The sequence below is a fragment of the Anabas testudineus genome, chromosome 14 (genome assembly GCF_900324465.2).
Source record: "Anabas testudineus chromosome 14, fAnaTes1.2, whole genome shotgun sequence".
Classification (NCBI taxonomy): domain Eukaryota; kingdom Metazoa; phylum Chordata; class Actinopteri; order Anabantiformes; family Anabantidae; genus Anabas; species Anabas testudineus.
In genome coordinates, this window is record NC_046623.1 from 18,633,354 (window position 1) to 18,777,532 (window position 144,179).

Genomic DNA, 144,179 nt, shown 5'->3' on the forward strand with positions numbered 1-144,179 from the left:
CAGGTAGGTTAGTGTATGAGCCGTGGATGGAAGCATCTGCAGTTGTTACGTTTCTGTTCATTTACTGAACATGCTGAAAACTACCCCCACAAGCAGTTACACGTGCTGTGAATAAACACCCACTTCCCATTATTCCCATTAACAGTGTTTTTCTTGTGGGTGCTTTTCCCTTTCACTCCTGCCCCTGTAGACATTAGTCCCCAGTCAGCATTTTGGCCTGACACAGCCCAAACAGCACACTTGTAATTAATAACATTAAAAACCATACAGGTGAGCTTATTCCAAGGTTTTGGCAAAGTGCACACTGGCTCTGGAGTGAGGTATATATATAGACTGAGCCAGAATGAACAGAATCTGCTTCACCTGTGCTCAACAACACCTGCCATGAAAAAGGTTTATTCTCCATCCAGGTGTCATCAGTTGATTGGCTTCCACCTGCCAGTTCGTGTTCCAACACCTTATTGGTCCTTGAATCTGAGGTAAACAATCATGTCAATCAAGTGAGCATTTTTGTGTCTTAGACACTGATTTGTGAGTAAATGTTAGTGTCTGAGTCAGGTGCTTTGTCCAGTGATAACTTATGGGCAAAGCTTTGTTCTATCATCTTTTTCTGTTGCAGCAAAATCACTCTGTTATGTTCCTTTCATGCATAAAGAGACTTTATTTAAATGTTGGAGAGGAAATGCTGCCCAGAAGTGTCTGTTTCACTATTGTGATACAGTTCCTGTCTCTCCTGGTCCACCTTGTGTGCAGAAATACATTTTATTTTGCCACATTGATCTAATGCAGAACCACATGCACAAGAGAAGTCATTTAAATGTTGAATGACAGCTGTTAAATCAGCATCTAACTCGTTTCAAACATAAGAGTGTCACCGTGAAGTGTTTTAATATTCAGCTTGTTAATACCTGGATGAACAGCTTTTATTTCTCTTTGCCTCCTTAAATTTTGCCAATAAACAAAACTAGGACTTTAGCCATTTCAAGTTAGCTGCTCCTCCAACGCTCTGAGGCTATTCAAGGTGATGGAGCACTGAAACTTTAATGAATGGTATAACATGCAACGCTGTTTTATTTAATTCTCAGACATTGTTTTTCAGAATAACTCACACTGGCATGACGCCCTTCAAGGTGAGGCCATAACCAGGAAGAAGGTAAAAGAGCCAAACTTTGCTTTTTAAACCTCATATCAACACATGCTCATCACCAGGCTCACACACTCACTGTGAGACCCACACACAAAATTACCAAATAAATGGATGAAACAACAAATGGGTAGAGACAGAGCACACCATGGAAAATCGTTTTGATATTTGTGAAGCTGCCTCCGAGCAGAAAATTGTGAGGGCAATCTAAAACCTTTGTCACCTCAACTTTCTTGTTGCACCATCACATGATGAAACACTACACAGGATAGCAAGGCAGCTCCAGCTCCTGAGGGAGCTGTAAGAGTCAGAAGTGAAGGTCAGCTGTACGTGTGTGTCCATCAGCCATTAAAGTGCCGTGTCTGTTCGGCTGACCCACCGTGGGTACACGCTCATTCCATTATGTCTGTGTGTTACACATACTTCATCATTTATCCAATTTAAAAACCTCAATTTGTGGAGTGCTCTGCTGGCTGGAACAGCATATATCCACAAAACAAGGGGGCTCTGGTTCACATGTAGCTTTTTTCTTTTTGCCTGCAGCTTTATGGCACAACAAGCCTGTTCTTTACCTACTGTGTCATAGTCTCCAGTGAAAAGCTCCAAAAGATCATAGATGGAAAGGTGTAGATAATGCAGTTGTTTCTTTACTGCTAACTTGTCTGCTGCGGTTGTGTCTTGTCTTTTATTCACATACTATATGTTTTAAAACTTTTTATCAGAAAATGTAAAGTTTAGTCTCTTCAGACATCTCACACTTCAGTTTTCTTAGTGCCAGCACTGACTGACGAGGACTTGGGCCAATCAGTCACAACATCCAAATAACATTGTGCTCAACAGTTAAGCGCATCTTCACCTTTGGATGAACATTTTCCAAGAACAAATGCAGTTTGTTTTGTTTCGCTGTTACTGTGGTGAAGCCAAGTCTTTAAAATTTTACTACGACCTTATGCTTCATCTCGTAACACACTGAGCTTTACAGTGGAACACAGCAAGAGCCAGAGGAGGCGCAATGCTGCAATAATGAGTCAAATGTGAGCTCAGTAAGAGACAGTGCTGATGTGAGTAGTGCACATGCTGTCAAACCGAAGCCCTAATAAACACAACTGACACGCTTTGATATCTGACAATCCAGCCGAACATTCAGTTTTCTGTAGAATTGAACCTAGCATGTCTATGATGGATGAATTTCTCCATCCAACACAACAGATACTTCTACTTTTAGACCTCATGTTATTTCTTAGTTTACCTCATATCTGATACTTTGTTTTTTTAAATGTCACATCTCTCTGAATAAATTCCCTGTTGTTGTCGTTTGTGCTCGGCACATGGTGTGTTTCGTAATCAGCTACCTTCTTTATCTGATTTATAATTGTTAATTTGAGGTTTGGTAAATAGACTTGTTTTCAAACATTCATTTAACACGATGAACTTGGATCCACTTTGTACCAGAGTCTGCTCAAACATGGTGATGGTATCTTTATAATTCAGTTCAATCTTATCCAACAGGAGCTAAAGAATAGATCATACATCAAGTCAGCAAGTTAAAACAATGGTAAAGAGTCTCCAAGTTCTGACTTCTGATTTGTCATTATTACATTTCAGAATGAATTGGGACACAAATAAAAATAACATGCAAACAAGTAAAGATTTGAATTGACAGTGTAATATCAAATTTCTATTCTAATATATTTGTGAATGATGTTGAGTTCTGCCAAGTGATTGGTTATAACGTTAAATGGTTTACCATAGCACAGTCCAGTCAAACACCACTTCTCTGAATTTATTCCAGTTGATTTGAGATTTCTATTCAGCCGCTCTAACACAGCAGGTGTGAGAGCACCTTCATTCTCTGGTGAAAGGGATTAGAACAGTCCATCACACAAAGAAAACATGTCTGCTCAGTGAAAACTCCTGCAGATTGTTAGGGTTTTATCTGTTCTGCTTCCAATCCCATTTTCTTCAATTGATTCAGACACTGGGGCCGACGGTAAGTCTTTTGTTAGCAAAAACATTTTTTTGTATTGTGGCACAGGAAGACTATAGCTTTGTGTTAAAAATAGGACAATTCTTATTTCACAAAAACCCTCATGAGCAGTGGGAAGGCTAAAATTAAACAAATGCAATTCTTATAAATCACAAACAATGACAATTATACACTGTCATAAGCTGAAGACTGGGGAACCTGAATGAGAACCTTAAAACTGCATTTTCTTCCCAGTATGCTGCTGTCAGTCAGGATTCAGGTATCTTGTGGGGAAGGGGGTTGTTTAGAGCCCTTGAATGCTCCCTGAGCAGATGATGGTGAAGCTCTCAGAAGTAGCTAGAAAGTAATAAAGGAAAGGATGGTCTGTTCTCTGCTGTGCAGTCTGACAGTGTTAAACCCTGGAGCTTTTTGTTGTCTCCCTGTTCTGCTCTGGCTCTTCCAGATTCTACCTTTCCTCCTCCTCCTCTTCTTTTCATTTCTATTTCTTTCCCTCTTTCCTGCCTTGTCATCTTTTATTCAATTCCCCCTCTGTACCTCTCCTCCCTCCTTTCATGCTCTCAGTCTGTTTCTCTCTGCAGTCACAGCCGGTTGCAATGTGTCTCTCTGCTCCCAGAGCCCCTCTGGCTCCCAGTTATCAGTCATTTATTCTCTAATCTCTCTGTCCAGTAGCTGCCTTGGTCTGGCTCCATATGGCAGAGAGGTGAGGTGGCAGCTGGTCCTTCACATCGCTGCACAAAACACGAACGCGAGCACACACACAACCCAGAAATGCACACATGTACACCGGCTTCTTCACCAGGGTCACAATTACAGAAGCTTCTCTGAACATTGAAATTTTCAGAAGAGTCAAGTCCAAAAACGAAAACATCCAAAAGCAGCTGTATTGTTTGTGAAGTGCATAATGAAGACAATGTTTTCATTAAATGTGTGGTGAAAGTTCAGGGTGCTAACTAATAAATTTCATTATTGCATCACAAATGAGTTTTGTCCTGCATAAAGCTGTAAGACAAACACTGATTATCTAACTGACCGGGTGACTGTGAAGCTATGTAGTTAATGAGATGTAGAGGCGCAGCTCGAGAAATTACAGTAATACAGTCGTATACTTTTATATGTACATAGAAGATCTGTTCTCTATATCTACACTACATAAGCTGTTGAGTGTTGATTCCACTAGTTGCAAAGAAAAAACCTCTGTTCAAACACACATAAACAGACAATTTAGATGCTGCATATGAATAATAAATAAATTATAATATAATTTATAATATTTTTTATTTATATGGATAATACAAACCAATCAATTTCAAAGCTGTTGCCAATCAATGCAGGCTGAGATTTTAAAGCAGCCCTACAAGAGTTTACATTTACCTTGTCCTTTGGTAATATTGTGCCTAAAAATGTCAACATTGACCTCCATCAACCCTCAGGGTCTATACTTGTCCCTTGCTCCGCAGTGAGCACATGCTGTTAACACAGTGTATTACTGTAATCATGCTGATGACACTGGTTATTTCCCCCTGTGCCCCTACAGCCCTGTCAAATCACTGACTGAATGCATCAAGGACATGAACACTGGATGTCAACCACAATGTTCTCAACCTTAATATGGACAAGACAGAAATCCTTGTCGTTTGTGATAAGCTTGAAGCAACCAACTCAACAGCACAGAGCAATGTCACCAACATCAGCATTGAATGTGTCTTGGTTTTTGATGTCCTACATTGATTTAAAATAATTTTATAAAATCAGATTAACATATTAAAAATATATATATTAAAAAGAATAAACCATGTTATCGTCCAGGTTCAACTGCAGCAGAACAGAACGCAACAAGTCGATGTTTTTTTAATTCAGGACCACGGACAGCGACACTTCTCAGTGGTGGAAGTCAAAACACGGATTGGATCAAAGACGGTTGATGGAAACTTATCAGTTCTAATCAACAGAAGTTAGATCGGAATGAGTTCATCAGCTAACCGACATGTTTGAAAGTTCCATCAGCACATGAATGAACATAATACGAGTCAAAACACTTTCCTATGCTGATGCAGTCAGTGAAATGAAGCAAGGAAAAGCAGGAAAGTAACTGGTCTGACGGTCAAATGGAGTCCAGACTCATTAGAAATGATTTCCACTCAGGTGAGCATCAACAACTCTTCTTCTACAGTCTTCAGAAATCTAATTTCACACACATTTTCAAAGACGTGTTGCCAAGATAAAACAAAGCAAAAACCCAGATTACCCTTTAAAGAATCCTAGAGGTTTACAATAAATAACTTGTCTCATGTGTTACATTAGGTTCCTTTAATCTAGTTTTAAGACTCGAATCAGATCACGTCAGATTAAATTTGAGCACAAATCAAGGAAACTGTTTCAACTGCCACTGTGTGTAGAACAATGCAGCGCACATGTCCGTCATTCCACTTGTATTTGAAGGTGCCTCTTATTGTTACTCCACTGGCAAAAGCTGAAAAATAAATACACAGAGTGACAACAATATGCTTGCAAACAAAGAAGAAGATTAGGGGATACATTAGATGTGCACTGAAGAGAACAATTACTTGAATCACTGAGTCTTGCCTGCATCCAGTCAACAGTGTTTTCAATTAGTGTCACATCTCTCTCTGTCACTTGTTCTTTCATTTGTATAGTTTCATTGATAGAAGCTGAAGGTTATTTACTGTGATCATTTTTCACATCTATAACTAATTATGTGCATTGTTTGTGTAATCTTTCATCTTCCTAGGTCGTCATGTGGTCAGGACACAAAAACACCTTCTGGCAGTGGGTGGAGGATCTACACCTCTGTCAGTACAATGAGATCACACACACAGCAGTGATGCTACAAGATGGTATATTTAATGTGGCCTCCAGTGGGAGAATCGCTGTCACCACTTCAGCTGATGGCTTCAGCATCAGGTCTTGATGTTATTATCTGGGTTAGAAAGGAACCAGTTGAAGTTTGACTCTGTATTTAGCTTGATTATCTGAGTGCAGGTGTGAAGTAAATAAGAACATTTTTGTATTTCCAATGTTGACAATAAAGACCCTTGCACCAAATTTGCAGCAAATTCAATATTTCACGTCCTCACTCAGCATTGTTTGCTTCACACTGTGCAGATCACAGCCAGCCTTCCTCTCATTTGCTAACTTATTTCCTCCCTGCTGCTGCTTTAATACCTTCATCAGCCCCTGAACCAATAACAGCATTAATGGCTTCGGCAGATGCAGTGGCTGATACACCCGTGAAGAGGAGGTGCAGCTCCGTTTCAGCTGAATTTCTAAACAGAAGACTCTAATCACCTGTTGTCTGCTGAGGTACAGATGCTGTGTTTCTGGTTTCTCTGACAGCAACATGCAGCCTGATGCATGTCACACCAGTCCAATTACAGGTACGATATGTTTTTACACTTGTCCCTAGAGGGGTCCAGCCATGCAGATAGTTATGGCTTTACTGTGTGCTTGTGGTCCTCAATAAGCAACAACAATCTACAGCAATCCCTTTTTCTGAACACATAAAATAGCCACAGGCCACATTGTGAGCAGCTTAACTCCAGCAAAGTAGGATCATCATAGTTTACACTTTGCTGGAAATGTAAAAACACATCAGTTATAAAAGATTCTGTGAAATGATTTTGAGCTGAAGATTTCAGGAAATGATCTAAATAATAAACACGGGAGGTTTTCTTGTCATCCAAGTGTCATGAAATCATCCACATATAACTGTGGTTCTATTTTTCTATCTGACACTTTCTGAATCATGGACAGAGGAGGAACAGAGGAAGAACGAAAAGACTGATGGATGGATGGATTTTCTGTGGGTGAAGTGGGAGAGAAACAGAGGAAATCAAAAGATCGAGGACAGAGAGAGGCGGTGCGAACGAGCAAAAGGCGATCGCCTAAAGTTATATTCAGTGACTTCTTATAGATCTTCTGCTCCAAAAAAAGAGGGGCATGTGCTGTGGGAGGACCGAGGTGAGGAGGTGCGAACCTATACGGTTTAAATTCAGCTGCTATCTATTATTCATCTAAGTCAAGTGATGCAGGCAGACATTTGCCTCCGTGTGTGTGTGTGTGTGTGCGCGTGTGACCTTGTGAGTCAGAGCAAATGTGAAGGAGTTTTGTGTTTTTGCACTTTCTGTGCAAACAATTCAAAGTTATCTCTTTGACTCTCACACAGACAAAACCAACTGCCAAACCTCACTCGAGACCCTCGTCTGCATGAAACCACATTAGGCCGAGATATGAACTATCGCACAGAGGGAAATCTGAATAAAATGAACTCATGAATAACAAATATTTCATGCTTATTCTTCTTTTTTCCATTCCACTTCTGTTTTCCCTGGCGTTTTAAGCATGAAAGCTGAGGAGAGTAAGCATCACTCTAGCCAGGAAAAAAAGTCTGAGAATGATAATCAGATTGCTCCTGGAACGTCGGTCTGATTGGTTTGATATTCAGCTTTAATCACAGAGAACGCTGAATTCATTATTTATACATTTCACTCTTTCCTTTGTAGTTATGGCCTCAGAAATATTGAACTTTGGGAGCTGTGTAATTAACGAATTGTCGTGCTGTGCTCGGGGTTCACAATGGGTGCGTGTGTGCGCATGAGGGAGGGAGAAATCCAAACCCAATACATTATAACAGATGCCTCAAAATGATATTATGATGGGTTTTGCTTCCAAATGTCGGTGCTTCATAAGTTAGAAACTGAGATTTAAAGGGGAGAATGTGACATCACTGTCAGTCACATTTGAATTGGTTGTTGTGTTCATTTTAAAATGAGATGAACTGACTCAGACCAGCCCACAAAGACCAAGCAGGTCAGACACCCCCACTAATACCAACCCTGCCAGATAAGTGTTGACTGTTCCACAGATTCAGTGCCAGCTCTTTTGAACAAGGTCTTAAAATGTTAAAGCACCTGTTATGTGCTCAGAATTGGACTTCACCCTGAGTGAAACATCGAACTTCATCCCTTTACCGAACTCCTGCAACATAAAGGTTCATTTGTACCGTAGCCTCCTCATATAGCAGCGTGCTTCATCATTATACTCTTTTCTTACTTCAAAGAGCTGAAATGAACATTATCTAAATCACCTGTGTCTCAGATTATGAGGGCTAAGAGCTACAAATAAATCCAAATGACTCACATCACTGTGTATTTGAGCACCGACACAGCTTTGCTGTTGTATTTTTGGTTTTATATAGTGAGACAGATGAAGATGAAGAAGACATTAACGACATTATGCTGTATTTACAGACGTAACCTCAAGAATGGCTTCACACTAGCACTGACTTTGCTTCCTGCAGTCGCACACAGTCTATTTTTAGCCTGCTTGGCCTCTGAGGTGATGGAACAGCTAATGCTGGGAGCTGCGGCATCCACATCATTTAAGCCTCAGAGTCAAAGCTGTTTGTGTGGTTCGGGTCAGTCTGCCAGCTGCCTCCCAGACTGATCCACAAGCTGCTGTACAGAGCAGGGACAGTCATTATGGTTGTTAAAGCTTCTGTAATTTCCATTGTGCTTCTTGGTCTTTGTCCATCGCAGCTGCTGGTCAGGCTTAAACGTAGCAGACTCAATGAGCCACACTGCTCATTATTCTCCATTCAGCTCCTGTTACTAGACACCAGCAGTGGTTATCGCCACTGATGTCCCCTCAGTTGCTGCTCAATCATCCATCAAACCATTTTTCTTGTATTTAGAGCTGAACATGCAGCTGTTTGTGGATTAAAGTATTTTGTTGCAGAAAAAATACTTGATTAAATTAAATATTCAAGTACAACATATATTCAGTATTCGTTTACTGGACAAACTGAAGGTTTGAGCCGAAGGAACATGCATGAAAAGTTAAAGTTACTGAGTGATTTTCATCAACTAACAGAGCAATATTTCCATTGCTTTGAGCCCTGCTGCGAGTCTGTTTTATACAATTTAAAATGAATTTGTCTGAGGCCTAACAGAACAAGTGGTTTGATCACGGTATGGATCCTAGATTTTAAATTGTCTTTTTGAAGAAACATGGCAAAACAAATCTGTTTGCTGTGAATTTGTTTTTCCCGTAAATTTCGATCTGTGTCTTCCCTTTGGAGAATTTCATTCCTATTCTGTGCTCCAATTAGTGGTGACACGACGCTGCTCTTCGCTGCTGTCCCAGCTTGTGATATTAGGCATAAAGCTCCAACCAGTACAGCTTCAGTCAGTAACAAACTAAATCTCAGCCTTTTAATTGTACAACAGGATCTTGGATTTGAAACTTAAATCTTTTCAGCTACCAGTTTTGTTTTATTCTTTGTGTCACGTAGATTTCTGGATTTATGGGTCAGAATTGGATTCTACTGAAAACTAACCTAATGAAACTTAAGCACAGAGATGACTAAACCTTACATCATTCACCTGTTATTGTAGCACCAGATTTTTAGCAGCTTGACTGAGCCAGCAGCAGTAGCATCGGAAAGAAACAGGGAGCCGACCTGATTTGTATTCGAGGAGACGCCCAGATCCAGTCACAAAGTGGAGGCAGACACCAAAACTGAAATGCATTTGAGCACAAGAAGCAGGAAGCGAAGGTACAGAAAAGGATGTGACATCTTCTGGTCGTGTTGCTCTGCCCACACGTGTTGCTGTCAGTTCATGTTGGAGCTGGAAACAGGCTCCATCCTCTACACAAGTGTAGAGTCATGCACAGAAATTAGATATGAGTTGTGGCTCTGAATTGAGCACGAAGGCCTGCAGTTGAAATGAAACTGTAGATCTCTTTATTCTGAGAACATTTCCTCTGCCTGGTTGTCACATCCATTACACACTTTACCCGCCTGTCTCTATATTTCTGTCTGATCTCCACCTGTTGCACGTCCTTTCTTTATTTCATTTCCCTTTATCAGTCGGTTCCCTTCAAATATCTTGGCTCACTTTTACTTTCGTGTGTGCGTGCATATGCTTTTCTGAGTTAATGAGTTTTGAGAGCAGTGTTTATGGAACCTTGGAGGAAATTAAATCTAAATGCATGTAAATTATAACATGTCAGAGAGGACTTGATGCGGAGTAGTAGTCGGAGAGCATGGCACATTTAAATGCAGCCTAGAATTTGATGTCATGACCTATGAATTGTGAGCATAATAATTTTAAATTAATAAAATGTTGGGTTGTAAACATTAGAAACAAACAGTAAAGTTATCTTCTTCTTTTTTTAAGATATAAAAGAAACCTAAATCATTTCACATCTCTGCTGTTTCACTCTGCAGTAAATTCTCTTCCCATCAGCTTCTGCCCACATCTAATTTTCTTTGCTGTCCACTGTTATTTCACTTGATATCTCTGCTCAGTAACTTACCCATCTGCTCATCCCTCTCTGTTCTTGTGTGTGTGTGTGTGATTTATTTATTTATTCTTAGTTTTGCTAATCTGTACTGAAATAAATCTAATTTTACTAAATGTAAAAATATAAATACCTTATAAAATACAACAGATTTAACCATGTTATGGTTCTATTGTATTATTTTTTAGTGTATTGTATTTTCATTGCATTAAAATCTATGAACATGAAGGTTCTTAAATCTACACATCTATAACCATCCATTATCAAATGCTGTGTTTCATCTTCTCAGTGATTAGGAGACTGAACCTGGGTTGCTGGAGTTGAAGCTTCTCTAAGAGTAAATCTCCATCCTCTTACTTTTGAAGTACTATTTAAATGTCAAAGTACGTCGTTTCTGGTTGCATCTCTTCATAATCCTTTCATGCTGGAGAAAAGGATTACTCACTTCTCAATTCATTAGCATATGTAGACGTCACGCTCATTTCACAACATTTCACCAGACTCTGCTCTGACTAAGACACGATAACGCTCCTGTGCTGCCTCCTGAAAGTTAATGTACGCTCTGATCTTTTAAACAATAATGAAAGTTGCTCTCATTCTCCACATATTGTAGCTGCAGTTCAATCAGCAGAAAAATCTATTCAGAATCACTGGAGACTCAGCCACAGCACAGACACAGTGGCCACAGCATGAGAATCACAAAGGGCCCCTATTCATCAATCACAACCCGCTGGAACCAAAATCTGTTCAGCATCAGTATTTCAGAATGAGTAACAATCCTAAAAATAGATGTTCTGACCTTTATTTAATCAATGCAGTGAGATAAAGCTCACTTTTCTTTTCATTCTCACCTTGGAGCAACTGTGTCCTCAGTGGTCGCTGCGCAGCAGCAAATCATTCGAGGAAACTAAATCTCAGACATTCAGACAGCGTCAGCGTTTAACACGTGGACATTCTTTTAGTTTAGACTGTTTGTTGTTTTTAGTATTTGTTCACTTTGTTTGAAAGGTCAGGCTACAGATATGATTCTGTTCTACAATAATAGATTGTATGAAATAAAGAAGAAGCTAAGTGCGGCAGATTTATTATTTCTGGGTAAAATGTGTAAGTTTAAAACTCAGTCACTGCTTTCAAAAGGTCTCCAAGGGGCTGAGATGCCACAGTGATGCTCCAGTGACCATAGAAATGAGCCTGTGTGGTGCATTCGGAGCTGTGGCGACATGAGGGACGAATCTGTTGAGGACAAGACGTGCACACTTCTGTAGCTCGAGACTGAGACTGACAGAGGAGACTGCGGGAGGGTTAACAGCTGTAGGCACACTGTGTCATGATAAGAGGTGGGTGCGGGGGTGTATTTTTTATTTTTTAATATACTCGCCAGGTTCTCCTGAAGTCCTCCACGCCCCAGCCACTCACGTATTTCCCACCTTAGAAAACTATTTTCTCAGCACGGGTAAGAAGAGAAACCACCCTGATAGATCCAGTCTGAGATCTCCTTCCATCTTTACCTAAAGATCCTTAGATCAAAATGTTTCACTACTGATCCAACTCAAACTAGTCCAGGTACAGTGACAGAACTGTGTGTCACTGTGTGTCAGCAGGATGAATTTAAAGCTACATGACCCGATGGGTGTGGGTGTCATAGTGCAGGTGAATTCTTTGGCACCGGCGGATTTTAGGCATCTGTAAGAACATCTTTTAGCATCTGTACACATGGATGTACCATCCAGACAATGATCAGTTCACAACATAGTTCAGCAGTCACCAGTTTGTAGGTACCAAAAGGCAACAGACCCCAGCTGCATATGGAAACAGACATTCAACAAGAGCTTCTCAAGGTCCTCCGAGAAGAAAGGTACAAACGATCCATATGGTCATTTAGGTTGTAAATGACGGCTCGTAGTCCCTCTGCTATTACGTCTGCTCTCAGGTAACTTTGTCACGTTTTCTGTTGGCAGCTCCACATCAGCCTCTTGTTTAAACTAAACTCCAACAACAGTTGTTACTTTGCCTTTTGGCCAAAACACTTGGCAGCCGGAGCAATGCTGCAGCATGTCTAGAGACAGAAAAACATTTTAACACAGGACTGCTGTCCTGTTATCAGCTAGGTTCACATGATGCTCACAGACTCTCCCAGTCTGGAGGTAGACGAAGCTGCACTCCACCAATCAGCTGGTAAGATGTGGACTTCACTGGAATGATCAAATAAAGCACTGCCACTGCATCATGGGCTGAACAAGGAAGGACAGTGTCTAGGAGCAGGCCAGCTACACCTGTTCAACAACAGAAACTTGTAATTGAAGAGACAAAAGGTATGAAAACCACAAGCTGTGCTAGAGTCCAGGACTGACAATGGGTTCAGTGGACAAGAGCCTGAAGGATCATCTGACAGAAGGTGGACAACAGAAACATCGAGAACCAGTTTCCTGTTTAGTGCCAGATTGAGTGTCCTCCTCTCTCAGAGCAGAGGGCAGTATTATCACTAACTGCTAGGAAAACTTTCTCAACTGCAGGAGTGCGTCTGTATGAGTGTGTCTCTAAGGACGGTTTCATGCTGTGATTCTAAACTAAACACTAATCACAGTGGTGTCTCTCACCGAGGGGACTGCTGCAGATTCAACATGCTGAATAGACTAAAAATCCACCAACAGGGGTTCAACCTCTGTCAAATCACATCGTTTACAGTTTGCAGTTCGTTTACAGTAAGTTTTACCTTCAGACACTAATTTCTAGAATGAATGTAAACTGTGAACCAGACTCAAAGATTAGTGCACAGGAAGCAGCTGATCATCAGGCTGATGTTAAGCAGGTGAAATGTTTGGTTTGATAATCAAATCAAAAAATGAATAATTTGAACATCTGACCAAACTGATGTGCTTCTATTAAACAATACTGTTTAATACCTGCAGCTGTGCGACCTGAACTGTGACTCTGTCTTTAAAGGATCTTGTCTCTGGACCAACATAATGGGTGGGTGTTAGTGAATTATGGGAACAGTTGAACTGCCTTTTTCTTTTTATACATAATGATGCTGAGCCTAAAAAAAAAAAAAAAAAAAAAAAAAAACTTAATGGAGCTCTTCAGTGGAACTATGTGCTAATGTAGCAGCCTGATCTCTGTCCCACTTACAGCTCGTGAGTCTGAGGGAATGCTGATTATTTGCTAATTAACTGGATATAAATATGAATGGAAAAGTCATTATGCAGAAAAAGAACTGTACTAATGACACCAGCTTAGTTCACACACAGTGAAATGTAAAACTAGAGTTTGCATAGTACAATAAATAAAAATCTAAAAACACCAAAACAAAAAAGGACTCCTGAACTATACTTATCCTAAAAGTAAAGTGTTCCAGTTTAGTACAGTGTACCAACCAAAATGTTCTCCCTCTTTCACAGCTACTGTGACAAGTTGAGCTTTATATGACATCCCAGGAGACTCGGGAGAAATGGGCCGACTTGCAGAAGCAATCACTCCAGCCACGAATAAATCAGTGAAACCTGAAAGCTATCAGAGTCCGGGCTTTGCCAGGCGAAATGATTATGGGATTAATGTTTGGGGGAAGTGTGTTTTTGCACCATCAGTCACAGAAGCGATTAAAGTAATACAAAACCGACAACAAGAAGTGACAGGGGGAGGAAATTAGAAAGCTCTGGGCAGCAGACGTCCATGTGGAAGTTATTTAGAGAAGACTATTGCGTCTGGAATGAGCAGCCTCTCGGTCCACCTGGTGCTGTGTCATCTCTGCTGTGGATGGGTCACTGCTTCACACACACACATTATAAAGTCTCCTGCATATGTCGTGTTGAAGCTACATGAGTGTAGGTTAAAATAATTAGCGTCTAGGTAGCAACAAGAAAGAGGTCCAGCTGCCATGACTCAACTCTTCTCTTCTGTTTGAGTTGTATTTATCAAAGTCATCAGCACTGACAACATGTTTACTTTCATCCAAATATAGAAACCTTTTTATTTTACAGTTTTCAGCAAAAATATCATACAATTCCAGTTTAATTGTACAGTTTGTTAAATATCTAAATACACTTTTACAGTTGCCATATCGGTAGAAAAAAATATTGGATTTTTTTTTAATGACATACAAAATGTACACGTCCCTACACATTAAATTCACACACACGCGACATTGTGTGACTGGTTGATGCTGGTCGCTGACATTAAAAAAACTGCTCTCATAAAACAAGATTTCTTGACATTTTAGTCTGATCATCAAATTGTGGGGAAACAAAACTAAACATTTGAACATGTATTTTGATGATGGATGAACACATTTACAGCTGTCCTGTTCCATTCTCTGTGGAAAAGTATTGTAGCATGAAAAAAACTAAAGCTGGACCCTTAAGACCCTTCGATTGATTCCCGATTTACAGTCTGATGAAATATAAACACACTTTACATGTACAAAGGAAAGGTGTGATACAATCTGATTAGGACAAATCAAACTTTCAGGGATACAGTAAACAACATTTTGGCCAGTTATGATTGACAATTACTGCAAGAGATCATTTAGGTTCCATTTGTGCAGAAACATGATTGATTTTTTTCCTTCTCTTTTAAAAAGCCTCGATGAACAGACCTGAAAATGGCCGTTTGGAAGATGGATTCCTTTTGTGTAATGGCACAAAGGTTTTATAAATGTTTGACATCATTTTCCCTGCATCAGTCCCTCAGAACAGTCGACTGTCATCGTCTGCGAGACTCAAACAAAACAGACTGAATACGAGCGGGACGGTGTGGAACTAAACACTGGTGCTGTGTGAAAAACACATCTTAGAGCTGCAGTCATCGATATTTCTGTTCACAAAGCGAGTTAAGAACTCCACAGAGAGCCCATGTTATCACCTAATAGTTATTATGTCCAGTGTTCATTCTCCTTTTAGCTCTGCTTTGTTCTCCACCAACTCCTGAGAATCCTGTCTGGCTCTCTACATGCCTGTTGGTTCTTTGTTGGGTTTGGGCTGCATCAAACTGTAAATGTGCCACAAAGCGAGCTGCAGCGTTTGGTAATGATTTTATATAACTGGTACGTTTTAATCAAAGCTGAAGGTTAAGTGTGAAGCTGAGGCGAGGTCAGCTGACTCGGGGCAAACCGGGTGATACCAAACAGTTCTACAGGAAACAAGTGAAATAAAAACCAGATCAGAGACGTCTATGGTGGTGACATCTCAACAAGAACGTGTTATCAAGCCTCAACACAACTTTACACAAGTGCAGTGTTGATATTAATAAACAGTCACATGACTGAATAGCTCAGGTCTGAACAACTTCAACTTCAACACTGTGGTTATGCATCAAATATAAGCAGGAATGTAGGAAGCACAACAACTGGTCTGCAGGAGTGGCTCAGTGTCTGAGGCAACAAATTCCAGTCACTTAAGATGGAGCTTGAAGGTCCAGAGAAAGAGAAAACTGAATACATTAAAACACTGTCCTCTGAATGCAAAGTGCTGGTGGATTGAGATGATTTTCAAACTGCAACTAAAAGGAATAATGGGGAGAGGTGCAAATTAGTTAGTCAAAATCCTAAATGACAGACTGTGGTGCACCTGCAAACAGTGTTTGAGCTTTTAATCTGAAGGAGCCCCTCACTGCCACAAGCAGACAGAGAGAGTGTGTGTGTGTATGTGTGTGTGTGTATATACACACACATACACACATACATTTATTTTAGTGACAATACAACAGGTGAATGTTTAGACACCCGATTGTCATTTTCCACTTTCAGTGTTCAAATCTAAACATTAGCACAGTACAATAAGTTCTCCTAATAACTGGTTCAACGATTATTTAATAAAGATAAACAATCCGTCAATTATTTAGTCACCAAAATGAATCATGTCATTACTTTTTGTCCCTAATTCGTTGCCCCACAAATGTTTCTGAAGTACGTTGAAGAACTAATATAAGCAAACTTAACTAAACTCAATTCTCAGCATCAGTTGAACAGGATCAAAACAAAGGATGAAAGAACATTTGATTAAAAATGAAAGAGAAAACAACAGTGATTCAAAAAGTGGTCAACAACAACATCGTTTCCCTTTCCCATCAAAAGACTTTGGACTGAACAGGTGGAAAAAAGACAGGAGAGAATATGGTGGGGAAAAGTCTGTAGCACTATTCACAGCCAGCAGTTCATCTTAAAGCCAAACAGTCCCAAAGTCAGTGATGCCTTCAGTGTCCTGCACCCGAGTCCAGGTCAGTGCATGTTCAATTCCAAAGGGGACCCAGAAGAACCCAGCAGAGCCCAGAAGAACCCAGCAGGACCCAGCAGAGCCCAGAAGAACCCAGCTGAGCCCAGAAGAACCCAGCAGGACCCAGCAGAGCCCAGAAGAACCCAGCTGAGCCCAGAAGAACCCAGCAGGACCCAGCAGGACCCAGCAGAGCCCAGAAGAACCCAGCAGAGCCCAGCAGGAGACACTTCCAGGTTTTACAACGAGTCTCTTCCTGAACTGAGAATTGTTCCCTACGCTTCTCTGGACTCTCCAACAACATTTAGTCCTCTTCTGACAAGGCACTAAGATTTCATTCAAGTTTATCATCAAGTGCTTTATGCATTTAAAACCCACGAGTCTCAATCCCAGAGCTACCTTGGTGTTTGATGAGCCTTTTCAATATAATCCCCCCCGTGGTCACACACGACACTAAAGTGATGTGTCAACTCGGCAACCAGCCAATCAGGCAGCTCCGCTGCGAATCAGCTGGTTGCCAGTCACATAGCTAGTCATCAATCCAGGCTGGGAGCCGGGCCTAGCAGGTGTCAGTTTGTGGTCCTGCCTGCCACTTCACACTGTGACGTGCGCTTGATCAGTCCAGCAACTAACCAGGGAGCAGCAGAGTGTAGAGAAGGCAGGGGGAGACCCTAGAAGGTGTGACGGCTACTGCCCCCACTATCACTACCATACCAGCAAACAAACCCTAGACCAGTAGGGGTTGATCTGCACAAACCCTGGACATAGAAAGTCTCACCTCTACAGGATACAATACCGTGGCACAGTGAGAAAACAGCAACTCCTCGATAAATCAGGTGAGGAAAGGAGAGATGATGGGCAAAAAGGAGCAGAAGGCATTCAGAAGGTTGCCGATTCTTTACCCCCCCACTTCCCATGTAAATTCAAAGAAGCTTTGTTCACATTGACCACAGAGAGGTGGAGAACGAACCAGGAAGAGGGTGGACGAGGGTTGTAAAGAAGAATCAATTCACCGGGTGATTTCCAGAGTGGTTCAGCCTCGCTTCACCCAAGTGTCAGTATGACTTTGGTTCAATAAGACCCCTCCCCCCACTCCCAGGGAGGTTGTCAGAGCCGGAGAGACATAAGGGGATTTGAGAGGGAGAATGGAGAAGGTGGGCAAAGGCTCAGTCATGCAAGCAGATAGAGACGGACCAGGAGAGACAGGATGGAGACGGAGGAGAGAGGTAGACACACAGAGGGAAAATGAACGGTACAAACGGATAGAAGGCAGAGGAATGTGAGATAACCAATCAACAGCATAATCAGGAAGTAGACAGACCCATTGCCCCAGCACTGCTGTGACAGAACAAATACATTTCTCAAACAAAATCACTTTTAAACCCAAACTCATCAATCAGAGCTCAACTCAGACTTTCCTCCACCTCCCCCCCGGTGTCCCCTCCTGCCTCACTTGGAGCAGCCCAAACAGAAACAGCTGTCACCTCAGCTCCAGGTTAACGAGGGGAACCAGAGTCAATGTAAAACCCCATTTCAGAGCAGCAGCGCATCATCTGCGAGTGTCACAAGTCTTTTTTCCTCTCGGATGCTGCGGGGTCTCAGTTGGTGCCCTGGTTGAAGTGCTCCAGCACGGTGGCGTTGGTTCTATCAAACAGCCACTGCTGGCTGGGAGAGGAGGGGTTGCACGTGTTCATGAAGATCCGCCGCTCGCTCGGGCTGCTGTCGATACAGCTGTTACTGACGGGGTGATACAGACTCTTATCCTGCAGACAAACAGGAACAGTCAAAACTTTGGTTTTATTTCACCATAAATACTGAACAAACCATGAATCTGCTGATGAAGGTGAACAGATGAATGTTTTATTACAACCTGCACGGTTCTCAGTGATAATAATTCTCATTTAGTTTTATTTGTAAAGCATTTTTTGATTAAATTAAATTTACATTTAGCAGATGCCACAAGGCAAAGGCAGGTAAATATAAGAAGGTTCTGCCTAAGGACCCTACTGGAGGAAGACCACAGCCGGGGTTTGAACCCCCGTCACTAACAAGGGGGGCGGCGATCAGCCGTGAAAAAGTGTTGGCCCTTCTTGATTTCTTAGTTTTTTGCATGTTTGTTACACTTTAATATTTCAGATCAAACTAAATTAAATACTAGTGAAAGATAACAAGTAACCACAACACACTTTAACATGAAGGTTTTTATTATTAAGGGAAAACAAAACTAAACTAAAAAAGTGTTTTTATTAAACCTAATAACTGGTTGGGCCACCCTTAGCAGCAAAAACTGCAATCAAGCGTCTGCAATAACTTTCAATGAGTCTGTTGCAGCGTTGTGGAGGATTTGTGTCCACTCATCTTTGCAGAATTGTTGTAATTTAGCCACATAGGAGAGTTTTCGAGCATGAACGGTCTTTTTAGAGTCATGCAGCAGCATCTCAATAGGACTCAGGTCAGGACTTTACCGCTCCAAAGTCTTTATTTTGTTTTTCTTCAGCCATTCAAAGGTGGATTTGCTGCTGTGTTTTCTTTGGATCTCAACATGATGTCTTCCGTCTTTTCAGGCTCTTTCTGTTTACTTCACTTTGTCAGGCAGGTCCTATGTAAGAGATTTCTTGATTGCACACAGGTGTGGTAGTAATCAGAGAAACTGAACTCAGGTGTGATAAACCACAATTTTAACAGGGGGGGCAGGGACTTTTTCACACAGGGCCATGTAGATTTGGATTTGATTTTCCTTTTTTCATGGTGTGTTTACTTGTGTTGTCTCTGACTAATATTTAAATTTTTTAATGATCTGAAACATTAAAATATGACAAACATGCAAAAAACTATAAAATCAGGAAGGGGGCCAACACTTTTTCACACCACTGTATATGTAGTTATAGATATTATTATGAAGAATTGTAATTGTTAATAAATTAACTAATCAACTAAAACACAACACTGTTTTCAGATCAGCTTGTGGCACTAAATCGCCTCCAGAATGTTTTTAGAATAACTAGATTTAACAGCTGTCTAACGAAGTCCAATAAATATTTAGCACGTTCAGAGTAGATTGTGCTTCAATGTTCAGAAACTTTAAACCATTTATTTTGAAGCAGTAATCTAATCAAAATAAAAAGAACCGAATGTTCAAAACGAGCGACTGACCCACAGCTAACATGTCTACACTTTGTGCTCCGGTACCTTTCTGTAGCGCCACAGCTGGTTCCCCTTCATGCCGTGACAGTCGTACAGGGTGACAGGGCTGTTGTGAGAAATGGCGTCAAAGCAAACTTTTTTAGTGTGCATGGGGTCGCCCACCCGGATGTCCTCTCTCCATCCGAACGTGAACACCTGCAGGGAACACATTTCCAGTCAAAATATGCAATTTCTAAATTAGACAAAAGGGATTACTAAGACAGAGGATCTGATGTAGTAAATCTGAAGACTATGGGGAATAAAACCAGGTTTTCTTTGTTTAATTCATTAAATTCCTATTCATGTATTTAATTATTGTATTTGTAGTAAAACACAGAAATAAAACTTGAGGCAGAAGAAAAAACTGTAGTTTTAACCTCACAGTCAGTTCTGTGCCCTTCATGATTCTCTATATATGAATCTGACTTGGAAAACTATTTCAGAGTCACTGTGTTTACAACTGTGGGTAATTCTCTCTCTGAGAGTTCATCAAGTGCAGCCAGTAATAACCCATTTCATTTATTACACTGAATGACTGACTGCTGTTCACTGGGACTTGTGCAGACTCTTGATTATTTTCTAGGTAAATCAAGGTGAGCTAGTTTCCACAACACATAAATTGTATTTCAGCTGAAATGGAGCAGGCGTATTTATATTCTTGCCTACTGCATAAATATGAAAAATAAATAAATAAATAAGATTTTTAAGCTGGTCAGTGACTGTCAGATAAGATCACAGATTTAAATTCTTATTTTTTCTGGAAAAGTTGCAGAGTGATGACCACAGTCAGTTTTATCCACACATTAAAACGTGGAGTCAGCGGAGTGGTCTGAAGCCAGTCTACGAGGGTCTGGATCAGTTATCTGATGATGAAAAACATTGGAACATTTGCGTCTTGGTGACGTCCGTGCAGCCGTCACTTCTCCGCCTCACAATGACTTTCTGAGTTCCCCCGCTCCTCGTACCAAATCAAAAAGCCCTGACAAGGACAGCTGCCACAGGGCCTCCTGTGATTTGCAGCAAATCCATTTCTTGCTGGCGCTGAATACAGATCACAACTGTGACACAGATTAAACTACAATGCATCTTCAGATTAAAGCAATTAAACTGTCAGGGCTCTGAGGCGCAGTATCTCAACTGTGGAAACAAAAGGCGACATTCAATCCATTAAGGCCGTATTATGAGCTTGGTTTAAAGATGTTCAGCGTGACGTGTGAGAACAAACAGACTCCTTAAGTACAATGCAAAGATAATGAAGCTGCCTGCCGCGTGTGCCGAGTTTATGTTTCTGTGTAACTTCATTTGACATTTTTATGTGTTTAGCTCAATGAAATGGTCACAAAAGAGAATAAATGGAGAATAAAAAACAAACAGCAGGTATGTTGCTCATTGCAGCAGAGGTCTGATTGGCTCAAGTTGGGGACACACCTGAGACCTCAAAGACCAGATAGTTCACCCTTAAGGAAGGACGCAACCTGACAACTGTAGACCTGGCAGCAACTGTCACAACTCTGGACCTGGTACCAACAGGACACTACAAAACCCAATCTAAGGTACTGAAACTGAGACAACTGTGTGTCACTGAGAGAGATTTTAAACCAAATATAATAACTCGTGAAGACTCAGAGCACCAAATTTACTCAGGTTACTTTAGGGACGATGTCTGTTACTAAACAACAGTCCGTCTAATTAGGTCGGCTCTGACTGTTTTTATATTCTAGTGAAGGTATTTTAGGAGCAGCTGTATTTGTAGGTTAAGAGAGAGTTGCTCACCTGTCCATGGCTCCAGCTCACCTCACCCCGTCCCTTCACACAGTTCTCCAGCCGGATCGGACTCCCTGACACAAAGTGTTTACTCTCCATACACATGTTGCTGCCCACGTTACGAATCTACAGCAGTCAAGGAGAAGATGTTGGTTCATATACAGAGCGTATAGAGAACAAAACACAAACACTCAACGATCTCTTCAGTTTCAAAAGGCTGAGATTCACTGAGACTAATGATGTCTGAAAGTCTTTAGTTTGTTTAATAGTGATTCATGATTTCAGAACTTTCACATGTTGCTGTCTAGTTCTATCTTCTAGCATTAACAAGTGAGACATTATCTCCAAAGGAAAGAAAGAGAAAACAGCACAAATCATGTGAGTTCGAGCTTCTCAGATGTTTCAATTGGAAACAAACTTTGATTTTAATCCAGGTTTTCATGAGTAGAACAAGAGTCAGCTCTACCTCTCCCCATGCAGCAGCAGGAGGCTCCACTGGTGGGTAGTGTTTGGGCAGATCCCAGGCCACCTCTCTCATAAACCACTTGAAGTTTTTGCAGTTGAGTTGGTTCCTCAGGTCCTTCTGAACAGTCATGTCTCCTGCTGACAGGTGGCGGTACTCCGGCCGACGCTGGTAGATGTATTCGGCGTACTCATCCATCCACACCTCAGCCACGCGCTTCAGATTCTGAAATCGTAGTGAAACCTTCTGCTTTAGGTGTTCATCTTACACTAATCACTGTCAGACACAAGTTAAATGTATTTATCTACACCATACACAACCTCCAACCAGACACCATTCAGCAAAGTAAAGGATCTAGGAACAGACTCATCTGAACAAGTTTTTTGGCATCATCAGTGGACTTAAACCAATTAACCTGACTACACATCAGTGATGAAATCCATTTTGATTGATGTAAAACGCAGTTTGTGTCAGAAACAAAGGCCAAAATGCACCAAAAAATCTTTACTTTAATACTTTAATTCCCCTGTTGATAGGTTTTGCACTTGAGATTGTTCGATGTATAAGTTTGCTCTTATTTGAGAGGTTGAGCAGAAACATGTTTGAGGTAATAAGTAAAATATGAGGATGCCCATCTAGCTATCAAAGTTAACTTGTTAGTTTTTCTTCCAACTATTAAATGAATAACTCAGCAGTGGACTGATGTGTTAGCAGAGTGTTCTGTCAAAGGACACTGTGTCTTCATTTAAACACAGACTGAGCGATTGTGTTCCTGCCGTCCTTGATGTTTTGATCAGACATGATAAAATGATCAAAACTGCTGAGGAGAAGCCGCCGCTCATCACACAGGAGCTGTCACAATCCCCTAAAACGCATGTGATGAACAGCAGCAGTATGAAAACAGATACAACACTGAGCTCAATGTGCTAATTCACAGGTTGAAGAATGAAAGAATCTTTTTTTTTTTAAGACATTTTAAGCTCGAATCAGTTGAATTCATATGAGACTAGTTTGTAGTCCCCGGAGCCACAAGTGAAGGACGACCAACCTATTCAAACTCAAGTTGTTGCTCTGTTCAAACCCACAGAGCTGCATTTCTTATTCTGCCTCTCCACTGTCAAAATGGCCAAAAAAGGAAAATGTTTTTGTAATAAAAGCAGATTTTCTGACATGAAATCCAGTGTAGATCTTCTTCATGTTGAAATAACTGCTATTGTCCTGTTAACTGATAAACATGAGGCCTGTGTTCCAATGGCACACTGGGTTTGCTAATAAAAATTTATTCAATTTAAAGGTTTATTGATTCTTGGAAAACCCTTTTGCAATTATGTTGTCATATAGTATTATTCCAACCCCCTGACATTTGGCACACTGCAGGGTTGGGGTGTGCTTTTCAAGCCACCAAATCTACTGAATCTTGACACACGAAACGTGACAGGGGACCAGAATCCCTGACAGATGATAAAAGCCTGGAGCAAAACAGGAAGAATGATGAAGCAGGTTGTGTCTTTATGGAGTCACCTTCACGTGAGCGGCTACGTCTTTGACAAGACCACTACCTGAGGCAAATACTGAGCCGGGGAAACGCAGGGATAACAAACAGATATGGCTGAGACAAGAAGTGTCTCCTTAGATTTTCCAAAGGACAAGAATATCCTGAAAGCACTCATTTCACTCATATGATTTGTGGCCTACTTAGAGTTTATGATCACAGAGCTCCTAAAATGTTTACTGGCATGGGAGCTGATTTCTGCTTTTTTCCTTCTGTTAGGTGAGAACTCTCTTTAGGTTTATTCTCTACTGCACTTTTTTTTAGCTCTTCTTTAATATTAAAATGTTTTCGTTCCCAGTGTTTTCATTAGACCTTAACATAGCTGTTGAGTTAGCTAAAACACGTGGGTATAAGGTGCGTTTGTAGGACATGTTAAAATGACCTGAACAACTATGGACAGTGGTGTCCGCTGCAGTGCATATTTTAATGTGCATTTAGCCAAGTCAATTCTATATGTTGTGGCTTTAATGCATTCAAATGTAATATCCATATGTTGCCATCATTCAATCATTATGAAACCGTCTAATTTTAGAATGAATACTGTCTGAGTGGAATAAAGCAGATGACTGATACACACTGGGAGTGACAATGACAGCTTCTTTAACACGTTTTTAAGCTCAGACAATTGCAAACATGAAAGATTTACACTGAAACAATGGGGAATTATCCACCTGACACCTTTGAGGTGTAAAAGAGTTAAAAAAAAAACAAAAAACACAGATACAGATCTTGGCAGTCTCGGTGGATGCATGTGTGGGAATACAGATGGTAGCAGCATTGGAGGTATGGATGGTGAAATGAATGAGAATACAGGTTCAGTGAGCCTCCCAGGAAAGAATAAATCCAAATCCTCCAAGCCTTTGGAGGTACAGATGTAGTGGAAAAACCCTCCAGCCACACACACTCACACACAGACTCCCTGTATCACACAGTAGCTCATTGCCTGCAGCTAAACTCGCGCTCTGTGCTCTCCAGAGGAAGTGGATTTCAGGGGTTCTATCTCCCTCAATGGTGACTGAACTCGGGGTCCACTGAGACACAGACACATGCTGGATTGTGTCTGTGTCTGAAAGGTCTTTGCTCTCAGTATCTGTACACTTTCCTACTCGTGTAGAGTTTTAAAAAATATTTTATTCTAGTTATCAAGTTAAAATAATGTTCACTGTGCACGTTTCTCTCAACATGGAATGGGAACTAGTTTCAGAAGCGTTAACACAAACGTTTTGCATCTGTCCCTGTTTTTTTATTGTATAAAACCCACAACTGAACGTATGCTGTGACCAGTTCTTACTTAAACCACTTAGTTTGAAATCTGGTCATTTCTTATTGTGAATTAATTTTGTACTTAGACTCTTTGCTCCCTTTGATTGTTGCTTCTCTCCCTCCTTTTCTCTCCTGACATTCATGATACAGCCACACTCACTGTTCGCAGTGAGTTAGTATAAAAGATTTGATAAAGACTTGGTTGGAACCTTGAGTTTCCCGCCTCGGGCTCATAATCCTTTGTCTGCTCACTCTCACACGCTTTCTCATTTCCTCCTGCTGACAAATGCCCGCTGCTTCGTTCTGTCTCTCTCTTCCAAACACAAACACCTGTGTATTTTTTTTTGGCTGTTTGGTTTATAAAAACACTGTTAACTGTACAGTTGTGTGTAATAACGACGTTTTATATTTCAATGAACACACATGATTGTTGTTCTGGTTTTATCATTCGATGTGACCTCTAGAGCTCAATCACCTTCACCTCATTGTCTTTTTGTTGTTGTTGTTATACTAATAATAAAAAACTGGACTGGAATTTCCATTTATTTAGTTTATTTTGATCCATTTAAATTAAATGAAATTGGGCTTAACCAATTCCCGACTCTCAGCACCCCGAGTGTTTTAATGTCCCCCAAGGACTCTGTAGAAATACAGAGTTATCCGGGTAAATAGTGGCACCTGGCTCCTAAACCTTCAAATTCATTATAGCAACAATCATTACATCCAATTGTATCCGTCACAAAGTGCTGTTTGTCCATATGTGATTATTTTCATGATATTTGGTGTCCTGTCATCCAGAACAAAATTACAAGAGGTAAATATCATCTATTCCTCCCTGTCAGCAAACAGCACCTTTATGAAGAAGAAAGAAAACATACTTCTAATTAACCTAATTAGTATGGAAGACTACAGGCTTAACTTCAATGTAAGATGGAAAATAGAACTGTAACTCTTGTGTTACCAAATTCAGGCAAAATGCAGTTTCAGTGTTTGAGGTGCCAACCAGCAGTTTGTCCATTCAGGGCCGCTGTAGAAAGGGATGGTATTTACATATTTATGATCATCAGCGTCCATTTCTGCTAATATGTCCCTGTAAAACCTACAAGCCGCACCTTTAAACAAACTAATAATATAACATTGTTGATGTAATTTAATCAGTACAGTTCTACCTTGACTATAGTTGCTGGCTAATACCAAACAGCCTCACCAGAAGTTTATGTTTTTAATTCCTTTAAAATTACTATGCAGAGAAAGACACAGGGGACCAAACAGAATCTATCACAGCCGGAGGTACAGAATGTAATTCAGCATTGTTAAACCTGCTGTCTGTATGATATCAGCATTCAGAGCAGCCTTACTGAAGGCTAATGGTCAGACAGACAAGACAAAAACAGAGGCCAAGAGGTTTAATTACATATTCCTCGAAGCCAAGTGTCAGGCAGAGGCTGAGTCATGCATAATGAATCATGTTGAGCTACAGGCCAAATGAAAAATTTTGAAATATTTTTCATTCTGTGGAGTAAAGAAACTTGAGCTGGAAAACTATGAGTTGTAGTTTTTTTTAGACAAATTAAAGCCCTGGGTTGGAAGCTGGGTTGTGGTTATCGACATATATCATTAACTGTACACACAAGGAACTACAGGCAACACGCATGGTGTGGAAACAAAAAAATGCTTCTTCAGAACATTTTAGGTCAATTTCCTGCAAAAGATATGTTTGTCACCATTGACGTGCACTAAAACAATTAAGACGTGCACTAAAACTCACCCTGGCCAAGCTCACCCCACCAGGAACTTTGTAAGGGACGTACTTCCTGTAGATGTGTCCTACCCTGGAGCAAGGGATGTCCTCCATCCGCCCACCACACATCCATACCTGCAGAGACACAGACAGTCAGATGAAGTCAGTCTTGTATCTAAAGATTATAGAGTAAGAGTGTTTTCTCTTACTTGTTAGTGGCTTGTTATTTTGCAGAGGTGTCCATTTCATCTTATTCTGAACACTTCTCTCTTGTTATGTACTAATATCTGGTTCTCCTGAATGTGTTTAATTAATGGTTTTTGTTACTCTCTCCAATGGGAGAAGAACAAAGACAAACCTCTGTGCTCCCTGTGATCCTCCTGGGTCATGATGCACTTGGACTCCCTACTGTACCTTGTGCTTCACTCTGCAGACTGCTCTGACGCTCTGTATGACTGTTGGCCTTTCTTTGCAAGGAAATAATTGTACAAAAGACAGATCTGTCGTTGGGGTTTGTTTCAGCTCTCACCATAGTCGGTTTAGCATTTTTCCAAAACACAGTATGACACAGGAAAATGTGAAAATGTCAGATTCATGTATTGACAGATTGATATCAGACCAGAAGATGAAAGATTAAAAATACAGATATTAAAGCTCTTCTGTGAAAAAGGCGATTTTCAAAACTCCATAAAATTACTCAAAAGTATGTGTGTCTAGATGGCACAGAGACCCGAGGGAGTAAATGACATCAAAGAGAAGACAAGTCAATCATGCTTAGCTAAATGACAAAGACTGAAATTGGATTTGTGATGCTACTTAAGGAAAGCAGAGCCACCTTTCAAGTCTACAGGGTGAGAGTGTTTGAATTCTCAGGATGAAATATTACTTCCACCTTATCCAAAAAGCCAGAGGTCAAAAGGTCAGACAGTTTAAAAAGGTTAATTATTTCCCCCTATCCTGTCAGCGGAGCATTTTACCAAACCATGCTGTTTTTTAACTTGGTTTTCTACAGTCACCAGAAAATCTAACTGCATATAACAAATTGAAACTTAAGTTGTGTAATCACTATTTTTAATTAACAATCATTAAAAAAATGTATTTTCAGTTCAAACAAGCTAATGTGTTTTATTTTAATTTGAAAAAGGACATTGTCAGTCTGAAAAAGTAAGAGCACTGTCAAAACAGAAGAAGCAGTTGAAAATTACAGAAATATAAACACCACATGATCTGCAGATAATGAGCCTCATGCAAACCTACTGGTGTGCTCCTTTAAAACAAATCATGTCTTCTAACACATTATATCCAAGAAATCAAACAAAAACAAATTGATGCTGGAGATTTGTGCACATGATATAATCGCAGCCATGCTGGGATGTTCAAGCTTTCTTTGACCTCTCCTTCTACCTCACAGCATACCGTCCTCCACATCCTCCCAAACCTTGAAGTCTACTCCCACTCCTGCTGCGACGAGAATCTCTCAACTTTAGTCTGAAAAACTTTTTTATACAATGTGAAACAAATTTTACTCCAACTTCCAACACTTTGGAACTCAGTGTCTCAGTCAATAAAGAGGGAAACGTTGCTCTTTCCCTGACTGCTGTACATTTGAGTTGGACTTTGTAATTTTGGTTGGTTGTTGGAATCATTTGCCTTCCTGATTCTCCAGACTGGACATCAGCTGGCTGCTATTTCAATTCAATTACTCCCTGTCAAGTCTGTTGCACCACTCCAGCTTGGACAAACAGAATCGAGGGGGTGGGGGGGCAGATTGAATCTACGTTTCCCCACATATCACCGCAGGGAAGGTCCAACCCGCTGCAGCAATTCCTTCCATCCTCTTCCTCCTCGCACTGAAACACTTGAGCTTAATAACAGAGGAGCTGAGCTGCACAAAGGATCAAGAGCTTGAGTTCAGAGCCAGGCAGATAACACTGAAAGTCTTATCACTCACCTTTGGCACACGACCTCTACAAGCTGTACAGAGCATTGCTCTGGATGGTTTTTCTATTTCCAGCTTTTCAGAAATGCTACAAAATACAAAAATATCCAACAGTGCTGATACACCAACACTAACAATGATGGCATCATCACATACACAGAGCGGCACCCTAATATGTAAAACGTCTTGCAAATGAGATCTACTGTTTCCTTTATGGGGTTTGAGAGACAAAGAGAATCCTATTTAAAGGTGCAGTAAAATTTAGTGGCATGTAGCAGTTGCAGATTAGAACCATCTAAAACATCATTTTTACATCATCATTGTGTACGACCACATCAAGTAGCATCATGGCTGTATTATAAGAACTGGACCAGACCGAAACAAGAAATATGTACTGAGGTAACTGTGAGACAAAGGAGCTAGCATACAGGCTTGATCAGCTGCTTGATGTTTAAAAAGATCATCTCTAAACTGCAATCCAAACCAAGAACGCCCAGCAGCTATTTGCTTCTCAACTTAAAACGCTGATGAAAAGTCAAGTGTCTGATTAAACAGGGTTTTTAGTATATATATATATATGTAAAAAATGTACTTTACCATTAGAAGTAACTGGATGTAGACTAATGGGAAAAAATGGCACATTTATCAATTTCAAACAAAATCTACAACAGATTCTGTGTGCACAAAGTAATGGGGTCTGAATATTTTCTGAGGCTGCGGTATATTGAATTGCTGTTATGCAGTATTAGTAGCAGCATCATTGGCAGCAGAAGGTAAAACAATTTCAGCAGTAAATTTAATTTGGGCATTCAATCTTTATAAACAACTAAGCTGCTGCACTGGAAATATGACTATATGGAACGTCTGCAGAAGAATCACACAGCAGCATATGTCCAATCAAATCAAACTACCCAGCAGTGGCCTTTTGTGCTTAATTGAGTGAGACGACAAAAGTCCTTACTCATTCAAAGCAGAATTCAATTATTGTGACGGGCAGCGATGTCTGTCCAGAGCTCAGTGACAGAGGCAGCAGAGAGGAGCGGGAGAGTAGTTTTGAACAAGCTGGCCAATTTGCACACACTTATGGCTACGCTATAGAATAATTCATGCAGAACCACCAGACAAAAGCAAAACTTAATGTGGAATTCTGAGTATGATTAATGTGGAGAGTCTCTGAAGCAACAGACTGCTTGGCTCAAATCTCTGAAACAAGGGTTGAAACTATAATTAGGAATGTCTCATTTGCTCAGCATGGCTTTTAGCTATTTACTTAAAGAGCTGGGGTAAACAAAACATTAGGAGACACATATTAAAAGCAAATCAATGTCAAGATCTGAAATGCCTTTTTTTAGATGCGTCTGAGCTCATGATCAGTAAATGCCTGTTATCTAGAAGGAGCTCTGAAGGAAATCTGAACAGAGATCGTGTTCAGAGACACATTAAAATGCTGCTGGTCCCAATATTTGATACAAATAAATCTGTTTAGTATGAAGAGACCTTCAACAGCAACATCAAAGCCTTTGAAAATGGCCGGGTATTAACTGATAGTGGCTGTAATCAAGTCACAATCAGCATCGTTCTCCAAAAATACAGATCTTGGTGAATAAATCATCCGTTTGACATTAAAGCACTTGTCTTAGACCTGGTGCATGTTGTTCAGCTCTCTATATATTCTCATAAACAGCCGTTTCTCCACCTGGAAGAAAATCTTTATCGGCAGGTTTACAAATAGGTCAGATTTCCTATATCTGAGAAAAACAGCGACAGAAAATTTACCACAACAATGGCGACAAGTGGTGATGAAAACACGGGTATACAGGTAGTTATGAGATGGTTTACAGAAATAACACCTCTCCTATTGCTGCATTTCTTCAAACTATAATTTAGGCGCTCACAGCAACTACTACTTTTAGCTTGTGTCACTTGAAAATGATGGATCAGGATGAATACGTCTGGCCAGAGAAAAATAAGCTCCTCGCTAAAAGTGTAAATGGCACAAAGAAGAAAAACGGAGACAAAGAAGAGAGAAGCAGCAGATTTGAGTCTTGTTTATAACAACTTTGGGTTAAATCTCGTTTCTGTGTAACACATGGTTACTTCTGTTTAGATATAAAACATATTTCACAGTATGCAGTTCAGCACATACATGACCAGTCATGGTGACTGGCTTCACAGAAAACATGCAATGACCCAAAACACCGACACAGGTCATAGTGACACTGTTTATTATTTCCCACACTACACTACTGTGCTGTCTGTGTATGGAGCTGTTTTCTTATTTTACCTTGAAGGAGATCTCGTATTGTTCTCCTCCCCAGATCTCCAGACCCGTGTCATATCCTCCCAGCTCCCAGAACCACTTCCTGTCCACAGCAAACAGTCCACCTGCCATCACAGGTGACCTGGAAGACACGGTCATGCACAGTTACAGACAAAAAATGACAGGACTCAGGAATCAAACACACATCTGAACACCGAGGTCACCTAGGCCTAGGAAAGAAACCCAACAAACCCCCTTGAAACGCACTAGGTGACAGTGAAGAGAGAAAAGTCCATTTAAGTGGAATAAACTTCCAGCAGACCCAGACTCAGAGTGGGGGGGCATCTGCCTCGACCTGGTGGTGGGGGTAACAAGAGCAAACAATAACATGCAAACAGAAAAGAAGATGATCGGGGAGATTGGCCAGCAATCTTCCAGTAATATCCATATACTGTGCATACTCACACTGCTACATATACTGTACTTACATGTATATATTTTATTTATTACTGTGCTGTTTGTACTATCAGGTTTCATAGTCTATTTATCTCGGACTGTGCCAGTTTAGTCTTTCGTCTCCTTTGGTCAGACTGTCTTTCTGACAGTGTTTAAGCTGTTGTAAAAATGCAATGTCCCCATTGTGGGACTAATAAAGGTTTTCTTATCTTATCTTATCTTATCTTAACTTCCAGTGGTCACCAGCCAGTAGGACCTGGACATCAAATGTCCTGCCCTGATGAGGACCTGGACATCAAATGTCCTGCCCTGATGAGGACCTGGACATCAAATGTCCTGCCCTGATGAAGACCTGGACATCAAATGTCCTGCCCTGATGAGGACCTGGACATCAAATGTCCTGCCCTGATGAAGACCTGGACATCAAATGTCCTGCCCTGATGAGGACCTGGACATCAAATGTCCTGCCCTGATGAGGACCTGGACATCAAATGTCCTGCCCTGATGAGGACCTGGACATCAAATGTCCTGCCCTGATGAGGACCTGGACATCAAATGTCCTGCCCTGATGAGGACCTGGACATCAAATGTCCTGCCCTGATGAGGACCTGGACATCAAATGTCCTGCCCTGATGAAGACCTGGACATCAAATGTCCTGCCCTGATGAGTACCTGGACATCAAATGTCCTGCCCTGATGAGGACCTGGACATCAAATGTCCTGCCCTGATGAGGACCTGGACATCAAATGTCCTGCCCTGATGAGGACCTGGACATGAGGACAGAATGCACGAGGAGCTCATGTGTTTGAGAGAAAACAGGGTTTGAGTAAAAAGTCCCTGCATTCCTCCAACACAGTTTGAGGACAGACGTTAAACTCTTTGCACTTAGTAAATGAAGAGATCAGACAGAATAAGAGATGTTGGTGTCAGCAGCACGTTAGCGGAGCAACAGTTCAGTCTTTCATCTGTGTCTATGTAGAAGCATTCATGCATAGACACAGAGTTAAGGGTCACAATAAACGTCAATTCACATCAAGTGAGAGATAATGTGTTTCTATGCCCCATGTGCACAAAAACTTACCATTGTGAAGATGTTACAAACATAATAACAGATTTTTTTTAATGGTTTAGAAAATTCTTCACATCAGATGCTGTTTCTAGTTCAAGGTGTTTTTTGTACCTCGAGTGTCTACTGGACAAAAATGGCTGATTTGTCTCTTAATTCATCCACAGTGTTGACAGACAGGTTATCAGAAAAGAATTAGTTTGACAGATGCACACGAGGTAAACAACTAAATAAAAACATCTGTGTTTATGAATCACTGTTCGTCATAGTAGGAAGTAGTCACCACAGCTATAGATGCTCCTTTTTGTTGTGGACTGTAAATATTGATGGTGACTGCACAGTGAAGCAGAGTGATGTGATAAAAATACAGTAATGACAGAGAAAACACTTTATTCACATTTATTCTTGTTGTCCTCTGATTCAATATTCCTGTAAGACATCTGTGATGTTTCTCCACAGGGGACGAATCCCAAAGACTTTTATTTATTTACTTTGTTTTATTTTGATCTGATTCTTGTTTTTCTCCAACCATAAGGAGAATAAATGATTGGAAGCAATAAAGTTCACAGCGTATTTGTTAACTTATAGTTTCACAGCAGTTTTTGTTGGATTAAACAAACTGATAACATCTTCATGTATAATGTTTTTTGGTAGATTTCTCACATTAACTGTGGTGTCACACATATTAGCTCTGGAAACTCGTGCTTTATCTGAGTCCAGAATGATTTCAAATATCAGACCAAGCCTTTAATTCTTCAGAGAATTAGCAGATCTCACATTGCTTTGACATTTTACAAACCCTGGGTGCTTACATCTGAACCGGTGAATCAAATAGACCTGTTTTTGACCACTGACGATTAAATCAAGATCAATGAAGCTCTGCTTTTCTGTTCATAGGCTCCAATGTGACTCAGACCCAAACTTCCTGAGAATTGGGGATTTGCCTGCATGTGTTTAGCAACCCAGTGACACTCGGCACAGTGCAAAACCAATTAACCCACCGAACCACTGTGAATTCTGACTGGTATGACAAGCTCTGCTGTGCCAAGCTGCATAATGGTCCTCAGCTCAGAGTGCAGTAGGAGATCCTCTCGGAGAGGAACTGAATGAAATGTACCGAGCAGCTTCTCATCAGGACGCCAGCGTCAACTGGTAAAAAACACAGGAGGAGCAGGAGAAAGAGAAAACCTTTATCTGCAGAACAGTTTGTTTACTGAATAAATCCAAGCTACTGTACACCCTGTTGTGTCATTACTCTGAACCACATCCTAAGAGAAGGTCATGTAGGAACAGTACCCTTAATTATCAGCGGTGCTTCTTTTACCCTCTCATGTCTCCTTGTATTTCCTGTATTTCACTACTTTATTCTAACTGAAAGTCCAAACCAGATCCAGACACATTTAGGAGTTCAAAATGTTTCAATCTAAGTTTATAGACCTGTCGGAGTCTAGGTCTGTTGAAGATACACGTCCCTGACCTCTGATGAGGGAGGTCAACTTTAAATTTAAATAAACTCCAGCTATGATTATGATTTTATAGAAAATCACAAGATGGATTTTGTCCCAACATATTTTCCATGTAGCTGAGGTGGAAAACAAGCAGGGCAGGGGGCGTAAAGACCAGGTTTAGGAAACACCAGGCTATATTTTATATTTTTATATTTTAGTTTTATTAAAACATGTTGAATCTCAAACAGAAAAATGTATTGCTATCGTCACAAAAACTGTCTGTTGTGCTGCAAGATGGTAAAAAAAGCCTGATTGATTGATTGTTATTATAAAACTGAATCCAGCTGCAGCTGTTTTCTACAGAAACATTATTTTTAGTTGCAGTTTACTGAAACTTACATTTGAGGAGACTGGGTTGTCTGGGTAACTGGAGGTCACAGCGGAAACTTTAATAAACCCAGACACTGCTTTCTCTAGCTACAGCTGCTCTTTGTTCAAAAAGAAAGGAAAGAACGACAGCAACACAAGTACAAAGGATCTAAAGATTAATAAATGAGCAGCACAATAAACAGTGATGTTATAAATGACGATGGTCAAAAGTTGGATGTGATGATGCAAGTTTCTAATCCAGCTTTTCTTATGTTTACTATGTGAACCCCGCCCAACAATTTCCTTCATGAAGAATTAAGAGGAGTCTTTCTGTGACAATACAGCAGACTGCGTTTCTCTGCTCTAATGCTCTGTGAATATACTGTGTGTGTCTGTGATTGTTGCATTTGTAATAAAGTGCAGATTTAAAACTGTAGGACACTGTGGTTCAGGCTTGACAAAACGGGTCTGACTGAGAGGAGACGCAGACACAAGCACGAACGCACCCACCCCAACTCTTTAAATATGTTTTTCACACTGACTGCCTTGACTCGCTTGACTGGGTAACAGTGTGTGCTGGTGGAGGAGAAATTAAGATAACACTAAGCCACGCACAAACGCACACATGCACTCACACACACTTCCTGAAATAGCTCTAAATGAAATAAAGTGAACAGACTTTCATCAGTAGACAAAGGAACAACAACAGTGACTGCAGGGGACAGAGGAATAGTGTGTGTGTGTGTGTGTGTGTTTGATTTCACAAAGACTAGTGATTGCCAACTGCTGTATGGTCACTGGAGTGTGTGAGCTTAGCAAAGACAGCACAGACAGCGTGGTGTGTGGGCACTGATTTGCCGGGTGGAGATGGTTAGCTCTTGTTCACCAGAGGGAAAAACACAAACACACACTCCACCTCTCTATAGTTGTATGGTATGAAACACACTGGCTGTGGGTTAGACACACTGAAATCCCACAACCCAGATGAAACTAGTGAACATGAGGTTTACTCAACCACAACAAGTTCAAGTCCAATTTAGCAGGAAAACAACCAGAGGCATATTTAGCTTGACTCTAAAAACATGGTTTACTTTTAGTTTTGCTTCTTGAATCACTGTGTTTCACAAAATCGTAGATTTTAAAGCAATCAGTGTTTTGCAACTGTAAATTGTGAAACGGGGAAAATCTACACCATCTCCCATCCCTAAAAGCCTCACATCACAAATGACCTACACTATACTATGTCCATGAATGCAGCAGCAGCTGACCTTGTGCTATGGGATGTCTTGGAAAGCTCACACACAAAGTTGAGTGATGGGTCCTCTTACAATAAGAAATATCATCTGTTATATGTTGGATGAAATTAGGGAGCTGCTGTTAATTTGTGGGGGACTCCATCACATGAGAAGTGAAATGTTAGCATTGATTCTGAGAAATGGGAGCGCCACACAAGACTGGGTTTGTGTTACGGTTTCTGCTTTGGTTTCAGAACTGTTACCCTCCTGACCATTAGAATAATTTAATACTTTAATACAATCAACAGCCTCAGTGTAATTAGATTTGGTTCTGTTGTTTTATTTATCTTTTAGTTACAACGAGCTCCATATTACTTTGGCAGCTGTGTAAATGTGCTACAGTAATATGTATGCAAATGAGAATTGCTGAAACCAGCTGCACTACAATACATACTTTGACTTTTAGCATAATTCTGTCTATAATGGGTGCTGTCATTTTGTAGAATTCACACTTTTTATTTTCATTAAATCTTAAACAATGCATTTAAACAATATCCAACATTGTATGTAGATTGTTTTATATGAAGAGTTTCATCTGTACTGTATATTTGACATGACAGTATAAATGAATGATTATACATTTATACATTACATACACATAACAATATACATTTTATACTGTATATATATATATATAAAATGGGACAGTTCTTTTTTCTTGCATCACCTTAGTTGAACTCTCAATGATTTGTCTTCATTTTCTGACCATTTTGGGGTTTTACTTTTTCCATAAACTCCATAATAACTCGCTGAAGGTGCATCTGACTCCAGCAGTAACAATTCTCTTCCTCTTTCTGTGAAACACTGGCCCTCTATTCAAACACACCTGTGCTCATTTAAAATGCTAATGTGCTGACCCGAAGTCACCGCCAACACCGCTGCTCCTGTGTTGCCTGGCAACTACTTTGTTTAGCTGCTGTTTGATGAAAGATTGGTATTTAAGGTATTTAACTTATTCTAAGTACAATCTAAATTCTATATCATATGTTTTAACAATAAACTGTGTCGATTTAATCAATGGCATTTTGAAACTCATGCAGTGACGCGATCTTCACGCAGTTTGTAGTGAGTGGTCTCAACAAACTATTAGGTTAACAGTATTTGATCTGTCCAGTATCGAATCCTCATAATCAAACATGAAAAATTCCCAATCGCTTTGTATTTTATAGCAAATGTTGCATGCTGATACTGGCATTTCACTTACACATTCAACGTACAGTCTCACAGAGCTGCTAACGTCATAGCGTCTTGTTTTGTTTCAGCGACATTACTGTTATATAAACTATATATACTAGACACAAACAGACATACACAGATTCTGGGGTGGCTGTCTGGTAATATCTGGGCCCAATGTAAACTCTCTTTTGATTACCTATTCAAGCTCACTGCGAGCTACAAAATCGACCGGAACAAATATGTCAAGATAAATTTCAGAGACATTTATGTTAAAAGAAAAGTAAAGAGAGAACTGTGACTCTGAATGGATCTAATTACATTTTGATCTTACATTTTATTTTTTCAGAAGCTAATCACATTGGAAATTGCACTTAAACAGTACTGCTGCAGATGTCTGGCAGCGTGCAGCTCCACTGAATTATTATTGACCAGCATTGACTGAACTGACCTCAACAGTTCAGTGTGTGTATATACATACACGTGTGTGTGTGTGTAATCATATAATCCAGTGGACCATAAATACCCCAACTCAAAAGTTAGATTTAATTAGAAATGCTCAAGTTCATATTCTCCATTTCAGTCTTTTGACCTTGAGGAGAGAGACCGAGTTGAAGCCCGAGCTTATTGCTAAATGAAACACTGAGGCCTGAAGGAGGGAGGAGGGGGAAAGGAAAAGAATGAGAGAGGTGATGGTATTGACAAGAGACGGTGACAGAGGCATGAGAACAGGGATAAAATCATATTCCCACACACACACACACACACACACACACACACACACACACACACACACACACACCTCTAAGATGGATTTGCCGTCCCACCGTGCCTCATTCTTCGCTCCGACAATGTCAGTCAGAATGAAAATGAAAATCTTTGCAACGCAAATTGGATTTGCACTGATGAAGGTCATTTCATTGGGCAAGAAGAGCAGACTAATTCACGAAATGAGGATTGATTCTGATTGTTCTTCTGCTCATTTCTTCTTCTTTAGCCTCTTATCTTCCTGCACCACAGCAGCCCCGTCTGACGATACCTACTGTTATTTCCCAAGACATCCAAATAGTCTTTGACATACGAACATAGAGAAATGTTTGTCTAACTAATCCCTCAAGGCCCAAATGCTGTGCCTGGCATCACAAGAATTATTTGACCTTAGGAACAGTCTGTCTCTGGGTTACTTTATAGTGAAGCAATTCATCATTTAGTCCAAACACAACGCCAATCACAATTTGCCCAGTTAAGGCGACAAACTAAAAAAGCCAATTCTGTTTAACTAACGCCAAACACAACGATAAAAACAGGAAGAATATTAAAACCCTTACACGGAAGCAAATATTCAGCATTTTACTTGATAAACAACTATTATTTCTGTGTGTCCACGAATTGTTCAGAACTAGAAGCTGTTTCTCACAAACAGCCGTTAATGTTTTGTTTAATCTTTTTTCATTAATTGTTTCCCGGAGCGTTCACATTCTCAAAATTAAAAGTTTTCCTGTTTAGCTTTGTTTGGAATCCTTGATGTGAACAGGTTGATAATCCTGATCCTGAATAATCTCCCAGCCTTCATAAGAATTTAAAACAACACAATATTACTAAGCTGCTGATTTACACAGGTTTAATATTTTTATGAAATGACCTTTGTGTTTAGGGAAACTAAAATACGAAGTTTGTGGTGGATCTTTTATGTTTTACATCAGCTGAAGTTTCCTGAAGTTCAAAGTTAATCATTTAGATTAAAATGATTAAAATAATAAAAAGTGGATCTATCTTAAACTGCCTTAAGGAAGAAAGAAACCTGTTATTACTGACCTGCTACACAGAGATCATTAAAACGGACAAACAAGCTTCCTGTTCTTCTGTTTGCACTGAAATAAAGGTCCAGCACTTCCATCCATTTTGGAATGAAAAGCCTAGTTCCAACAAACGGGATTCATTTTCAGACCCAGATCTACCAGCTTAATATAATTCAGTTAAATTTGATTCTTGTTGGTAAAATGTTTGCTCATTTAGAAATTTGATGCCAGCAACATGTTTTAAAAAAGTCGGAACTGCAGCAACAAGAAGCTGGAAAAACTGAGTAATGATAAGAGAAAACACCTGGTTGGACATCTCACAGTTCATTAGGTTAATTGGCCACAGGTCAGTGTCACTGGGTATAAACAGGGCATCAGAGAGAGTCTGAGTCTAAGATGCCTTTAAACATAGGGTAGAGGTGGCTGCATAGGCAAAGAGCAAAAACTAATTATAAATGAGGGTGGAAAGCATTTGGTGATTTAATCATTTATAGTTTAGTTTATAGATGAAGTGCAGAAACCAACAGTAATGGATTCGATGCCACGTATTCATGATACAGTAAAGTCATTCTAACACAACTCTCCAACAAATGTCAAATGTGTCAAAAAGAACTACACTCACTCAAAAGGTTCACTTGGGTCGTCCTTTTGCAGCTCTGCAGGGATGGGGATCCGTTTGTAGTACATTTCCCAGTCAAACGCACCTCGCATCGCGTCCCCCGCCTGCGTCTCGTACCCAAAGTTGTCGTGGTCGATGACGTCGATCATCGGACAAACGATAGTCTTCCTGTTCTGTGAGATTCGGTCTGAGAGACAGAGGCAGACGGTTCACATTAACTGGTTATGTCAAGTAGTAGTTCCCAAACCTTTTTGACCTCCAGGTTTTAAATTGGGTTAGATTTCTAATTCTGAACTAGAGCAACATTTAGATGTAACCTGGACGTACACACTGGTTTATTATATAGATGTTAGAGCCGTATGTATATGCGTCTCGGCTTGCTGTAACTGTAATCCACTTCACACACAGCTTTAAACAGGCACTGCCTTGTTACCCACATTTAGATGAACGGGTTCCAGTAACTGATGGACATGAACTGTCAAAAAGGAGCAGATTTAATGGGGGATATGATGGGTTTTTAGTTTTTGAGTTAGGTGGTTTAAAAAATGCAGATAAACACATTAGCAGCATACTGTATGAGCACTTGACCCAACAAAGCATCAAGGTGAGCTATGAGTACATTATACTAACTATACTGACAGACCTAAGGGTAAAGTTCAGGTAAAGGGTCGAGGTTAGAAAAAGGATTGGATTCATGTTAAGGGTGTTAATGTATGACCCTGACTGGTTGTGTGTGTGATCCTCACCCAGCAGTGGAGGGAGCCAGTTAATGTTGGCCTCACAGTGAGAGTCCAGGAAGGTGATGACTTCTCCTTTAGCAGCGGCGGCTCCCAGCAGCCGAGTCCTGATCAGCCCTTCTCTCTTCTTGGTCCTCAGGATGCGGACCTTCGGTAACCGCACCATGTACTCCTCTAGCGCCACCTTTAGGTGCTCTGTAGAGGGAAAAATACAAAGACAACAGATTTTAGAATAATATAAAGTGGTACCAACACTACCGGGGGGGGGCACACTGGGTTCAAATGTCTTATCACAGCTTTAGTTCCTAAAGGAAAGAGCACTGCTTCATAAAGATCTCTGTAGAATTTCAAACCCACAAACTCTTACAAATCAGAAGGAAACTGAACCTGACATCAACATCAGACATCTGTCTCTGCCTCATGCTCCACACTCAAATGTCCTGTTCAGGCCGCTGCATCATAATACACTCACTCACTACACACTGCAGATTTAACTTATTATCCTGCACTGATTTTCTTTTTTTCTTTAAAAAATAATCCCCTATAATGGAAAAATCCAACCATGAGGAATGAAAGGGGAATTACATCAGTTCCTTCTAATGTGTGTAGTCCCTACGCTTTGACAAAAACAGGAGTCTGCTCAGTTTACATCTGTTGGTTTATTCAAAAGGCCAGCAGAAGCACAAGACAAGAGTTCACACTGGAGCTGACTGAAGTCTCTCACAAGCTGTGGTGACACAATAAATCAACAGAGAAGACAACATCAGCCAAATGTGTTAAAACGGCCAATTCTGCATACTGGGACGTGAAACGAGATCCAGAAAGAGTGCAAACTAAAAACCGAAAGAAAGCATCAATCAATCAAACTGCTACACGTTCCCATTTTTCTCCAATCTTTCCATAGAGCTGCCGTCGACATAAATCAATCCTGTGCTAAATGGAGCCTGTAAATCTATCTGCTCAAACGTCAAGTCAGCTCTGACTGGTCAATTTAAAAGAGCTGGACTCCGATGTTTCATTTGCTGTCTGTCTGCTGCCACCGTGTCCCCACAGCTGGAACAATGTCAGCTATCACAAATAAATCACCACTCTTTGTCCAGTTGGTTTTAAAGCCATAACTTCTGACTGTTTTACCACTCCAAACCTTTTTAGGAATGAATTATCACTGTGATAGAAACATAATTCATGGTGACAATATAAAACCTTTCAGCGTTGGAAAAGGTCAGCAGACTACAATACTGCATTTTCTTTTTATTCTTATGACACTTAAAAGCACAAGTCCAGCAGAGACGTTCACATTAAAGAAACGGAAATGTCTTATTTCGATTACGGCTTCTACGTTTTCTTTTCACCGTTTGTGGCTTGTTGCTTCTTGATTGAATCATCCTGTTGAGTCCCCTTCTTCTGAAATTGGTGCCATCAGCCGTTCGTCATGACAAACAACTTCTAGTGGTGGAAATCTGCATTAATCCTGTTGCTTTTCTCAAAAATCTGTCTTGGATACATTTAAAGGCATCTGTCTAATACCATCCATCATCATTTCAACCCTCAGCGTCTTGCTGGAATTCCTTTGTATTAAATGCCATCTTGATTTGAGGGAGTCTTCATGAAATACCATATGGCACAAACCGACAGGCCAAAAAGTGGTTCTAGATGTAATGTTGTCCACCTTGAGTACACAGTGAACAGATGCATGAGGAAAAACAAGAGCTCAAAAGCGTGATTCTTAAATGGTCATCTCTGCCAAACGGTTAACGAGAGAGAGAATCACTGAGTCGAGTCTTTCTCCTGGAACAGAAACAGTTTAATTTCCACTACAGCTGTCATCTGCAGTGACTGTGTGGGCTCCGTTTGTGCTTAAGCTCTGTCACTCACGCGAGTTTACTCAAAAAAGAAGTACTGGCATTAGTTTTTTATAACATCCATTTTCTATATGCTGGCTGCATAAATTGAAGGATAAGCTGCTTTAATTTTATTTTTGTATCATCAACAATCCCACCACAGAGACCAGTCAGTGTGATTTACTATGAACACACATGAACGAATCACACAGTTGTATTGGGTGACGTGCTCCAAAACACCGATATTATAATGAATCAACCCTTGCTAAAGATCTCCCTCTCTCCCAACGACTCCCCTTTGTACCACTAAACTCAATATAAATGAAGGAAAGACATTAACCTTAAATAGTACTACAAACTCATTGGAGTACTGTGACAGAGCCTGTGTGCTGAGCAGTGCAGGTGGTGACTGACTGGCACATTTCCCCCTTCAGGGTTTACTGTAGCAGTGTGCATTCACTGCTGAGGTCATTCACAACTAGAAACCCATGTACTCGACTCCACTTGGCTGCTGGTGATACCGTCGCTGCCCTTGACATTTCCCATACATGCCAAACCGCCACCCCACGAATGCCAAATGCGCCACTTGGGGCTCAGCAGATCATGTTTTACTTTTAAGGTAAACACGTAATACTCTAAATATCCAATACATTTACCACACCCAGTATTAATGGGGCGACGTCTCTGAGTCAAAGTTCAACTCCATACAATGTGATTTCTCATGTTTCACAAGCAGCAGCTCTATTTAAACTCGGAAAGTGTTAACCCTAAAACCTAGTTTATAATAATAAAAAAGAAAACCTCTATAGTTAACTAGTTTCAACACAAGAGAAAAATACATTTGCAGAGTACAAGCAGACAGGCCTGACTTTAATAAAATATTACCTTTGTCTTTGGTTCTCATTGATAACAGTTCTTAGAAATGGGCCCCTGTCACTGAGGAACCCCCCACCAACGTGTCTACTAATTGGATTCTAACTATCAGAGGAAAGTCAGCAGCACTTTTAAACCTTCACAGGATAAACTTAAATGTCTGTATCTCTGTTCTTTGCTTCCTGCTTCATGCTTTGTTTCACTTTTGTCTTTCCTCTCTCATTCAGCTTGGCCCTCTCTTTTGATTCTGTTTGGCAGCAGTTGTTTCTTGTGGAGGCATCCTGATCCAAACGGACAGCCGAGATACTGAAGGTAGTAGGCCCAGCCAAAACCAACAAATCTGGAGCCAGCAGGTCCAATCTGTCTCTCACACATTTTCAAACACAAACGTACTATTCGTACTTCTGGACTGATGCTAGTTCTGCTTCAGACTTGGTTTAAGTTTCAAACAAAGAACTTTTGTTTGCTTTTCCATTTTGGAGCGATGTCATGACGTCACTATACAGGAAATATGAAAGAACCAGTCTGGACAGACATGAGTGTAAACTACAACTTCACTGGTTAGTGCAGCTATACAGCATCAACCACCTTAATAACATTCAGACAAACCTGTGCTTGGATGAGAGCAAAGCTGACCAGACATTACTAAGCAAATCAGATCAAGATAGAACAGAGCAGTAATCGACCAGAGTGGACAGTGCCGTCTATTAGAGGTCACACAGGCCTCTGCTGGTTATTTGGGATGCAGCCTGCATGGAGTGGTCTCAAATTAGCCTGTAACACCTGTGAACGTTACTGCCAAAAGATTTGCTGTGAAGCCATTTGATGCATTATTTACCAAACTATAAAAATTAACAGTGAAATGAACCTACAGAGCAATCAGGGTTGGTAAGGGGAAACATAACTGCTGTTAAGGGTCAGAAAATAATGAGATAGATTGACCTAAGTCAGCATTTTTGATATATGATATGCTTGTGTGTAATATAAACTTTTTCCATTCAAGCCTTGGAAGTTGTGACACATTATACAAATTACTGTGATACAGAGTTAATGACTCAAATCACCACATAGGAATGTACATGTACACCAACATGCACATTTACTTACTTTTATTTTTTCAATAATAATTCTGAATAAATAAAGTAAAATAATTTCTAATTTGTCTAATTATTGTTTCTTTTAATGACTGAACAGATAAAGCAGAGATTTGACAATGGAAGAGAGGTTCAGTGTCACCTTAAGGAGGGGTGAGCCTTCACCTTCATCACACAGCGATAAATCAAACCATTAACCATTAGGTGACTGATTCAGGCTAAACTTTTCCCTGTATGTGGTGATTCTTATCTGACCTTCCTAATGACAGCCAGTGAGATTAAACAATGAACATGTGCACTGCTTGTACAGCACATTCAGTGAAGGGGGGGGGGGCGGGAAAGGTTACTGTGTTTTAATTATGAATGGTTAATTTGGCCTGTATAAATTGGAATAAGGGCTCCTCTGGCTTACTGAAAATTGGCGAGGCTATAAATCACACTAATGAGAGCAGGCTGACGTCGGCAAACACACAAGTCATCATTAGAATGTGAAGTCGGGGACACGATGAGGTTTAGACATCATCAATGCCTGGGTCACTTCCACAGACCCCATTTAAAAACAGCCGCACATTCACTGCCCTCCATCTGTTTCTGCTGCAGGAATGCACCGCATCTTCTTCTGAGATATTAATTAGAATTCAGCCATTGTGAGGTAGTAACATCTCATGTATTTGGTCCATCTTCAACATTAATCTGCTGTATGCAACAGTAAACCTGTGGTATTTTCTTACTTGCAGTCCCTTACTTTGGATTTTTCCCTTTTTTTGGGAGAGACGAGGAGATTTTCAATTCAATTAACCTCAAATTACAGTGGATCCAGCATGACATCCAAATCTTGTCTTCCCAAGGTGCTGGATTACTTCCCAGAAGTCTTGGCGCAGCACCAAAGTGCCAAGCTGCTAATTTATTCCTCCAAAATATTTGGCTGCTCATGTGAACTCCATCACACAGCCTCACTTTTTCCGAGTGCCAGGATGCAAACATTTGAAGTTGCTTTTCTGCAACCGTCATTAAAAAAGAAAAGGATTCTGAGGGAGAGCCTGTGATGATATAAGGGGGAGGGGATGATTTTAAAAGCACAAACCCCACCTCTACCTTGATAGCTGCTGAGGCAATAATAAGAGATGTACTACAGATCTGCACTTTGCCATCACATTGCAAAATAACGAATGCAGCATTTTCATGAGCAAGAGGGAAGAAGGGACAAGTCTGTGTGCAAAGCCTTCAAGCACCGTCGCATTCATCCCCAATTACGGCAGTTCTTACTCCCCAGCATGCTGAAAAAGCATCTTTATCTAAAAAAAACCCAAACAGTGCTGTGAAAAGTGTGGGATTCTTTAAACAGACCTAATAAAAGCTGCTCTGCTCTTTGTAAAACTGAAACGGCCTAATGTTACTATAGCAGCATGACTGCTATAAACATCTGACAACAAAACATCCCGGGGCTCTTCAAATTCAAAATGAGGAGACAGCAGCTTCAGGATTTCTTACAGACAGTTGGTTGGTATCGGTGCTGAGAGTAGCCAGTGCACGTTAATATTATATCTATATATATTTCAGATGAGAACAGCTAATGTGACAGCTGTTTGATCAAGTTGCAGATTCTCAGGTTTATTATTTTGTCATTACACACTGTGAGTGAAGGGTTGCTGCTGGTACTGTCAGGTGCAATAGTAAAGTCAGTCCATGGCACCCTGCTGATCACCTGTCACCTGTGATCTCCCTCGCCTCTGCCCGGTGACGCAATGATGAGTCAACTAATCGAAAACGACAGCCGAAGGCCATAAATATCTTCTAGTCTGAATCTGCCATGAGGCCATCGACCTGGCAACAGTTATGATTAAAACAAATGTAATGAAATGTAAAACTATACCTAGTGTAATCTCATGTTTACTGTACATGCATCTAGGATTATGTTATTTACCTGCTAATAATAGAGGGTAACACGACTGAAGGGAAGAATAAAAGATAAAGACAGTGGTATGACGGAGGAAAGAAGAGTCCAAACAGACTTCATAAAGACAGAACAGTAACAGCCACAGAGACAGAGTCACTGTTAGTCACTGTTAACAAGGCAGCACTGATGTTGTGTTCACTCTAAATCTCCAAACCTCATCCTGTCGAGCGGCTCTCGTACTGCTGCTGTCGACTGCTGCAAAAACATCCCCGGTGGGGACTGTTAGTCCTTGAGAGAGTCATTGTCAGAGTCTGAAGCGCAGCCTGTGAGTTCAAGATCTCTGAGACAACGTGGACTGTTGGATAGATTGTTGAAAGAAGAGCAGCAAAAACCTCTTCTTGTGCATTATTGTACTTTTAGGGTTTAAAAATGTGAAATATATATGGAATTAATTCATTCTTTCATTTGTAATTATCAACCTGTAAAAAGAGTCTGTTTATGATGAAAGAGGTTTTTTAGTTATCAGTATAGTATTCTGTAACATTATATAACAGAAACTTTCTAAAGCTTGTACAGTATTTATATAATTATATTAAATGCATGGCATCTTTAACATAGGAAACATTTTAATTCCAGGAAAATAATAAAGTATAGGAAAAAAAATATTCAAAGAAGAAGAGAAAGGACTAAAAGGTCACAGAAAGACAAGACAAGAAAAGAGGATTTGTGTGGGAAGATGGAAGGATTATTTCCACTGATATATTCTACTGACAGTTTATGTGGGAGCAGCTCTGGTTCCCAATTTAATTAGAGTAATTCATATAATAATAATAATAATAATAATAATAATAATACAGGAACTGATTTTAGGGAACTTCTTTCATTCCTTCTACAGTTTAACACAAAGACAAAATCCCAACTTGAACTTTAAAGCAGGGTTAAAAAAAACCTTAAATGAGGCACAAGTTTTGTCTGGGAGGGTTTTAGATATGTTGATGACTCAGTGTAAGTGATAACACATCGTTTATTAAAGACAACTCTCCCTGTACGCCTCTCTCTCTCTCAATCTTCCCCTTTCCGCTAACATGTCTGGACACTTTCAGGTGCTAATGAAGTCAGCCTCCCCTGAGAACAGCTCTCATCTCCAAAGTACACTCCAATTAAAACAGAGGGAAAAAATAAACACTTGCTAAAGCGTGATAACGTGCTCCACTGCTTTTGTGCTGCCTCTCATGTAAAAACACCACCTTTTACCTCCCGGCCCTGCAAACACAGCTTCATTAAAAGGAAACAAAATTAGTTAACAAAAATGAAACCAGAATGTGGCTAAAGACCAAGACAGAGAGGAGCGAAATCAACATAATGCAGTTTAACGGTGTCAAAACGAGGCTCCCTGCTGCAATTAACACAGTGACAAGCACAGAGCATCACTGCAGCCCTCGCTTTGAATGAGAGTGGTTTTAAGGCTGTTCAAGAAAAACCATCAATAGGGTTATAAAAATAAAAACTGAATTATAAGATGGACAGACTATCCATGATTTTTTATCTAATCAGTGAATCGAGAACGGAAATCATTAGTAAACCAATTAGTCCATTCACTGAAAGGTCATTTCTTCAGCTTTTTACTGTTGATTATTTTCTACTTACGTTTTCTATAATAATAATTCAGTTATACATTATACCATGGATGTATGGATTATCAGTAAAACAAACTTTATTATTAACTGAAGAGCAGAATTCAGTTAACAATAAGGTAATAAATACTGACACTTGTCAGTCTGTCAAGAGATAAATTACTTGTTGTGAATCTTTAGATTAATGCACAAGAGCAGCACGTAGCACGTGACAATAATCAATTCTAAAACTGACTGTACTGTGTCCTATGTTGCCTGGAGGGAAATTTGAGGGACAAGACAATCACAGTACATTGTCGAGAAAGTGGAACAACGTCCATGACCTCACGAAGAACACCCTCTGAATTTGTGGAAAATTGTGAATCTGTAGGAATAAATATAAAATCCAATGAATAGGAGGCTCCTCTCCAACTCTCCTAACATCATCAGACATAACGGCTTCCCCATTCAGGAAGCTGGGCACCAGCAGCCGTGCCTGGGCTGTGAGGAGGCTTCGAGACTCTGCTGGTGATGATCACTCATCATGTACGAGCTACTGATTGTGAACGTAGTAGGTGAAAGTAAAGACCTCTGGTAAACGTTGGCCTGTTGTACTTGTTGCTGATGTCAACGTGTTCTTCCAGTTTAACACTGAGTCACTGCAGGTCGCTTGTTTGTGTGCGTCTGTTTCAGTACTGAACTGAGTCTCTAGTCCTTTATTTCAGCAGCTTCACATGCTGAAGCGTGTTCCTGAGCGCCTACACGCTCAGACATGTGGATGACAGATGGTGAGCAGAGAAAGTAGCCTATTAGCTGAACTAACCTTGAAAGTATCGGGGATGTTGGGAAGCAGAGTGAGCCAATACTCCCCTGCAGGGAGAGCGAGAGCTGAACATCTTCCCCGCGCAGGCTGCGGAAATTCAATTACCGCCTAATGAAGAGTGAGCTGACCTCCCCTCACCATCACCATCACCACCACCCCTCCTCCTACCTCTCTCCTTGCCTCTCTCCTCCCTCGTGTCACCCAGCTGAAGCTCATTATGGATTGTAGCTAGGCAGGTTAGCGGGTCTAACTGGTATCACTGGTGTCTCTGGCAGGGTCACTGTGTCTCACTCCTCCATCACGATTACACCACATTCCTCTCCTACTGTTCTCTTTCCGTCTCCTGTGTTTTTATTGAGCTCTAAACCACATAATGAACTGCAATTAAACTTGAAATTACAGTCTTTGTATAGGTGGCAGAACAAGATTTACCTGGGGCTACTCACTAAAGGTGAACTACCTGGAAGATCAGACATGACGTCACAATGAGAGAGGTTTCTAATTTTCAGTTAACTTAAACTCATTAGTTTGTTCATGTATGAATATTTATCCTGTTCCTGTCTCATGAGTGTCTAAAAACCAACAAACCACGGATGAATTGATTTACATGTTTACTTAATATTTCGAAGAAGTGATGAATCTATTTTATTCAACAACATGGCAGAAGAAGCTCACTGTAAATACAGAGCAGATAAACACCCAGTAGAGCTGAGCTCTCTTGGTCATTGTAAATGTGAGAGCTGCATGCTGAGCTTATTTTCTATATGTGCCTGTATGAGACCTTTTGGTTGAGCAACAGTATCATTTGCTGCCTGTGGGGTTGACAGGTGGGTCCTTCACAGCAACACAGCAGGAGGTTGGTTTTATCTGCTGCAAACAACGAATCTCAAATGTTTTCAGCCGTATTTTAAATGTGTGAGTGTTAAAGATGGGAACATATGGATGCACAGAGAAGAAAATACAGATATAAAGAAAAGGCCTGTAACATCAAAAGAGGGGGAAGGGGGAGTTGATTTCATCGTCATGACAGCCATGTTTCCACTTTTTCATTTTTCACTCATCCTGCTGCCAAGAGTTTGGAAAAACGGCTTTTATGCTTACTCAGCCTGTGACGTGTGTGAGATAATCTGATTAAGGTGTTATTCACTTTATACAAATTACTGCTGGAGTGTCGACTGTCAGACTGCAGATTCTGTTCCAGAAACCACTACAACCATCACTGACCTTGTGTGACCTCTCAAACTTCAATGGTATTTCTGCAAATGAATCTCAACACTTTAATCTTCAGATGAAAAGAGAAAAAGCCACTAATGTACGGTGATTAATGACCTGCTTACTACTCATCTACTGGATCTCGGATCTAATTTTTTTTTTTATTAATTCCATTATGAAAGGACCTTTTCCATTTCTATTTCTGGTCACCCTCAGATGTGTCACAGATCTGACTGATAAACTATAAATACTATAAATTCTCTTTTAAAGCAGCTACCTTCTTTAACATCATCTCCCGCCTCCTCCGATCTCTTAATGTTGCTTCATGCGTCTTGTTTCATGTCTCACTGAGTAAATTTATATGGCTTACCTATTCATTATCTGTTTTTTACACTGGATTTTTATTCTTCCTGCCAAAATATGAAACCGTCATTGCAAAACATCTCATACTGTCTCACATTGTTAGCAACAAGTATATAGAACTAATTACAACGTCATCGCTAAACACAACAATGTGAGAACAGAACCAGGATCTTGTCTGATACTTATTCAGTGTTCCCATTTCTATTCATAGTATTCTTCAGTAAGCTGTCAAACTAGAGTCGGTGACAGGTTTCCATAGTGGCTCAGTGGTCCTGCTGAGAGCGACTGACTCTGAATCGTCCACTTTGAATTGTATCACTCCTGTTGTTATAGGGATGATGAAGACAGTATGCAGAGCTGTACTCCATCTCCTAGTCAGCTCAGCAGGCTGGACCTTCTTCGCCATGGTAACAACAATAAACATGGAGTCTCTCTTTTTATGCTTCATCACAACACTGGGTCAGAGAGATTGGAGCAGGTGTACTTCACCCCTGCTGAAGCATAATTGTGGGAGTGATAACAACTGATAACTTCATCTGAAGGTGAAGGGACGCTCCTTAGAACACAGCATGTACTTATACTGAGCTGGCAGATGGTTTGAGAGAGACGTAAAGCTCCGCTGATAACTGACACCTGCCATTTAATGAGGTGATCGAACCGTCAGGCTATAACACCAGCTGACTGAGTTTGACAGCAATGCAAATGTAAGTCAATACACAACAAAAAGAACTTTATACTGTAAGTATGTCGTGTGCATTCTGTAATTACTACATGTTATCAACCATGTGTGCATCCTACAACACTTAGGAATCAACCTCAGACATGCCGCCAGAGCTCATCTGAATATACTGAATGCTTTTATTTTGGGCTCGATGCAACATATCTGAGGATGGAAACCATAGTGACAGCAGGAGACTTTTTCAGTCTTAGCCTGTATCTGGAATCCAGCAGGTGTTACGGCTGCATCACGACATTTTCTACTGAGGCTACAGAGAGAAGGAAAACAGCTATGATGCATTTCTTCCTTTATGATTGCTGAATGTCAGGGAGAGCACTTGTTTTGATTGGGGGACTGACACCGAAGCACATTTACTGTTTCCAACAGTCGTCCACCGAGTAAAGCAGCAGCAGAGATTAGCAGGGAGAGAGCTGAGGTCAACAATATGAAAGCTAGCAGTCACTGAAGCTGGCAGATCACTAAAGTTTTGTTGATCTGATGTCTGTGAGAGATGGAAATCACACCCACATACAGCATAAATGGAAGTCAGAGTGGGTCAGAGAAGAAACAAAACAGGAAGACCTGAGAAGACAATAGGAAAAAAAGAGAAGCTGAGCTGCAGCTTATCGTTTTTCACTTTCCTGTTGAGGTGGGACAAGTTCTACTTCAGAGGAGCCTCAGTGTTGATCAACTCGTGTGCCAGTGAACCTCTTTCAGTTTCTTCTTTTTCAAACTAAACATAAATTAATGCACCACCCTCTTAATCAACTGGTTGGAATTTCTCCCTAACTATTAGGATAATCTACCAGTTTCTGTTTGTGTTAGTCGTTCCCAGCTTTACTGACTTGCTGCATGTAATCTACTGTATGTGCAGATTTACAACTGTGTATATCCACTCGGTCTGAGTATCTGGTTTCTGGCTTGTGTGCATGTTCTGTATGCCTCCTAGGTCTACTCAGCCATTACTGCTTTTTCCTTGTAATTGCTATAATAAGGGAAAATAGTGAAGCCCGACTAAAGCCATTAACTGCAAATGGTGTATAATTTAAATCACTATTAGGTTATTCATTTTATTTTCCCTCACATTTCAATATGTTATGATAATCAACTTGTAAAAACACCTGCCCGGGATTGTGAAGTTGCCTTTTGACTGTTTGAAACCTGCAATGTGAGACAGTGCTGCAGTTGATTTGAAAATGTGCTGCTGTATGACCTTTTCTGTAACATCTTTAACAACATAACCCATTAATTTACTTTTATTTTTCAGCAGCCAACTTCCAAAGTTTGTTCACTGAAGTCCCTTTAATAACTACATCAACACACAATTACAGCATTTCACTTAATAATAATGAATTCTACAGGATTTTAAGATATGTCCACCGTAACATAAAATATATGGGATTCTAGTTTATAGGACGATATGCTACATCAACAGTAAGGACTGTTAAACCTGCCTGAGACCAGCATGAGTGAAGCACGAGTTAAAACATCTTTCAGCTGAGGTCTGAGGAGAGAACCAGGGTGTGTTGAGAGAACTCACAGATGGCATGAAAGCAGTGCAGTTAGTCATGTGAAAACAAGTAGGCAGAAAGAAATGATGAAGGGAGAAAGACTCACTGGTTCCAAAATAAGTAAGAAAAGTAGAAAAGCTTGCATTGTATTTAGATTTTATCCTGAGAGGAGCCATTTTCTTCAAACGTCAGAACGATCAACTGCAATTATGTTATGTTCTGAGTATTTTCTTTATGTACCATGAAATCAATTGATATAAATTACAACTAATAACCACACTCATGATAACTAGATAGAAACTCTATTTGCAGATGATAATGATCATTTGATTGGACTGAAAACACCTAAAATACTGAACAGACATTAAATGTGTAGAGTTAAATAATAAATTCATGTTAAGCAGGAGAAACATTATTAATAAAATTACCTAAAAAAAGACTGATTTCCTAAAATATATAATATAATAAACAATAAATGAAACGGTGTGATCTAAACTATGGACATGCACCATCATGTATTATTGTTCTACAGATGAGAGCCACTGCTGACGAATACATTATGTATTAACATATGATAGCTTCAGCTCTCACCAATCTGTTTTTTTTTAATATTGAAACAAGTCGTTTGGAGTTTCTAACAGTTTAAAAGCAGCAACAAGTGCAGTAACTAAGCTGTCAGCAGCAAAACTTCTAAAGTGGCTCGTACCGCAGTCTACAGAGTGGAAAGAAAATGAGAAGCAGAGCACAGCGGGGAACAAATAAGTATAGAGTCTCCCAATGAAAGTCATCGGACTCCCGCCTTGAATCTGATGATCCCCAACACACAGCGATTCCCAGCTGACGCCACCACAGCTCCTCAACGCTCCTGCTCTGCTCCCGTTTGTTGTGTTGCCCAAACTCACTGGAAAACTAAAACCGCTGCAAAAATCCAAGAGAGACTCCCTGAACTGAAAGGGTGAGTTTTCTACTTCAACAAAACCGACTCCAGAAAGCAGCCAGGCAGACACATAAGTCATCAGGTGTCCTTTGAGTCCACTATGAATAGTTGTAATAATTATGATTTTAGAAAGGAGAGAAGAGGCTGTGGCAGAAACACCGCTCTGCAGCAAGGCTATAATTACACAACATAGAAAGCAGGTACTAATTAGGACCTGAGAAATACAACTGCAGTCTGAAAAACATCTCATCAATTGTTTATTTCCTCATGTCGGCTGTGAGGTACCAAACAAAACGGTGTCAATTACTGTAACAGGGCATCAGTACACCTGCAGGCTAGTCTGCAGCCATGGAGCACAGAGATTGTTAATTAGCATGAGCAAAGCGTCTGAGAGGGGTTGATGAAATGTACAGCTCATGTTCTAACATAAAATGTCCTTCTTAAACTAACTTTTCCCCTTCCAACCTCCAATAAACATATTGCTCCATTGCCGTATTCTCATTCTTTTCTGTCTCCATATATTTTAATGCATTATTTAATATCTAAGGAAATGGGAAAAGTGAGCAGGAAATTATGCGTCACACAGGCAGTGAAACAGGTTTCATGATGAATCTACTTCTCGTCTCCTCTCAGACCCAGGTGATCATATTGCACTTGTCCTCCGATTTTATTACGTAAGGGTTCAAAGCTGTACATTAACTTCAGAGTTCAGAATGATTAGGCCGCGTGTATAAGACTACCAATCCACATGAGGACCCGGGTAACTCTCCCAGGGCTGCACCATCTGATCAAAGGATATTACTTACATATTTATAATAATGTCTTCTATGCAGCATGTTGTTTGCAGTGAAAACAAATCCACAGTCAGTTTTTAATAACAATGGGTCAAAATTCAAAATGTCAACAAACAGTGTCTTGAATGTTCTTTCTCATTACACCTGAACCGAACCTAAATATTCTCAACTACACATAAGCAACAAACAAACAAACACCAGGGTCCACATCATTCTGTAAACCAGTTCAAGTGCACATAAACACATTGTGCAACTGGAGAGTAATTAGCCATTACATGTTGGTTCATTATAGGACCTGTTCTTGTGCAATCTCTAATAACTCTCTTCAACTCCAGCAGCAGTGCAACAAATAAACTGTTCGATCTGAGCGGTGGTTCATAGCTCACAAACAGTTTCAGACATTATTAGCTGCTTGATTTTTGCAGTCTGGTTCCACAGTGCTTCAATGTGACAAGTTCAGAATAAGGATTTAAGTTGTGCTGGGAATCCTACAGTCAAACTGTGACCTGACTACCACACTAACTTAGTTACAATCAACAGGATGAATATGCTTTTAGAACAGGAATTTGCACATTAGAAGTTAATTTCAAACCTAATTAACGAACCTCAGCCATTGGCATACGAGTGATGGACAAATAAAGAACAAATGGAAGATCAGACACACAATGGAAGTCAGTGTTTGAGAAATGTATCTCACTGGCACAATCGGTCATTAACACAGAGCAGTTGGCATTTCTGAGATCACCGCTCTCCTGTGTGTGTGTGTGAGTGCTCGCCTTGGTGCAGGTGTGTTTTCTCATCAGTCAGGGCTCCGTACCTTTGTCGCTGAAGTCGTCGACCAGGATGACCTCTGCGATGAGCTGCGGAGGAGAGCGGTTGAGCACGCTGTGAACCGTCCTCAGCAGTGACGACCAGCCCTCGTTGTGGAACGGGATGATGATGCTGGTGTTGGGCAGCTTCTCTCCATACAGCTTCTGTTTACAGCTACACACAAACCAAATAAAGAAATGAGAGAAGCGGAGTGTGTCATCGCTGCTAACAAATGACCATGTTTTTAGCCACACTTGCAGAGTGGCTGCAGGGAGGTTGGTTGACTGGCTGTTCTGGACCAGAGTGAAACGTCTGCCTCCCACATATAGAATTTAATGATGACTTTTCATTTAGCACCACCAAAATCCCATTCTGTCTACTTACCTCACAAACACTTGACACGAGGACACCTCTAGCATAAAACCTCATCAGACCTCAGCTTTGAAATTGCTGCCAACATTACTTGATAAATATGAGCTGTAGCCTACATGGTAACAAGCTTATATGAAAAACATCTCAGGCTTTAAATTAACATTTTCACAGCTCAATGTAGGCTAATATATACACAATTCAAATGTTAGAACGTAACGTTAGCATGTTAAACATAAAAAAAGACACTTCAGTAGTGAAGTTTATTAATGAAAGGAACAGTGTCACAGCTCATTGTACTGAAGCAGACTGAGGTGCTGCCTCCACCAGCTGATGCGACACAGACTCAGACATCACACACTGTCCAGTCTTTCATGTCGATTCTGTGCTGCCTTCAATGTCTGGTTGGTTTTGATGTGCATCTAGACTTGTAGCTAATGAGCTGGTTGACGTTTTGTTTTCTAAAGCTGATTATAAGTGGTAATTCATCATTTCAAATGTTCAGACCCAGATTCTTCCAGTCCGACTCAGTCAGCAGCAAAAGTCATTAAATGTGATGTGTGAAGATTCCAGTTTTGAGCCTTAAGAATGACTCAAGTGTGCAAAAAGTGAATATGTATATATCACATCAAACATATATTAAAGTAGGAAACCTGGTCAGGACAGCCATGAATCAATAGCTCATATACCTCCTCTGTCTGTGCTGCAAAGGCGTTAACAACACAGATGAACAGTTCACAAGGTTGGAATAAAGGGTGTTTTTCACAGTAGAACAGTAATCTTTACAGCTGGATGTTAACATAATAATAATAATAATAATAATAATAATTTAGCTGTTTTATACATATATGTTGTTTTGTATGTTTCTTTGTTGAGGTTCTTCTTTAGTAAATGCTAATTGACAGTGGGGAACAAAGATCTGCTGCCCTTCTCTTTAGTGTAGCGCACTGCTCTCGACCAGCCCAACCTGAACAATGTGTTGCTCTTTTAATAAGATGTAATGAGAAATACCACCTGCTGGCTCGCCCTTCCATTCCTCTCTCTGTAATTATCTCGGAGTCTGCCCGGCTGTCTCTCCGTCACTGCAGGAGACTGAAATGAATGAATGAATGCTGAGGTCTGAGCTCACTGAGCACTGATGTGGCTCCTAACTGCCACATGCCTGTCACTCTGCTGTCACTTAGACCAATCGAACACATACACCGCCTCCACCTGTTACCCAGAACACCACCCGAAACCCCATCTGCCCTGTGCAGAGCAGTTTGGTCCTTGTGGTGGTTGTTGCTGGTTTTCTCCCCATGAGGTCCAGAGTGGTTCTGCTGAGAGGGTTTCAGTGTTGGACAAAACAGGCTTCCCGTCGACTCAATTGTTTGTGTGTGTATGAGTGAAGCATGAGCTGCTTTCCAATTCCTACCTACAACTCCAGAGCTCAGAACGGAGCTGCAAATGTTTGTTTTCTTGTCTTACATCTTTTTCTACACCTCAGACTTCACAATATTTAATTCTGTTCCTCTGACACTTTTTTAGTATTAGTTTGATAGAATATAGTTTAACAAATAATAATTCTTGCAATGCACCAGTACTGGAGGCTGAAGGGTGGCTAGATGACTATAGGATGGAAAATGTGATGGTTAATGTTTTATTAGTTCACAAGATGCGGGGGACTTAGAAGTATGAGAGAACACAAAGTGTGGTCCCAGAGAAACCTTGCAAGAGAACATGTTAAAAATGCTCTCAACATGAAAGTGGCAGCAGGGTCGGGAAAAGGCTCTCGTCGGGTAGAAGGAAGGAGTTGAAGGCTGATACATGATAAATCGTGTCAGCAGGTCCCAAGCTGTGCAGCAGACGATATTTATAGTGATTCCTGGTGTGTTTATTTTCAGTATTTTGTTCTGTAATGAGTCAGAGGAGAGCTGGAATAAACCCAGCAGTCTGTGCTGTAGCCACAGGTCCACGTCTCATCATATCTACAGTGTCTGTGCTTTAACACTCCACTCTGCTGGAAAACGTTCAGTTTAACGTGGACTCTAGTCCACAGAGAAGGCCAGTATCCACAATCATTTGACAACTTCATTCATTTGCTGGACATCTCACGCTACGCTTCTCAGAGTCACAGTGGCAGGATGAACGAGCCAGCATCCTGTAGGTCCTCCTCGGCATTCCCAAGGTAATTCCAGGCCAGATGGGATAAGCAATCCCTTTAGCATGCTGCAGTTCTCCTGTGGGGTCTCCTCTCATTGAATGTGCCCACAAATCCTCCAGAGAGACTCATCTAATTACTGTATATGCACAAACCACCACTAAACAACTAGAATAGGTCCCTAGGGCTGTTCTGGTCAACTTTATCTGCCATCTTGTTAGATTTGGTTTTGGATGACACTGTCGGACCATAACAGACCTCCTCTCCTCTCCTCTCCTCTCCTCTCCTCTCCTCTCCTCTCCTCTCCTCTCCTCTCCTCTCCTCTCCTCTCCTCTCCTCTCCTCTCTCCTACCATTGCATGTCATTAACTTTTATCTCTCCTGTAGTTGTGTCTCCTCTCTGATCTCCTCTGCAGGTATCCTTGGCCTGTATATTTCCAGAGTGCACTTACTGGTCCTACCAACCTGTTTTTACTGCTTCTTGATGTTGTTGTTTTTTGTTGCCTGCTGCTCAGTGGGTTGTTGGTTTCTATATAGTTCTGTATATAGTTGTATTTTGTAAAACACTGTGAAGAAAGTTGTTGTGATTTGTTGATATATAAAAACACCTGAATTGAACTGAATCACTGGTACGATGTTGAACCAGGATTATATCCATCACCTTCTAATAAAATGACCCTCCTAATATAAGAAACATTCACATTTAATGACCAGTTTGCTATCAAAATTTATTGAGCACATTCATGCCCCCTATCACTCCACTTCAAATACAACCCCCAGTCAGAACACATCTGTCATCCGTTCTTCACACATTGTGCACAGAGGAGAACATCAATGGCACTGATAATTGCTGTCAGGAACATGGTTTATAGGTACGCAGGTGATGTGTGGCATGTAATCAGCTTCTGTCTGTGTGAAGCTACATCTCTCCTGTGAATAGGCTGGGCAGGTTGATAATTGGAAGAATTGTTCCAAACAACAAGTGCTGTAATGAATTGGGAAAGATCCAGCATGTGATAATGAAGGTATAAACAATGGTAGAAGAAGAGTTTGGTAAAAAAACAAAAACATCTTGATCCATTCAGATCTTTAAATACTGATGTTTGAAATTAACATTTTGCAAAACAGCATATACAGTAGCTGTGAGGAGTTATTTCAGTGGACACACTTCCTAATTAAACATTGACGATGTGTGGCTATGTAAGGCCCTTCTGCCACTCATTTATTTATACGTTTTCTGGGATTTCAGCAGGTCAAAATTTCACACATTTTCATCTCTCAAGTCTCAGCTCGCTGTCGTGTCCACGTCATGTCCAGATCTACTGCTAAAGGAACAGACTGATTTATTTTGGGAACTTGAAATTAGCAAAAGCATATGTTCAGCCTTTGATTTGAACAGATTTGAACTGGAACTACAAGTGGACACCCTTTGGTCCACTAGTTGAACAAAATAAATTTAATTTGTGTTTATGTATTCCAATCTCACATATCACTAGTCACTATTCATCCTTATTTCAGAAACAATAACCATCTTCTGTGAAGGGCAGAGTCTGCAGGTTTTCAATCTAACCAAAGAGTGCACCAGCTGATTCATTTTTCCTCTCCAGTTGATGGAGTGCCAATCTGTGAAATATCCTGCTGCAGCGCTTGGCTGGAATGAAAACCTGCAGGATCTTGGACCTCTGTGGCCTGTTCCTGCCCCTATTCAAATGAAACTGTTCATACTGACCCAGAAGATTTATTTTTTGGTGGAAAAACAACAGTGTGGCCCTGAGGTTAGCTGGCACTAGGAAACTTTAAAAGGAAGACCATCTTGTCTGGTCCATTAAAATGACTGATGTGGGAGATTGAAATGGGAAGAAGATTCACAATGTGGTCTAAAAATCAGTTAATTCTTGAATTTAAACTCTCGGAGAGCAACATACTGTTTCACCTTCATCCTACCACAGTGTTTTTTTGTCAGCTCTTACTCACTTCCCTTGCAGACTGTCAGCGTGTGAATCTTCCCTGAATGTTTAGTATCTATCACTTAAATCACAAGTTTTGCTATTTAAAAATCATATTTTGCAGTAATGATTTGAAAAAGCACTGATGGTTCACTCCTTCATATAACGCACATATCATGTCACAGTAAGACCCAGAATTACAACACATCATCTAGTGGAGTAATATATGATCATTAAGGGGTTTTACTGAGTGTACAGTTGTGAAACACCCTCAACACACATGCTGAGGAACCCTCAGTAAGTACAGTGATGTTGAAACTGGCCACACCTAAACATCGTGGCACAACCTCTCTGACACTCCCTCCGCAGACAAACAAATACAAATGAAGACACACACACACACACACACACACACACACACAGACACATACACACAGACACACAGACACACACACACACACACACACACACACACACACACACACACAGGACTCACTTTGGGTGGCGGATATCAGGAAGAGAGCGGTTTAGTGAGATCCGGTCACTGACAAAAATGTTGAAGCCGTTCTCCCTGTAGGCCTGGTCGACCCTGTCAGCATCTGTCAGGGGGAACGGCTTCCCCTGTTCACCATTACCTGGAGCAAACACAGAGTTCACTATGAAGACATGCACATCTCAGTGTATCGTTCAATCACACTGTGCAGAAACTGGACTGGACCAGTTTACTGGACCAACACACACGGCAGGACTTGCTTGAGGTTCTTGAAAAGTTTTTTGCTGCTGATCAAATAAGAGATGTTTAAAGGAGCAGAGTAAGAAATAAACATTTCCTGTAACAGCTGAATGTTTGATATTTCTACAGCTTCGTATTATGCAGGATTTTAATGGAAACTCTCTGAGTAAACCTATTCTCATCACTGACAGACACACATGCTTCATTAAACAGACATTATCCACTTTCCACTGTGAAAGCAACAAGTGTGGAAAATAACTTTTTGACTTTGTGGCTCATCTCAAGGAAAAACCCATTACAGCTAATATACACTGTTTGTGTAGAAGCTGATTTCCCCCAGCAGAAAAAGAAAGTGGGTTGATGATTATTGTAGCAGATGTAAACTGTATTTGTGACAGCAGGACTGCAGTCGAAGCACAGGTTGACATTACTGCTGCAGAGATGGAGAGCAGCAAGGTAGAGAAGGAATAGGGAAAGTGTGTGAGCAGCTGCGTGTGTGTGTGTATGAATGTATGAATCCTGTAGTGAATCCTTGAATTCTGTATGTTATATCTGTAGCAGCTCTGCTCAGCACATGACTGGAGAACGGGACCTACCAGATCGAGAGGCGTCTCTTTTGATTGTTTCGTAGTCGTGCCAGTCTTTCCTCCGAACACCATCATGTCTCAGCTGCACGTCCTTCCCCACCCTGTTAAACACCTGCAGGTGTAAGCACAAAAAAAAACCCAGACATGAATACTGTCATACACACAGACACTTCATAATAATCTAATATTTCACTGATACTTTAGAAATCCTCCTGGGGAATTTCTTGCAGACGGGGAGTCCCCTCAAGGAGCCAAGGGATCGAGGTTTAGTGTCTTGACAGAGACTATTCTACATGTGGCCAGGAATCAAACTACCAACAACTTAATTACTTAATTAGTTTTAAGTTGTGGAATTCTTCCGGGATGTGTAGATAAATTACAATTGTGTATTAACACAATCAAACACTTCGGAGGTTCAACGACTGCAAATAAATCTTCAACTAGAGGAAAACTCTGAAGAACAATGACCAGAACTGTGCAAAGTTTGTTACTGAGCTGAAATGTAGAAAATCACAAGAACGCACTTTTTAAAATAGTCACTGTTATACAACTGTGCAGCACACACAACATTTTTTCCTCAGTACTGTGTCAGTATCAGTGTCAGCTAAAAGATTTCTCCAGAGCATCAGCCTCTCGCTATCCAGCAGCGCTCTGGTGAGAGTCTATCCACAGAAAGTGTTCTCTTCTATTTCATGCTTGACGACCCTGTGAGGAGAATATCAATGCTGTGACGCACAGCTCCGTGGAGGCCTTATATACACACAACCACACACATACAGACACTGGAGCTCAGCATACAAAGGCAGAAGCGGTTTCTTCTTCCATTTAGTCATTCTACACACTGAGTGACTTTCAGTGACTCGGCATCGTGAATTACAGGATCACAGCACAATGGAGAAATAATTAGCTCAATGGGAGGAGGCAATTAGTGAAACACTTTAAATACAAATGGCACTACTGACTGCTCGAAATACTGTGAATTATTAATCAGACTGCTGGCTTAGAGGAACATGGCACTGAATAACAAACTAATGTACAGTATCGGAGGTTTCTCTATATGTGGTTCGTCTATTGGGCTTCAGTCTTTTCCAACTTGACAGGATATTTTATCTGGTTCTAACTTTAATAAACGGCTGAGAAAAGATTAAGACTTAGGTTAGGTTTACATTAAGGTCAGGTTAGGCTGCACCTTACGTCATGTTGTGGAAAACAAACATCTGATGAGGTTCAAGTTAAGTTCAAACATTTATTATGATATGAAATTGAGTCTTTCGACTAAACATAATTGAGATTGAACTGACTAATAGGCTGAACTAAAGGCGAAATATTTTCGAGGCTTGTAGCAGGTAGATTAGTAAGATACAAACAAGTAAAATCTGAACTTCTGGGTTTGTTTTGTACTGCATTTTTACATCCATTATTTAAACTGGACAGTATAAACATAGAATCTGTGTAAGAAAAGCTTGATCATTTGTTTCAGATCTGTTTGCTGTTTACTTCTCTATGTTCTGTAGAAATTCTTTGGTTTGGTGATTTCTGCGGAAGAGTTTTACATGTGTTGACCTAAAAAAATAAGACACGAAAGATAAAAATGTGCTTTTTTTATGCTTGGGTATCTGACACCCCAGCTGACACGCAGGAAGCACAGCAGGTTACACTGATTAAAATAGAAGCGTACCGGTGGAGAGACGCAGCGTTAAGCTTCTGAAGACCAAACCTCGTCTACGCAGGTTTTGGCTTAATTGTTTTTTAAACAATCTGAATTTGATCACATTTAAAATTTGAACTCTACTGAATTCAAATAATTGAAGCTTAACAACTCAGAGAAAGTATTTATTTATTTGTACTTAAGATTATTTCACATCACCCCGCCCCCCCCCCCCTTTAGAGATATATTAAATTTTGAGTCTGCTCTTACATGTACGTCGGTATCAGTCCTCCATGCAGTACTTGACTGTCTAGGTCGACCTGACCCAGAGGAAACCGTGAGCACTGTGTGAGTGTGTCTGTGATGAATCTGTAACCTATTATTCCATCCTGACTGGTCCCTGCTTAGGCACAGAGATGTAGTGTAGAAGCTCCCTCTACTCCTGTTCTTTTCTTTTCTTCTTCCCTCCTTCCTCCTCACCTCTCTCCTTCACCTCCTCTACTACACGTCTCCCTATGTCACAGGCAGACGCCATCAGTATGTCACACAAGGATATGACAAGCAGCAAGAGTCCATCTGTGCAAATTTATACTAAAAAGAAGCGAGGTTGTGCCGCCCCATTTCCTCCTGATTAAAATTTCAGCGCACGTCGCCATGATATTCCTCTGGGGCTTTTCTTGCTGCACAACGAGACCTTGAAAAACAAGACAAGGAGAAAGGAAAAACTTTTCAGCTAATGTGTGCACGTGTTTAGTTTTGTGGAAACAGAACGTGGGCGCAGGCTGAAACAAAAGAAGGTAATCGAGACAGACAGTAAAAGAGGACAAATAGGAGAAGGCCAGAATGATCTTAAGGAACAGATGGAGGATGTGATCATATGTGTGTCGTAAAGTGAAACAAGTAAATATTTCTGCAATGCAATTCACAATTGGCTGTGGTTGTAACACTGTATGAAATTCATGACTCATGATGGGCAAGTCATCAGTTTGAATGTCTGCAGCAAATCCACTAATTCATGGAAATGATAATTAAGGCATTTTACTGAGTCCAAGTCTAACAACCAGATGCTGAAATAGTTCACTCTGACCTGACAAAGACCTGGAAATCAGCAAATGATCTTAGATATACAGGACAGTATGTACCCAATTTCATCTATTAGGGATGAAGCACTTACTGGTTTAATGGCAAACCGTGGTATGATGCCTGATAGTTAGTATCACAGTGAAAAACTCCCCGGCTGAAGGGTTGAATTTACTGCCCAGCAGCTGCCACAGTTATCTACAGCCTCCTAGACACAGATGCACAAACATGATATATAACATGAGTTTTTTTTGTGTTGGTGAAAAATGGCTAAGACTATGAGAGAGGTGAGGTAAAGTTGATAGAACTCCGTCTTCAGATAACAATCAGGATGCTGCGTTTTCATGTCATTTCTATAAGTGATGCAGTGGTAGTCAAAATATCTCCGTCTGGTCAAAGTGATGGACTGTTCAACCAAAAAGCTACAAGATCTGAAATAAGGAGCTCCCTGGTAACGTGTCGTGTACCTGCAGCGTACCCTGTTCAAGGCCAGCTGGGAGCCTTTGCTGCATGTCATACGCCATCACTATCCCCATGTTTCCCATCTGACTCTTTACTAGTACTATCAAATAAAGGTAAAATGCCCTAAGGCTTTCTTAAAACCAAAAGGTCTGAAATAAAGCAGGACAGTGCATTAGAAAATCCACATTAAATTGTCCCCAGTCCCACAATGACTGAATGACTTCAGTCTTTATTTATTTAAATGGCGGCTGTCCTATGACTCAGTGGAGGTTCTAATACCAGAGGCACACAAAAGACAGGCTCAGCATGTGATGCAACATGTCATCACCTGGAAAACTCCTGATTTGATCTGATCTACACTCTGCGCTGTCCCTAAATGCAGCACCTGACAGCTCCCACTATGTCTTCTATATGGACACGGTGTTATTTTATTAATCTAAAGCCTCCACATAAAGGCAAGTGACAGATTCTTGTCCAACAAAAAATATCACATTTAACACACTGTGTTAAATTCGTGATCAGCAGAAATCCACTATCGCCTGTCACGAGAAGTGAAGGGTCTTCAATAGGTGCGCAGCAGGTGGAGGGTGTGGATGAGGGTGGAGGATGTTGCAATGCAGAAAATGGAACCATCAAACCACGACATTTCACAATAAAAAAAAAATAACTTAACCTACTAACTATTGTAAACCACCATGACTTTAAATGATGTCTTACTCAAAGTGGATTTATTGTGTTTCATCTCTCACCAGGACTTAATCAACATGTCACAACTGTCCCATGGTGTTGTTTCATTGCGAGGTTGATTTTGACACCTGATACGAACACCTGTTAAATCTTTCAAAAAGAATAAGTGTAGGTCCTTATCAATATCCAAATACAGTTTATATAGTATGTGCCAGCGTTTACTTAAATACAACTAGAAAATAAAGAAAATATTAAAAAAGCTGTTGTAAATAAAATACACATTCACAAGACTCCAGTTTTATCTCAGCCAGCTCATAAGAAGACACGTTCATATCCAGCTCACATGAGCTCAGACGAAGCAGCTGAAAATAAGGCAGCACCAAACACAGTCATCTGTTTCTCTGCTGCACTACACAGCAGAGCATCGTCTTGCTCTATTCTACTAATCACCATCATCAGGAAGCTGAGGCTCCATGCTGCCACAGACTCATTCTACTCTGGACACTTTTCCACTCTATTAATATTCAAGACACAGCACAAACACAGCGACAGGACACTGGAGAAGTGACACCACAGTCCACACGGGCTGTCTCGTCTCCATCCAACATGTCTTCATTAACTGAGGGGCCCCAAAACGTCTCATAAGTGACACATCAAAACAGAAGTATAGCATCCACTGTACTAACAATGTGAAGAGAGCTGAGAGAACAGGGATGTAGCTCTTGTCACCTGGCAGCGTGATCCCTCATTAAATTTAATGCAGCCTTTTAGTGGTCTATTTAACTAATGACAAAAGGCCACATGTCAGTCGGTGTTTGCACACAGATTCACAAAAGACAGACCAAGAGTGTCGGTTAACAAACGTCAGTGTACTTGCACTTGAACACCTGGAGAAAGACATATACACGTCTCCTAATCGGCTTAAAATGAGACATAAGCTGTTCCCCAACTCAGGACCTGCCTGCTTCACAGTCGTAGCTGAAACAAATACTTACACTGAACCTGCACCTCCTCCAAAAATCAAATGTTCTACAGAGCATTCACCACAGCTTCACTGCGCATTCCCACTTACAGAAACTAAAATCAATGGCACATTCAGGCAGTCCTCTCCAACTCATAACACTCAGTATAACCCAGGTTTACAGATCAGGAAGCTGGACCTGTTATAGTAACATGTGTAAGCAGTAATAGACCATGACAAATCCGCTGTACTGTGGAAAACTAATGAGAAAGGTGCAGACCGGTCTGCTATTTTCTGTTCTATGATTAATTGAAAAGCATTATGATGTATGGCCGTGGCCTTTTAGCACAGGAAAAAAAAAGTGTAAAGAAAAAGTGTAAAGTGTTTATTTTGAAGCAAACATGATATTTTCCTAAACTTAACCAGTTTTGTGGATAAATGACTAAACTGTGACCATGACCCACTGCTACTGAGCCATTATTTCAGCAGCTGCTCCTACAGCCATAGGAGAGGCTGATGAGAGTAAATGGAGTTGATCAGGAAGTGTGGTCATTTTAGCTTTTACCCATTTTAAAAACTCTCGTTAACAGGTAGAGAGTAACTAAAAATCCTGATATGGTTAAATGCAACTTAATGTCAGATCAGTAGTTTAACTCGTGCAGATTTTAGACCACGTACACAGTTTTCTAAAGACAGCATGCGTCAAAGGATCAGGAGGAGATTAAATATCAGAGTTCTGTTTATTTTGAAATCTACATATTTTCATCAACTGTGCATTTAAAGGCTTATATGTAGATTCTACATACCACAGTCTTGCATAATGTTCGTGGGTGACAGGACATTGTTAATGCAGTTTCTGACTGGCTAACCACAGCTGATCCAGGTAATCAGCTGGCTAGAAAACAATCAGGAGCGTGGTTCTCAAGGACAAGCGTTGGCCAACCCTGCTGAAGAGTCACTATGACATGTGCAGTCTTGAAATGTGGGCAGCACCTGAATTAGGACTTTGTGGAAGGCACTGAAATCACATAAGTCATTGGTCCATCAGTTCTCGTCCTGGTGACCTCGATGGAGGGATTTGTGGATTATGATGAACCTCTCTGAAATGCTGGCTGCCTAACCTCATTTCCATGCTGCTGTGGTCTTCTGCTAATCTGCCCAACAGCAGATTAGGTTTGCTGCTAGGTCAGATAGGGTGGGATTGGTACTGTTGCTGTGAATTTAGGCTCTTGGCAGCTGTTGTGGGACATAATACAACCCCAGCTGGGCAGAGAGACATGGAGAACGGTTCTTTTTCCCTTTCCTGTCTTTAATTTTGTCTCAGTTCGAGCTTGTGGATTGTGGATTTTCTGCTCGTCTAAGTCATCTCTCTGTTGTTTCTAGTCTTTCAGTCTGTCTGGCACTGTCCTGTATGTCTAATGATGTCTTTATTCACAGAAGCCTCATCATTTTTTTATTACTCTTTTTTATTATTACCATTATTAGGAAGATAAACCAATCACCGGCTTTGGCTTTACTTTGGTTGCATTTGTGCTAAGGTCTCAGTATCACCTAAGGCAGAAATCAGCTGCAAATACCAGCCTGCTGCCACAATGTTTTCAGATAGGTCTTTCATTTTAAGAAGTACAGTGCCCAGGTAATATTGCTGTCACCCATGAATGATCACCTTAAAGGTGCTTGTGAAAGGCAAGAGAAAAATAACGGCAGGGGAAAGTAATACAAGGGTTTTTTTTTTTTACTTCTTCTCATTTACTAATTCATTTTCTTGCCTGCTGCCTGACATTTAGGATTAAATGACGCCCTGCAGTGTGAAGTGGCCACCTGCAACCCAGACTCATGGCAACTGTGCTTTTCTATCAGTTGCATCTATTCTATGTATGTTACCAAGCTGTTATGCTGCATAACCACTGATTGTTACACCGCACACTGCTGTTTTTTGCAGAAGACATTTTATTGCTTATGATCTAGCAGGCAGGACATCCTTTCAGACTGCATACAATTTCTGTGGCCATTAATTTAGTTTATAGATGAAGAGGACCGCTGCCTGAAAGGCCCAGTTCACAGTATTGATTTTTTCCATTGCATTCATTTTACAGAGGGAGGAAAAAGAAGACACAGGAAAAAGTATGATTTTAAATTCTTGTTAATCTTCAAACGCCTACAGCACCTATTTCCTGTGGGGAAAAAAGTGTTTCATCTTGAAACCTTTTATGATAAGTGCTGAAAGAAAGGGTAGGGCTTTTTTCTGAGAGTAAAACATTATAATACCTACATAACAAAACATCTGTTTGTTCCTGAACATCTCATACAACCCATAGTAGCATGTTGGGAAATATGACCCCTGTGGCAAATGTCACATCTGAGTTTATCAGATATATTTAAATCCCATTGATACATACTTGATCCCAACATTAGTTAGCTAGCTAAAGAGACAGAGACATTGTAGTGCCTGCTTTTTAAGCTTAGAGTGAGCATTGCTGTGAAGACAAAGACACATGCAGACATATATAGCAACGTGCTGTCGCGGCTCGATAGTGGCTCTCTAGCTGTGGAAAATCAAATCAGGTCTCAGAAGGTTTGAAATTTGAACCAACTGAGATCAAGCACCAGCCCAGAACTAGAACCATGATTGCGTTGGTCAAAGAGACGTATTAGTGAATGAAATATCGAGGCTGTTCATCAATAATAATAAATAGTCATGATTCTTACAAAAACAGTTCTTCCGGTTTTGAGTTTGAAGAAAGCCCATTTGACACTCGGCTCTAACTGGCAGAAACAAGATTAAACCCACATTGTTGTGCCTGAAGTAACCTTGTGCAGTATAAGAATGGGAGGTAATACCAGCAGTAGTGTGTCTGATAAGAACAGAGCGGCTCATTCATTCTCTGAGGGGGAGGAATCTGACGCCCTTGGGTCAATACTTCCCTGTTCTTTTTCCTGCTGAGAGTCCACAATAGCTCGGAGTGAGTAGAGGAAGTTTTCTGTTCTTTTTCTTCCTTTTGCTGTTCTGTCAGATCAGACAGATCCACCTCGACCCCCAGGGATACAATTACCTGTCTTTCCTGTTCTACCTCACCCTCTGCTCCTCCTGCACCTCTTCAACCATTTACAGATGAGTCAATTTGCTCTGTCTGTCCTGACTCATCACAGACAAACATAAGCTTCCAATCCTAAAAATAATGCCCTGTACCCACCACCAGCCTACACATCTGCTAGTTACAGATCTAACAGGCTATTGATCCAACAGTAAAACTTAGGTGAATAATATCACCCACGAAGTAGTTTTCTACTGTCATTTTGAAAACGCAGCAGGACGCACAACTCCCCACAGTTTTGACTTTTCCCCTCATCTCTCTGGCAAAGAAATCCAACTGCAAACAGGCAAAGGAAATCATCTGTTTTAAGGTACATCGCACATTTTAAAGGTGCGATGATTCAGCTGTGGAGAACTAGTAGGAGAAAGAGAAATAATACAAGGAGCAAAGGAATCGGCCAAATAATCCAAAAAAGAAAAGTGTTGACACCACTAAAAATGAGCTACAGGCAACGACTTTCTCACTGAACTCATTTTGTTGTTTGCTGTTGTATTTTTCTTAATCCTCAGAGAAATACTGAGTTACAGAAAAGCCAGTTGGGAGTTGACTGTGGATCTTTTCCAAATCTCTGTTCAACCCTTGGGCTCCAGCTCCACTGTTTTTTGCTGTTGAAGTTGAGGATCTCCGGATGGAGATTGAGGCATTTAGACCTCCCTGGAAGAGAAGCCCAGCAGGGCTGCCACACAGCGTCTCATCTCCCAACAGGAGTCATTATCCACAGCTCTGCTGCAACCAGAGATACCAAGCAGGGGACTGGACAAAGACCACGACAGATGGCTGCTTCTGTGCACTGCTTAACTCTGCTTAATTCATAGGTGCACACATACTGATGAAGACAAAAACAAAAAGGAAAAGAAAAACCCTGGCAATATTTACATTTTCATGTTGTGTGAACCGTTTCAGCCCCTGGAGGAAAACAGTAGAAACAGTGAATCAATGTTTATCTCAACTGCCAGCAACACCAACAGCAAGCTCATGGCACATCAACACCAGTCGGCCGGCACACAAAAGGTCGACCACTCTAAATGTTTTTGGTGAATTTTATTAGATTTAGCTTGATGATGATGATATTTATCATGATATAATTCCTTACTACACAGATAACATGTAACTTAAAATCTAGTACTGTAGATGGTAGACGTACAGAAGCAAAACTGAAACTGGATCAGATCAGATGCATAACAGCACATGTTCATCTGCTGGAGGCAACATGAGGCAGCTTTCATTATTCCATATCATTAAAAGTAAAAAAAAATATTTTAACAAGAGACATGCAGTAGTGCCATGGATGTTTTAAGCAGCTTCAGTGGTAATTTGCAGCTGTGTTGCTGCTACCATGTTGTCCACCGGCTCCAGCACAAACCTATCTGAGAAGGTGCTGTTCAAATAAGCTCCTAATTATCATGTCTAGAGAAGAGGAAGCAGGGTACGGTGGCCATTAAGTGCTCAGCAGTGATGGCGTCAGCTCAAAGAGCAGCTTCCTCTCCTGTTCTACATTGTTAGCAAATCTGTCCAGCAATCCTTGGATCTAATTCAGAAAGGAGACTGTCCTTCAGGCCTACATATGGCCAAGGTACAGAGATAGAAACAATCTGCCCTGCTCTAGCATCCTTGAGTATGGCAATTAATTCTACCTGAGACAAGCCTTTGTAGAGAGGTCAATGGAGACAAGAGGAAAAAATGTCCAACAGGGCTTCTGCAGAGAGCCTAACATTAAAGCTAAGCTTTAATAGAATAGACAGTTTAACTGTGTTTTCACAGGGGCCACGATGCCTGGATATATTTATTAAAGGCCCTAAAAGGACCAAACGCAAGTTCTCATTTCAAATGAATATAAGGAGGTTTGGAGAACCTGCTGCAGCAACACACCAGGTAGAGTGGGGTGCAACCTTAGCTTAGCTGCTGGTACTACTATCTCTTCATCAACAATGACATGATGTACATACATCCCCTAGAATCAACAATAGACTCTGAATCATAGGTCACTTAACTCTCGATCTCATTACTTGACATTATAGTAGTTTTCACATATAAACATGACAATGTAGGGAGGTTGTGCTGTCACTGACTGACTCTGAGAGTGAGTCACATGGGGAGAAACAACACTTGATGATGATACACTGAAAATCACATTCCAACATTATGTGGAATATGTACTGGGGGCTTGCAGGATAAAGTCTGGGTGATCTCTGGGCCATCTGACTCGGACATTTGCATTCTGACATGCAGCACACTCAGATAATGTCTAGATGTGTTCAGGGTTTCAGTGCATGTCAGGAAGCAACTTTTGTTGATGCAATGCTGCTGCACAAAGGAGCTTTTCAAAAGCTGCTAATGGTGACGACGTGAAGGCAAAACAACACAACACATCTCTAACTCTCTATTTCTGGTAATTTCTGATAATTTACAGCCTATGCTGCAAATCAACAATGATAGACAGATCAATGCAGAAAATTACTGTTGTGCAGCTCTAGGTCCATGAAAAATGTGACATCTCTCTGTAGGCTTTTGTACTGGAATTGCAAACACTTGGCTGGCCACCGGTTCTGTCATTACATGAACACCATTTTCCAGTTACCCCATTATTCACTGTTTTGTGACTAGGAGCCAGGAGTTTGTTTGGCTTCTGCTCCCTCTCCCACACCCTAATCCCCATCCCTTCCCCTGGCTTCCTCTCTGTAAGCAGAACTCAGAGCCTCGTCTCTTCATGTTGCTGTTGGGTTTGGCTGTGTTCAGCGTGGAAAGCCACTTGCCACAGAGGGGGACAGAGGACAGATGTGGCTTACATAATGATCAGCAAATCAGTTATCTCAGCGGCCCTAATCCTGCTAGCATCCCTTCATACATCACACACAACTGTCTCATCCTATCGTGCCAAGTTTTACTGTACTGTGCCTAGCCAGTGAGCCCAAGGCACGTTGCTCCTTCCACTACTGGGAAGGAAGAGCAAATCAATGGGCTCAGCAGGGAAAGCTTTTACAGCTCCACTGGAAGACAATTATCAGCATTTGTCAGTGAGGGGACAATCAGTCCACGGGATGATAGCTTGGGGTTCAACAGACAACAGTCCAATATAAGAGCATAATGGAAAACAAAGTGAGCAGAGGAAACACTTTGTTAAAAAGACCCCTATTCAGTGGCTGGTTCATAATAGAATAACCAACTTGTTTCAGCTCACTGCCTGACATCAATGCTGTGTACAGAGACGATGACAAGTGCTCGTTGACTTCAGCAATAAAGAGACACAAATGACTCATGAGAGTAAAGACAGAGATACAGAAACGTGCCAAATCCTTGACTGATGCATTAATACTTTTCTCTATGACCTTACGTTATGCAGACCTTCACGGTTTTATCAAGTCCTGTTTTGAGATGTTCGTCTGTGACTTGAATTAAATCCTAATTCAGTGGAGTGAACGGGGAATTTTGTTTGTGGTGATCAGACCCTGTTCAACAAATCAACAAATCTTATTTTCAAAGATTTGTGGCAACAATAATCAATTAAAAATTGCAGCAGATTACTAAATTACTTGTTGGCATTGCTACAGACACTTCTCACTGAAACTATTGAACTGTTAACACCAGCACGGGGGTTTTGAAATGTCAGATTCTCAAAGTTGCTTGGTGAAATTTACATAATGTTTTGAGTTGCACAAACGAAATTCCATTAACCTCTTGGCACAGACATTTCAGAGCCCAGAAACATAAATCTGGAAATCTCTTCTTTTTATGCCTTCATAGGTATAATGTTTTCCGTATAGCCACCAACGTCATCCAGTTCTTGCCCATTATTAAAAACTTGATTTGAGAAAAAAGCTTTGCAGGAATTTCTTCAGATCTGGCACAGATTGTGACGTGGGGTTAAGGAGGAACTGATTGTATGTTAAGAGTCAAAGTTCGCTGTGACCTCATATGTCACATTCTCATCAGTACTATGTCCCAGAAACACCTGGAATTTCATTACATCTACAACAAAAGTCTGCTTGGATAAAATATTAGTATCCGAGTCTGGACAGACAAGCAACGAAACTACAACGTCACTGGTTAGTGGAAGCATACAATCACAATGTGTTAATTCTAGTTTCTATGATCGTCTCAGGAAGGCATTTAGTGCAATCAGATAGTAAGTCTACTTCTGTACAACTGCAGGGCAGTAGAAGAATATTTAACATTTAACAGATTATACAGATTTATGTAGCACACAAGTCTGTGCACAACTAAAGTGACTAACTAAAGCTACAGTTTGATTGACTGACATCTGAGGATTATTTCTCCCAGAGCATGACATGTTCACTATGACCTTAATTCACAAGCAAGTCAAAAGCAACTACTGCTAATCACATTTCCACAGGCAGCTACACAAGTGAGTCACCAATTAGCAGTGTGTGTCACAGTTCCTAGAATGTTGACATCCACCATTTTTACATAAATGAGTTCTCAGGACCGGATAGTGATCAGTATCACAGCTTAGTGGGCATGACGTTAACAAAATAACAACCTTGTAAAGAGCTTTGTTTTATTCCTCTACTGGAAAAGCCATGTCATGGTGACATAAGTGGTGCTAAGACATTATACAGTATCTTTCTAAGATCAACATTATACAGTATACAGTACAGTAAGATCAGCATTAATAGTTTTGATCCTACCAGTAGGTTTCTTTAGAAACTTCATGAACGGTTGGTTAACCCTCACAAATGAAATTAACCAATCAATCAAGTCCAAACTGACCTGACTGCACCGGCCTCAAAGGTGAAAAGACACTGTTTAAACTGAAACAATATCATGATGCCTTCAGATCCATGTTTTGCTGAAACATTTAAATAGATTTTGCTCATTTTCTGTAAATTCAGGCACTGAAACAGGAAACAATATTCAGTTACAGACGGTCACATGTTAATCCTTCATATTTAACATTTACCTGAAGTAGAGTAGAATAATGCACTCATGACATAAAAAAGGGCATTATAAAATGACCATATATAAAATATGGCCTAATGAGTTTGTCACACTTCCCCTACAGCGCTAATAGTAAAACTCTAACCCCTAAACTAAAGTATGAACTGAAACAGAACTGAGCCCTCTTCAAATGAACTTTTCTCTTGATCCACTTTAAGTGGACTGAGTTCAGTTCTTAGAGGACTGGGGACTATGTGTGAAAACCCAGAGACTGAATATCGAAATGGATGAATATTGTTGAGTAAAGAATTAGCAAAAGAACAGAGATAACATTAAAATTGCACAGTACATGCTGCTCAGTATTACTAGGACTTTAGATGTGATCAGATCAGATCCTTCCATACGTTCAGCAGACCAGCAGCAGTGACGAGGTAAATTACAGGTGACTCGTACTACATTGCACCAACACTAAGTACGACTCAGCCATTTCCTAGTCTGGAAAAACATCCCAGAATTTGTGGCTTATTTAATTAACCTTTTCCTCACCCACCAAGCCTGTTGTTTTACAACCCTAATCAACGCCAATAAAACTATTTTACAAGATGATGGAAACGAAAAAGGTTTTCCTGACTATGATCCAAGAAAAAGATACTGTAGGTGGGGAGGTGTGTGTGTGTGTGTGTGTGTGTTTACAATGATTAAACCCTCATAAATGCTATCATAAATGCTAATGGTGACATTACCTGCTGTTTCTGCAAGTAGCTCAATAAGAAGGCCACAGTCTAGCGGAGCAAAAAATGCAGTAATTTCTTCCAGTCAATCTTCAAACAGCTGTTCAGAAGTGCTGCAGTCAGACGGCTGAAAACAGGACCAGCTGCCTCAGTTCAAAGGTTTTCTCTGAAGTCCTGAACTGTAGGAAACATCTACCGCACCAAGATCTATCAAAATGAAACTAAGTTGTCTGACTTCACAGGGCAGCAGGATGCCAGTGGCCTAATACTGAGAGAATAAAGCCTTAATTCTGGAAACTCAGTGGCTTGAATCACAACGATGGCTGAAAAAGTTAAATAGGGTCCTTCAACTTCAGCAACTACAGAGGTGCCACTGAGCCAAGAGCAGAACCCTCCATCCCCATGCCTCTGTTTAATGCACATATGCAAAGTAGAGGAACGTAGTATTCTGGGTAATCCCAACCATGAACCAGCTGTTCTTTCTCTAAGGAAATGACAGTGGCGCATTTTCTTTCATAATTTCCTCACGGGTCTGTTACTGTGGTCGGAGGAAAGACAAAGATAACCGGAGGTGAAGGAGAGCTCAGGTCTGTTTACCTGCTATTAACATATTCTCTCTAATAAGAGTTAAACAGGAACAGTTCACAGTTCAGGAATTCAGCTGGTGGGAGTGACAGGAACGATAACAGCAGCTAACAGTAGGTGACCTTTAATTCCCACTTCACTGAGGTTACCAGCAGCTGATAAGGAGTGCAAGGGTCAGAGCCAGTGTTCACACAGCAAATTTAGCAAACACACAGTGGCTGACAGAGAAACACGACCAAGCTCGACCATGTAAAAGCTTTTGTGAGTTTCCAAATGTGAAATGTGTGTGAAACATTTCAGCTCCACTCTATTGTCACCGTGTACCATACACAGTGACAAGAACAAGTATGTGAACCTTTTGGAGTTTCATGGTTTCCATTTGTAGATTGTTTAACTGTAGACTGGTGAATTTCTTAAGTCTTTCAGATCCCTTTGTTTAACCCTTTCCAGCTTTATGTAAATCAACCATTTTGGATTGTAGATCCTCTAAAAGCTCCTATTGGCTCACATAAGTGTATTTTTCTTGTGCAGAGCAAACTCAAAAGGTTAGAGTGGTTTTTGTCAAAGCAGCTCTAGTCCAGACCTCCAAACATATTAACTTATGGTAACACTAGACTCCAATTAGTTATTCAAAGGGTTCACATACTTTTTCCCACACACGCTGTGAAGTTTTTATCGTTGTTCATGAAAGATCAGAATTTGTTTTTGTCTAACAGGTTCACATACTTTTTCTTGCCACTGTTTAACAGACATTTACATTTACATTTAGTCATTTAGCAGACGCTTTTATCCAAAGCGACTTACAAGTGAGGAACAAGGCCAGCAAACAAAATCTAAGTCAAGAAGAAACAACATCAAAGCAAAGTGCTATCGAAAAAGTGTTTCTGTTTCAAGAGATGTTAGAACGAAAGGGTAGAAAAGTTTTTTGGTTTTTTTTACGTGCAGACAATACTGAGAAGTGGATGAGAGTCACAAATTCAAAAAGAGAAGCTCCTCCCAGTTCCAGTGGGCTCTCATTACTACTGCTACCAGTCCACTGTGGTCTACTTCATCATTCAGTATAATTTTGATGTCATAATGACTTAATATTGACTGTGGATAATAAAACTGGGTGCCGTGTCCCTTCTCTGCTACTTTATCTGCTGTTAGAGTGAGTGCGTTTTGTTTGCTCCTACTATTCACTCACATCTGCATCATTACCGTTACCTCTGTCATCGGCTGCTCCCACTTTCCTGCACATTTTCTCCTGTCCTGTGGGATCCACTCTATGTTTTCTCACACTCTATCCCAACGGCGAATTCAGGACAGAACACAATAAACCAGTGGCTTTGTCAGTGTGGCTCTGCACCAGTCAAGATGGTGAAAAGGATCTGAGCTCAGAGGCTCTGAGATGATTTCTGATAAGCTTGGTAAGATAAAGGAGATTATTATTACTGATGAAGATTTTCAGAATTTGAAGTTAACATTTAAGAAAGTCTCCTTGTCCAAAGAAAGAGCCCCCCCATTCAACTGCCAATGTGATAATGGTGTAACCAGGGCCAGATGTATGGCACTCACTTACTCACGTGCAGGACATCAAGTCTTCCTTTAAACTTTTCATCCTGAAAATCATATTTGATTTCACTACTTAATAGGGCAGTGGGTGTGTTTCTGGAGATGAAGGCAGCGTCGCACAGTTTTTATTACACTGTCGTCTCACAGCTAGAAGGACCTGGGTTTGAATCCATCGGTCAGCTGGGTGCCTTTCTTTGTGGAGATGCATGTTTTTTCTGTGCTTGTGTGATTCAGAACAGCTGTAACAACTTCCTGTTTGCTAAACTAATCTCCACATGACCTCAGGTTATTATGTAGTGTACTTGAGAACTAACAACATGCTTAACATAAAATATTAGAATGCTTCTAGTTCTTTGAGGCTCAGCATTGTGAAGCAGAGCAGGCCTTAAATTAGCATCCAGGGATTATCTTAATCATTTGAACATTTAAAAAACGAAGCTTCATAACCCACGTGGCTGTAATTAAAAGCCTGTATTCCACAGGCGGCTTGCTGCACCTGTCCGTCATTTGGCTCCTTGCACCAATCTGGGTCAACAGATCCCTGATAGGCATACAGAGCAGCTTTTGCACGCGCTCAGTCTGTGCCGCAACTCAACGTCTGCTTTGTGCAAGAAACCTGGGGAGGAAACGCTCTCCAACATTCTCCTGAGGTGTTTCATCCTCCTGTTCCCTCTCAGTGATAAAGTGCAACAACTTAAGTCTGCAGCAAGTAACTCCACTTGTCTTTGCAAATGACTTTCACCCCTCAGTCTCCCTCGTTTCCAGAGGCTTAACACATTAAAGATAAAATCTCATTTCCCAGTCGAGCAGCACACTGACACTGCAGCAGGCACTGATGGTAACGAGCTGACTCACAGTCTCTGCAAACGATGCTACCGTGACATTTCAAGTTAACATTAGTTAAAATTAAATGCTACTGTTTAATAAAGCAGTAATATAGGTAGAAACTGCAGGGGGGCTCCTAAATAAACTAATGTTCATTCATCAGAAGCATTTGGTGCTGTGAAAAAATAGTCAACCACCTCCGAACTCCACTCTTTCTCTGTGTGCATCAGAAAAAGTCCTAAACTTAAAAGCTACTTCAGGTCCAAACTGTGTAATAATAATAATAATAATAATAATAATAATAATAATAATAATAATAATAATAATAATAATAATAATAATTTATCATAATGAGCAAACATTTTTAGAAACATGTCATAACCTAGTTTTGGTTTTGAAGAAAAAAACCTAACTTCATATTATTACATATTATCAAAAAGAAAACGAGTTCTTTCTCATGAGACAAACCAAAATGAAGAGGTCTCTTTTCAGAGAAGACAATTTCTACAAAAAGTAACAGAGCAGTGTAATAAACTCTAATGAACTCTCACAACAATTATCATGAACCATGTTAAACAGTCTTAATCCTGCTCTCACAGCCTCTCTAATTGCTCTTAACCTCTCAGGATTCACAGAGCTGATGTGATTTCAGAGAGCCCACAGCTTCCACACGTGTTTGCAGCCTAACACTACTTCAAATTTCAAAATGTGCCTTGAGGAGCCCGAGTTATTCTTCACATGTACACGCGTGGCGCAGTCCATATAAGCAGTTTTGTGAGGGCAGCCTAAATCCATTCAATACCAATTTTGTTTCTGTGCACTTTGGATTTATGCTTCCTGAAGGTGCAGCCCTGAGCATCCCGAGCGCTCTGAAATCACTGCCTGCTACTGGCATGATGAACATCACCCCTCTCTCCCACACGATGTCAACCGAGCAGAACCACAGGCTGAACTCTTATTCCAACTTTAATGTTTATCAGAATAGCAGAGAGGAAACAGACAGGGAGCTGCGGGTCAAACAGTTCGACACTGCCGAAGCGCCGAGGAAAAGCAAGGACCAGACATAACAGAAAATTGGACTGAGGCATCTGAAACGAGGACATTTAGTTGACTTTAGACGGCGAGTTTGGCCCAGTTGCTTGAATTTAGTTTTCGTTATGAGAAATGTGAGTTTCATTATTCCCCTTCCATACTAAGCTGCTAAAGCAGAAACCACTCATTCGGCAACTTATATTATTTGTCAAGAGGCTGCATAATTAACCAACATTATGCAAATATGTACAGAAAGTGCGACAGACTTCCCTCACAATATGCTGCTATGAAAATATTGGCTTTTCACATAACAGACAAACCAAGTTATTGTGTTGAGTGATTAAATCGAGTCCAATCATGCCTTCGTTTACTTGCACCCTAATATATCCAACATGTGTTCTTCAAAATGTTCCAAATCAATAAGAAGTGAAGGAACAAAGCATCAATGGTCTGAGTTTCCATATATTTTTAGGCTTCTGAGAAGCCTGAGGACAGGGGGGTCAAACAATTATCTTATTTGCAATGTGACTGTGAGATGGGAATATATCACAAGCAGACAGAATCCGACTGATGCACTCGGGGTATTTATTCAGAAAACCAGTTTGTTGTAGAGTAATAATTTGCCAGACAAGCTGTGGCGGTGTTGACAGTCTGTGGAGTCTGAGGCAGAAATGAGAAATTAAAAAATGCCGTTGCAATATTTTCCAGCTAAGATTTCTCCTTGTCCTGAGATGTTCTACATAGACGTCCTGTTTACTTTGAGGTCTGCTCATTAATAAGACCAGAGCGTTGCCGACTGACCTTCCCCGGGCTCCACAAACAGTACACATAAAAAAACATAAGCGGGTGTGAGAGGAAGTGTACTGTACACAAGTCGGAGGGGAAACGCACAAGGTCCCGCGGTGATGAATGACCAGTAATCCAGTCTAGAGCATGTGGCTCGTAAACGCAGCCTACAGCCTCCAGAAGCCTGGATTCTCATCTTTGATTCACAGGACTGTGAATCTCAGGCAACTTTCCTTAGTAGAGCACAATTTATCTTCAGGACTTTTATCAGAGCTGATCACATCCAGGAAGAAAGAAGAATCCACCAGCAAGTGGCCCCCAAAACGGAACCTGACCCGAGAAAACATAAAAACTACACAAGAAAAATACAGTACAAAGTCCTCTGAGCTTTATTTTCTATGAGGGTTAAACCACCACGAACAGGCTGAGCAGAGAATCACTGAATTTAGTAAATTGAATATTTGCAAATAGCTGATTATTGATTATCCTAATATAAAAAGAGACTATGGCCTGTTTCATATGACTAAGATCTTTAATTGTCAGCGAGATAATGATGAACATTGTAGCTTAAAAGATGAATTATTGATTTTTATTCAATCATGCAGATTCAAATGCTTGATGCCTGAATCAGGGGCCTCAGCTGGAGGAGTGTTGAGTTAAAGTCACTGCAGGTTCAGTAGATTTGAACCTCAGATTAATATCCAGCCAACGTTTGACATTTTCACCAGTAAATCACATTAATTAACAACAGATTCACACACAACACGTTTCTACAACAAGGAAATTCATCAATTTAAAAACACGGCTGCACTTTCAAACACAACTTTTCTACAAATCCAAATGAATGAACATCCAAAGCGTTAAAAACCTTGTTAGATATACAGCTTCAGATAAGACGAGGAGAGACAGCCAAAGACTGATGGTTGTCACAGCAGTACAACTGGCTTCGCAGCCAGAGGTTTAACAGATGCAAAGCATACAAACAACTGTCTGCTGTGTAAAAACAGAGCTCACACGTCCAGATGCATCACAGCCCCTAACACAGACTGACACAACCAGGAGAGGTTAAATTAGACACGAGCAGTGAAGACTGGTCGGTTTACAGCTTCAAACTGAGTTGGGAAACTCTCCCACAGCTCAGGATCTTATCTGTGAGCAAATAAGTGTGTGAGACACACAATAAGAGGAACAGTGACAGTGGCCTGCAAAAGATCTGGAGTAAGTCCTAAACAGAAAGAGTGAATAACACAGTTCAATAAGTATGTGCACTGCTGACTGCTGCTAATACAAAGTTTCATCTCTGAAGTATGTGAATCAATATAAAGCTGCATGTTTAGTGATGCAAGTCTACAACGTGTGGACAGGCATTAGTCTCAGTCACAGCAGAGTCAGTTGTCTGTGCGGCACAGCAGGAACAAGGTCAGACTATGTGGCCTCCTTTTAATTCTACCTGCTGCTCTCATCTGATCTAACCTGCACTTAACCTGAGCTGCTGGAGCAAGCAGGAGGAGGCTGAGCCACCGCCGCTTCAACACACGTCCTTAAGAAGAGAAGGGGGAATTTGCAAATTACCTTTCTGTCACTGTCACAGCAGGGGGTGGGGGTGGGGGGTGGGGGGGGGCTCGAGGCAGCTCGTGAGAAGTGAAATAGTCATTCCCGCATATGCATGGAGACAGGATTCCAGCTTGTGCCACTGTACTTCATGCAGTAGCACAGTGAAGGGGTCAAACATCATGCTGTACCTGTAGTTCAGGGGGGGTTGGTTCACTGTAAATTCTATCACAGCCTAAAAATACTTATATTAAGTTTCAAACTGAGAAACCCGACCTGATGAGGACCAGATCACAGACCTGAACTAACAGACCTGAACATACTTAGAGAGAGAAGCACAAACATGTTGGACCAACAGCAGCATTACAGCCCGATAGAGGAGACACGCCCCCATCATCAGCAGCTGATAAGGTGCAGGTTACTGCTACTTAGGTCCTGAACATATTGAGACACAGATCCGAGTGCATGACCGCCTTAACAACTGAGCTACAGCTGCAAAACAGCAGCAGACAACAGTTGTCAGAAACCAGGTGTGGTGAAACCAGGAAACAGTGTGTTGATCAGACTCAGCTCGGGGCGTCACAGTAGAGGATGAACGAGGGCAGCGGGTGACGGGATTTGCCCGTCCTGTCGGTGTCCTTTAATCCCAATCATCACACATCCTGTCATTAAAAACTGTCAAAGCCAAACAGAAGACGAGCTGAGAAGAAGAAGAAGAAGATCTGTGCAGAATGAACTGGATCAGTGGGAAATTCAGCCTGAAAATGACCTTTAGCTGCTGATGATGACAAGACAGGAGGCTTTGGACGAGCCTCACGAGGAAACTGTTTGTCCTGCAATCACTCCAGTGAAGCAAGTTTGCTGCACCTAGATAAACACCACATCAACAGCTACACACACACACACACACACACACACAAAGCCTCCATTCAGCAGAGTTTGCCTCATTTGAATTTGAGGAGCTCCTGCTGCCTGCAGAATACTCTGAACACTTCTGTGATGATAATTCAAGTCACATGAACAAGATTCCTCAAGACACACACACACACACACACACACACACACACACACACACACACACACACACACACACACACACACACACACACACACACACACACACACACATAAACTGTCCAGCCTGGTGGAGTTATTAAAAACTCTTTAAAAGTTTTGCACCTTGTCAAGTCAAGCACAGACTGAAACAGGAAGTGATACTAACCGTGTACGTCACAAGTGAACATGATTAAAATAAGAAGTTGATCATGATGAACACTGAGGAGTGAACCTGACGAGCAACGAGGAACTAAACCAACTGGTGTTGGAAGGAATTAAAGCCCTGGATACTCTGGAGTCTTCAACCTGCAGCTGGTTTTCTACCAGTGGTTGAATCTCTTGGTTACTGACTCAGTAACTGAAGCTGTAACAGTAACGTGAAGCATCATCATAGGTGGGTGGGTGCTTGGAACACACTGCACACAGGCTTTTAGCTGCTCTGTGTAGATGATGCTCTTGTGTCTGAGCCTGGGACCATGTGGCTGCACAGTTGACGGGCTGCACCTTCTTCAGCCCGTGCTGCACCTTCTTCAGCCCGTGCTGCACCTTCTCCAGCCCGTGCTGCACCTTCTCCAGCCCGTGCTGCACCTTCTTCAGCCCGTGCTGCACCTTCTCCAGCCCGTGCTGCACCTTCAGCAGCCCGTCAGCTGGAGTTTGCAGCCCGTGCTGCACCTTCTCCAGCCCGTGCTGCACCTTCTCCAGCCCGTGCTGCACCTTCTCCAGCCCGTGCTGCACCTCCAGCAGCCCGTGCTGCACCTTCTCCCGCCGGGCTGCACCTTCAGCAGCCCGTCAGCTGGAGTTTGCAGCCGTGCTGCACTTCTCCAGCCCGTGCTGCACCTTCTCCAGCCCGTGCTGCACCTTCTCCAGCCCGTGCTGCACCTTCAGCAGCCCGTGCTGCACCTTCTCCAGCCCGTGCTGCACCTTCAGCAGCCCGTCAGCTGGAGGTTGCAGCCCGTGCTGCACCTTCTCCAGCCCGTGCTGCACCTTCTCCAGCCCGTGCTGCACCTTCAGCAGCCCGTCAGCTGGAGGTTGCAGCCCGTGCTGCACCTTCTCCAGCCCGTGCTGCACCTTCTTCAGCCCGTGCTGCACCTTCTCCAGCCCGTGCTGCACCTTCTTCAGCCCGTGCTGCACCTTCTCCAGCCCGTGCTGCACCTTCTCCAGCCCGTGCTGCACCTTCTTCAGCCCGTGCTGCACCTTCTCCAGCTCCGTCAGCTGGAGGACGCTGCGCCGCCTCTCAACTCTTTTCACAACTTCCTGAAACGCTGCTGTTGAACTTTGCTGCGACGCCCAGCTCCGGCTGAGCTACGTGGCTCTGCTCGACCTGCTCGCTCCGACTAACGACCTGCCGGGCGACACGGTGCCAAGAACCGGGCCCATCTTGTGAATCCCATCACGCACAGTGTGGGAATGTGAAGTCTGGGGGGGGTGGGGGGCACAGACACTGGGGCAGTGCGCAGCGCTACAGACGAACAGCAGCGTCCGTGTTCACGGAGCACGAAGCGGACAAACTGTCATTTGTGGACGTCGTCGCCGTTTTTACGCGGCGAGACCTCCGGGAAAGAGCTCACCGCCAGGCCGGGCCGCCCTTACCTGTATCTGCGGGATGCCGCCCGGACCGTCCGCTGTGTCGGGGGAGCTGTCGAAGACTCGGTCCCGGTACAAAGACCACAGCCCCACGTTGGGGAGGAAGAGAAGAGCCGCTATGAGCAGCCCGGCGAGCTGCAGCAGCCTCTTCTCCTTCCGCCTCATCTCTCCGGGAGAAAAGCGAGCGAAGCACCGGCGGCGGAAACGAGCGAGTCCCGAACCGACGCTTTTCCGAGCGGAGACAACTTTCACTCTGAGGGGGGGACGGACACCGGCGCCGTGACGCTGCACGGCGGAGAGTCCTGCCGCTAGAGGGCGCGCAGCACCGGGCCTCAGCCGGGGTGGGGGGGGGGGGACGGAGGGCTGGGAGTGCTGTGTTGTTGAAGACGTTGTTCAATATAAATATAAATATTAATATAATATCATATAATATCACATAATATAAATATTAATATAATATAATATATTAATATCATATAAATATAATATAATATAAATATAAATATAATATTACTGCAGGTCACCCACAGAAAGGTCTGATGATGCCTTCAAATGCACCTGGGAAACAGGACCCACAGAGCCCAAAACCACCTGTGTATCAACTTCTGCTGAAAAGTATAAATCCACTGATGTTCGAGTACCAGATGAGTCAAAATGCATTTATAGATTAAATCATAAAATTACATTATAATAACTGAGCTTATCTATGTTTAAAAGAGCAGTTCACTGTTTGAAAAAGAAGGAACAGAAGGACCACGGTCCTGACGAAGCAGCCAGAGTGTTTTTACTTTGGTAATTACAAACCATTACCTGAATGTTATCCAAAGAACATGACACGGGCAGTGTTAATAAAAATAAAAGGCATCAATCAGTCAGAGTGGTCTCTCTCACTGACGGGCCCACTCCTGATTCAACATGCTGAATCAGCTATAACGTCGTTAAGGATCCAGGCGGCGCCGACGGTGCAGGACACACTGCAGAAACTAGGCCAACAGGCACTCACCAGGCATGCAGCATCAGTGTGGTGCGTCAAGGCCAGTTTATGAAGTTTGACACTTGTCTCGTCTGTGGTTTTCTGTGAACTGATGTGTAAAGTATTTACTTTAATTGCCGGTTTAATTCAGAAAACACACATGCAGCCAGTCAATGGTATTTATGCACTTGACGAGAGTCACTTTGTGTTTCTTCTCTTCAGCAGCTCTTGATGCACAGTGGCAGATGCTGGCTGTTTTCTGTTTTCCACTCAGCAGGAAATAACTGTGGTAACGTCACATGAAAACTCTCGATATGGATGTACCATATAAAAGCTTCTGAACTGAGGATACCCTTCATGAACATGCTGCAGAGAAATCCCTCTTAAAGGAGTTGCTCATACACGTCAACACATAGAACAGAGCTGAACTTACAGTAAGAATCATGAAGAAACTCAGAAAGGTTTCACTAATTGAAAATAAGAATTAGTACATTCAACATGTTGGAAACGGCCTCAAAAGAAAGTTGTGCATCACACTGAAGAAGGTATTTACTGATCAGCAACCATCTGTTCTATCAGGTTTGTTCTGCTGATCCTTCAGCACAGCTGAGACGGAGCCAGTGGTGGAGGAAATGAAACCTAATTGTGTCTCTGATGAAAATCCAAGCAGCCAGCACCCCTTCTTTGTCAGCACAGAACAAAACCTCTGTGAGTGGATGAAAACATTTGGATTCAGAGTCAGAGACTTGACTTTTTTACCTCATATTTCATCTTTATCCCCAAAATGTTGACTTTGACTATTAATAAAAACGTTTCCTCTTTTACTGCCTGAAATTGACTTTGATAGTTTTTAATGGTTCTAGGAAATAAGACTCATGCCAGTCTGTGCCCTTCCTGGGCATTGGCTTAGTTTGGCAGATAGGTGAACAGTTCTTCAAATGAGAGCCGGGGTTTCAAGTTCAGGCTGTTTACTTGTTGACTTATTATAAAACCAATCAATCCAAGTTCAAACTGAAAATACAGCAAATAAATTCCTAAAAAACTACAACTGAAAACTCTCAGAGTAGCTAATTAACTGTTCGGTATTGACTACTTCAATTAGCTCAATGCTAATGCATAATAGGACTTATCATGAGCATGCTAAGAAAAAGAGTACAGCGACTGCAGAGGCACCTTTCCAATCTTCTAATTATATTACTTTTAGGCTACAGGTCATCATGTATGAGCAAAAACATAAAGGAGCATACAGATCATAGATCGTCTGGTATCCAGGAGCTAAATGATCCTAATGTTGGGTTTTCTGAGGAAAATCAGCACAGAATGAGAGGTGGGGGTGTTGACTTTCTTTTCTTCAGTGTTTGTTGCATCAGTATTATACTGGCTGCCCGTTAGCCTCACACCACCACTGTTACTATGTCTTCACATGCAACCTGCAGAGTTATGGATTTGAAAAGTGCTTGGCAAAAATCAATAGGAGTCGAGACAGGAGTGTGGCTGACACAACAAAAGGCATCAGATGCATGAGGAGAGATGAAAACGTGAAAACTATCTTGAGACCATTCAGAGATGCTGGATGATAATTCATAATATAATCTTCAGCAGAGGTTTATACAGAGCATATGTACCTTATTAGAGTGTGTGTTAATGTACCATTATTGGATTGTGTGAGAGTATCATGAGTTGAACAAGCTCTTTCTCCGGTTTGCATTTAAAATTGTTCAGTAATGATGATCAAACAAGGGAACCACTTTAGGCTGCAGATAAGGACAAAGCTAAATTAAAGGACAGGACGTGCACAACATTTCAAACGGCCACAAAAGGTTTTGGATGGAGTCATAGCTATTGGAGGAGTGTGTGAACAGCAAACTCAGACTAAAGTGATAGTAAATGTGTTGCAAAATGTGCATTAGCCCGACTGATCAACAGCTGGAAGACAAATAGACTCTGTAGGCAGAGTTATCACAGCAATACAAACTGTTGCACATACGAGAGTGTGAGAGTTATTTGAAGAGAGACTTGTACGTGTGAAGCCATCATTTAATCAACCTGTCAGCTCCCTCTTCTCTCTCGCTGCCACTTTCCATCACTAGAAGTGCTAAACATAAAGTTGAGCCTCAGTGACATGTTTCTCAAGATGAACCGTGTCCTACAGGCCCAGGTCACCCTTCATGACAAACTGATATCACTCTGCTCAGTAGTCAGTCGTGCTGGTGTTGGTAACTGTAATGTTGAGTCGTTATTATTAAGGATGCTGTACTGGAGGCGGTGTCGGGTTGAGACAATCAGGTCCAACAGATATACAGTTACTGCCTTTACACAACAGATTGGAACAGATTCAAACTGCAGATGATAGAACTGTGACAGGTTCACTTTTCAGAGTGAGAGGTGGAAAATCCAACTAATTCTGGTAATAGAGAAACGAGCTAAACATTTTTTATTTTGATATTTTAAGTGGCATTTTAAAAATGTTTTGTTACTGGCCTCAACTAGTTTATAGATGAAAACATCTTTCCACAAATCAGTAGCTTTTATTACCTGACCCAGGCGCCACCATCAGTACATTGCCAGCTGAAGTGGACTGATGCTTACTAATTGTTCATCAGAAGGCACTCAATGCCAGAATGAACACAGCTAATGGGTTTCTGCACAAAACAGTCAATCAATGGTCTGCCACCAGGAGAATAAAGGTGCTAACAGTGCTAACAGGATGCTCTGCTTTGATGCTCTGCAAATTACCTTGATTTTTTTTCTCCCCGACCTCTTTCAAATCCACATTGAGCCTGTGACACGAGCAGGAGGAGTTATAAAGCAAAGGGCTGCTCAATCAACGTAAATCCCCACCACATTCAGAGGTTGCGGGTTCATCCATAATTCATGCGAGAAGACACTGAACAGATTGAATTGTCACAACTCAGGCTGCAACAGTCGAGGAGAACGAGGGAGGAATGAGCTGCTCTCTCTCTCTCTCTCTCGCTCTCTCCGAGCATCTTGAGCAGGAAAAGAAAGAACTGGATTAGCCACTCTGGAGAGCTATTCCAATGTGGCTAATCTTTGCCCATAACGACCCTTATACATGTCTGCATGTCAAATGTGAGTATTATTGCAGGCTAAGAGCTGCAGCCGGCTGGTTTATGATACCAGGAATGAGGATTTGTTAGAATTTATTGAAGTTCAGCTGTTATAATAAAAAAAAAAATAAAACGTTGATATTAGTGGGTCAGGCATTGTTTGGAGATACTGTATCGAGCTATGTGCTTCATTCTACACGTGGGTGACATCAACAGATCAGACCAACACAGTTTTCTGTAAGTGACTGAAACTGCTCACTTTAATTTTTATTTTGCTGCAGTTCCAGTTTCTCCTCAAAATCAGAAGAACTGGGGGAAAATACCAAAATAATTAGTCCTGGACACATTTACATAAATAGTAGAGAAATACATTAAAACATGTCTGGAAATCTGACTTAATTAAATTCTCGACCTTCATAGGGCTCTCCGGTTTTCCTGTGACTCGTACAGTCCTCAGCGTCTGCTCATAATCCCATTACACTCCTACAGCAGTTCCCCTGAAGGCTTGCACGTGTTGTGCATGAACCTTCATTATCCGGACCCACAGATACCAAGTGTTCACCTGCCCATTAAGCCCATGTGATCCTAGAAACCAATTTTACTAATAGAAGTTCTGCTCAGTATGAGTGACTGAACATGTGTTTCTTGTTTCATTTTGATCAGTGGTGAAGAGAAACAACTCTGCCTTCTCCTGCCATGAAACCAATCAATGACGGCTGCATGATCGACAGCTGCGCTGCTGTAAATGGAAAGTGTGTTGCTGGCAGAGAATGTTTTGAAGTATTGTAGATTCCCGGATGTGAATCAGCAACCACTGCGGCTGGATGCTGAAACTAGTTGGTCCTAAGTTGTAGTTCATATGCAGTGATGAAAATCCTTTGTGCTTTTCTTTACATTCATTGCCAGTGAATTCACAAATACTGCTTACAGCACATAGATTATGTAAGGCGTTAGCCTGGACTGCAGTTAAAGCAGTACTACAGCACTATTACAGGTCTATGACTGCACACCCTGACGTGCCACATTGCTGCATAAACGTCCTACTCTCTGCAGGATTCATGCAATATGGATATGATTTCTTGGGACAGTAGTTGCAGCAGGTTTTGTTAATTTTATTATAAAAAGGTCCAACATCTGACCATTTTCCAGAGCCATAAGAGTCTTTACTTTGATCCAAGATCTGAGAGTCCACTAACAAAAAGGTGCATTCTGGTGCTGTATACATAAATAATAATAAGGCAGATAAACAGTACACTTACTTAAATAAAAAGTTTAAAATGGCTGATCCTAACACATAAACATAACATACCTGCCGGATGTGATTAAGACACGTGAAACCACAATTGCAAATATCTAATGTAAATCTCTGGGTTTCAATGAGTTAAATAAAATGGTAAGTCACAGCAGATAAAGTTTGGCTGCTCAAACACTCAGTTTATTCTTCCTTCATGTACAGTTGCCAGTAACACCTGTGGCACCCACTCAGGCATTTTACACCTCCCTCACCCTCTGTCCTGTGGCCACCTGTCCATTAAGCCCATATAATCTGATAGATATTGATGCAATAGAAAGGCCACAGTAGAAGTGCCTGATTAGATTGGAACATCTGCTCCATATGGCCAGCTTGGCATGCACACCGTCATCAGCCTCCACAGTCACAGTGAAACAAACAGTCTCCACTGACGGCAGTAATTCAGATTTACTAGTGGCATCTGGACTACCTGATTTTTGATGGGCTGATTCAGTGTAATCTGTCCTGGGGTTTATGGGCTGAAGATCTCTAGAGTGATTCGGAATATTTAAGTTCCCTCTTATCATGTTCTTTCAATTTATGGTGCAGAAGTAGCCGACACCGCTCGTGAGCTTTAAAAACACAAACTGACATTTTGGGAACAGTAGTTTCATTTTCATGCAGCAGATCTCGAGCACAGAACTTCAAGTACAAATACTGCTATTTTTGTCATTGTCCTTATACAGGAAAAATGCTGCTTGCATCATTTCACTGTGAAGCTATAAAACAATAACAGAAACAATAATTATTTCCCGTATGAGAAGTCAGTCCCACCTCCTCCCTCAAACAGGCTGAACATTGGACGATGTCGTCATTTTGCAGGTTGAACTTTGGGGCAAGGGGAAAAGCAGTTAAGATACTGGTAAAGACTTTAAAGTAATATTTATACTTCTAATGGATACTTCTTAGTACTTGCGCCCTCAGTTGAATATTCACTTCTACCACCGCTGGTCATGGCTAACATGATATTAAACCCGGTGTACGCATCCAGCAGAGAGCGAAACATTGTTCACCTGGTAATCTGAGAGCAAAGACTGTGGTAAAGTCACATTACAGAGTGTCGGTATCTTTTCTATTAAATCATTTTTATAAAAATGTCATTTAGCAGAGCTTCAACTAAAAAAAGAACAAACAAACTGACAGTTGCTCTGAATAAAATGAGGATATAATTGGTTTCAAAAGGAAGGGAAAGGTTTTGCTGTGTCGTACATCATTATCAACAATATTATATTTCAGTCTCCTGTGCTGCCTTGCTAATGGAAAGAGAAACCAGAGGCCAATGCTGCAAAACAAAAATATTATTGCCCTCGAGCCAGGCTGAGAAATATTATATCATCAGTGCCTGTATGTAAATAGGATGAGCAAGCACTTACACAAATATGGAAATACAAATTGATCTTAAATGAAATGCAAACACAGTCATTTGGTGTTTCCTGTCAGCGTCTGAGCTGTTTGATTTAACAGCCTGTGTACTGGCTGCACTTTAGCTCCCTAGTGACATTTAAATGCACAGCGACTTGGAAGTGTTGAGGCAGTTTTTAGACATGATATCTGTGGTCGCTGTTTTCATATCAATAACCACAGGACCCATGTTTCTGCCTGAGACAGAAACATTGCAGCTGGGAGCAATGGTATGATGCAGAAATCTAATTTAATTCAGCTAATATCTAAATCTATAGATTCTGGTGACTATGTGGTTCTATATCAGTTCCACCTTTACTGATAATTCTGCCAGTAAAACATTGTTTGTGACAAAATGTAATTATGACCAGTAGTAGTAGTGGTGCTATTACCAGAGCTGCCTGCAGTCATGGGGGCGCTATTTCATTGTGTCTAGAAAAGCCTGCCACTAATAATATGGAATTATTATTTAACACAGTGTGATTCCTCTGTCAGATCATTGTGATCTGTTTATAATATTGTATACCACCAGTCTTAACCTTTACTGTTTAATTAAATTACATTTAAAGCATGAAGAATATACAATTAAAGTTGATACATGTGGCACAACATACACTAATGACATGATTATGTTAATAATGTTCTGTAGTTTCAGTAGTACACACCAACATTTACCACAGATACAACATGCTCTGTTATTTTTCATCCTACCTTAAGCTGCTGTTGGCATTATTTTAGGGAACGTACTGACATTCGGTCATATTATGTGCTGTGGTGGTTACTACGCAGCCTTGAGATTTACAGCTGGAATCAGCCTGTTGTATGTGCATATTTGACTTTATTTCTCTGCTGAGCACAGATGTCACAAACATGTCAAGGACGCAGTCGGTAAAGAGTGAACAGGTGAGGCTGCGATGCTGGAGTGGCAGGTTCTTATCTTCTTATCGCTGAAGTTGTCATGGTGATCGACAGAATCCTGTCAGGGTCGTAACCTCTGAGAGCCAATCAGCACTGTGCGCATTCTCGTCCTTCTTCCAGCTTTTCAATAAGGACAACACTGCACAACTTACAGGTAATTTTATGTCTCACTCATTTTCTCAAAGCTCAAAAGAAAAAGCTGTATTCTATAACTTAGACGTGTGTGTAATTAGAAGTGATGATTGTATTGTGTTGGAGGAATATCTGGCAGCACCAGTATTATTACTAAGCAGCTATAAAATTCTAAAGTTATGTCTGGGCCAAGAATTATATTACATCCATTTAAATTTAATGAAAGAGATTATTATGCATCATGAATTTTAGACCTTGTGGTTGATTTGCCAAATCTATAGAGGGTCAGTTTGTTTCTTTATATGAATAAAGACTCTTTACACATAGCATGTTTTAAAAAAAACATCAAACATTTGCACACAAGTACTATTTATTATAAGTCTTTCTAATAGTAAAAAAGTTAACACATTATCAATCTGCCTGTAGACAGATAAATGACACGTGTACCATTTGACAAACAAGTGAAAGCTCCATGAACTGCACTCTTCTTTCCTCCTGCTCCTGTCATTTTTAAATAAAAATGTCTGCTGCTCAGTTTTCTGATTTCCTTCCCTTGTTGCTCCTTGTTGTAAATGTTACACCGCTATAATTGTCTTCCGCTTTAATTGTCACTAAAACACACTTTCTCTAAATGTTAATCCCTTAATCATTTCCCTTGGCATCCCATAAACTCTGATAGTCCACATACAACCTCAGTGATGTGTTCATAGCTGGAGTGATATTGCTTTTGCAGCTTGGCCCATTTCCGAGTCCCATGGGATGTCATATAATTCTCAACTTGTCACACCAGCTTTGAAGGGACCGTAGCTAAGCAAACGCATTATATTCAAACTGATTTTGGAGCTTGAACATTTTTACTAGGGGATGGAAATGCTGAAGTGCAAAAAGGAATTTAGATGTGTTTGTCTTTGCACATTGATGTTGATAATAAAAGAAAGAGAATCGTTCTGTTAGAATATCCTCACAGCTAATTTACTAGGTAGGAACTTTTCTCTAAAAGCAGATGATGGTAAGATTCCTCCATTTGGCTCACGTTAAGATACTATGGAGATCAGATCAGACATTAAGGTCTCAGTCGTTCACACTGCCCACTAGAGACTGCTGCGTAGAGACTTTTCCACAATCAGCACTTTCTTTGAGGGTCCAGGTTCTGTGTTATTGTGTAACACAGTGAAAAGAAGCAAATTATCTTGGTTATTAATCCTGTTTCTGCTCCAAATTTGTTATTATGAATGAACAAATAGCTTTATCCAGCCACAACCAGGACTTGACTGGCTGTGATACAGGTACTGCAGGCTAGCTTAAGGCAATCCCTACTCGAGCACCGTGTAGTCAACCTCCTGCAGCAAAACACTGGAGTTATACTAGAAATCAGCTGCAGCTGTGGTGTTTGGTATGAACACACCACTAACAGAAATCTAAAGTACCTCACAATCAGCAGAAAGTGAGTGTCCTGCTGTAAGAAAGCTGCACCAAACAATGTTAGATCTCCCTTCTCCACCTTGTATCTTCAGCGAAAAAAGCAGCACACAGTAGCCGGGCTGGTAAACATCATTGTGCTGTGTGCAGTTTACTGATGAGACTCTGCAGGATTTCTGGACAAAAATCTCTGTGATTCATTTGGAATCTCCAGTATGTGAAACAGCATAAATATGAGTCTCCAGCTGGAGTGAGTTGTGTATTTCTTTAGTTTTCTGTCTGTATGTCTCTGGTGGCTGATGGCTGGGTGCCTTTACTGACTTCTGACTCTTGGAATCTTTGTCTTTTGTCAGGAAAGAATGATAAAAGGTCTCTCTGAGACAAAACAGACAGTTTATTTACTCCTTATTACAAAACATACAGCAACAACCAATACAGACAAATTCAAGACCACATCTTATTTGCAGTGTGGGCTAAATAAAGCAGCATCATCACAGGAGAATCCTCTTTAATGACACCAGGGGTGAGATAAATATCATATCAACATTATACATGTGAGGGAAGCCTTGAAGGTGGAGGCCTTAGACACAACCTGTCTATTTATCATGCTGCCGTTTCATCCATCCACAGAAAGATGAGGCCCAGTTCACACCTGCACCAGGTTGGACACACCTAATGACAGACTTTAGGTGATAAGAGGGTTCCGCAGAGGTGTGACTATTACATCCTTCACATCCTTTCCTTCCTTTGTTTCCCCTAACGAGTCTATTCAGGGCATAAATTAGTGTCTCTAACCAGCTATCCTGAGACTGAAGAAGCTACTTGAGGAGTAGTGAAACATTTCAAAGTCCAGTGGCCATGACTCAACTTCCAGATAACTTCACCTGGACGACTGAGAATCGTCACCAACATGTCAACATCACACAAATAACAAAAAATAATAATTAGAAAATTCACCTGTTGCAACTGCACAGTGTCACAATAAGCTCAGGGTGCTGTGTGAAAAGTTGCTGAATTTAATTCAGTTATGACAGGACTCCCAGAAGTCCATCCTCAGCTCCTTTGTCTTACTGATGTTCAGTTGAAGGTGGTTTAGTCCACACCAGTCGACTAAACTGTCCACCACCTCCTGGTACTCTGTAACATCTCCACCCTGAATACATCCTACAACTGCATCAGAGAACTTCTAAAGATGGCAGGACTCTGAGTTGTACCTGAAGTCTGAGGTGTACAGTGCAGGCCACCAGGCATGTCTCTAACTGCCAACATGGAACAGAGAGGAAACAAGACAAACATGCAGAGAAGCCATGCTGATAGGTGTGGCTGTTCTTTGAATTTACAATAGCTTCAAAGCAACATTCAGAGTTCCTGGTGTATATTAAAATAGAAGTTTGCTCTGGGTCCGGGAGGCCGTGAGACTGGAAGAAGTTGATCTTAATGCACCAGCTGAAGGTCCTAAATCATTAAGAATGATGGTAGTTCAACATCAGTAGTCAGAAGTCAGAAGTCTTCTTTCTACAAAAGATGACTTCTTCATGCAATGTTTACAATTCAGTGCAGCATCATACTTTCAATCTAACAGTTCAGAAGACAGTATTCAGCACACAACTCATGCCCCTCACTTGTTCCTGCTTGTAAATAAAAAAAAACTTTCCTTCAAGCATTGTCTTTACGCAGAAAGACTGAATGATGAATGATGTGTCGTTGGGATTCATATGCTGTGAGTGTGTGCGTGCACGTGCGCTGCAGCAGGGACAGTCAGAGCACAATTGGTCTCTGAGGGTTTCACATTGATTCCCCCCCTGCCAGAACTGCAGTCCTGCGGAGAACTGACAGCAACATTCATCTTCTCACTGGTCATTTATCAGGACAGGGCAGGAATACAGTACAAGGTGCGAGTGTGAAGGTAGTGTGTGTGTTTGTGTGTGTGTGTGTGTAGGGTGGTCGAATACGTTTAAACAAGAAAAGCTGATTATACTGGACGAGTGTTTAAGAAGTGTCCAAGGTTATTTCGTTGCTTTTTCCTCTAACTGGGTCACTGCTGTCGTCCACATGAAGAAGCAAAGTACAACATTTAGAAACCACATTAGATCATCGTCCACTAGAGGGCAGACCATTTTATAAACTGAGTAATGGAGTTATAATAATTTAATAATTAGTAATTCAGAAGGATCTTTAAAGTGCTTTTAGCTAACTTGATCATAATAAAGAAACACGTCTACCTGTCTCTCAGACAGAAGTTCTGGTTTTCTCAACCAAACCTTTCAAACACCACAACATCAGCATCAACATGGGAGAATCTTTGCTGACCACATTTCCTGCAGCTCTTGTGCATGGAGATGTTCCCTCTACATCAGAAGGATCATTCTCTACCTTTGTTATTATGCCACCCATCCCCTGTGCAGGCTGAAGTCCTTTCTCATCTCAACTTTTACGCCCTGCTAATAGACTTCTAGCATGATCAATCAAACCTCTCCATGATCCAAAATGCAGCAACATGTAACTCTGTAACTCTGCACTGGCTTCATGTAGCTTCCCTCATCAGATTTGAAACTCTGACACTCAAACGATGGTCAACTCAGCAGCACCTTCATATATGAACAGGCTCCTTCAGGCCTACCATCCCTCTCAGACCCTTGTGGTTCACTAATCATGCACCCGATGGTTCCCACATAGATCTCAAGCGTAGTTCTTCAGCTCAGTGTTCCCACAGTGGTGGAAGAAGCTTCCTAACTCTGCCCACTCAGCAACCTCACTCCTGATATTCAACACAGTGAGGCACAAACAACTTGCATGGGCTCAGTAAAATAAATGGTTCTGTTAGAAGTAGTCTTTTAATGTTATAGGATCCTGATCATCATGGTTTCTGTAATAAATCATTAATGTGGAAATGTCACAGATAAAAGAAACATTTATACAATGATCAGGCTGAAATGAGCAATAAACTGTGTTAGAGCCATGTTTGATACTGAACTTTCCAGTTTGATGAACCAACAAGCAGCTCATGCAGGACGTCACCTTTTGTTCGCTGTGCTCTAGATTTAATTTAAACATAGCTGTGTTTAGAGAAGGGGGAAGCACTGCAGGAGGAGGCTGCTGCAAGAACGAAGCAGATGGTAACTCACCTGAGAATAGGTTGAGGAGATCAACAAAAGCTGCCCGATGTGGGATCCGTGACTTTTCTGTCAATGTGAAACAGTACTTGACTCAAGATGTTAAACCCAGGGCTTTGTCGAACATCCCAAAGCTGCTGAGGCAGGAAAAAAGGCTGCTAGACACTGGATATGCAACAATATGTTAAAGACCAGAACTCGGCTGCATTGATCTGAACGTGCTTCTGTACACTGAGCTCGCTGCTTTACAACGCTGCTTCATCCCTTTATAACACTAAGCTCTCATCACTTCACAGCTGTAGTTGGGTTGATTTAGCAGGAAGTTTTACATCTTCAGGAAAAAAAAAAGCTCACAACTTTTGATTCAAACTAAGTACAACAATAAAATAACCCCAAACTCCAGATGGACCTGGAATCCAAGGACATGTTTTATACCTTTGTAAAACAAATCTAAGTTTTTGTTCTTTACAAAATACTAAACAGAGGAGAAAAGGTCATTTCCTCTTTTGGGTGTGGAGGGATTTCTCACTGTGTGAAAGGTCTTCCTGTCCGGTCCTGTAAGATATTTTGTAGCAGCAATACACAGAGGATGTGGAGGCGTGCACCTCCTATAAGCTGCACAAACAGCTTATGATGCAACAGTTAATGTATAACAGTGGGAAGCAGTCAGAGAAACTGGTATCTGATTAATAATTCTCTCTCATACAGCTTGATTTCCAGACCAAAACAGCGAGAGAACACAAACACAAACACTTAGTATATTAATGCTGTGGTTGGGATTGAGTAAAAGGGAAACTGCATGAAAGAAATGATTCATTAATAATTGCTGCACTGCGGAGAGAAACCACAAACAGAGATTAAAGGTAGCGTTTAAATTGTTGTTTTGATGTCTTGAATGTTTGAAAAACCTTCCAAATGTTTATTTCATATCATTCATAAGGGGGTTACATGTCTCGGCAAGAGATGTTTAACATTCAGATGTCCACTAGACTGAATATTATTACTGGTTTATGGGCAATTTGGTATCTACCTCTTTCTCTCCTCAATGACAAGTTGTTGTATAAAAGCTGCAAAATGTCTGCAGGATCCCAGGAATCTACTGTGGCCACTGTTTCATTAGGGACACTGAGGCCTGTCCTTCATTATTCAAACATTTTATTTTAGAAGATTCTTTGCTAAATAAAGATAAAATGATTAATTTTAGCACTCGTGTTATATTCAGATGAAATAACATTCAGAGCATGATGTCAGGAACAAAATCCACAGAACATGAGCAAACACAAATTAAATGATATCAGACTCTCTTCAAATGTCTCTGTGAAGTAAAATACAGTATTCATAATCTCCTGTAAACTGATTGTCTTCCATTTGTTCCATTATTTCCTGAATGGTTAATGTCCCACTTTTCAGCAGCTAAGCTGTTTTCTATATCTACTACTAAAGTTACTGTAAATTACTCAAAGATTCTTGTAAAACATGAACACAAACGTATGGACCACATTCATTTAATGACAAATAAACACATTCAAGTCTGTGACACAAAGAATATGGGACTAAACTTTCTCCAGTGCAGGACTCAGCAGGAGTTGAACTCTTCTTCATCTCTTCTTATCAGAGTCTCTGCTGTTTCTGCTGAGGCAGAGAATTTGATTTTTGCCTCAGAGACACTTTCTTCTGTTCAGACTATCAGACTGTGTAAACAGCAGTCTGTGGGCGATTAATTTTGCCTATTGCAGAGAGAAAGAGGTGATGAGGGAGTAGGGGACGATATGCAGAGAAGAGTTTGCTGTCAAACAGAAATAACTCTAAAGCTGATGAAGAAGGGTGAGGAGAATTTACCACCATCTTATCCCTTCAGCTTCCCCCTGCTTTTGTTTTCAGCAATTCAAGTAGTTTAAATATTTCATCAGAGGAAAGTAGCACACGCTTTTGTTAGGATGCTAGATAGGGAGTTTAATAGTCCTGGTGTCCACTGAACAACCTGTAAGTTTAAACAGTTTAATCAAGCAATGAAGCAACAACATCAACTTTTACACCTGATCCTTCAACAACAAGCAGCAGCCTCCACACTGTGTTCAGACTGAATCAAAGTGACTTGTCGCTCGATCTAATGATTTCACCTTTAATCCAGCCGCACTTCGAGTGTCAGCATTTTATGTTTTTTACATCCTCTCTTGTACAAAGCTGATATGATCCCGGCCACATGAAAATCTGATCTCTGGAAGACATCTACCTGGAAAATCGTGTTTCTCTGGTTAATAGTTCTCTGGTTGTTGACATGAAATCAGCTTACTACACTACTCCAATTCTAACTTTAGAATTTAATTTAATGGAGCTATTAATTATTAGTTGCACAAGCAAATTGTACAGGAAAATATCATGGTATCTGTCTGTTGTGCATGAAAACCCCAAGCACACACATGTCGTTCTACCAAAGCACGGTTAAATCAGAAGATCTGTAATGTTGTTGAATGGCCAAGTCAAAGTCCCGACATGAATCCTTTACAAAATCTGAAAAAGGACCTGACGCAGACAATTCATGCAAGGAAACCAACATCATCTGTGAGGAATAGATGGTCAAGTATTTTTTTATCTAGTTTATCTAGCTCTACTGTATATTATCAGACAGTATTAGGCAGGCTATATATATATATATATATATATATATATATATATATATATACATATAAGTGTTGCTAAACTGGAGATAAAGTCCACAGTCATATTACTGGTTATTTAACATTTATCGGACCTGTGGTCTTTTTCAGTTTAATGTTTTATGTTGTTGCACCACTGTATTTCATTTCATTTCACATGCATATGAAGCATGTGAAGTGTACAGCAGAGGGAGACATCAAAGACACAGAAGGAAGCTTTAAGATAAAAAGAGAAAAGTGTAAAAATGACAAAATGCAACATAATCAACATCATAACGAAGCAGAAATGAGTCGTGGTAAAAATCTTCAAAGTCTTCCTGCTGTTTCTGTTAAAGCAGCAACCTCAGGCAAAGGTACCTTCAAATCTAACTGTTGAGTTTTAGTCTAATCAAATACAAATGTGTCATTCTGTGTTTACTGCTTTACAGCTTCGCTCATGACAAACGTATTCAAAACGTATTAAATGGACAGAAACTGTCAGAGATAACAAAAATAAAATGAGTTCACGGATACAACAGTTTTCACATCTTACTCTCTGCTTTACTTTTGGTAACCAGGAGGGTAAAGCAGAGGGGGAGTGTGTCTGCAGACAGTGGCTGCAACTGTTTGACACTCAAGAGCGATCTGAGCAAATATCGACTTCCTCCTTCAGAAAGCCTCATTTCACAGTGAGATATTCACTGTTTGAAAATGAGGCATCTGTTCCAACAAAATGACTGTTGGCATGAAAATGGAGCTCTCGTGGCAGGGGTACTGAAATTATTTGCAAAGTGGGATGTTTTAGTCACACAGCAGTAACATTTTCAAAGATGCAACGCTCCGAACTATCGAATCTTAAACAGCTCGTTTCCACGTAATTTGAAGTGCAGCGTTTGATGGTGAAACCCTCAGTTGTTCCTATGATATTCATGTGTGTCTCAGCGCGGGGCGAGGTGTATTGTTACCATCTTTACATATTTAGAGAGGCAGATAGAAAAATCTAGTTCCTCCATTTCTCTGTATTGGTCCTTTTCAGTTGCGAATGACGTTTTCTTAATCTGGGAACAGAACCCAGAAGTTCCAGTTTCACTTCAGCTCTCAACTGAAAACCTTATTGACCTCATGGTTCTTCATTAACCAGACAAAGGTTTATGACATCAGCTGTGTGATGTCACGTTTTAACCATGTTCGTGAATCACCAAGCAGGTAAAGATATGTGTTACAGTCATTCATCTGCTACAGATGCTGTGTGCCATGAAACAAGTCTCCTCATTGCATCTGCATTTAAAACACCTGATGGCAGAAAGGATTTTAAAATACTGGTGCAGAGATGAAGAACGCTGCACGCTCACTGCCCACAGCTTCCACTGGACCTTCATTCAGGTCTCTGCAGGTTTGCATAAACAGCGGTCCCTCTGTTATTTGTGGATTGACTTGGCTAGAGTCAGTCTGTGTAGCTGTTGGCCAGAACAGCAACAAGCATTAGTGGTTATTAAGGATTCTGTGTTTTTCACGGTGGCTTCTGGCTTCTGGTCCTTGTCCTTCACAGCTGCTGGTCTGGCTGAACACAGCAGGCTGAGCCGGACTGTCCATTATCCCTCATTATCGTCATACACCAACAGTGATTAATGTCACCGGGGTGCTCTCTTTCATTGCTGTAATACTCATTTAATCATTCGTTGATTTGGACAATGGGGCCCCGATCAGGCTGCCGATGCTGGACTAGAAGGGATTTGACTACACAATGGAGCATGGTGGGTAGTCTCGAGAGGGACTGTGTGAAAGGAAGCCATAGAAACAGTAAAGACTAAATTAAATCTCCTAAAGAAGTGTTCAGTGTCATTTTCTCCTGACATTAGTTCAGGATTTAACCAATGAGGTCATTTTCACCATCAGTGTGGATACGGTTCAGATCTTTTCTCTATAAACATCACTAAATCAAATAATTTCAGTGATTAAATGAATAAATCCAGTTTGGTGGTCATATCACTACAGGGTTGTAAGGTTATCTTAGCGTTAATGGACTTAAAGTAGGAGTTGTTGTGTGACTTGACAGCCACATCCTCTAACGTTTACACAGATGCAGCAGGTTAGCAGTTAGGAGGATTCAGAAGATACAGAGGAGCTGTGTACAATTCACAGTTGACCTAACATTGAAAAACTGACAGATTAGTGCTTCTGATCCGACACAAGGATTCTCTGTGGAAAAGAGTCACTGAAACATGAGTAACATGAACAGTATGCATGAAGACATCATGTATAGACAGCATCACAAATAGATAAAAAAGACTGAAGAGAGCAAAAAAGATCAAGACAGAGATTCAAACCGCAAAAATCAGAGAGTTTTAAAGGAAGAACAAAGTTAAATCTATGATTTGGTCAAGTATGACGTCCCTGACTTGAATCCAACACAACTCCTTTGGAGTAAATCCCCTCCAGCTAAGAGCAGTGAAAGGCTTCGGTTGTGAAGAAGGGCAGAACATCCTTCTAGGATTTGTGCAAGAGGCATCCTTCGTGACCAGGAGCATCACACAGACTACAAAATATAACTAAGAGTGGATCTTATTAAGGATCGATGTGCCTTAATAAAGACACGAGTGAAGTGACTGGTACATAAACTCAGTCCCGGACTTAAACTTTGTGCTGCGAGAATCCAACATTATTAATTCTCTTGTCACAAACTAAGTGTTGTACTGCAAGTTCAGAAATTGAACAGGAGGAGAGAACGAGTGTCCCACTCTCTGCTCACATCGCTGCCAGCTGATTTGTCACCTCTTTCACAAGGAACCAGACCAAGACTCCTCGTGTATGAAGGGATTAGAGACTAATACTGTGAGCCAGAGGGGCTCTGAGAGCAGAGAGGTACATGTCAACCTGCTGTTGCCACACATACGAACACACCGAGTGAATGGAAAGAGGGGAACCTGGAGAAAGAGTGAGAAGAGAGCCGAAGTTAGTGGACTAACACGTATCTGTGGATTAACAGTTAGGAGCAGTGAGAAGAAAGGCGCTTGTTGATTTTGGTTGGGTAATGAACAATGTTGTGCAGTAGTTCTGAACTATATCAGTACAATTGTGTGAGAACAGAGGCTTAGTGTAGCTGCTCTAGTTCCTGTGTGAGCTCATTATAATTGTTGTTGTGGAGAAGATTGTGCTGCTGCGCCTGAAGTTTAAACCTGAAGGGAAAACACATTCTTTAAATTAATTAATAGCAACACAATTAAGAGATTGGAACAAAATAAAAATCCCCCTAATTAAAAATGGGGGAGGATGGTGATGAACTGCACTGATGAGTGTATGTGGACATTTGCAGTGAGATTGATGGTTTAACCTGTAGCATGTTCACAGTTTCAGATATTATTTATCAGCTTCCTTCAGAGTGTTTATCAGATTTAAACATGTGGATTAAAGAAACGTCTAGATGTCTTGTAAAGGAGATCATTTAATAAACATATCTTCTCTATTCAGTGGGATCCAGATATTTTTTAAAGGATCCGTATCTGAAATGAAAGCCAACCCAAATCCTTTGTCCTTAATGAACTCTGACATGTTGTCCTGCTAGTTTTCCTGCTTTCTTCACAGCAGGATCTAATTTTTATCCTCTTATGCAGCAACAAGCTTCACTGTAGAATGTAGGATGGATATGAAAACGTATTTGTGCAAACTGGAAACTCTGAGTTCAGACAGTTCAATTCTGTATTATAGTGTACCTTCCCATTTTAGCCACTACTGACGCTAACAGATTAAAATAAATGTTAAATCCACGAGTGACTGGTTGGTTAAACAGGCTTCGTAGCTGGTGTCTGGACTGAGTGCTCCAGAAAATCCAGTGGACAAATCAAAATCAGTTAAGTTACATTATCTCAACTATTCTTTTATTTAAATCTAAATAATTAATTTAAATTATTTAAATTAATTTATAATATTGGTATTGGCCAACACCCAATTTTAAGGAAATCGTCCCCTAACAGTCAGTGGACTTTTGTACATTTAATCTTCAGTAATAAACAGAAACAGAAATGGTGTAATGTGGATTAATTGAAGTTTAAAGAGTTAGAATCATTCTGTTTCTGAGTGCAGTTTATTAGTTCCAAACATCGCTGCCAGTCTGGCTTCCTGTAGCCTCAGTGTGATTTACAATCCAATGTTTTTTTCTGCAGTGTCTTCATGAAGAAGGAAACAAGACCTTGAGGATATGTGAATCAGAACAGGACTTAATTTTATAAACAGTAGTACCTCTCTCTCTGTATACAGTTTTAAACCATGTGCACTTTTCACTAGCAGCTTGTTATTAAATTGAAATGCCGTCATACAGCACATTTGTGTGTGTGTGTGTGTGTGTGTGTGTGTGTGTGTGTGTGTGTGTGTGTGTGTGTGTGTGTGTGTGTGTGTGTGTACACTGATAGTAGCTTTTGTCTGAATCACATTTAAATTCTTCGTGACTCCTTTTCTTGGTATCACAGATAATCTGAACAGGTTTCCTTTTCACAGTGTCCCTGAATATGGACAGGAAGATTATCAGCCATGATTAAATGCAGTGAGTGCAGCACGGAAACGGACTTTGAACCAGGGCTCGTTGGCGTGCTATAACTCATTAACTCGTTAAGCATTAGTAGCTACTACAATATCTTAGCAGGTTCAAATTAGGCTGAACTGAATTAGCTGTTACTACCAGTCCCCCCTCCCTCCACGAGAGTCCCTGTTCATGTTTTAACATTACTCTGACAACGTTCATCAGCTACTCTGTCGTCCTCCTCCTTCATCTCTTCCTCACTCTCGAGCCTGTCCTGGTCTCTTGGCCTCTTGTTCTGCTCCATGTTCAGCCCCCTCTCCTCCTGCCTGTATTGTTGTTGTATATGTATTCTCATCTTGGGACATCACCTCTTCAGTTTCTACAGATATGTACCATAAAGTCTGTTTGGTGATGTTATCTTTAGTTCACATCTGATTAACGCAGACATTGGTTTTGAAGACTCCACTGCACAAAGAGGTGTGTGGATGTCTTCTACTCACAAAATAAAATGAACAGTGAAGTGACTGATGTCAACTGATGTGTAAAATGTGCATTTAGCTGATGGACACACAGAAGCAAAGTGCAGCTGACCTTCACATTCCTGACAGCTGCGTCCCTGAGGAGCTGCAGCCCCCCGCTGTGCTGTGTTGTTTCATTGTGAGGACATGTTGGTTGTTAGAAGGCGTCTCATCTTGTCCCAGATTAAATTTGTTGCTCTGTCCTCCAGTTGCACAGATTTCTATTTTCTGCAGAAGCTCCAGCACCGAATACTCGGCTTAAACTGAAGCGGACTGTCTCTTCCCCTTCGTTCTTTCATCCATTTATTTGGCCACTTTCTATCTCGGCGTCCCTCTGGGAATGCAGGTATATGTGTGTTTTTGTGTCTTCACAACAGATTGAACGTTGAGAGGTTTTGAAAGCTAAGTTTATGTCTTGCACTTCTTGTCAGAGGACAGTCTGACCTTGAATGGGATTCATCCTGCTTGACCAAACTGTGGGTATAAACCACCATAAAGTATCATGTAGAACTAATTCATTAAAATTTCAATTTTCACTCACCTTGAATATCACCATAAAGCTCTAGAACCATGGCTACAATAATTTTCCCACAGCTTGATGACCCTCTCTCCTTTTCAAAGATAAACATGTATCTTGGTAAGTAGAGCAGGCAGACAGCGTAATGACCGGCACTAATCCATTCAGGTTTCAAGGTGTATCAGTTTAAAATCACTGTGATAAACCTTGAGCTGTTTTCCAATTGAAAATATTGCTCTTGGAAGGTCACCCCGACCCCTCTTCACTATAAGAGTTACAGTCATCACACTAAATCTCTTATTTCTTGCATGTCCTCACTTATGTAGTAAATACACTGATGGACAGAGTCCATAAGTGTTTCTCAGAACAATAAATGTGAAGGAAAGATCAAACACAACAGGTCAGACACGTACAACTTCACTTCACATTAACTTAAATCCATTAACTGTTATATTGGACTGCCTGCTGCCTACACAGCATGTAATCACCCATATGAGGATGGGTTCCCTGTTGAGTCTGGTTCCTCTCAAGGTTTCTTCCTGTCGCCTTCTCAGGGAGTTTTTCTTGCTCATCAGGGACAATCTGATTGTTATGATTCATACACATTCACTGTTTATGTACTGTTCTTTGCTTGTGTAAAGCTGCTTTGTGCCAATGTCAACTGTTAAAAACTCCATACACATAGAACTGAATTGAAATTGAAACTTCATAAAGATCCAGAACAACTGAATCAGAAAGAGGTTTACTGTCAACTAACTTTAGACTTAAAATGACTTTGGACTGGAAAATGTAAAATGAGGAGGTAGCATCACAGACGCTGTGCTGCTGTAACTCATCAGGTGGAGACGTTATACCAGTGAAGGACCTGGACCTTGTTAATGAGGCTGCATTAACGTAGTCTTGTGGTTTTGATCCTGATGGGGCACAGCTCCTCTTGCCAGAGCGATTCTGATTCAGCCATAATCTCTCGGACATGTTTCAGGGTGGTGATGATGCTCTGCTCCCACTGGAGGTCCTGAGTGACTGTGGTGCACAGGACTCCACTGGGGGACTATAACAGGGGCAGACCTATCACCACGGTGCTAAATGCAGAGCTAGTTCTTGGAGAGTCCAGGTGCTGGAAGACGAAGTGGAAGACCAGGTTTACTGGCCATCTACACGTGTGTTATCTCTGTGGGTGATCTGCAAGGGACCCAGAATTGGGTCAGGTGGGAAAACACAAGGCAGTAAAATGACTGCAGAGGTCAGGGCGATGAGTCTGTAGGCTCCAATGAGATGTTGAAGATTTCACAGCAGAGAGCAGCTCTGTGTGAAATTTACTGCACTCAGTAAGCGTCTGCTGCTCACAGCTTGAGGCTGATCGTTGATTACAAAACTGAAATCCTGTTATTGTGAATGATCAGATTCGCACTATTGATCACTTCATAAAGTGTTTCAACGTTTTGGACTCCCTGCCTCTAGTTTGTCCTGTAATATGTGTATTTGATGAAGTTTTTCTATTTACCCCTGGTCTCCATGAGGAATAGCAGAGGGGAATCGGACTCCATAGAGTTTTGGTTTGACAACGACGACTATTAATCCACTATAAACCCCTTGTTGTTGTTGTTAATACAGTTGAAAAAGAGAAACTGCTCTGGGAATAGATCCTGCATGCGGCACTCTCTTCACCAGCTGTTTGGTGCTGGTGAACAGCAGCTTCTCAGTAAAGTTTAGCTACAAACAGCTGCCTGCTGCTGGAAGCAGGGTTGATGAGAGCTGGAGACAGAACCACACACTAAACCTGCATGAATAAAAACCAACCTGCGGCAACTGCACAAGAATTAATTGTTCTAATGACATGATAATCAATGAGTGCATCTTTACATCCATAATTACATTAATGGTTATCTACAGTACTGTCACTTATGTTTTGTTTCACCTTTCAACCTCCATTCCTTAATTCTTTTCAGTCTGATTGGCTGAGTCTGAGTAGTTCTCCACCTATCGTGATAATTCTACTGACGACTACTACAGACTAGTGTACCCTCACAGGCCGGGTGAAGTCTGCTGTTATTCACAGTGATGTTACTCTCTAGAAAATAGTTTCTTTTGTTAAATCTCAGATCTACAACTACTCCCTCCCAAGAAAATGATCCTGAGTTTGCTTTTGCTCCATCAGACATGACTGTGTAACCCCCCCTACCAGTCTTAAGTGAGACCAAACCATTGAAGTTCAGGCAGCCTGGATTTAAAAGCACCGCTCCACGTGTGCTAAGTGACGAGATTCTGCCTCTTTGACCACTTCTGTGCTTTTTTCTTCTTGTGCCACATGGCTCAGGCGGTAGGTGCAGATGGCCGTGCTGGGAAAGCAGTCGAGCCACGGATTACACTGAAGATTAGATTGGGCAGAGACGAGGCTTCCTCCGCGCCAAGAGCAGATTGAAGTCGCTCAGAGCAGTCGAACTTTTAACCTCAGAAGATGCTTGACCAGCTGCAGTAAAATTATGAGCAGGCCTCCACTTTAGCTTTATTATACAGAAGACTGTGTGGGCTGTTTGAGCTCGTGTGTGTTTACTCAGACAGTGTATTCTGCAGACACGAGTGCAGTCAGTGTCACTTTTCAGTGTTTACTGACAACTGTTTTTTCACTTAACTATTGTGATATCTGTGGATACTGTACCCACACTCCTTGGCTAATGTTTGGAGGTTGTCTGAGAGCTCACCCAGCTGTGCTGAGGATGGTGTTTCCATTACAATGTTCACAGACAATACAACAAAAACAATGACAGAAATGATTGATCAGGCACATTTCACACGTGAAACGACTTTTTGATACGTCTGGAATTAAGAGTACAAATACTGTTTGTTGGTTTGAAAGCAGTCGGTCAATGAAAGTCTGAAATATATAACTATACTGTGTACTAGTACTACCAGAAGTATCCTGCTATCCTGTGGTTTGTAAAGCTGCCGGACTCACTTCACTGGATAAACGAAGAAAACACCGTCTCCCTTTCATCACTGAGGGACACATCACCTTTCATCATGTCCAACTGAATTAAAGTGGTTCTAGTTGTTTTTTAACAGCAGACACAAGTTGTTAACAGTACAATCGTCCTCTTCCTTTATTTCAGTGCTGCTCATTACTATTATGTACTTTTCTTCAGAACTGCGATCTCTGGGAGGCTGTAGGCCGGCGTCAGCTGATGGGTGAAACTTTCATTGTCAGCTCATTTGCTTAACTGCTTCCAATTTCCGCGTTCACTCAGACTTTGTTTATGTGCCACTCTCTCTCTCTTTAGCTTTCTCTCCTTCCTGCATGGAATGAATGCTAATGGGTGTTACAGAACTCGCTTTTTAAATACTGAGCCTCTGTGACATTTGCACCGACTCTACCATAACGACAAAGGACCATTTTTACTTTACAGAATAATAAGTTATCAGAGGAATAGGACGTTTGGATTTCAGAGCATTCGAGCTGTCGCTCTGACTGTAAATAAGCGTTCACATTAGAAAACCATCACTACAAAGCACCACAACAAACAGCTTGTGTTTCCTGAACTTTCCTATCAATCGCTCATCTTCTGGTTCTGTGTGTAAAGTTACATTAAGCTTTTTACAAATGTGCCACGTTTGTCTAAGTGTGTGTTCCAGTCTGGTCAGCTCATTACCAGGTCCAGACATTTTTAATAACAAACGAAATAAATGAAATGATCAACGCTGTTGTTTTTGGGATCTCTTTAAAAACAGAGACCAATGTTAGACATTCTCAGTGACATCCTCTGGCACAAGATGAGTTTTTATCCTGTGTAGGTTACGGCCTTGAATTGAGGTTTCTTGGCCTCAAACATACTCTCCATCATCTGTCAGGGAATCGTTTTGCTGGGCCGAATCCTCACCTCCAGGCCTGAGTGGAGTGGTGTCTGAGGTGCAGCAGAGCATGATGTGGATTGTCTCTGAAGACTGTGGAGGCTTTGTTGTTGCAGTAGATTTATGAGGTTTATATAGAAAGAAGTATTGTGAAAGCTGGGAGAGAGGAGAGAGACACACAGAGACAGAGAAAGAGGAAGGAAAAGTAATGGATTTTACAAACTCAGGGGAAAAGATCTAATGTGTGGAGAAGGAATGTGAGAGCACATCAGAGATGTCTGCACAGGCAGAAGCTCGGGCACTTTATTTAATCAGATGACAGTAGCCACTGTCAATCATTACACTGACTGGATCAGATGAAGCACTCCAAGAAAAAACAGCACTAGCACAAATGTTGTTCGTGTTATTTACACTAAATCAACATCAGAGAGATGGAGCTCCAGCGTCACAGAAGAGATTATTATGAATATGACAACAACAGTGAAGACTGAGGCCGAGGCTGCAGTGAAGACAACCCTCAACTATTTGTCTCCTCAGACCTCATCGGGGGGGTTGGAGTGGATGTGTGGCACAACAAAGCTTGTGTGGGCAAGAACAAATGACCTGTAGGGGTGTGAAAGTTGGAGGCCTAAAGTTTGTGTCCATAAATATATCAAACCTAGAACTATCCAATAATTATAGTAAAAAATATATAAATAAATCATGTCAGGCAGCAGCTGAGTTTTAACTATCAAACTTAAAACATCTGTCTCAAATAATGTGCACGAAAAACCTCCGGAAACTTTATATTTAATGTCTTCCCACGTATTTCTGGAGACTCTACTTTGTGTCCTGTTAAAAATGCTTGGCAGATAATTGGGGAACTGCATATGGTTTGTGTCAGTTTCTCTGCAACAATAACTTTAGAGAAAAGATATAACAGCAGATTTAGTTTGGGAACTCGTGACAAGCAGCTGTCAGTTAAACACATGCACTGTTGATCGTCAGCTCAGTGTTTGCTCCTTTGTAAGCTTTGCTTCTCCAAATCCTTGATCACCTTTCTACATTTACTTTTCCACATTCAACTAAAATAAGGAAGAGAAACTCTGAGCTCTGTCAAAGTCACTGCACATTCACCATGAAGACTTGACACCATGATACAATACAGCACAAGTTTCATTATTAGAATAAAAATGAACCTGAACCAGTCTTTACATCACATATGGGTAACCTAGTAAATTACAGCTCTCAAATTATTACTGAACAATTACTTAGTACTCGTTTCATAATTTAAATGATTTAAAATAATTATCAGGTCATTTGTCTGAAATCGAAGTGAAATTACAAACATTTGGTACAAAAGGGTGAAAATTTTACTGTAATTACCTAAAAATGTGTAGTAGTATAACATTATTTAAACTAATTTACTTATTTAATTTATCCAAAATGAGGAGATCATCACTTTACTAGTAAATATCCAATGATTAGCAATAGAAAGGCAATAGAAATTTACCTGAAATATTTAGTAACCAAAGTGACTTAAATATGAAGAAATGTGATTATTTAATTATTTATATCCTAAAATATATGGTAGGTTAACATTTGTATTTCAAACTGATTCCTGCAGAGATTTTTGTTGTCCAATGATTACAGAAGTATATAATACTGGAAAATCAAAAAACTGAAGGCTCATAAGATGATGCATAGCTTTTTATTAGCATACACATACATCACAATATCCATAAATCATTGCAGTTAACTTACAACTATACAGCAATTTAAACCAAACGTGCAGTAAACTAATTCTAATATAGCTGTGAGTACATTACAAAAGGGCAAAATACAGGCTACAAAATGGTCAAATGCTTCTTACTTTATAAATATAGAAAACATTAAATTTAATATATGCCTTTTTTATTCTGTATATCAATGTATTGAAAAACAAACTACTTTACACTGAAGAATAATTAGAACTTGGTTCTTATTCTAGTAATTTTGGCCGTTGTATTTATAGTGATTTGAGATCAGACAGATATCAGCACTGTGAGGGAACAAGCAGGCAGGCGAGGGGAAACAGGTGGATTAAAAAAACAAACAAAAAAAAGGTTTATTTATCCAAAAACGTGAAAGAAAATTCACACATTTAAAAGTTCTCAGGGCCAATAAAAGAGTGAAGAGAAGAAACTAAACTCAGACAAAGTTAACTTCAACTAAATCAACCGACTAACCAAAACCAACTGACCCCTAGATCTGAACTCACAGGGATCATATATAATGACTGATCTGACCATTTGACACACAGGGGGTAGCTACAAACAAATACTACTAACAAAACTTCAAAACAGCATCAACATCACTGTCAGTCTTTTCAGTTGTAAAAAGTTAAATAATTAATCAAAAATAACTGCAAAAAGGAACTAATATTGACATAGATTACCATAGTGCACAACATGCCAAACTAAATCCCCCTCACAGGTGGGCGACTATGGTACAGTCCAATGAGCCTGTTCCTGTTTAAAACAGGTGTGTATTCAGGGCCGCATCCTTTGACCCGGCCTGAGGAGACGACTGGTAGCAGCAGGAACTAGCTTTGACAACCTCAGCACTGGTAACTAGGAAAACATATATTAACAGAGGCAGGAACTGTTAAACAAGTATGAGAGGACAGAAGATAAGTGAACGTGGGCGACAAATAGAAACTAATGTACTGACAAAATAAATAAAGTACATTAAATGAACTTTGGCTGTTTTATTTCTTTACCTTCTAAATGTATGAACTTAATATGATGGTTGAAGTATATCTGTATATATCTATATCTATCTATATCTATATCTATATCTATATAGATATATATATATATATATATATATATATAGATATATATATATATATCCAAACCAATGCATGAGGATTACCCACAGTTCAGTAGTGTGGCAGCCATCACAAGCACAACATCGGCCAATGTGTGTAAGAAACACAGCCAGTCAGGTCACACATGACAGTTCTCTGAACCAATACCGGGATAAAACCAAAACTCAATGCACAAAAATGTCCATTCCAACCTCTTCCTAAATGTAAATGAAAAGGTGTGGCATCAAACCAAGTCTACGTGGAACTGGTGTTTGGTAATAATTCACAGTTCACGATACCTGATGAAACAAAGGCCACATCTAGAAAAATTGTGCACGTATTTTAAAAGAGAGATTTAAATAGATATTTCATTCACCTCAGAGCATCCTCCTGACATTTTTATCTTCCTCATAAAAACCTGTTTTCCCCATCGTGATGTTTCATTACCTCATTCTCTGCAGTTCAACAGAGAATAAACAAACCATGTTTGCATAAAGGTAATTCATATATTTGTTGATATGTTGCTGCTCATGTAGGACCTGAGGTCGGTTCAGTAGGCTGAATGTTCAAGGAATTAATATTTCTCTTTCTTCGTCCTTTACCCTTTTAGTCTCATTGGACCAGAGGATGGGAAGATAGAATAGGAAAAGAGGGAGTGAGAAGGGAGTCATTGGAGCACATGCATTATGTATCATATCCTACAGTGAAGAAGACAGCGCTGCGAGTGGGAACGAGACGGGCCAGCGGTGCACCGAGGTGAAGGCACTGAATGCTAATGAGGGAGCTGCATGCGCTGGAAGCTACATCTGATTAAAAGCACAAGTCATGGTGAACACAGCACAGTGGCGTTATCAGCAAAAACACACAAAAAGTAAAGGACGCCAGATGAGTTTTGGGGATATTTTTGGCTCCGCTCAAGATAAAAGATGCGATTGCTGATAAAGGAGGAGTCACTGCTGTAGCAGGAGAAAGGGAACATGTTCACATCTAAAATGAGATACATCCTTTTTCCTCATTGGCTGATTGTGGTGAAAGACAACAAATAGCAAATCACAGCTTCTCACTAAACAGAAGAACACACAAGGTTAAGTGATTCGAAGCGGGTCATATTCATCCACTGCACACTGCACATATTCTTCCACATTAATTTCCTTCACAAAGTAGCTCTGACAGAAATGGTGACCTCTCCACAAGGATAATTAAGTTAAACTTGAATTAAGTGAAACATGTTCCTCAGCAAGGGCAGACATCTTTCTGTGTGTGTGATTTACAAGTCACTTTCTGAGAGGAATGTTTCCCAGGGGAATCAACTTAGATCAAATGATTCATGGGATTTTCTGAATCATCATCACAGAACTTCTTCCCGTCATATAAAGATTCACAACTCTGGTCTGTGCTTGTACAGAGAAACAGAGAAACCAGTTACTAACATGAAGGTTGTGCAGGGAACAGGTCTTATCAGGTAATATCTAGAATCATCACTCATCCTCTCGTATAGAAATTAACACAGCAGAGTAATTCAAACAAGGGAACCAGAGAAACCAGTAACAGTACAACTATAATGAAGCATGAATGGACTAAATCTTGGTTCCAATAACGAGCTCTGGTATGTAAAGTGTGTGTGAGGTCAGAGCAGTGAGCTCTGACCTTACTAACGCTGTATCTAAACACAAAAGCACGACTGCATACAGTAAAATAAGCACAAGAAGCCGGATGTGAACGGTGTCTGTAAAATGATGGATGAAATACAGAATTTCTGTACTGCCCCTGCGTGTACAGTAGCTACAGCCATACTGCTGCCACGGCATGAGCTGGACCACGCTGCTTTTATCTACTCCACTTCCTGTAGAGCTGTCAGTGTTAATCCCTGGAGACAGGAGAGAGTCTGAGAGAGCAGATATGAGAGTGTGATTACCGAGCAGCCAAACCGAGCTGATCCCAGTATGCACACACTTTTGACATTTACTGCTAAAATGATTGATAATAACAGCTTCCTGCTGAGTGCGTTTCTGTCTCTGCAAACCAGAACAGTCACATTTGTCCAAAACGCTAAAAGGAAAAACAAATCTGGTTGATGGATGTTCTTTTAATTAGGTCCTCTGAACATCAAGTACCAGATAAACAGAAGAAAAAATCCCCCTTAATAAAAACACTCGGTGGTGAAGGTGTGATGGAGCTGAAGAAGAGGGGCGGAGGCAGCGTGAAGGGGGTTTCCAGTCCGCCGACCCATGAAAGTGTAAAGACATGACCCGTTTTATTTTCTCTGGACTGTAGGAATGTTTCTTCTGAAAGGCTTGTAACAGCATTAGGATGGATTCACAGTGGACTGCAGTCTGATCTGAGTCTTTCTTTTGTCACTCTAACTTCTGATGTGCTTTTATACACATCAGAATATAACATACAATATAATAAAAGCCTCGGTGTGTACTCATCAACCCTTTTACAGACAGCATCTCATTGTTCGTGTCCACATCAAATAAGAAAGACGCTCAGGTCTCATGGGAACAGCGACTTCTAATGGGAGTGAGAACTTGGAGCGATTCTACAATAAGACTGGTCTCCGTCACCGTTTTTTGAGCCCCCCCCACCCGTTTTTCTGTCCAGTTTCCTTTTTCTCTGGTATCATCACGTCACTGTGATGCAGCAGTTTTCTCCATTTGTCCCTTTTCTCCACTCGTTTTTCTGTTTCTCTGCCTAAGAAAAAGAAAGGAGCGAGGGGTTTCTTGTCATGTCTCAGTAGAACAGCTAAAGAGGTTTTCAGCAGAGCCGGGGGAAACTTTGCCTCTGAGCTACAGCGGAGGCACTTTGTCGAGCCAGAGCCGTGCTCTCACTGAAAGCGAGCATCTCCCTGCTGGTACAAGAAAACATTATCTGGTAATCTCTGCCCGTTGGCACAGACAGTTATTCATGAGCACTTAATACTCTTTTGGATCACCCCCTGTCCGCTTTTTCTTTTTTCTTCTTCTTCTTCTCAGTGTAGAAATGGGAACTGACTGTTGGGATGGTTGTACAGTATGTGGCTGCTATTAAACCAATAAACACACCATGGTTTGTATAAAGTGTCATCAAAGCAAATTCACACAGTGGTCATTAAACTGCCCTGTAACCTGTATGATGGAGAGAAAATATACAATTAAAATAAATACTGAAAGCTTGGTCAGTCGGATTCATATTGATGAAACCTACGGCTCGCTGTAGCTCCCTACGTTGGATGATTCAACAACACACAGGACTTTCCCACAGGAGGATAAGTCCAGCTTTGCATGTTCCAGAAAGTACTTACACTATCTTTATGTGGCATAAATATCTATTTATCTTATCTTATCACAGTGGTGCAGTGTTTAGTAATGTTACCGCACAGCTAGAGGGAGCTGGCTTTTAATCTACCTGACTGCCAGGTGTCTTCCTGTGTGGACCATGGTCCCCTTATATATATGTTTCCTCTGTGTACTCTGGCTTCCTCCCACAGTCCTCAGACTTGGGTTATTTCTCTCTGTATGTCAGCCCTGTGATGGGCTGGTGGCGACCAGCTCAGGTTGTATAGGCTCTAGCACTCCTGCAGGAACATGCAGTGAACACTTAACCTAACAACCACAGTCAAACCATGTTGTCCCCATAACGCACTGTTGACCTGAACATCACGGTGAAAATGTAAAAAAACCCTGTGGTCTGTTAACAAACAGTTATTGTCCTGCAGGATCCGACATTTAGGGAAGAAAGAAATATGTTGTCTGGTCATTTTATGTATTGTGTTTGTTACTTACCATCAATGGAACATGTCCTCATTAACAGGAAATGTAATCTCCTGGTAATTGCATCCCAAACAAATGCATATTTGTGAAAGAAGATAATTAAGGGACTGGGTGAAAGGTCACATACCAAGAAAAAAAAGTTGATTAAAGTGAGCAATCTTTAATTCATTAAGGCTCCAACATCTAAGGACATCAAGTAGAGAAACTCATTTTTGACTGGATGCTGTTGTTCAAGTTGTACGTTTGGTTGAAATAAAGTCATTCACACAATAGACCTGTTCTTGCTTCGTTTAACTCCTTCATGTGATACTGGTAATTTAACCATTTATACACAAACCACCATCGTGACAATGTTGGAACATTTAGTTGTTCACCTAATATCAACAGTTGGACCCAATAATTAGCTTCGTCTTGAGACAGATCAAGATAAAAGAACTCAATTCATCGTCCATGTTGACGCTGCTTTTTTTTTTGTTTCAATCCCAGTAACCTTGTTACAGTAACTGATCTGTGTGGTTCTAAGAACAGTAATGCCACAGCAAGCATCTCACCTTGTCAGAACAAAGCGTTCCTCCTATTTGACTTTTTTGACATGCTGCTTGCTGCAGAATAAAAACACCAGCCCACACTCCTGAATGTTAATAGGGACTGAACAGTTGTGAAGGAAGCTCCCTAATTAACACCTGGGCTTGCAAAACAAAAAAGACTCAACAAGTCAGTGCAGCGTTGTTCTTTTTCAGCAGAAAGTTAAACCTGGGGCAAAACAGCATTCAGCTTGTACTAAATAAACCTTTGAAGAGTAAATCATTTGGATGTGGTTGCATTTGCCATGCAGTGCATTAGCAATGCTAAGATGCTGCAGTAATGGAATCCCTCATTTGAAATAAATGCACTTTGATGGGAGGGCAGCACATTTGAGTCATTACCTTTGGTGGGTGGTAGGCCGTTTCTTTACATCACACACATTATGCAGAGCCATTAGGCTGCAGGGGAACGGCACAAACCAGCGGAGCCATTATGTTTGCAGATTCTAGCAGAGTGAGCAGTTGCTGCTGCCACTTCACCACTACCTCACCATCGGTTGAATCCCATTTCTAGCCAACTCCTCTTCTTCTGTCTCCTCCACTGTCGTCTGTCCTGTCGTACATTCACTTCTGCATGTGATTTACATCTGTTTGCTGTTGTTCTGGAAGATTGCAGGCTGCACAGGGTCTCTGAGGGCTCTAATTCAACAAGAGTCTTCCCACACTTTCTCCTTCCACAGTGAGTCATTTACTGTCTAATATTTACTCCATCAGAGGCAGGTGCCGACAGGAACACAGATTTACTGTAGATTTAAAGTCCCCGTGTACGAGCATTCCTCAAGTCCCCACCTCCCTCTAATGGCACATGTGCTATCTGCCACAAATCAACTTTTATACATGGTAACGGTGTCGGCTGATCCTTGTGCTATGAGTTATGGGCCCCTACAGTCCCACTGACTCTCCTACAGTCCCACTGACTCTCCTACAGTCCCACTGACTCTCCTACAGTCCCACTGACTCTCCTACAGTCCCACTGACTCTCCTACAGTCCCACCGACTCTCCTACAGTCCCACCGCCTCTCCTACAGTCCCACTGACTCTCCTACAGTCCCACCGACTCTCCTACAGTCCCACTGACTCTCCTACAGTCCCACCGACTCTCCTACAGTCCCACCGACTCTCCTACAGTCCCACTGACTCTCCTACAGTCCCACCGCCTCTCCTACAGTCCCACTGACTCTCCTACAGTCCCACCGACTCTCCTACAGTCCCACCGACTCTCCTACAGTCCCACTGACTCTCCTACAGTCCCACTGACTCTCCTACAGTCCCACTGACTCTCCTACAGTCCCACCGACTCTCCTACAGTCCCACTGACTCTCCTACAGTCCCACTGACTCTCCTACAGTCCCACTGACTCTCCTACAGTCCCACTGACTCTCCTACAGTCCCACCGCCTCTCCTACAGTCCCACCGCCTCTCCTATAGTCCCACCGCCTCTCCTACAGTCCCACCGCCTCTCCTACAGTCCCACCGCCTCTCCTACAGTCCCACTGACTCTCCTACAGTCCCACCGACTCTCCTACAGTCCCACCGCCTCTCCTACAGTCCCACTGACTCTCCTACAGTCCCACCGACTCTCCTACAGTCCCACTGACTCTCCTACAGTCCCACTGACTCTCCTACATTCCCACTGACTCTCCTACAGTCCCACTGACTCTCCTACAGTCCCACTGACTCTCCTACAGTCCCACCGACTCTCCTACAGTCCCACTGACTCTCCTACAGTCCCACCGACTCTCCTACAGTCCCACCGCCTCTCCTACAGTCCCACTGACTCTCCTACAGTCCCACTGACTCTCCTACAGTCCCACCGCCTCTCCTACAGTCCCACCACCTCTCCTACAGTCCCACTGACTCTCCTACAGTCCCACCGACTCTCCTACAGTCCCACCGCCTCTCCTACAGTCCCACTGACTCTCCTACAGTCCCACCGACTCTCCTACATTCCCACTGACTCTCCTACAGTCCCACTGACTCTCCTACATTCCCACTGACTCTCCTACAGTCCCACTGACTCTCCTACAGTCCCACCGACTCTCCTACAGTCCCACTGACTCTCCTACAGTCCCACTGACTCTCCTACAGTCCCACCGACTCTCCTACAGTCCCACCGCCTCTCCTATAGTCCCACTGACTCTCCTACAGTCCCACCGACTCTCCTACAGTCCCACCGACTCTCCTACAGTCCCACTGACTCTCCTACAGTCCCACTGACTCTCCTACAGTCCCACCACCTCTCCTATAGTCCCACTGACTCTCCTACAGTCCCACTGACTCTCCTACAGTCCCACTGACTCTCCTACAGTCCCACTGACTCTCCTACAGTCCCACTGACTCTCCTACAGTCCCACCGCCTCTCCTACAGTCCCACTGACTCTCCTACAGTCCCACTGACTCTCCTACAGTCCCACCGACTCTCCTACAGTCCCACCGACTCTCCTACAGTCCCACTGACTCTCCTACAGTCCCACCACCTCTCCTACAGTCCCACCGACTCTCCTACAGTCCCACCGACTCTCCTACAGTCCCACCGACTCTCCTACAGTCCCACTGACTCTCCTACAGTCCCACTGACTCTCCTACAGTCCCACTGACTCTCCTACAGTCCCACTGCCTCTCTTAGCTGCAGTATCTTCTGATACAGTAGTTTCAGAAAGATTAAATAGTCTGATAAATTGAACATCTTATTAATAAAAATTACAGCAACATTTAATTATCTAATATAAATGGTACTTGATAAGATTATAAATCTATTGTTGAAGGAAATTAAACTCAACTCCAATTTGCTGCTTTTACTGCCTCACACCCAGATCTGTCAGGTGAGAGAAATCTTTTCCATCCATCCCCCGTGATTTGAATGAGGAACAAGCTGCAATTGAGGGATTTTTAAAAAAGGGTAAAGACATATTTACTTTGACAGAATTTATAAAAAAAAACGTTTTGATGTCGTCTTGGTGACTTTCAGATCTTTAAAGGCTGGATGGTTTTTAATGTTTTAATGTTTTTAATGTAAAGCAAAGCTCTGAAAAGTTCATTTGTATACTCAAACTAAAGAAAAGCAGGGAAGTGATCCAGCCCTGAGGAGACCCTGTGATGTCAGTGCACTAGATGGAGAACCATTCACTCAAACTCTGTTCTCTGTTCAACCATCATTCAACCAGCAAATCATGTTAATTACATGTTAAAATTAGTGCAAAGAAAAGTAAAGAAAGCATTGTAAAGCAAATAAGAATTAAATTGTTGCTACAGCAACTAGGATCTAGTTTGTTTTGTGTCAAGCCGAAAATAATTTTTCACAGTTCTTCCAACAATGTCAGGGCCGCAGCGTGGTAATCTTTTAACGACTGCATGGAAATGAGTGAACTGACTTCACCATAGATTCCTTCCAAACTCTGGGTACCTATAGTTTTTGTAGTGCACTTTAGATAAAAGCTGCTAAATGTAAATGTACAAAAAAGTGCTGAAAGATTTCCTCACAGCAATTTGTATGGTCCTGTCCTAACAAATGAAATTTGATATAAATCCCATTTACACAGGTACTGTATGTACTGACTGCATATTTAACATGTGCACAGGATTTTTATTTCAGAAATCATCAGTATAGAAACAAACAGAATAACCATCTTCACTGTTTCAGCCTTTGTGGCCTAATAATCACACAGTTATTCAGACAGAGCAGACTTAATAAAAAGTTCCATTCATTTTATATTACGTAAGTCTGTAATCCAAATTCCCAGCACTATTCTGTGGCTCAGATCTCAGAGTTCTCATGATCTTAAACCTTAGAACTTACTTAAACCCTCCTGCCAATTCATTATCAGACACCACCGCTCTCTTCTTATTCTGCACTCAACTATAAATACATTTATTATTTTTATGTTTTATTATCTAAATGTGAACAAGATTCTTCAAAAATCTCCCAGTTTGTACATTTAAGGCAGAGATTTAGATCCTGAAGAGATCCCTCTGTGTCCTGTCTCGCTTTAGGGTGGGCATGTAGACAGGGATTAAATGGACTGCATAATGATGAGAGGTGCCCAGAGGAGCTTTGCAATAAGATCTATAGGCTCCCCTGACGGTCCAATAACAAAGGTCCAGCACCATTTAATTTTATTTCCACTTCTTTTAGAGGAGGTCACATTGAAAATAAGTTCCCTATAAGGGTGCATCAGGGTGTAAGCTCTGCAAATGCTGTGTCAGAAAAAAAGGCAGAGAGAATTGGCTATCAGCCGTCTTTGACCATCTCTCTTTATCACTTTATGATTCCTACTCACTGTCTTTGTCTTTTAGTCAGCATGCTGCTAACAACTTCATCAAAGCTTTAATATCATTAAATAGCTCCTTGAATTGAGGACACCAAGCATATCTCATGGATGTGCTGAAAAGCAGGCAGTGAAACAGAATTCTTTAAAGTACAATTTCTCATTAGGAAGATCAAGGTGATGCAATTTTATTAACTTTCCCCAAAAATGTTTTAATTAACTGATGAATCCTGATATAAAAATACAACTGCTGCACTATCTTTTGTGTCCACATTTAGTAATTAATACAGTTTCTTCCCACAGAACCAGCAGCTGAGCTAATTTTTGCAAATATCTGCGTACTCATCTGTCTCCATGCTTCTGTGATGCTCACTAATGTTCATTCACTCTCTCCTTGAGGCCGGTCATTGGAGGTAACAGCATGTTGCTAATCACTTCATCAAAGCCAGAGATGCAGAAAGCAGATGCCTGAAGGGAGGCCCATGACAAAATCAGATTTATTCAGTAAACAAAAGGTGAAGGCACATGCTGCTAAAGTGGGAGGCAGCTTTCACTTATTTTATTTGCCTCCCCTCCCCACTTCCATCACCGCAGATAGTGCTAGTATTTTTTGTGCCTGTGTTTTAAACCACATTACTGTATTGAGGTCATTATTCTATCCAACACAGAACAGAGGCTACAATAAGGAACCAGAGAGCGAAGAAAAAGCTAAATGCCGTTTGAAAACAGTATTTTATGCGTTCGTGCAGTTGGATCTGATCTTTCTCCAGTCACCAGTGTTGCTGCTGTAACTGAAGGAAATAGTGAATTTGTTTACGTGATGATTGACAAATGTCACCAAACGTACATCTAAATCACTGAGGTATCAGTGATCATACCTTTAACCAAGCATTTGAACATTTCAGCATTTTGTTTTTTGTTGTTGTTTCATCTCGTTTTCACATTAGACTGATCGCTGTGATCGTGACTTTAAACGAACCCTTCACACTTTGAGGGGATTCTGGATTTTCACTGCTGAATATGACAAAAACAGTTTAAGAAATAAAATTAAAGATGAAATACCTACAGTGCTGTTCTATTCAGAAGGTTTAGTCACCTTCCTGACTGTGGCCACAACATTCATTGACATGTGTTAACTAGTAATCAGTCAATGAGATCCAGTGCAGATAAACATGTTGTTGATATTCTGTGATCGTTTTTGAGACATGACTACGCCTGATTTCAACTTCTGAATTTAAAAAACAGACTCACTCTCTCTATCCCTTCTTCGACTAACTCATCACTGGGTTAACATTCATTAAATTGGGTGATGACATTCGAAGTGAGTGATGTTGCTTTGTGTTTTATAGGAATAGCCGGACAGTTCATTTACCACAGCTGATAACAACAGGTGAATTTATCTGTCTGTCCATCCAGATGCTTTCTGCATGTCAGTGTAGGAGCCACTTGAGCTCATGATCTCAACAACTTGCAGCCACCTCCTGCCATCTCCCCCACACACAGCCGAAAGGTCACGGCTGTTATTAAAGGTTGTTTTAATGTCAGTTCAACTTTATTAGACAACAAGGCAGAGTGTGACAGGAGAGATGGAAAGAAGAGCTGCAACAAAGTTCACTTGTGCCTGCCTGCTGGAGGTTCATAGTGGGAGCCCAGCCCTCACTGCCCTGACATCTCCATAATAGATGTCTCTAAATGGCAACAGGAAACAACGGGACAACCTTTACCTCGCCTTGGGTGTGGAGAGAAATGGGGGGATTCGCAAGGTGGCTTATTGTTTTTCTATTCTGTCTGCAGAGAACGATTATGGATATACAATACTGGTGGCATATTTTCATGATGGATGACACAGCCAAGGTGGCTGACTCACTGCTGCTATTGTGTGCCTGCTAATTAAATGACAAATTGTCACAGTGGAAATGTGTATTTGTCCCTGCAATTGCCAAACATTTTTTTCTAATCTGTTACCATTGGGTTATTGTCTGTGGCTGTTATACAAGTCCTGAGGGTTAAACGATAGCACTGAAATGCATTTCTCCTCATGCTCATTGAAAAGCCTTTTAAAACGTGTATCATAAATCTATAAATTAGTGGCCTTTGTCTCTGTGACCACGGAGGTGATCTCATGGGAAATCTGTAGGCAATCATACAAAAAAATACTGTGTTTTTCATGAGTATGTCTGAAATAAATGGTGTTCTATTTTTCATTGTATTTCATTAAAGTCAGTGGAACCCTGTCTAGATGACACACAACCCAATCAACAGAAATATCCACTGATTGCTTTCTAGGGCTGGTGTGGTGGGGATGAATCTCAAAGGCTGTGTTATTGTTGTTTAATCAGTTGCCTGTATCTGTGAAAAATGTGATCCAACATCACTTTGAAATCGGTTTATAATGTGTCAAGGATTCATTACACGGAGATTCATCTGAAGGCTCACACAGAAGAAATTCCTTTAAAGCACATCACCATCCATCACTAATGTGTGCATGAGCTGCATGAAATACACAGAATAAAGGCGTTTTCACTGCAAGTTTGAAACAAACGAATATTGTCTGTAAAAAGCAAATAAAAACGAACTTAATTAGTCTGATTCGAACGTATATGGATCTCACGTAGACCGCCTCTCTCCATGGTGCTGAAATCCAGCAACAGATAAATCTGCTCCTTTATGCTTCGGTCTTTTGTTCAGTGACGGTGAATCTTTTTTTAGTAACCACCTTTACCAACAACACACCCACTGAATATACACTGTGTTGCATATAGTAACTTTGGCTAAAATAGCTATCGCAGCACTAGTTTAGATCTAGATATTATATTTAAAACATTGGCTGCACTGTTAATAATTACATGCTGTATCTAACCTGTGATAAAGGGCTGTGAGTATCATTAATTTAATTTAAAAGGTGACAAGTCAAACCACCCGGGAAACAGACACATTATATCAGTAGATAAACATGATTTGGGTCCCTAAACACTCAAACACATTGTTCAAAACAAGGAGCAGTTGAGTATTTATCCTCACTGCCTGAAGTTACAAGCTTTGTGGGGCAAATCAATCACTCTGATTAAAGAGGTCAAATAAAACAAGCAGTGATGTAGTTGTACTGCAAGTGAAGAGATTGGTTTCAGCAAGGTTTATTAGCTGCACTTGCTCACTGGCATGTCCTCAGGCCAACTTCTCTGAACTGCAGCAAGTGCAAGAAGGCACACATCTTCTTAACCTCATCCCTCATCTGAGGCACATTATGTATGCACAGAGCTATGGATCAGATCGGATTTTAGTGTTATTGTGAAATAATAAAGCACAAAGGTTACAGCCTATGTAACTATTCAAGTAGAGATGGTTGAGTGGAATCTAAGGCCAGACACTGTTCTCCGTTTATATCTATCTTCCAGTCACACTGTTTCTCCTGTCATTGCTATGTTGTCGACACACAGCTCTCGTTGTCGTTTCCACTGCTCGACTCCACTGCCTCAGTTACTGTAGTATTTGCGACAGCTTGGACACTCATTCTTGGGTGTGCTGGGAGGCATCTTTAACCGAGTCTCTCCCAGACAGGAGTGCTGGTCTTGTCAGCCTTCAATACAGCTCAGCATTAGCATCAACTTAGGATCTGCTCTTAAGTCATCACCAACTAAACTTTGCCAACTGCATCTTCAGCATGAAGTTTTAACCTTTACATCATCGGCTCAGTGGCCCTAAGATGGTGGAATAGGCTACCTCTTCCTCTCCCACACATTCATAAACCGGCTGGTAACCAGCTCTTCTTTACCTTCCCTCGTACTTAGAAATGCAAATGCAAATGCACAGTACATCTGACAAAACACTTCATCGCATTTTTAATGTCATCTCCCAAACTTAGTTGAGTCACTTTATAGAAAAAACATCTGGCAAGTACCAGTACTTCTATTTCATAACAGTAGCATCTCTCTCACTGTCACTTGATAACAGTGAACTGCATTTAAGACACTTGTTGTACAAACACAACACTTAACTGACATGAATCAGCTCGATAAGATCCTAGTATATTTCCAACTAACGTGTTAATTCTTTTTTTACTAAAGATATTTTGAAACACCAGGTTTTTATTTTACAGCAGCGTGTTCGTTCCTTTGTCTTATCTCATCAGTTTGTTTCTAATACATTTTGTTTCTCCCTTTGTTTCTTAATGAACACAAAAAGGTCTAGTGCAGCATTAAAACCATGAAAAGCATTATGCTAATTCTGTTATCCATAAATTACACATTTATTGGGTACACAATTAACTTTGTGCTATAATTTGTGAAAAACCTCAAGGGGTGTTTGAGCTCCACTCTCTTGTTGGATGCTAGTAATGATGATGTATGTTTGGAATAAATTTGACCTTCTACGCTGTTTAGCGTTGTCTGAGGAGGTTTGCTTTTCCTTTTTTTCTTCCCCACTCTAGTGGAGCTTCACACTCTGCTGCTGGACAAATGGCACTGAAGCAGTTCATCATGGCAGGTTAACTAGCATCTCCTGTCTCACTGTGACACCAGCTTCACACAGTTCAATACTTTACTGCTGCACCAAATACGTCTCTCCACTAAACCACACAGCGGCTTTAAATCTTGGCTGTCTGGCAGGACTGTTTATGAGACGTGAGTGGAAAGCTAGTAGACTGATTTGACATGAAGTTACTAAAAACATAGGAGCTGATTAAAAACAAATCAACACAGATGTGAACTTTGGGTGCTGCATGTTCATCATTACAACTGAGTTGTAATTCTGTATCTCACTCACTTTCTTCATACATTTTTTATTCTGTAACTTCTGTAGAGTAACAGCCTCGTTCAGTGGTCGACTTCTTACTAAAAATGCATTAATGTCTTCTTCTGCTGTTCAGGACGTACTGAAGACACGAGAGCTGCTAGGAAATTGTGGTTCAAAAAGGCTTTCATTTACTGAGGGAGACAAAAGTGTGAATCTTTAATCTAATCGGTCGACACTGTGTTGGAGATGTAGCGCTTCCTCTATTAGTATCCAATCAAATAAAGGCTGAGCGGGAACTTTCATACAGTAAGGAACCAGCCTGTGCACCAATATGTGAAGTTCACTCACATGAACATGCAGGTTTGAAAAAAGAGAGGTAGAAACTCTTTGTGTTGACCACCAATCAAGGGGTATACTATATAGAGAGCACATAATAATACTAGTACACACTTTTATTTAATCAATAATAAAGTTAATAATTAACTTGATGATTCTGTACCTACACTAGTAGTCCTAGTGTAGCTTCTGTATGTTTGTAATAATAATGTTTTACATAGAGATAATGACATGTCTTAATGTATCCACTACTCTGACTAGATTGCTCCCTAAACATGTTGCTTGTGAAGATTCAAGAGCTTTTAAAATTAGTGTCATGGCATAAAATGTCAGTGAAGAAGCCTTTTCATCACACTCCAGCCTGTTCATACAATGTTTTCTACAGTGGATTAGATAGAATAACACATGAATGTAACTGCTAACCCCTGTGGGACCCTGCAGGTAATTCATGGCAGCCCCTGTCTCTCACTGCAGTTCTGTCCATTACACACTGGTTTAAAAAAATAAAGCATCTCGAGCGGAAAACAACCAAGCACACAGCCTGAAGCTGAAGGAAATGTCAGCACCATGCAGGCAGCAGCAGAAGGAAACATGCAGACCGGCCAAAGAATTCCTGCAATGTTAAGAAAAGGAAATTCAACAGTTGGAGGTGGAATATGAAATGGTTTGTGCAACAAGACTTCCCTCTGATACTTGCTGCCAATTTCCAGGAGTGGTAAAGAATTACAGCTGCAGACTGATCACTGCTGTGATGCAGCACAAATGTAATTCAGTGTATAAATATTCAGCCAGCGGGGTGAAAAAGTAATTTCTGCAGATGCTTGATGAACAAATATGCTAACTTTGAAGTATCTAAGGACATTTTCATGCTGAATTTGCTTCGTTTAGCTCAAATAAACTGCAGTTCTTGACACGCTGACAGGTCCTCCTGGAAAACAGCTACAGGTTTTGTTTTGTGACTGAGTGTTCGATGAGAATGACTCCTGACTCTTTTACTTGTGAACACTTCTTTTTTTTAAATCCAATTTCTTTCTTGGTAAGTTCTTGTTCTTTGTCTGTAAGGAAACACAAACCTTGGACCACTTAAAAAAGGCACATCCAGTTAAAATGCTAAATATGGAATCTTTTATTTATAAGCTGCAGCAGGGTTTTACTTGGCACTGGCTGGCGCTGCAGCCTGACACTGACGGACAGGTGATGCACCGCATACTGAGATAGGCATCACTCAAAACACAAACACTCTCAGCCAAAGTCTCCCAGAAAATCAATATCATCACCTTGTTGGAAATGATAAGAATAATCCACAGATGCCTCGACAGAGCCTTCGGGGGACCATTTAGCCATCTGTTTGTGTGTGCTCTGGTTGAAGGATCAAGCCGGCCGTCCAGTCATGTGGGTGACTTTGCCTGGAGCTTGGGTGACCTCTCCTCACCTCCTTCCTGCTGAATCATGGTTGTCATCCAGACAATAGCCTGTGGACTGTTTCAAAGGCCAGATGGCTGCTGCGGCTCCTGGGCCTAATTTATAAAGAAAATGCACTTTTATTTGACCTTGTAGAATTAGTTTTCAGACCAAAATCCATTTCTGTGATTGGCTTAAGTTTTAAAAAGAAACATCTCAACAATGAGCAAACATCTGTTTGGATTTCTGCAGCTGCACATTTGAGGAGGTCCAATGTGGCCGTTAATTATCTTGACTGATTTTATTAATGAAGTTCGTTTACTTATTAAAGACTGCCTTCAATAAAAACTTTTGTTTTGGGCAGTGTGGCATCAACCTATGACAAAAATGTGTCTAAATCTTTTGTGAAACATACTCATCCTCTTTACCCCTCAGCTTCCACTATTTTGCACTAGTGACTGACACAAATTGGTTCCAACCATTCGTATGAAATCAGATATTTATGCTATAAGTGTCTCTGTGTTGCTGTTTCTGTAGTGATAGCTTCAACTCATCACATGGCTTCTTTGTCCAGTTCTGTGGTTTATTACTAAACACCTGCAAAACTAATGTCGTTCCCATCAATCATGGTTAGTGCTGATAAGCAAATTGCTGATGCTAACTAATATGATGAATGTGGTGAACATACCTGCTTTGCATTAGCATATTAGAACTGTTGTCACGAGCTTCTCAACAAGCTGACATTAGCATTTCAATGAATGCACCACTGTACATACATGCAGACATATAGCTCCAACTGTTGTGTATAAGGAGGAATGTAAAGTGTGGATGTTTTTGTTCACATTATTCTAAAGAAATATGGAATGAGCCACATTCAGTTAATGTTCTCATATAACATGACACAGATGAAACATGGTCACTGCTGTCGGACGCTTTGAAACACAAACCATCAACCTAAAGTCTCACCAAAAAGGTTTTGAGGCAATAAAAAACCAAGATGCCACCTTTCTGATGAGGACAGTTTGGCAATAAAGATCAGAGTTTATCACTGATGGGCAGTTTTATAGACTTTCAATCCAAAACCCTGGACACTAGTGTCACTGTGACAAAAACGTTCGACATTGATTATCCAGGCAGAGTAAACCTCTGCATTTAAGATAGCAACCCTACAATCAATCAGTAGTTGTTTTGAACTAGTATGGCAGAGCCTGCAGAATAATGAATGAATCCATCAGTGTAATTAATTAAACACCAATTGTTTCCCTCTTTCACCCTGTAATCTTCAGACTGCGGCTCAAGATGCTGAGCTTAGTGCAGGCTTTGAATGTGCGGTAATAATTCAGTCTGTGTGATGACAGCTACATGGATCCTTCTATAACTTCTGTTCTCAGCCTTTTACATTTCTCAATAAACCAGACTGCATTTCATCTGCAGACTTGGGAAACAGTCATAAATTGTCTATTTTGTGTCCAACGCGTCAGAGCATATCAAGACCTGAGCTGCTTAATTCACCATGTGTAAACCAACAGATGGAATATTTCTGACAGGCTGCCTCTCTCAGCTGACAGCAAGCAGCACCTTGCCTTGTTTCTTATTGTAATTCAAATAAATGACATCATTATCTCTCTTCTGCTACAGCTACAGTGATTACAGTATTACCAACAGTGTAGAAGGCAACATCAAGTGACAGCAGTAGAACAATGATGTATTGTCGGCTCTTGGCCCGAACTAATCTAATCTAAGATTCAGCATGAAAGTAGATTGAATTTGGTTGTACATATTCTCACCTCCATTCTAGCAGAGCTTTTACCATGTCACACACTGATAAATAAGTGTCTGTGTTTTAAAGGTGTAATCATAAAACCTCCATCGAGTAGTAGTGAAGCATGAAAAACCTGCTGGTCATCCACAGAGAAAATCTCGACTTCAATTGAAAGAGATAGCAGCACGTTTAAAACAGGGAAAGAGGAAGTAAGTGCCCTGGGTCTCGTTCCATCTGTTCACAGTCTGTGTTAGATTTCTTTTTTTAAAGCTGGAGGCTGATGATAAAAGGATGGAGCTGCATCTGTAATGTGTCTGCACCTGAGAGCTCATCTACTTTTGTCCTAATGACATTATTGACACACACACACACACACACACACATACGTTTACCTTATCAGCAGCAGACTATCTTGATACACTAACAAGGTATCGACCTGTGTTTCTAGTTCATTTAAAAAAGTTATTTTTTAGTTTTTTTTATGGGTCAGACTGTCCGTGCACTGTGCTGCAGCTGTCTAGTGAACACAGAGACTTAATGCTTTAACTTTATTGCCTCTGTAACATCTCACACTCTGCTCACTCTGCCTCGCTCCCGCTCATCCTGCTCCTCGTCTTACCCTTTTACTGGTGACTGTTTTACTAATAATAAACTCTGCTTGCTGCCGTGTTGCTAATTCTGCATCAGAGATAAAGAAACAACCAACGACTGTGTTTAATAAGGATTTTATGAGAACACTGGTTCTTACATTAAGAATCAATGTGAACTGAATTATCTGAAAAATATCTTGAAAAATTCTAATGTTTTATGTAGATTAAATTCATGTTTACCTGGAAATCAATCGTGTATTAGATAAAATATAAATCCTTTATTAGATAGTATCCGAGTTTTAAGACTACTTGATTTATTCTTATGCTTTTTTCCACAGCGACTTTCAAACAACAGGATCATCCTGGGGTTCAGTGTGTTGCCCACAGGAGCCGGGGGTTGAGCTGCTGAACCTGTGATCAATAAACATCTCTCTCTATCTCACAGGTGGTTTATACACAAGTTCTGGATAATTAAAGGCTTGACCAAATATACTTCCAAAATGTCCCCTGACATCTTTCCCATCCCCCAGTGAAGGTGTAATAACTCGAGACACACTGACAGAGAGGTGCACACACCCACACATCAGTGGATTCTAAAAGAACCAATAAAGACAAAACAAGACTGAGCTCCATTTTTATCTGTGCAAACACTGGTTTTATCAGCTGAGCTGCACGAACTGAGCATATGGGGAAATAATGAGAATTGTGATTTTTCTTTGCTGGAGGGAAAATCTGTCAATTGTTGAACCTCTGTTGCACAGAACTTAAACACAACAGACCGAAGGCTAAATCGTGGACATTAAAGAAAATCTACATCTACAACTTTATATTTGAAGCAGCTGATGAAGCGCTGACTGTTGGTTCTCACCCACTCTCTGCAGTTGAACTCAACTCACTCTTGAATTGGTGATGCTATAACACTATAGTGATCTGTTTTAGATCAAGTCTGAATTCCACAAACAGAGTCGGAGAACTAGGTTTCTGCCAATGACACTTACATTATATGTGTTGGACAGATACCATTGAGTTTAATTTGAAAATAATGAGTGCTTTACTTTGGCCCAAGGCCAGCTGCCTGGGTGTGATAGCATGGCTGCGCTTGCCAGATACACATCAAAATTAAATTTGCTGGAGAGAAATGCTTATCATTTAAATTACTCTGCTTGTCAAACTAGTGATTTGTCACATGAAAAAGATGTGCTGAAGAAGAAATTCTGGACATCCAGTGAAACAGTGTTAGTTTGAGGTCTTCAGTGTGTGAAGAGGTTAGCAACAGATAAACAAATGTACTAGCTCTTATCACACACACAAACATTTTTTAACAGTGATGTGCTCGTGTAGCTTGACCTGATGACATCACTGAATGTTTGATCACGGTCGTGGAAGTCAGGTCTCGGTACCTGAACTCCCTCATGGACTCTCAGATATAAACATGCATCCTAAAATGTTATGCCCCTAGTGCACCAACTGCACCAAAAGTGTTGCCACCATGTTTTGTAGCACGTGAATATGTCTGTCTGTGTTATAGCACGCATGTCTGCGGTGATTAGTTTGATGGCAAACAGAATGTATTGACTGGACTTCCCTCAAAGACACCCACTGTGTTTCAACGCATCATGTACGTCTGGTGAATGCGTTTTCTCTGCTTATTAAACAGATTTGCTGTTTGTGCTTTGAGAAAAGAAGAAAAGCCCCATACATAAAAAAGTAATGGATGAATAAAGAGCACATCTGGGCAGACCTCTAAACTTATCATTTAAACAAGAAACCATTTTGCAATTTTCTAATCCAATAACATCTGCAGTCTCAGTTCCAGCAGATTGTTTGTCAAACCACCACTTAGTTGACTCGGCTGCCCCTTTCAACGTTGGAGCACATTTGCTCCTGTGAGTGCACACAGTATTGTTCCCAAATTCACCTTTTCTGAGTGACAATCTACTGGATACATTCCAATACGACTGATTTTCACAATATGTCCCAGACCTCCTGGGAAATTTCACTTTCAGTACCCACCAATTCCCTTCACTCCTCGCGTAAAATGGGTTTCCGGCGATTGCAGGAGAGAAAATTGCCCAGTCTGTGCTGAGAGACATTTGCTGTAAATGCAGTTATCGACTTGATAGGACCCCTGTGATTATTGTGAAGTGGAATTACCCTGTTTTATCACAGAATGCACCTTCTGCCATTAAGCCTGACAGCACCTTCCATTAGGTTCTGCGTCGAACTGATGAAGTGATTAGAGACAAATGGTCAGGTTCCATTTTCACCACCTGTGAGACAGAACACCCATACTAATATCAAATTAATGAATAATTCCCCTCGCACTGACTCTGCATACATTTGCATGCATCTTAAGTACACTCAGCAAGTGGATTTGTGGAAGTGAGGGTAACTTTTGATCCTCTCCACAGGCCTCAGTACTTGAAGTGATCAAATAAAAAAAAAAAAAAAAAAAACATTCAGTTTAAGAGGTGAGAATTACTCCTAATTTGATTTTGAGCATCTGACGTTTCTGTGTATTGGTTCCTAATCACTGATGTGCCAGACTGAATATCTTAAAAGTTGTACTATAGTCAACATGTTCTGCTTTATTGTTTGTATTAGATTTGTACAGCATCTTAAAGTGCATCATCATGCATCAAGTCTTTGGGATGAACCAGTGAAGTTGGTAAAAAGACTCTAACTAATGAGTTCTGAGGAATAGTTCTCATTCTTGGTCAAACCCCAAGAAGGAACAGCTGCTCAAGGTTATGAAAGTGAGAAGGCCATCACATTCACATCATGCAGCCTTTGTATAAAAACTATAATATTAGTATGGATACTTGTCCTTCTCTTCTAGTCCTTACTTCTGAGCCTTCACTCACACCAAATATAAAATAACATGCTGAAAGAAATAACTTGCGATGGTTCTGTGGCTTTGAGGCAACATAGCTTTCATTCCAGTGTATGGTAGCTGCGTCCTGCAGAAGCCTGGTAAAGAGTATCTGAGTTGATCTGAATTTCCATAGTTCATCCATGACTCCACATTGATTGACTGTCACATGTCGTCACTGTTTGACAGAAAACAGCCATGAATCAAGAAATCAGGAAACAACATTATGCAAACAACATCAGTTAATTAATAATGGTTCAAATTAAACAGAAAACTTGAAAAAAAATGCTTAATGTATCTCAGTGCATCTTATTTTATCCTGTAATATTTTCACAAGACATAAATAATACAGGAGTTAAACAGTTGACTCAGAAATAATAAAAACACATACATTTATAATTTACATACATTTATAGTTTATATACATTTATAGTTTATATACATTTATAGTTTACATACATTTACAGTTTACATACATTTATAGTTTACATACATTTATAGTTTATATACATTTACAGTTTATATACATTTATAGTGTACATACATTTACAGTTTATATACATTTATAGTTTACATACATTTATAGTTTATATACATTTATAGTTTACATACATTTACAGTTTATATACATTTATAGTTTACATACATTTATAGTTTATATACATTTATAGTTTACATACATTTATAGTTTACATACATTTATAGTTTATACAGTATATATTTATAGTTTACATACATTTATAGTTTATATACATTTATAGTTTACATACATTTATAGTGTACATACATGTATAGTTTATACAGTATACATTTATAGTGTACATACTTTTCTAACTATACTTTTGGGGATGAAACTGTAAATCAGTGATATCAAATAAAAATGACTCTGCCTGAACAGTGCTAATCCACTGTTACTATTCAATGTAATTCTGCTGCTTTTCAGATATTGTTCTCATTCACTGTGCTCTATTGATTCTGTCCTTGTTGCTGTGCACTGAGTGTTTTGAGCCATTTCCTTCAAATTCAAATAAGATTTTGTTTGTTGGAAATAAACAGAGCAAAGCCGTCATTCCTCACAGCCCGACCAATAAGGATTTTATCTCTGCTAATGCTTGAAATAATTAAATGAATAATCCACCATCTGTGAAATGATCTTGTACATAGTTTGTGTAGAAGATCACCACTGGGTATGTTCTGATGTACTGCCATTTCCTATTGTTCTGGCAAATAATTAGCAAACAGTAAACAGACTCAAGCTTGAACACTACAGCTGTGTACAAACTGCGTGATGTTTTCCATCAGTTATCTGAGGAGAAGAGGAGATTTAGTTAGTTATTCTCAGACTGGGGAGATAAAGGGATGCTTGTTGATCATTTAAATTACAGTTTATTGCAAAATGTAAAATCTTGGACCTGTGGTAAATCTACATGTGCCTAATGTGCATAAAATCATCTTGGTAAAAATGATTCTGTAGATGAAAGAGAGTCAATCAGAGTCAAAGAGAGCCAATCATACCTGTTGTTATTAAAACATTATTATTATTATTATTATTTTAAGTTGTACAGCTGATCTATACATTACAGTGTCTGCTGTTTGCAAATTCAGATTTGTGACGGTACTTTTTTAACAAAGGCTTTTTGAGTCCTGTGAGAGGGAGTTGACCAGCGATGTACAGCACAGTTCAGCATATAGTGGTTTATGGTGGAGGACGTTAATGAGGAAAGTGTGTAAACAAGCTTGCAGATGAAATGAACACGACCAGACAGTGGAAATAAACTCCTGTATGAAAAACATCATCCACATTAAACTGAAACAACATTCTACATCAATAGGTGGGTGTGACATTCATTAACATGGACTAAAATAAAAATACACATGAAATTAGAATAGTTGTAAATGATGTTTTTTCCTAATGATTCAAGCTTTTTTTGTGTCTTTTCACATTAAAATTCTTAAAATTATTTTTAACGTCATCTGCAAAGAAGCCACACAGCTCTCATCATCTCCATGGTAACGTTACTGCAGAATGAACCTTTTGTGGAAGTATTGGTTTAATGATTATTTTTCTCAGAGACAGTCAGTGAAGGTGTGCAGAATGATAATTGAATATTCACTTCAAAAGTCCAGGGGTGAAGTCCATACATGCTGCTCTGGTAATGTTTCTGACACTGGTGTATTTTAATGTACAATTTCCCTTAACGTTGCTATTTTAATGTAGATAAGAGACCGTGAGTCTGCATTACACATTCATAATTGATTAATGTCACCTTATGATTCATGGCGTGAAGAATAGTGGAGGTCAGGGTTAATGCATGCAGGCACGCTGTGTTTGACCTTCACACAATTAGTTTGGATAAAAAAATGTGACATGCTACATGAAGACAGAGGCTGCACATAGCTGTTAATCCTCTTATGATTTTAAATGTTTACTCCCGAGATGTGTGCTATAGTATGTTTTGTATGTGTAATGTTGATTCTAAAGGTCACAGTGGACTCATTCATTTACAGTTTACTCCTCCACCAAATGATACAGATGACAGACGTAAAATACAAGTGACATGTAACGTAAGAAAGTAGTTTAATTTTACCTTTAAAGCTGAAGCACTTTGATTTCTTTTCTGGATTGAGGGATGAAACTAACATTTTCAGTGTGATGGGTTGGTGCACTTCAGCTGGGAGAGACTTTGCTATAATAATGACATGAACATTATATATTGATAAAGTTTTGGTGCAGACTCATGACTGAGGCTGAAGCAGATCCTGGCTGAGCGTCTGAACATGTCCCAACGAGGACTCAGGTGTGGAGAATGACATTTGACGAAAATGAAATTTTAAGAATAAGAAAAGACGCAATAAAAGAGCAATGATGAATGAATGAGATGAAGTGGGTGGTAGAAGAGCAGAGGAGCCCAGAATGAATCTGGTTCAGTCTCATTGTTGAACTATAGTAAACTTCCAGTACTACACAAGCTGTGGAGGGAGCATCATGATTTGGGGGCTTTACTGCTGGGGGGGGGGGGGGGGGGGGGGGTCACACAGCTCAACATTACAAGGAATCAGGAAGTATGAGACTAATGCATTGTTGGTTTTCGATTTAACATCACTGTACCAGGTCTCAGTGAGTACTATAGCATATTGTTATAACATTCAACACAGTGCTGATGGGTTAATGAATCTATTAACTGTTGCCTGGCAACAAGTGCTGAAGAATGCTAAAGAGCACAGTCGGCACTGGTCAAAGGACATAAATAAGTCAGCAGAGTCAGATACAGATCAGTCTGCGTCAGCATTATTTACATATTTCAAAAGGACATTATCACAGTTTAACTTAATGTAACTTCCTGTATTGTTAAGTTCACTGAAAGATGCTTTGAGGCATTTTGTGGTAAAATATTCTTAAGGGTTGAGTTCTTGAGTTCACTCTGTTCCCAACTCTGCCTTCAGATAAATCGAGTCAAGACAATAGATAAACTGTGCTCCTTCCATTTGTGTTTTTAGAAATTACTGACTGTTATTTGGTGTCCATCCATTTCATAAGCTGCTGTTTAATGTTTAGCACCATGAGCTCACGTTCAATCAACATCCTGTTAGTTAATCTACATGTATCAGCAAAACAAAAGCGTGATTATGTATATTTGCATACATACTGCATATTTATAAATGAAATAATGGAAACTAATTAGGAGGAAAAGATAGAACTCCCGGACTGGAGCAGGTTTTACTCAAGGTTCTTTCTCAGCCCTAAACAAGTTGATTTCCTGTTCTTACATATGGTCATTATTTTGTATTTTAATCAAAAAGCAACTGCTGCCAAAACCGAACAGGTATTAAATGTTTCTGCTCGATTTTCTGCTGCAGTTAGATAAAAACAGAATTTCAGCTTCCTGATGACAGCAGCAGCTTTAACCAACAAACACAAACTACTTCTGTCTTGTAATTAAACGCTCTTGTCAGAAGGTTTGTGATTAACAACATTCCCACAGTAACACTGTCGTTGTAAACAGCAAGTTTCCATATCTGTGGCTATAACTTGAGCTTTCTGCTGTATATTTTGTCACGTTTTACACCTAAATTATCTGAATTAGCTGCTAGAAGTTTCCTATTTACAATAATAATAATAATAAATTGAGGTAATTTAGGAATAAGCACATTAGCATCAAGAATGCTTTGGAATCTGATTAGATGAGTCTTACCAATTAAATTCCTAATTATAATAGACATGCTCGCTGAGAAATGGATTTGTTTTTCCTTTGATTTTGGCTGCTAAAATATCCCCATTAAAGTTGTTTGATTTAATGCTGCTAAAAATATAATGAGGCATCACTATGAGTTAAAGTGGAATTAAACTGGAGAGAACCATGAAGAGATGACGCACAGCACCAAGATAGTGGACACCAACAAAAGGACAAGTGAGAAGAGACAGAACAGATTTGATCTCATCTCAACATTAAATGACACATACGTATGTATTTGTTTAAATCATTAAGTAACCGTCAGGTAGAGCTGGACAGATGAGAGCTCAGTACATTCGGGCTCCTACAGAATGTCGCCACGTTTTGCTGAACGAGTTTAGTAATGAACACTCTAAATCATCTTCCTTCATGTTTTGCTCAGAGAAATACTCAGGTACACCTGAGAGCACCAGGATATTGACTAGCAGAAATGTGTTCCCTTTTAGAGTGCATGGTGCGAGGAAAAAACACGCTTTTCAACGTTCTCTCTATCAAATGTGCACTTTGCTTTCATCTTAAAATCCAGACAGAACAAGGATGCTGCTGTGAAGGCACAAGCATTCAAACCCTCTCAAGACCAAGGCTGCTCTCTAAATGCTTACACATATCTAATATGTAAACATATTAAGAAGAAAGAAGAAAAATGAACATTCAGAAGTATGAATTGAGTTGTGAGTAGTTCGAATAATCACTATATAATATATAGCAGCTTATTTAGGGAACAGAAGAGAACCCGTCTCCATCTCTGTCTAGTGTTCTGTAATTTTAGGGTATGGTTGGAAGAGAGAGCAATAATCAAAGGACCAGATGTTTTCTAAATAAAATGTATGAGTCACGGCTAAGTGTGAAGAGCTGTTTGTAGTGTCTGTCTTAGCTCACTTGAACTGCTGTGGACTGCATAATGCTGTGTCTACACCAAAAGTAGTTTTCAGCTACGCTCCTATTTTAATCCATCCGTCTACACAGCCTGCGAGTCGGCTTGTGTTTCACTCATTCTATGTAAATGTATAGAGGAGGCTAAGAGTCTATTTTCCAGTGTTTAATTAACTACAGTGATTGTGTATAGGGCAGACGTGTTGGTTTATTTTGGACCTGAATATCTGCAGTGTAGACACTGACTGCGCTTCTAGTCTCTTATAGGCTTAGTTGTTTCCCTCACTTGCATCTTCTCCTTGCATTCTTCCAACTAAAGATGCCAGGAAAGGGAGAGAGGAACTGATGAAATGTCCTAGTAGAGACATGAGACTCCTTCTCTGGACGTCACCTGACGGACTGAGGCTCAGCTGGATCCACTGTCAGTTGGACTTCAGTTGTGTTCTGACCCTTAGAGTGTGTGTTTGCCGTATACTCACTGTCCTGACAATCATTAGAACGCACAGTTAACCCTGTCGGCCTGTTTTTATTTCCACTCTCTTTGTACATTTGGATATAAACAGCTGCACATTTATGAAAAACTACATTCTGGATGATTATTGTCAGACCACAGTGTGTAAAGTTTCAGTTCTCATTGGAGATCCAGTCGCAGTTCATTTAATACAGTAATTATTTGCCTCCACATTTATTGGTCTTGTTTGTAAATTCATTCATCCAAACCGTTTGGAAGAAATTATTTATTGAACCAAATGAAATGTTTTTAAATACAGTATATTACAACAAAGTGCATTCGCATAATGTTAATAGACACTTAAAAAGCTTTTATTGCTGAAAGACATCAGAGTCTGCTCGTCGTAGGAGGTAATAACAGAAGTGATACATCCCTCTGATGGTTCTGTTGTCGATCAGATTCACTCGTCAAAGAGCTGATAACCCAGCTCACGTTCCCTAATTAGACCATTGTGAGTCAGGTTTGTGTTGTTGCAATAGTAATTAGGTTTTTTGATACTTTCGATTTGTTTGCTTTAGATAACCATCTGAACTCTCTTATGTTGCAGTTGTCTTTCTTTCCACCAACCTCTCTGGTCATTTCAGACCCCAGCCACTACCTGTTGTCGTGCCCCTGCATGAACGCTCATCCTGGCTGAGCATTGACTCAGCTCTTCCTCCTCCCTCACAACACACCTGCAGCTTATTCCCCTTAGTTAGTAACCAGTAAACCTGCTCCTCTGATTATCTGTTGTGTCCTATTAGCTGTGGCTTCCCAGCCTTTGTATGTGGATTTCTGTCTCAGCCTAGACCTCTTCTACCTGAAACAGTAGTGGTTCTGGAGATGGTTGGAAAACAAGCAGTCCTGAACCAGGGTCGCCTGTCCCCGACACAGACGTAATGCTATATGTTCTGTGTAGACATGGTGCGAGTGGCATTTCAACCCTGATCTGCCGACAAAGTGGTCCACAGAGTTACCTGGGACCCCCAACCAGTCTGTCAGAACTGATGAAGCCTGACGGATGAGAAGAAATTGAAGCATTACTTTGAACTGCTGCTGAACAGCTCCTTTGGATGAAACTACTAACACTGTAGAGCAAATGTGAGTCATAATAAAATGTATGTTGTCTTAAAGCATATTTTCATTTAGCCTAAACTAACTGACTAATAGATGTGCACAGATATGAATCTAAATATGGTCTGAAGGATTCTGAAAACCGGACAAGTGGATTAAACTTTCCCACTGTGGAGACCAATATAACCCAAGCTGAGAACAGCCTCCGTTCTCCAGAAAGGACACAACTACAAAAGTCTACAGTTATTTTTCAAGCCTACAGGGGACGTGTGTTCATACTAAAGATAAAACATAAAACACGCAGGAAGAAGCTGCCACTGCCAGTTCTGTCTTGAGTGGGGATTAAAAAGCTACAACAACAAAGGACTCGTGTTAGCTTATCTACTGTGGTGTGAAATTTATCTGTGGGAAAATCCAAAGATAACAACCAAACCACATCAGCACATTAACTGGGTAAATTACCCTTTGATAGATTTTACACAGTTAAAGACAAACTACCAGGTCTCCGACTTTCTGAAATGGATTTTGAGTAGAATCCAGGATATACGTAGGAAACTATTTATGAGAACTCACTGAAACCACAGATGGACCTGAACTCCTCTTAAAAACACACAATTTGTCGAGGTAAGGACAGAGAAGGAAGGTTGTTGTGTAAAACATGAACAGTCAGGACACCAGAGGAAATGAACACAGCAGAAACTATTAACTGTTCATTTGAATTTAAACTCTGAGTCCGGACTTCGACACAATGCTGCAGTCGGGTTCTGTAACCTGGACATGAGCTGCCTGCCTTCAGTCTGAGGAGAGTTGTTAGGAGACCTATGCGTCTTTCAGGTGCGTTTCCCTGTTGGACATTTTCCTGGGGATGGATGAAAGGGCAGCAAGATAACTGAGCGCAAAACAAAGCTTGTGAGACACATTGGTACAAATAACATCAACTGCCAATAATGCACTGCTGAAAAGTGAGTTTAGACTTGTTTAGCTGACATACGGTAGTAACGGTCCAATCCAATCCCCACTGCCAAGGTAACGGCCTTTCTCTACACTTGATTCACAATCCTCCATACACCGAGCTTTTTATATTAGAAACTTTAGAAAAGATGCAGTACACTGCCTGGTTTCACTGAATGCTAACACCATGGGGCCACTTTGTACCAGTTAAGTGCTGCTTGGTTGGTTTCTGTTCTCTCCAGTTCAGCACACGGTGCTTAAGCCACCTGAACTGACCTGGAAATAATAGACTATAAGTTTGGTAATACTGGATCAATCACGTGACCTAATGACCTTGCGGCACCATGTTCTTCCAGTGACCCACATCTTTTGATTGTGAATCCAAAACAGTGCAGATGAGGTATCTGAATATTCATTTCAGTTCATTTATTGACCTTGATTATGTAAAGACCGATAAACTGCACATTGCACTGATGCTTTCTTACTCAAGGGCCTCAGTCTTCTTCTCCAGACACAAACTGACCTGATTACATCCACCCAGGTCCCTGGTGACCCGAGCCTGCTGCTGTGACACTGCCATGGTCGTGATTTTCCATTAGTGTGAGACTGTGGATCCGTTTATAGCAGCAAAGCCCTGTGGAGAAGCAGGTTAGCAGTAATTACTCAACAGTTATGAGCAGAGCAGGCCTGTGTCTGGACGGGGAAAATCACAACTAGGAGGAGCGGTTGCAACCACGAATAATAGTCAGACCAGTGTCAAGCATCTCAAAAGAGTGACGCAGAGAGGTCTTGGTTTCCTTCATACTGGACTGTGATACAGAAAAATCTTTTTTTATCAATCGGGTCTCTAGAGTTTTCCACTCAGGTTCATTAATGTCTCAGGGACGATATGGATTTTACAGGTAAAGTCAATACAGACCTTCAGAGATTCACCTCATTGACAGAACATAACTTTTACAATCAGAAAACCGGTCACATAGGTAACTTCAGGTTTTTCATAAGTGAACTCTGACCTTTCATTATGATTTCTGTCAGCAGAACAATTTCAGACAAATGTCAGAGGAAGAAGTTTTAGTTTCAAACTGTTTCCCATTTGAAACTGATATTCATAAATGAAGAAGATTGATTACAGTTCACCAACCCCAGAGATCTGTGGTAAGTGTCCACGAACCCCAGGAATGGTGGTTTGATTCCCTGGCCACATGTCAACATGTTGAATGAATCCATAAATAATGGAACAAAGATAAGGGTTAATAAAATGACTGTAATTCCTGAATAGTTAAAGCCACAGTTTTGTCCAACCCCCTAAGTTAAAGCTGATAGTCTTGACTTCCCTCACATTTAATATCTTTGGAAACTTTGGCGTCTCCAGAGGAACATCAAGTTCTGTGGGTTTGAATAACGTTTGGTAGCAGCAGAGCTTGTACTGACTGTCCCACTGGTTCTTGAGATTTGATAGGTTTACTTTCAAAAGGTTATTTCAGGTAGGAATGCCATTGTCAAAGGTTGTCAACATCTGTCACAAGTCCAACTTTGACAGACAACAGTTGTTTGAGAGACACTGACTGTGTCCCCAGATACGACACAGTCAGGTCCAGAGCATTTCACTGCACGGAACCTTTCTCTCTCCAGCTGAGTGTCACAAGAAGGAATCACTCTGTTTTTAAACGTTCATTTAGCAACTTAATCTTGCTAACACAGACACCAGTCAATCTCAAATTTTAATCAACTTCTTTTATTAAAAACAATCACATAATGGACAGAAACCAGTCTTTTTTTCTCGTATCTTTTCAGATTCTTGTTGCAGGTTTGCTTTTCTATTGCTCCACAGTGACCCTACAGTGAGCTTCCCACATGCACCACAATCATCACTGATTACACTGACTTTCACAGTCACCTGCTGTTGTTTGTTTGCATATTTCAAACCTATTTAACTTATAATTAATTTTGTATTGTCAGGGTTGGTGTTAACTCTGTTGGCTCCTCACAAAAAAAGGGTGACTCTCCACAGGAAACAATATTAGGACTTTTGTAGAAAAACTGTTGTGACAGTCTGATGGTTTTGCACTCATCCTGAGCACAGCATAATTTCACTGCAGATTGTGCTAATGGGCATTCAGGTTAGTGAGTCTACCACGAATACAGAAGATAAAAGGATTATTATTGTAAAATATTATTACATATACATATGTGTGATATTATTAGTGTCCTAGGCTCTGGATTGTTACAGCTTAGGAAAACTATATTTTATATATATATATATATATAAAAGAGCTATGTCAGTATCACACATGAAAACAAAAGGACCTGGAGTCAAAGAAGCACATAGAAATTGTAAATTGTTTTTCACCTACATTTGCTGCTGAGCCTGCTTTACAAAGGTGCAGGGGAGGTTTCATTCTGTTGATGCATCATTAGTCCTGCATGTTGTCAAAACCTGCTGAAACATTTAATGTTAAATCCGATCATTTTCATATCGGGTCAGTTTTAAAAGAATCCAGGCACTATGTAGTGAACAAAGCTTCCTGTAGTTGGTACAGTTATGATTTCTACTTTGCAATGGCTGCTGAGACTCGTTCATCATATCTTTCCAATGATAATTCACAGAGCAGGGGAAAAAAGAACAAATCAGTGTTGGACTGCTTAGTCCATTATAAATCCCCCTTGCTTTGCAATTAGTTCATATTTTTGGCCCCTGGGACACTTGAGGTTATTTAATATTCCAGGTCTGAGCTTGATAGGAGAAAAATTAGAGCACTAAAGATCAGTTAACACTAGAGCCCCTTAAGAACTACTGAGCTCTCGGAAGCAGAGAGATGTTGAAATCTTCTCTGCTATTAAATCAAAAGCTCTTTGAGGTTGACAACCACCAGAGAGCTGTATCGACAGTGAAGTACTTTCCCCAGCTGTAAATGCAAATTATAACCATGAGATTAAGATATGGGATTACAGCAGTTGAAGTGTCAGTACTCAGACCTGCACTGTTTCATCTGTGGAAACAGTGATTTGTCAAAGCTGTATTAGCTCTGTTCTTTAAGATGACTGCAAAAGAGATAAGCTGCAGTAGAGCAAGACACACACAACTAAAGTGTGTGATGGACATTTGTCTTTTTTACAGTGAGCAAAAGTTGTTGTCACAAAAAGGGTTTTGTGGGTGAATTTCAATGAGGCAAAAAAATATATATATACATATACACTTTAAATTATTGTGCCTCACCAAAGGGAGGCACACATTCAGCAGGCACTGAAAACCCTGAAAACCCTCTTCAGCAAGTCCACAGTGCCACAAGTACCGATTCTGACATACATACACATTGCCCTGAGTGTTGATAGGAGGGATTAGTACATAGAGGCAGAATGCAAAATGTATGAAAAACGGAGAGGGAGAGAGAGAGAGAGAGAGGCAGACATGCTGAAAAGATATAGAGCAACCGGAGAATAGAGCAGGAAGGAGAACCGGTTCAGATGAGGTTTTCTGTGACAGCTGAGGGAATAACCCATCTACTAAATATTTGCCAAGCTGAAGTTACCTCAACTTTACTTAAAGAAACTTTCCAGAGTAGTTTGTGGTTAATACTACAAAGACTACAAAGACTATTAATGTATGAAATAACCTGGAATAACCTGAATGTCTTTCTAGACAGGATTCATTTTACATTGAAACATTTAGTCAACAAGTGTCATTTCGTTCTCATTAAAGCATTAATGTTTTGTCTATGTTTGGACAGAGAGTATTAAATGATGATATGAACAAGATCAGCACCTTCCACACTGAATGCCTCAGCTCTACTACCTGCTTAGCCAATAGCTAATCATTAGTTTGTAAATGTTCTGATCCGTTTACTAATGAGTTAGACACAAAAACTAAGTGATGTGCAGTAAAACTGGGACTACGGAGTCCCACTGGACGCTGGAGTTGTCCTTACAAATTCACTAACTGCATCTTTAATGAATGAAAATGAGAAAGAATCACTGAAACGCCACTTCTAAACCATCTTTGCTGGATCCTGTAGCAAATAAGTGGACTAAACTACAAACATGAAGATTAACAGTATGAAACTAAACTGTGTGACCAAACTAAAATTGATCAGTTTTACTAACTAGTACTACTTACTAGTATAACAGCCTCCGTGATGTTAGATTTATGTGAAACAATCTTTCTTGGTGTGCAGACTTTAATTCAGCATTGATGCATATGTGCTGACTTGGCAATATAACGTTTTCTCAGCTTTCCTTAACACTCAGTTCTCACTACACTATGAGTTGTCTCCAGAAACCAACACTGAACAATTCCCTTTCACCTCCATTTGGCCTTGACATGCGTTGACTGGCACCCTGCAGCTCAACACCACTGAGTCTGTGCCCCTGTAGTACATAACATGTCACTCTCCCTGGTTTTTCAGCTTGCTGCCATTTGTCAAACCCTCTCTGTTCCCCTATCACTGCCTAGCTAAACTAGATTTTAGGTTGTGGGTCAGTAGTATGTCTGGTGCCCCTTAAATATTGTGTTCTGGATGTGGTTTAGCTTTTAGCCTTTTGTCTCTACTTTTTGGGGTCAGGGATATGCTGATGTGTGTGCTTTTTTTTTGCTTTAGCTATAAACCACTAAGTATTTTACCTTTGTGCCTTTCTTCTTTGTTCCTGTAATATTCATACTCGAGGCCTTGTTCAGGTGGCCTGAGTAAGAACAAGAGCCAAGGAGAAAACTGTAATCCTCAGGCATTGTCTCCAGCCTCCATTTTCTATTTGGCGTCACTCAGCACATACAGATAATAAACCTTGAAATGACACAGGTGGCTTTTTTGAAAGCACTAAAACAAATTCCTTGAAAATTAAAAAAATGCTGCAAATGTCAAAACACAAATAAAAATATCCTGCAAGAGAGGAAACATGGATAGTCTATGTCAGTGTTATGAGCACTTACTGTTTAGACACAGAGTGCTGGGACCCACATCCACTCCACAAGGATAAACCACAAACAAAGCCATACAGAGAGTTATCAGGTAACCAAGTACTTTATATGAACACATCAACATGCTGCACTGGAAGGAGGAAGCTGCACTGACAGCACTCATCAGCCGAATCACTTTTCTACTCACCCCAACCATTTGAGGCAGATGGCCGCCCACCCTGAGCTTGGTTCTGCTCAAATGGTGTTGTTGGGTTTTCTATATAATTCTGTATACAGTTATATATTTTTGTAAGGTCTTAACCTTAACAGCTTTAAAGAGCCTAAAAATGATGTGTGTTGTAATTTGGAGCTACGTAAATAAAGCTGAAATTTGAAATATGAAATTAAATCACTACAATGAGTGCATGAAATTAAAAATAATCACCTTCCACTTCCACAGAAGGAAGTCTGTCTCTCTGCCATCGATCCACTTCTGAATGACTTTAGGGGGGTTCCTGCTCCCCAGTAGACCGTGTGCTCATCCATATTCTGGTGAGTCTACATGCAGAAGGCCCCTGTGACTAGTTAGGAATGCTGCAGCTCTTCTGGTCTTCAGGTCATCAACCTGTTCTATAACTCCACCATGCTTCCCTACTCACAGAACCGGAGCCCTGCAGTCTGTTTTAAAGTCAAAGCTCTGGTGTCGGTCTGCACAGCAGGGCCAACAGCTTCATCCAAGCCATGGTCAAACTAACTACATTATAATGCAAACTCCATAGTGCTATGGATGATAGCCCCCTGTCTTGGTCCCACAGTGGCAGAATTCAGGGGAATTTATACTGAACAGAATGACAGAGATCAGTATGGGACATTTTGTCGCCTTTAACAGACAGACCACATGGTTCGTCTCTGTTGGTGAGACTGACAGCGATCAGTGTCTGTGACATCTGTTTCCCAGTTGTCTCTTTCTCAACTTGATAAGATGATAAAAGTCCTGGATGAGCCTTGCAAACCCTTTTTAGTAGTAGAGGATTTTCTTTAATGTTTTGGGCTATTGTCCTGCTGCATCACTGAGCTTTGGATGGCAGACAGCCAACCTGGCTTCATCTTACAGCCATTAAACTGAAGGATACCTTGATAAACTTGGAAACTAATTTCCCCTTCCATGATGGCAAGCTGTCAGGCACAGAAGAAGCAAAACCCAATATCATAACCCTCACTCCACTGTACTTCACTATGGGTTTATGTTTTCACATTAATATCCAATCCCTTTTTATGTGTTAGATATTCCAGTATGTTGTTCATGCATAGTTACATAAATCCCCAAAACTTTATTCTGTAGTGTTGCAAAAGTAGGTATATTACCAATTTAGGGTTTTCTGCATTAACTTGTCATAAAATGTGATCTGATCTTTATCTGAGTCAAGAGTATTAACAAATATAATGTACCCAAAATAGTAACACAAAATAAAATTCTGATCTTTCATGTTTTTATTGAGAACAACCATAAAAACCTCACAGTGCAAGTGGAAAAAGTATGTGAACCACCACTAACCTAAACCAGGCGCTTCCTGTAGCTGTGCATAAGACCTGCTCATTCTTCATGAGAAATGCTTCCTGCA

General features: G+C 40.7%; 1 protein-coding gene across 1 annotated transcript; it reads right to left on the reverse strand.

Moving 5' to 3' along the window:
• Positions 1 to 14,391: 14,391 nt before the first annotated feature.
• LOC113169595 (polypeptide N-acetylgalactosaminyltransferase 10-like) lies at positions 14,392 to 82,743 on the reverse strand. The gene is made up of 12 exons (XM_026371145.2): positions 82,585 to 82,743; positions 60,055 to 60,157; positions 59,222 to 59,360; positions 54,279 to 54,445; positions 39,795 to 39,980; positions 39,052 to 39,235; positions 30,847 to 30,964; positions 26,651 to 26,758; positions 22,071 to 22,292; positions 21,614 to 21,730; positions 19,847 to 19,996; positions 14,392 to 18,420 (listed from the first exon to the last, which is right to left on the reverse strand). The coding sequence occupies exons 1-12, from the start codon at positions 82,741 to 82,743 to the stop codon at positions 18,256 to 18,258; spliced, it is 1,818 nt and encodes a 605-aa protein (XP_026226930.1). The 3' UTR covers positions 14,392 to 18,255.
• Between the last annotated feature and the right edge of the window lie 61,436 nt (positions 82,744 to 144,179).

Coding starts and splice junctions, on each gene's coding strand:
- LOC113169595 (XM_026371145.2), bottom strand. CDS start 82,743: ATGAGGCGGAAGGAGAAGAGGCTGCTGCAGCTCGCCGGGCTGCTCATA. Junction 30,965..39,051: donor GACCCAAGTGAACCTTTTGA/GTGAGTGTAGTT, acceptor CGTGTCTTCCAG/GTCACCTGTGATGGCAGGTG. Junction 18,421..19,846: donor AGCTGTGGCGCTACAGAAAG/GTACCGGAGCAC, acceptor GTTTGTCTGCAG/GATAAGAGTCTGTATCACCC.